This window comes from Anastrepha obliqua, chromosome 2 (assembly GCF_027943255.1).
Source record: "Anastrepha obliqua isolate idAnaObli1 chromosome 2, idAnaObli1_1.0, whole genome shotgun sequence".
NCBI classification, from domain to species: domain Eukaryota; kingdom Metazoa; phylum Arthropoda; class Insecta; order Diptera; family Tephritidae; genus Anastrepha; species Anastrepha obliqua.
In genome coordinates, this window is record NC_072893.1 from 49166402 (window position 1) to 49310580 (window position 144179).

At 35.9% G+C, this 144179-nt stretch overlaps 3 protein-coding genes across 8 annotated transcripts; 1 reads left to right on the forward strand and 2 right to left on the reverse strand.

The window, feature by feature from the left end:
* Positions 1-1101: 1101 nt before the first annotated feature.
* On the reverse strand, positions 1102-2726 carry LOC129237606 (GATOR complex protein NPRL2). The gene is made up of 5 exons (XM_054872442.1): positions 2526-2726; positions 2220-2471; positions 2034-2154; positions 1822-1958; positions 1102-1752 (listed from the first exon to the last, which is right to left on the reverse strand). Exons 1-5 carry the CDS (start codon positions 2634-2636, stop codon positions 1195-1197), a joined length of 1179 nt encoding a protein of 392 aa, XP_054728417.1. The 5' UTR covers positions 2637-2726; the 3' UTR covers positions 1102-1194.
* A 4862-nt stretch (positions 2727-7588) lies between these two features.
* On the forward strand, positions 7589-117342 carry LOC129238686 (mucin-5AC). Of its 6 annotated transcripts, none has more exons than XM_054873799.1 (8): positions 7589-8380; positions 8686-9093; positions 74169-74249; positions 115375-115457; positions 115521-116103; positions 116163-116697; positions 116793-116966; positions 117025-117342. In XM_054873799.1, the coding sequence occupies exons 4-8, from the start codon at positions 115409-115411 to the stop codon at positions 117157-117159; spliced, it is 1476 nt and encodes a 491-aa protein (XP_054729774.1). In that variant the 5' UTR covers positions 7589-8380; positions 8686-9093; positions 74169-74249; positions 115375-115408; the 3' UTR covers positions 117160-117342. The 6 variants fall into 6 exon arrangements, with proteins under 6 accessions (XP_054729774.1, XP_054729776.1, XP_054729777.1 ...); XM_054873801.1 differs by having other exon boundaries at positions 7589-7814; positions 74169-74253; XM_054873802.1 differs by having other exon boundaries at positions 7589-7814; positions 116793-116972; positions 117049-117342.
* A 10387-nt stretch (positions 117343-127729) lies between these two features.
* Positions 127730-135077, reverse strand: LOC129239244 (uncharacterized). Its single transcript, XM_054874602.1, has 7 exons — positions 134524-135077; positions 134080-134414; positions 133800-134009; positions 131188-131364; positions 130823-131121; positions 128189-128334; positions 127730-128098 (listed from the first exon to the last, which is right to left on the reverse strand). The coding sequence occupies exons 1-7, from the start codon at positions 134765-134767 to the stop codon at positions 127767-127769; spliced, it is 1743 nt and encodes a 580-aa protein (XP_054730577.1). The 5' UTR covers positions 134768-135077; the 3' UTR covers positions 127730-127766.
* Between the last annotated feature and the right edge of the window lie 9102 nt (positions 135078-144179).

A 144179-nucleotide genomic window follows, 5' to 3' on the forward strand; every position in this document is an offset into this window, starting at 1 on the left:
GGCAATAAGCTAACTTATCGGGCACAAATCCAAATACGCTGCTGACATATCGGAGGCCCCATTGCAAGCAAGCGGAAGCTGCTTATGGACATGACGTTATCTATTCTAAATTCCATCAATCTTCGTTATTATTTTAACAGATCTGGCTGGCTGTAGATATCTGCCTGTTGGAGGTCTCATAATGGTATCAAAACGGCGCTTCAGTGCTACTTGAGGAGTGCCAGACTGGTACTGCAACCATTTCACCTACCTTCCTACCTTCATTCTGATCACCTTTTATTTTGAAAAATATCTAATGAAGTTTCAACGCTCATCCCCAGCTACGTAGCATGAGAAAAATTTTATAAAGTAAAATACTTTTAATATTTATTTAACAAAAAAAAATCATAAAATTTTCAAAATACATACATAAATTATATGCTCTTTATTTTAATCGGGGGGGTAAGGGATAAAAGTCGATTTTTTTTTTTGCATGTTATTGTAGTAAAACATTTCAAAAATACCGTGTTAAAATTTTAAGTCAATCCGAGCAAAACTTTTTAAGTTATAGAGCATAAAGCCGAGCCGCCTCAAACATCTGCCGGGACGCAGCAGTTGCGCGCGTAGCCCGTTACAAACTTTAAACGCGGTTTTCTCGAACCTTTTTTTTTAAAGTGCGTAGTCATTGGCATTTGAAAACTTCTCAACCGATCCTTTTGAAATTTTGCACACATATTTTACATATAAAAAACCTCCTCCCAACGTTTTTTTTCGCCATTTTTTTTTTATATTAAGGTGGTTTTACATCTACAAAATGGCGGCATTTTTTCGTCAAAAATCACTTTTTACTTCAAACGACTACCAAATGGCTGAAAATGAAAATAAATCGTCAAAATAAACGTTGTGGGGAAGTTTAACTCATACTTTAACTAAATTATTCGATTTTTTTGATTTCAGATGATTCTACGCTGAGATATGCTGACTACTGCAAAATGTATTTTTGAAAAGACGTCTACGTAAATGTGCTCTCATGCGCTCATTTTGCAATATTTTTACATGAAAATTTTATCAAATATTCTTGAAATGTGGTGTTTTTTTTAGCGTTTATCCCTTACCCCCTCCTTAATGTAAAGGACATTGAAAACGTTATCAATTTTCAATGCCCTTTCAACGAACCATTCACTTTAATAGCTAAATCAAATCTATTGCGCGCCTTTACTTCCATATCACCGTCACATTTGTATCCTTATCGATGTCCTTTTCAATATTAAATGGCGACAATCCCGTTTTGCAACAAATCTCATCGAAGCTCGAAAGTCCGGTGTACATCTTTTGTCGACCTGACGGCACAGAGCCAGTAAACACTGGATATTTGTGAATACAACGTATAAATTTATGTTGCAAACCAAAGATAACTAATTTCCTTTCATCTATGTTGTAATTTTGTGGACACAAGCGTTGACATATGGCACGTAGGGTAACGCCATGTATCATTGAAGCGTAAAATTGGAAGATTTTCTGTATTGACGGATGTGACTTGTCCGGATTTAGCGCCACATATTTCTGACAAGCATGGCTTAACGATGGAATTTTTACTAAACTCTTCAAGTGTTGTGTACACATATAGACATTGCTGTATTTGAGTATGGGCAGTAGATGCACCACACCGTAATAGGCTAAATTTTGTATGCAGGATTTTACCAGATTCGTTTCCACATCTGCCTCGGCAGCAATGCGCGCAATATGATTGATGCCATTGATGTAAGGGAAGATCTTGAAAAATAGAAAAGTTAAGTCGTTGTTCAAATCGTATTATTTTAAGTATGTTTGTATATTCGTTACCTGTTGCGTAGTTAAATCCCATTTGTCCAAAGGTGTATTTTTAAAATCAACTAAAAGTAAAGGCACCATGTGATCTTTGACGACAGGCGGGTCTGGCTTATGCGTAACTATTTTTAAATAAATAGTAGTATCGCCCTCTATTTGAGTTGAGAAAACACATTAAAAGCATTTCCAAATTATATTATATATATCCCGCATATAGCTTAACTAACCCACTATCGTAGTAACTCTCTTTTCGTTTAAGTCTTTTATTACAGTCTCAAATATCTTCTGCAACCTCAGCTTGCTATCGCCTTCTCTTGACAAAAAACACGACTCTTCCTCCATCATTATCTACGCCAGAAGACAACGTGTACGAGTTAGATTTTATAATTAATAGCACGCGGTATGCGACTTACCAAATACTCTGATAATTTCTTGACCACTGGTTCATATTGCACCGATCGAGAACAGGAGTCGCATACAAAGCATAAATTAAAAAGGAAGGCATTGCGCGCATATTTCTGCTGATTTTCAATACCCACTGGATAGCCAACGATTTTCACATCCATCGCATTTACGGTAAGAATACAACGTTGTAGATGTGGCTTAGGTATGATGTACACATTGATGGCATCGAATACTTCTTTACTCACATAATCAGCAGGCACCTGGGGATGTGAAATAAGCAAATAAATTTGTGGAAATCTTCTACGACCACTCACCTGGCAGCTGATTTTACAACCAGCGGTCGCATGGAATTCACTGAGGAAAATGCACCGAATTTGTCCTTCCCGACCACAGCCCTCATAGTAGTCATGATTGCTAACTTGCATTTTGGCCCGTATTTGGCTGCTTTAAAGGTATATTTTTAAAAATTGGTTTATTAATTTTGCTTCTGCTTTGTTTTCAATTGTTTTTGTTTACAAAATACCTTTGACAGTTGTGAGTGGTTATTGGCAACATATAAGTGCGGCCAAGTTACATCAAATATCAGGGCAGGGTTGCCTGTATAAAGATATATTTTTTGCTTCAAATAAGACCAGGAGAAGCAATAAATAGAGTTTACTATTTATTTATTAATAATTATAGTCCTGCTTACAAGGCTAACACTAGCATGCAACCATTTATTATAGCGCTAGATACTGAGACTTTCGGTTAATTCACGGATACTTAAACTAATCTGCATATTTATATCTGTTAAATGAGAAGAGTAGTTAGCAAGCTGCATATCGATAGGGCTCTGGAGAGCTGCTTCAAATACAGTAGTACCTCGATTCTTGCACATAATGAAAATAGGGCTCTGTGCAAGAATTGAGGTTGTCGCAAGTAGCGAGTCTTTTTTTTTTTTTTTGTATGAAAAAAAAGGCAATTTTATGAAAGAATTTGTTTGGAAAATAAGTTTATTATTTTTAATATGTATTTTAATTCAATTCGCTTAAGTTTAATTCGTTCATATGCATAAATATAGAAAGACTCACATACTTTATGGTGAACTAAAAAAATTTGAAATTTTTGTTTGTTTTGTGCAAGCTCGGTTGTTCAGTACTACGTTGCTTCAAAGTCTCTGGAGCGTCATAATATCGTCTAAAGAGGCATTATTTTGATCAGCCCATTCTAAGCAAATATTGTATGCTGATATAGTCTCCTCCTGTGTAACTTTCTTCGTATTTACTACCACGTGGTTTGTTTCTTCACCATCACTAAGGTCACAATTGATACAGGGATCTTCATTTTGTTCAAAAGACTCCAAAATAGCAATCCATTGCTCAATTTCAGAATCGGATATTTGCTGCAATGGTTCTATTTCTTGAAGCAAATTTGAAATTGCTTGAATATTGGATGTATCTTCAACAAGCTGTAAGCGTAACTCTAAAGGAGGAATGACATCTTCACTATCGGAGGAGTGACATCTTCACTATTCGGATGTTACCTCAAACAGTTTTTGAAATGATGACTGAATGGAGGTCACATTAACAGCAGTTCCAGGCATTAGCTAAAAAGCATATTGCGTGTTTTAAGTTGATGTTTCACAGAGATTCGTCTATTGTTTTTCCACGGCGAACGATGTCACTTAAAAGGCTTGTTTTGTAGTTCAATTTCGTAAGTCTTATAACATTCGGGTCCATGGGCTGTATAAGTGCAGTACAGTTTGGAGAAAGACACATTACAGATATTTGACCATCACTACTCATTAACTCGCCGTCTTTGGGATGGCATGAAGCATTATCAATAAGCAATACGGCCTTTTCGGAAAGATTTTCGTCGCGAAGGAACCCTTTTACCTGCAATTTTAGGAAATTTAAACTAATAAACGAATTTTCTTACAAACAAAGTTTACCAGATGTGCCTCTGGAGCAAATGTGTTGTGAAACCATTCCTCAAACAAAGCCAAGGTCATCCAAGCACTTTTATATATTTCCTTTGTAGACAACTGGAATATCCGCAAAATTGTTAAGTGATCGTGGGTTTAATGATTTCCCAATAACCCCTAGTTTTACTCTGTGATTTCCAGATGCATTCGTGCAAGCCAGAAAAGTTATTTTTTCCTTACTGATTTTATGTCCTGGAGCGGAAGTTTCTTTTGACCGCACAAGAGTTCTATCAGGCAAAAGCTTCCAAAAGAGACCAGATTCATCGGCATTGTATATCTGGTCCTTGGTCAAACCTAAATCAGCAATTTTTTTGTTCAGTTTTTGTAAAAATGGATTAACTGAATGAGTCTTATTCGAAAGGTTTTCTCCACATATTTTGAGTCTTCGTATTCCATATCTTTTTTTAAAGTTTGTAATCCAACCATTGCTAGCATGAAAGTCCCCCGATTTTTCCTGAATTTTGGCATGGAGAAACTTGGCCTTTTGTTTAAGCATATCAGAAGTGATTGGTAAATTCTTGGCTCGTTGATTTGCAAACCATTTCATCAATGCTCTTTCCATTTTAGGAAGCTCTGCAGGTTTAAACGTTTTTCTCTTCCCAGGACCAGATTCAGCATGCGCCAGGAACTTCCTTATGGTGTTCTTCTTATTCTTAATGCGGTTTATTGTTGACCTGTGCAAGTGAAAACTTTTGGCTAAGGCAACGATAGAAAATCCTTCACTTAGCTTCCTTAAGATTTCGGCTTTTTGCTTTATTGTAAGCAACGTAAATTTTTTCCCTGCCATTGTGAGAGCGCACTCAATGAAACGTCCGTTAAAACTGATTCAAATGTCCCAAAATACACGTGCGTAAGAGAATTAGCCAATCACAGCAATTCATTTCCGAAATAAATCGGGACTTCCCCGAATTTTATTGAATCTAAGGAACCGTTACCAAAAGCAACAAGGCAATGTCGCAAGTATCGAGTTCAAATTTTTTGAATGTCGCAAGTACTGAGTACGTAATGGAACATTTTTTTATGTTGCAAGAATCGAGGTATGCAAGTACCGAGTATGTACAAGAATCGAGGTACTACTGTACTGGAAAGAAGCACAATTTTCTAAGGAAGTGTCTTTTTCTTCATATACATAAATTGCTTTGGTGGAATATTTTGTAGTTTTTGGTTTGTTTAATTATTAGCAATATGAAAAAAAGACAAGGAGAAGGAATGGCTAATTTAATTGCGCAATTGTCTACTATTGTAGTAATAAACAGTTGGAGAAAATCCGTAAACGACGTTTACTGAAGTTTCAGAAAATTATAGCAGCAATATGCTTGCGACATTCGGCATTATATTTCATGATAAATATTTTTTATTGCGCATTACTTCGACTGAATGTTAACAAAGCTTAGTTGAACATTTTATTTATAACTGGAGATAATTAAAGAACATGGAAGGAAAGGGAAAAGAAATAAGCGTTTCTGAGAGGAAAATAATTATAAAAATGTGGAAAGACGGAAAAAGTTTCCGAAATATTGGAAAATCTATTGGGAGAACGTATTCCTCTATTCAGCGAGTTGTAACAAATTTTCGACAAAGTGGAATTTTTACATCTAAGCCCAGGTCAGGGCCTCTGGAAAAAAGTAATATTTTCAGACGAAAGTAAATTTTGTATATTCTGAATAAAAGGCCGTCAAATTGTTTGGCGAAAACCTGGAACTGCTCTTGAAAAGCAAAATCTTGTTGGCACGGTTAAACACGGAGGTGGCGGGGTTATGGTTTGGTGCGGCATGGCGGCAAATGGGGTGGGTCAGTTAGAATTTATTGATTCGCCGATGGATAAATGGGGATACTTAAACATACTAAAATGGAATTTCAAGCAAAGTGCAGAAAATCTCGGCTTATCAGGAACATTTTGGTTTCAACAAGATAACGACCCGAAGCGCACAGCTGAGATCGTTAAGCTTTGGCTCTTGTACAACGCCCCAAAACAGCTTAAAACACCGCCACAGTCCCCAGATCTTAACCCCATCGACCATCTGTGGGATCTATTGGAAAAAAAGAATTCGTCAGCAAGTGATTACTAGTAAAGAAGTTTTGCGGAGTGTCATGCAGGCAGAATGGAGGAAGATAACAGCAGAGGAAACCGATAAACTAGTAAGTTCAATGCCAAATAGGCTGAGTGAAGTCCTGAAGCAACGTGGATATCCAACTAAATATTAGATTTAATATTTGCATATAGCATATCATTGTATTGTATTAGACTTTAAGACTGAACGCAGACTTTATGGTCGCTTTATTTACTTGTTACAGCCATTATTCACCGTTATCTGTGAGGTATCTTGAAACTTATTTTTGTTTTTGAAACTTAAACATATAATAAACATATAAATATCTACAAATTTATAAAAATTATAAAATCAGGTTGTGTGTTTCATTCACTAAAAAGTTAAATATTGTAGGGTGAACGCAGACTTTGTGGGGCATGTGTATGTATGGATATGCGCATATGTATATAAATTTACATTTTTGTATTTGCATATGCCTTCTTCCTTTGTGCATGGTAATGAACCATTTCTCTGTTGAGAATAGGACGATGATAGGAAAAGTAGGAAATGAAAAGGGGTGTTTCGAGTGTAATGTGTCTTGAAAAAGGCAAATCGATGATGTTGCCTCTTAGTGTTGTTGACTCATTAACGTCTGATGCACAATCGAAATTGAAGATATCTTTCATGAATTTGATAAATGTTTCGTAATTTTTCACGTTTGTGTAAATGTAACTTGATCAATTCCATTGCGATTCCATTTACCTCCTTCTCTATACAAATAAAATTAAAATTTTCTTTTGAAAAATGCAACCATTCCATCAGTATTTTTTTATGACGTTGTCACGTTAAACTATCGTCAGTAAACCGACTTTTCAGACAACCTCTTTTTATCTTCAATCTGTCTTTATTTATTATTCATTGGAATTAGGGAACAACTACTGAATGTTGGAAACCAGTGCCGAGCATTATATTCGTGCCATACATCCCACGAAGAAAGTGGTAGTCATGCTTCCATGTTATTAATGATGACACACCTTTTTCGATTTAAAAAATAGTTTTCATATACTTCAAATTTGTTTTTTTTATATTTTTTTATTCTAATTCATAGCCTCTTAAAGATCTCTCTTAACAACCAATTAAATCCATACAGTAGAAGCCAAAATAATTTACGCATATTGTTAATCTCCCCTATTCAAAAATTATTTAATTTTTTGTGCTGGCAACTCGAGAGCGCAGTATTGCATTTCGCACTCACTCATACTTGCAGCATTGCCAGTTGACATTCAGAAAAATTTCCCTCAACTAAAAATCAATGCAAGAGAACGTATGCGTATCAAAAAATTGCTCAAACAAACGCGAAGAGCTGCCAAATACCAACATTCAATAAAGTGAGTGTGTTGTGAACGGACCGTTGAATGCGGATATGAATGTGGGTCCGACGGCTATTGAATGAACGGAAGTGGAAAAGCGCGCGCACATAGACACAAAGTTAAAACAGTACAATAACAAAAACACCTGTGCCCAGTTACTGTGTATACATACGCTTAAAAGGAAATATTCTGAATAAAGCTTCTGAAAAATAAAGTTTGCGCACAAAATACCAAATCAAGGTGGATTAGCTATACAAGCAAAAGAAAATTTGAAATTAAAACTATTGTGACAAAGAAAAATACACAAATTGTCTCCTCAGCGAATGCATGCTAATTAGGGGATACTAAACGTAAACCGCAACAACAAACACACAACAGACTTCTACCTAACGTATCAGCTATCAGCAGCAGTCATAGCAATAAATTCTGCAATAACAACAAACCCAAAGTCAGTGACGTTAGCAAGTGACACAGAGCCTTCAGATGTTATAATTGACGACCTTAAGTACCTGTACACGGCTGCCCCTGAGTAGCTGCATATGCATGCATATTTGTGCGTCGTACATTATACATACGCATATACAAATGCCTGAACATTTGTGAGTGTGCTTGATATCGGCAATTGACATTCGATGTCATAGGCGAATTGCACTCGCTTCACTTTTATTGTGCCATTTGTTGTGTTTGTTGTTTAGTTGACTGTTTTTCATTCATATGTCTTAACTGTTGTTGTTGTTCTTGGTAGTGGCATAACAGGTGTAAATATATAGTGCGTGTTTGTTGTTGGCGTTGTATTATGTTATGTGGTAAGCTCGCTTTTCAGTATCCAAGGGATACTACATTTTGATTGCACACACGCTCGCACATGTATAAACATGTATGTGCATGTGCAAGTAAGGGAGGGTGGCTTTTGTAGTGATTTTCGCCTTATGAGCTCTGTAAGCCAAGAAGTATATGTAAATAAATGTGGGCAGCTCAAAAGAATATGCACTGCGCTGGCAAAAATCAATAAAGCAAAGTAAATTCTTATAAAAAACAAAAAAAAAAAAAAAAAAAAAAATATAAAAGAAAATCAGGATTGCATTACATTGTTGTTCTTCTGTATCCGCAGTGTGAAAATTCAGACATACTGAGCTACAAAAAGGCGGTGTCTGCTAGAAAGAAAGAAGAAAGTGAAAAGATCACGTGCCGAATAACATAAAAAAGTTAAATTGCATGTGAAGAGTAAGAAATGACCGTAATAAATATATACTCCTTTGAATTTCAATAAAAAATACGTACAAGTATCTAAGCCTGTGCGCTTATTTTGTATTTTAGGGAAAGTGAAATTTAGTGCAAATTATTTGTAAGCGCATAGCAACGCAAATCGACAGGATACCCGGACTCTACACTGCTGGTGTATTGGAAAGTGTTTGCAGTTCGCAGACCGAAAGTAAGGCGGCCAGTATTCCAGTAGGAAGAATGCTTATACGAAGCTACATGCAATTTTGAGAGCCAAGCCCAGAAATTATAGCGCATTGTAAGTATGGAAGTCAAATGTGAAGCTAAGCGCTTACACTCTTTTTTATTCTAATGTGTCTCTCTGTCATGTATTGTCTGTTTAAAGGGTGTGTCAAGCAAATTTATCATATAGTATTGATTAAACACAAAGAGTGCCGTTTCCCATTATTTGTGACAGCAATTTCATTTATTGTTTTCTTTGTTTTCAATGACACTTCCTGCGAGTTTAATCTTAATAGTACCTTTTGATGGTTTCTGGGTTCATTATCCAAACGTATAAAACTCAGCAGAAAGGATTTGAGAGTACTGGTGGGTGTAAGCACAGGGCACAACGCCTGTGGTCAGCACATGGCTGCCATGGGGGCCGTAGACAGCCCGATATGCCTATCCTGTCTTGAGAATGACGACACTGCAGAGCATTTTCTCTATAGCTGTCCGGCGTTTTCCAGAATCAGTCTTAGGATATTGGATTGCGATATACTGAGTATGGATAAAGTTCAACTCCTCCTGTTGTTGTTGTTGTTGTTGTTGTTGTTGTTGTAGCAGCATAAACATTCCCCGTGCATATACGAGGAATGCTGCTGAAGTGACAGTCGTTGGCCGGCAATAAATCCGGGTGGTTCCGGTTACATAGAACCGACTGTCGTGGGAACGCTCCATACTCTTCCTCTTCCGGATCTCTTAAGATTCATCAATGAATCCAAGAGATTTGTGGAGGACTGACCCCAAACTAATTTATCGCTCTTACCACCCGCATTTTATCTTTCCAATCTCTATTCTTTCTACAGACAAATCTAATCTAATCTAATCTGATCCAAACATATCAAGTGTTATTGGTTGTAAGTGATGTGCCACGATAGAAATTTCAAAGAATTTATTTTTTGTTTGCTTAAAATATGCCCTGATATCTCAAGAGTGACACATTCCAAAGTTTAAGATGGAGTTAATGTTTAAATACTGCTATTTCGAATTCTGACGCAGCTCCTCTCAGCGTGACGCGTATCGCGTACCGAAAGCTTTTTTCGCCAAACTAGTAAATAATGCAGAGAAATCTTGACTGATCTCAGTTACTGCAAAAATTGTTATATTAAATAAGTTCTACTATTCAAATATAAAAAGTGTTTTTTAAGAACTTGAGAACTTAAAAGTCAAAATAGATAATCTTCTTCTTCGTCCTCGCCATCGTTCCTTAGTTGGGGTCAGACTTCGTCGTACGCCATCTGCAGGTTACTCGGTACTGGGTTGTCCCTTTGTTGACTTCGCTTCGCTGCATTTTATTTTTAACAAGGCTTAGTCCGGATTTAAAGGGTCGGTCGCGCCCCGTTGATGGTAGCAGCTGTGTTACCAATTTCTTTGTTGCAAGCGATTTTCTCTCTATTTCTCAATTATTGGAGCCACATGACATTTTTTTTATTATCATCTGGTGGATAATTTAATTGCATTTATTTTTTGAATATTATATCCAGCATATGGGCGTAACGGCTAGAAGTTACATACATAGTCTATTTGATAAACCTAATTTTGGACTATTACTACGAATAAAACTGAATTATAAATCTAAATGAGCCAATCAGCAAAAATGCTACGCAAGCGATGGCCATTTGGCTCCAAATTTTTTCACGAGATGTATTTGAAGCCAAGACTCTTACGTAAAATTTTCCACGTAGTCGAAGGATAAAGGCCAATAAGTTGAAAATGACGACGAATCGACATTTTGGCGTTTTCTTCAATATTTTGCTCTATAAACTTTGCAAGCATGTTTTTTTTTTTTCAAAAAAAAAAAAAAAATATATATCATATACTTTTAAAATGACTTTTCCAGTTTTTAAACTTTCCAGTTTTTATTTATTGTTACAAAACCAGTTTTTTGGTGCTTGTTCCATTACAAATTTGACTACTTTGCTCGTTTTTGGTAGTGTTGCCCGTCTATTTTGACCGATTTAAGATTTTCAGTCGGTTTTATAAATGAGAACTCTGAGCTTTACCTTCATAGTAATTAAAAAAAAAAAATAATAATCTTCAAAGGTGAAAAAAGAGGGAAATGTTGATAGAGTTTTTTGGATTATAACTCGAAACAAGAAAGAAAGTCCGCAAAGAAATTGCCGATTTTTTTAAAAAAAGTAAATACATTTTTATTAAAACTTAGAATAAACTTTAATCAATTATATATTTTCCATTTTGTTCGATAATCTTTTGCCACCTTTCCGGCAAATTCATTATTCCGCGCTCATTGAAATTCTGGCCTTTATTTGCAAAAAACTGAACCAAGTGCGATTTTATAACCTTGTCATTGCCGAAAGTTTTACCATTTAAGGAGTTCTGCAAAGACCGAAACAAATGGTAGTCTGATGGTGCAAGGCCAAGGCTATATGGTGGATGCATCAAAAGTTCCCAGCCAAGCTCTCTCAGTTTTTGGCGAGTGACCAAAAATGTATACGGTCTAGCGTTGTCCTGATGAAATGTGACACCTTTACGATTGATCAATTCTGGTCGCTTCTCGTTGATGGCTGTATTGTCCTATTGTTGGCAGTAGACAACCGAATTAATCGTTTGATTTCTCTGAAGCAGCTCAAAATATACCATACCCTTCCAGTCCCACCAAACTGACCGCATAATCTTCTTTTGGTGAATATCAGCCTTTGAAGTGGTTTGTGGCGCTTCATCATGCTTGGACCATGATCGTTTTCGATTCACGTTATTGTAAACAATTAATTTTTCATCACCAGTGATAATCCGCTTCAAAAACGGATCGACTTAATGAGTTGGCTAAGCAATGCCCCAGGAACGTCGTCTGGGTTCCTGGACACAGATACATCCATGGAAATGGCATCGCGGAAGAGCTGTGTGTAAGTATTGCCAAATATGTGACCATCCCTTAAACCATCCTCAAAAAAGCTCTGAAGCAAGTCAGTCTACATCGCGCAAGGCAACAGTAAATGGACCATGGAGCCCACTTGTGAGATAGTTATCTCACAGACCCTAACCTGTCTAGAAGGAATGAGCACAGAACTAGATCCCCCATCTATCTAGACCGGTCTTCCATATCATTATCCAATGGTTGGTATAACTGCCGGGCACTGCCTAATGGCAGCATATGGGAAGAGTGTGGGGTTTCGCTCAAATGACTTCTGCCGCAGCTGCAAGAACGAGAAGACGGTGGAGACTTTTTGAACACTTTCTCTCCCACTATGCGGCTTTGAGAGAATGCGACATCGCTGTTTAAACTCTTACTTCTTTTGATATCTACCAGACTTGGAATAGGCTAGTATTTTATTATTTAGCCGAGAGACTAAGTGGTTTCAACCCATTGGAAATTAGATGAGGAAGTTGAGTTCAAAGTAGTGGTATCACATTGGACCTCTAGTCCTAAATGTGTGTTATACACTCTATACTCTTATAAAAAGTTTCAATTACTGTACCCTAACCTAACCTAAGCATGTGCCCATAATTTTGAGGCCACAATCAAGGCCACAGTACAAGTTGTTCGAGGGAACTGCTGATCATTGAAAACTTTCATCAAGTGGGTTTGGGCAATGTGGAGTTGGTGAAGACGTAGTTCCTACGCAAATTTGCACACTGCTACAGCAGCAAAAATTTCCTCGGAGCGCACTATTCTGTGTAGAAAAAATAAACTAAACTCACGTACTTTTTGTCTACTTACAGCACGCGTGGTTGGTGCTTCATTTTGACCAACAATTTTCAATAAATGCTTTCTTTATGTCACACATCACTCACTTTGGAAGTAAGTTGGCAATATTTTCCTTATTATTCAAGTGCATAGCAATTCACTTCGTTGCACGTTGGTTCGCGCTGCTTCGGACCACCCTATAGAGTATGTACTCCCCTCGAAGTATCCCAAATCGATACATTAAAATTTACAACACTTTTCCAATTTGACGGGACTTCACATCTCATTTGCGATTTTGTGGGCCTAAACGACCGAGACTTTTACTATTAATTGAACCGTAATAACACAATAACGGGCTTAAACGATGTAGAAATTGCGGTGTACTTTTCGTTTTGCTATATTTTGTTGAAATTACAATGTAATTAACGAATTTAATATTTTGTTCGCATATTCGCACATTCGCCTATTCACAAACTCTACGCCGCATGTAAACGTTTGGGAGATTATGTTGGGCTGTTGTTGGGCTGTTGGGAATTACAACAATGTTGTTGAACACATAATTACGTTGATACAAAGATAATACGTATTTTGTGAACGAAATGTGAATAAATATATATTTAAGTGCGTTTGCCTTATTAACAACATGCATGAGAGCCAATCATAGCACAAAAAATAAAAACAAAAAAAAAAAAAAAAAGAGAAATACTCAAGTGGCAGTTCCGTGCACTGCACGAACGTCGCCTTACCCGCTGTGTGTTGAAAATGTATTTATTACGGTTTTTTATATATTTTCTACCTGCTCTATATTTAAGTATTTGCTGTTAACATTTTGACCGGCAAAAGTATTTACAATGTTTGCTGTTTTGTCGCTTCCTATTTCCTCTTTTTACATCAAAGAAAATAAAATGTATTATGATGTTTTTACCGCATTCATATGTTGCATGCAACAAAATAATGTGGCAAGTTTGTAGAGTAGTTTTCAATAGACCTGACCTGTTAATGATAAGTTGACTTTTAGAAGGTAGCTTCACTTATTTTTCTCTTACGCCATATTAATTTTTTGCGCAGCCACTTTTTTATAGAAAAACATCCACCCTCACCCAACGTGTTAAACAGAAGTACATTTTGAACTTTCCCACGACTGTTGGTTCTATGTTACCGGAACGACTCCGGATTTACATCTATCCGGCTAATCACTTTCCTTCAGACGACAAAGATTGCAAGATTTGAATGAGGCAGCTTTGCACATCACCTTTTGAGTGCCTCACGCAAGTTAACTGATCAAAAGCTTAGTTATCTTAACAAAGCTATCAGAGAAACCAAAGTAAAATTTAAGCTTACTATCGATAACGATAACTATGATTTGACAGCTGAGAATGGCAAACTGTGTGTTTCTGTTCAGTAAGGTTTGGCACGTCATCATGAATCGCTATGTGCCACACAAGCAACGAAACCATTGATCTTTTACGGTAAAAGTTCCCGGACCGTGTTATCTCTCGAAGAGGTGATCACAATTGGCCACTGAGATCGTGTGATTTAACACCTTATGACTTTTTTTTTGGGGCCACGTAAAAGAGAAGATCTACGCCAACAGTGAATAAGAGACAAAAAAATTGTCGAAACTTGACAATAAGCTATAGCTAAATGCAGGATGAATAATTGAGAGAATACTCTAAGAATTACCCATTGGGAAGCCACAGAAGAACTCCGTCAAGCCAAAAGGCTTCTAAAAACTTTTACTTATTGTACTTAAAGTAGACATCAGGAAAATGGTAGGTTTTCTAAAAATTCTCTATTACTTAAATTACTATCTCTCAAAAATTCACATTGGCATTGTGACAGAGTGTAGACTCTGTCTGGAGGATGATGAAACCACAGAGGATATCTTGTGTAACTGTATTGCCTTGGCAAAAACAAGACTGCACATCTATAATCGAGGTGAAATGGATCCGAATGAAATTAAGAATGCTCCAGTTGCAGATATTTTGAAATTTGTCCGCAATGCAGAAAACTCACTGAACGTATTTGGCTTTCAACCACTTCCTAGCCAGAGGCAGGAAACATCTAGATTAAATAGAACCTGTTGTAATAAATGTAATAATAGTAGAGTCATTCAATGGCCTATATCAATGTCAGCCTGGAAATACAACGTAGAATCTCTCTTGCCAACAAGTGCCCCTTTGGACTAAGTAGGCAATTGAGTAGTAAAGTCCTCTCTCGACGAACAAAACTCTACACGGCTCTCATCATGCCCGTCCTAAAGTATGGCGCAGAAACGTGGACGATGACAACATCCGATGAAGTTATGCTTGAAGTGTTTGAGAGAAAGATTCTGCGTAAGATTTTTGGACCTTTGCACGTTGGCAACGGCGAATACCGCAGGCGATGGAACGATGAGCTGTATGAGCTTTATGACGACATAGAATAAGGATCCAGCGGCTACGCTGGCTTGGTCATGTCGTCCGAATGGATACAAACGCTCCGGCTCTGAAAGTATTCGATGCGGTACCAGCTGGTGATAGCAGAGAAAGAGAAAGGCCTCCTTTGCGTTGGAAAGTCAGGTGGTCTGGTGGAAGAAGGACTTGGCTTCACTTGGTGTCCAATTGGCGCCGGTTAGCACGAGAAAGAAACGACTGGCGCGCTTTGTTAAACTCAGCCAAAACCGTGTAAGCGGTTATCGTGCTAGTTAAGAAGAAGCGTTATTCAATACTACTTCTGAAACATGTAGCAGAACGCAAAAGATCTTTAAGGTAAAAGTGTCGGCCACTGAGAGCACATCTTCTGCTTAGGAACACAGTCCTGGGTGAACCGTTGCTTCATTTACAACCTTTCACCACCCGTCTCTATCTAAGGCTACTTCCTTCCACCCTAACACGTTCAGCATTGCAAGGTCATCTTCAACGTCTTCAAGCCATCTCTTTGGCCTCCAACAGGGCGCAATTCAACTGCCTTTCGAGATGTTCTCTCCTTGGCCCTTCTAAACACGTGTACAAGCCATCTTATAAATCTTATCACAGTTTCGTTTCTTGCTAAAAGTTCCAGCTCATGATTACATCTTATTCGAAAAGTACCGTTCTGCAGTCTTACTGGTTTATACACTTTTCGCAAAATTTTTCTTTCGAAGACCATTAGCTGATTAATGTCAGTAGGTTTTTGTGTCCATAGTTCGCAACCCTAGGTAAGCACAGGGCGGATTAAGGTTTTGTATATCCTTAACTTTTGGTCGCACGATAATAATTTTGACTTGAGCAGTTTCAAATTAGAGTAATAAGACTTATTTTCTACTAAAACTGTGTCATTAATTGTCATTGCCCTCATAAGCTGATATTTCGATGCCCAAATAGGTAAATTCTTGCACACTCTTGAATGCATAGTCTCCGATCAGCAGGTCATCATGCCTCAAACCGGACTATAAACATCGTTTTTTCTGTATTAAATCTTAGCCCAGTAGTTCGTTTCTAGTTTTTGAAATGCCCTCTGTAATTTACTCCTGCTTTTCACCATGATAAGTGTATCATCTGCATATGCACAAAGCTGGAACGACTTGCTGCATCACTGCGAACACTACAGATACTAAATTATTATTATACCCTGTGCTATAGTTATTTGAGACAGCGTATCTGCATATCTACATGGAGGAAAAATAAGTTGAGATTTTTTAAATTTATGTTTCAAAATAATGGAAAAATGTGACTTTATTCGTCCTCGTCATTATAATATTTGCTATTTATTTTATTTAAAATGTGTTTGCGTTTGAATCGCTAAGCATTTTATTCCGCTTTGAAAGCGCATTTCAATTTTTTATTTAATTAGCTTTTCTTCAAGTAGTGCAATTACAAATATATTTTTAGCTTTTACATAAGCCAGTGCTGAGTAATCAAAAATTATCCAGAAACAATTCAATAACACGTTATGTGAAATGTGTTGCAAAACCAAATTGAATTTGTATTTAAGCAAATGAATAAATACAAAAAAAATTTGTAAATATACACTGAGTGAGTGATTTTCATTCATTTGTTTTTATTTAAATTTTTTAAATTTAATGCACGAAAAATGACGAGACTAAACAAAGCAACTAAGGAAGTCTAAGCTCGGGTGCAACAGCATTTTTGCAGGTGCATATTTAACGTAGTTTGTTGTTAAACTTTATGAACAAATAAAACTTTTAGAGATAGCAGAACAAATTATAGGCGGAGATGAAAGTTGTTGATTACTGCAAACTGGTATACTCGCACATACACCCAGAAGGGGACACCATAAAGCCTTGTATAAAATTGGTTTTTTTATTGGATGCAATTATTAGGATATTTGACAAAAGATCAGTTGAAGGATTTTGCTGTTTTATTATTAGTTGTGCTCCGAATTTAATACTTTTCCGAGGAATATATTGGAAATATGTACACTAGGCCGGGTCGATTTCTGGGGGGGCAAAAAAAATCGCCCATTGCTCTGTGAAAATCATATTCTAGGGATCAAAATAAGAAACTTTGCCGAAGGAACCATACCTCTAAAACGAATTCTGATGTCCCCCAATTTGGGTCGAACTTTTTAGTTTCTTTTCTCATGTAAAGGCCAAAAATGGTGATATTTTGAAATGATTATATGGGGAACCTCCCAGGGGAGTTCCAGGGGGTGTACCACTGGCATGGGTGGATCGGCCGTCCAAAGTTAGTGGGGGTCGGTCATACATTTGGGCTCGATTGGAGCACTCTAAATGGGTCAAAGTGGGATTTTTCGTTCGACCCAAATTGGGGATATATTTTTTGTGGACGTGGTACAGGCGCACATAAATATGTAAAGCTTGAGTTTAAAATCCATCGACGATAAAAGTTGTATATGGTATTAAAAATGACGGTTGCCTGGTACGCCAGTACTTCTACCTCAATTTATAAGCAATGCTTTCGCTACAAAACTTTACTATTTGATATCATTAGGCGGCAAGCCATCGCCACTGCAGCATTACAAGTAGATGGCAAAATATTTTCAGTGAGACAATCACTACCTCCGCATTACACTTCATCGGTCTTTCATGAGTCCTACAAATGGTTGTTTGTGAGGAGCTTTTTCATGGCAGGAATACACTCGGAAGTTTGCCATTGATTGGCGAGGAGCGACCGCTATTAGAAAAAATCATTTTTCTGCTATGGTGCAGGGAGACTCGAACCTGTGCCTTTCCGAATGGCAGTAACGCACCAACCCATTCGGCTATAGCGGCCGCCGATCGTTTTGTTAACATTTTATATCAAATTTACGGAACAGAGCATTTTTTCTATGCAAATTCAGTGGTAAGATTGAAAGCGCTGGCGCCACAGAGTAAATATATCAAAGAAATATATAATATATGTAGGTGACTAATTATATTTACCATAAGAAAAGATTCAGGCGTAGCAACAGGATAATTTTTTTCTTTGTTTTTGGGTCATCATTTCATCACATGAGTCAACAATTTTCCTCAAATAACAATCACTAAAAAAATTAGTTAAACTATTCATATTCCATCGGGCTTACATGAGGCATTTTAATTATTTTGAAACAATCTTTTTTTATTTTATTTCTATTCTTCAAGTATGAATCACATAGAGTGCGTACAGAAAGCAATGAATATGTGGTTATGCACGTATGTATGTATATGTAAATAAAATAAATAAATTGTAAGCACCTCATAGAGTAACTATAAAACGTTGTTCGTACAAATTGCGCTGGTTAAGAAGCTTCGTTATTTGAGAAGCTGAGCTCATTCACTTACTCACTCACCTTAGCAATAAATGAGCATTGCCCCAGCACTTACCAGATCTTCTTCAAGCCTAGAGCATTTCTCTGGGGAGTACATTTTTATGTATGTGGATACATACACACATGCACGCAACTACATACATGATATGGAAGTATACTTATATGGGTCTACATACTTAAATGGCTACGGATGCATTACTGAAAATTAATTGCAGCCTATTATACAATGAACGGTAACTACCGGTCGGTAGGCTGGCTACGGCAGGCGGAAAGAGGGATCCAAGTGGGTACTTAGTTATCGTTTTTACAGTTAGTAGCACTTATTTTTTTGCTTTTCATTACTGTTTTATGACATGTACGTAGCTGAGCCAACTGTGCGTGTGTACTGTTTGCGCCACTATCAATCTGAATCATTTACACCTTGTCAGATTGACATGCACTAATTCAGATACTCGTTAAAAATCAGTTAAATACTGAAAACCTCATAAATATGCACTTATTGAACATACATACATACATACATATAAATAAATTCAGTGTGTAGGTGTGTGTAGTCTAGGCTTTTAGTGCTTAAGTACGAATATGAACTTGGGCATTTGCTGTGTATGTGTGAATATTGTCATGAGTAGATATGCATTTATAGTACAAAATAATAGTGGCGCGACATATTGCAACGTTTTGAGAAAATTAAAGGGTTATATACCTTGTGAGCCCGCAAAAATGAACGATTGTCATAATTTTTTTTAAATATGTTTTAGAACTTTTATTCGAATGAGGCGTCTATCATACTGAAGGGTAACTCTCGAAGAACACATTTTGGAATTTTTATTTTAAAAAATGTTATTATTTATTGTTGATATCGCCCCTCCCCCGAAACGCCGTTTTTTAGAAGATGCTTGCGGTGATCACGGTAGCGCATGAGCAGCTCAACTGAAATCAAAAAAATTAAATGATTTTTGTAGAAAAATGTTTTTTAGTGAATCTGAACGGTTTATTTACCAAAAAAAAGTTATTTTCGATATGAAAACCGCTTTGCACCAAAGAAACGATTTTTGACGGGTTGAAAAATTAAAAAAAAAATAATAATTCGAGCGAACTATGCAAATAGTTAAAAAAAGTGAACCGTTCAGATTCACGAGTTTGTAACTTCGAATAATTAAAAAAACTACCAGTCTAACGGTTAGACGCGATAGAAGTGAAACCTTCCGTAAAACAAACTGAGAGAGAATGAGACGAAAGCAGCATTAGGAGCGGGATAATTATAGATTCATTATAATATTGCTATAAAGTTCATATTTTATTTTCTTCATTTTATTATTATTCATCCTCAATGTTTTCAATTTCAACAAATGATACGAGTGGCTTATGATAGCTAAAATATGATACAAATGCTTTGGTTTCGATACAGCACACGCGGTTGCTATTATGAGCGTCGTAACGCGTACATATATTACACAGACGTACTAACATCACACAAACATTCGTAGGACGCTTGGTCTAAGCAAGTATTAGGTAGTGTAGTATACATACTACAATACTCACTACACTAGCGTGGCTCAGCAGTACGCAGTCACATACATATACGTACATATATCAACATATAACGCCTCGTAGTGTCGCTTTTTCGTTTCATCGAGTCTCAAATCACTCCCAACGATTCTAAAGAAGTTTTCACTTCAAAAAAAAGTTTATGCAAATCGGTCAAACAGTTTTTGATAAATAGTGATCACCGCGACGGTAATTTTCAAAAAACACGACTTCGAGATAATCGCGTCAAAAGTTTTGCGTGCACTTCATTTTCAAGAAAGGTCGCGCGCTTCCACGGTCTGTAACTTTCGTTCTAGTGCTCCGATTTTTATGATTTTTTGAATTTCTATTTTTAAGATGATGTACTTTTAGCATATGCCAAACAAAAATTTTCGATTTTTTAGTCCAACGCAAGGTATATAACCCCTTAAAAAATACAATAAAATAAATCACCAAGTTTTTCTAAAAATTTCAAACTTTTTAGCTAGAATTTTTAACCTTCTTCTTGGCACTCTATACATGCGTAAAGGTTTTATATTTCAGAAAGCCAGAAAAGAGTTTTAGGCCATTTAAAACTTATTTCATTTCAGTGACCAAAATTGTGTTTTCTCTCCTGAAATTTTAACCTGTTCTTTTTTTTTGTTGAATTTTATCGTTTTCCGACCTAATCCTAGCACTATTTACATTTGTAAGTATTGCAATATTTTGGGTTGTCATAAATTAAAAAAATAAATACAATAAATAGCGGGTGTTTATGAGTAAAAATACTTACTTTGCTTATTTTTTGAGTAATTATTTCACTTCGTTCGACTTTTGTTGTGCTCGGCACAAGGCGCATTCATTAAAGGCGATGGCACTAGACCAACAACACTGTTCTGTACGTTTGTTTGTCAAAGCAAAGTATTGAGAAACTAAAAAGCAAATAATGAATTCGCCTTGTTTCAGTCTGAGCTGACAGCCACATGGATACGGCGAAAGAAGAAAAATAACAACTCATCTGATTTTAATATATTCGCCTTGTCTCTACACAAACAAGCTTTTGGCATTGATTACACAGTTTTCTTGTTAATATTTTCCTTTTGGTTTCTTGGTGGTAGCATATGAAGCAAGATAATTTGAAGTTCGTATGCTCATATTTGCCATTCGAAATTTGCCAATATTTAGTGTTTATATACTTTCCTCAGCCAAGCATTCTATAGCACTTCGCTTAGGAAAGAATGAAATTATGTGCATAATTTAATAACAGTTGAAATATCATTTGAATAAAATTCAAGCGAGCTCCAGATTTAATGAATTTTTTATGAAAATAATATTAATTTTTTTTTGCAGGCAGTCTTGTGCATTTCCTCCAAATTTTTTTATGTAGAAGAAAACACCCGACAACATCATCAGAAAAAAAATTGTGAAAAACCGACGCCATTTTTGTGCCACTTAAAATTTACACTTTCTTCTTCTTTTTGACCGGCTCCAGTTAGATACACCAAGTGTAGCCAAATCCTTCTCCACCTGATTTTGCCAACAGGCCTTCCTCTTCCTTCTTCGAACATTTTCAGAGCCGGAGCGTTTGTATCCATTCCGACGACATGATTCAGCCAACGAAGTCGCTGGGTTTTATTCGCTGTGCATGTCTATGTCACCGTAAAGCTCATACAACTCATTGCAGAAGAGGATGGTTCCTTATGTAGAAGTACACACAAGTGACCAAGACGATTCTTATGCATATGGTCCAAACAGCTCACAGCTTCCGGGCTTCGCCCAAGTATCTTCTGGGCAGCTTCCGAACATCCGTTCGAGAGCGAACTAATGTGAGAAGGCGAAGCCATCCGGGATATCTGTTTGTGCGCTGGGTTTGGGACCCGCCACTTAAAAACCTTCTTCGAATGAAAACTAAAACAAAGCCTCAGATGAGAAAACTTACACTTTATTGTATAGAAATGCAATGGGCTATAAAACTGAGTACTGAAATTTTTTTAAAAAATATTTCTAAAAATTCTGAGTTACATCCCTTATTGAGCGTTGGGCCGAGCTCCTCCTCCTATTTGAGATTGATGTTGTTCCAAAAGTTGACGGATCTACAGTGTTAAGCCGAACAGCAGAAAGCTTTCTATGAGGAGCTTTTTCATGGTAGAATAAACTTTGAGGCTTGCCAATGTCGGTCCGGTGGCGCCCGCTATTTGAGACTTTTCTATCATTTAGTGTTTCATTCACGGCGGTTTGAATCTATAGTATGTACTTCTGAATGGTGCGTGATTACTAAAATATGAAATTTTGTCGAGAATTTCTTGAATTTTTTCATACATTTACAAAATGTTGGAAAATTGGATTGACATGGGGTTTGTGCGAAAATTAACTATATTTTTATTAAAAAAATATAAATATTGTAGATTTTCATCATTCGTTCATCATCGTTTTAATATTTCTATTTAGTGAGAATGTTATTCAAAAACAAAAATTGGATGGTTAGTTTTGCGCCACTTTGTATATATTAAGAGTGTAAGTTTTTGTAATTTGAAATTGGTGCGACGGCAAAGGTTTAAATTGTCAAAATTTGCTTGCACTTGTGACAATTTTTGTTTGACGACGCTAAACATTTTTTCTGTATGAAAAAAAAAAAAAAATGCGCAACAGCGTCAACTAAACCAAATTGTAAAAAATCAACGCGAATTCTGAGACACTTGAAACTTACCAAATGTATACCCAGGAATTTTCTGAAAATTTTAACTAAAATGTTTGAAATTTTTTGAAAATTTGTTGAATTTTGCAAGGAGTTTAGCCAACCAATCAATATACATATACATTTCCTTCTAACAAAACACATTTATTTTTAAATTTTTTGCAAAGTTTGAAATTTGGAGTTAAATAGTTTTTGTTGCACTACAAACAATATTTTGATAAAAAAAAACTTAAAAATTGTATAAATCTATTAAAATTCAAAACTAGCCAGTAGTCGTATGCTATTATTTTGGCCGCCACTGTATATGCATCTAAGAATAAAAATATTAATTACACAGCTGAATGCCATGGCATTACGGTTAATTTACAATCAGTGGCTAAACTGTTATTAGGCCAATTATTTGGTTGCGGTTTTCCAGCGCACTTATTGTAGTACAATTGTATGTTTGTATGTATGTATTTATATTTGTATGTATGTATGCATGTATGTATGTATGTATGTAAGAAATTGCATTTGCATACAGATACCAGTAACTTATAATATACATAATGGTTAACACGATTTTTGCAACACACCTATTTTTTCCAACTGGAAAGCTGTTTATCGATTTAATAGACAATTAAAAGAATTACAATGTCTTGAATCAATTTACGTTGTGATATAAAAAGTTTATTTAATTTAGGTCGTTTCCGTTCAGCTGCATTGATACTTATATACAAGTATACGTATACACTACTACATACATACATATAGTATATACATATGTGACGCTCAGTAAAAGGGAGCATTCACTAACAGTCAGTGGCAAGGCCTTTCACCAATTAGCGATCGCAAATTCTTTGGCTCTACATTCAAGGAGTCAATCGGCAAATGCTGTATAGATACATACGAAACTTAACCCTTTTTATGCGGTTGTCGGATAAATATTATTATTATTTTTTTATTGAATAAAATAAAGGGCGGTTAAGTTTCAAGGGCCGGTGTTGATTTTGAATAAAATACAATTTTTTTTTTTTAATTATTCTCATTTCTCTTTATTATGATAATATTGATATGGCTCAATTACGTATGGAACAAAATATCGGTCAAATGGCCGTCGCGGCCTCGGCCGCACACCTCCATCCGATGGTCCAAATTTTCTATGACGCTGAGGCATAATTGAGGTTCTACGCCGTTAATGTGCCGAATTATCTCATTCTTTAGCTCTTGAATTGTTGCTCCCTTATCGACGTACACCTTTTCTTTCAAATAACTCTAAAGAAAGAAGTCCAACGGTGTCGTTGACGTTTAGGTGTGGTTCACATTCAACATCGGCCCTTGAAATTTAACCACCCTTTATAATTAAAATTACAGGTTAATCTAATGTAATCACACTAGTTACTACGGCTATCGAATTAAATTCTACGGCTAAAATGCGGCTTGAAAACTGAGTCTGAGAACTAAAAAAAATTATAAATGGAAGGTATTTTTTTTGTAACTACAGATCTCTTAAAAATATTCTCGAGTTATCTTATTTTGCCCCAATAGGTACAGTTGTAATATTCATATTTACGAGATATCTATCACTACAGGCAGATGGCCAAAAAAATAAGGGATTTATTTTTCCCCAAGCTAATATTTTTTCAATTCAGCTCTTTGCATCTCGCATGATCGCCAAAGGTGTACTTATGAGGGTAAGTTCCATAAGAAATCCACACCTAAAAGTCCTAAGAGATGTTCTATCGAATTAGCTGGTATCTTTAAAATTTAAAATATGCGCTCCGAGTAAAGTGGAGATGCCCCTTTTTCTCGTTTATTTCTCGCCACTCAGTTTTCAGAGTATCCAAACCCTCTGTTCTAAATGGGTTAAGGAGCGAAATTTCAGTATGTTTTTCAACAGTTCAGCCAAGACATTTCAACAACATGGGCAACATTCTTGCCACACATTCACTCGTATAAACAGAAACACATACATACACATAAGTGTACATAAGAGCACAAAGTTATGCTTGAAAACAAAGGAAAGTCAGTCAGAGAAATGTAGATGAATGCAACTGCCTCCAACGGCATTCAGTAGCAAAACAAGGAAGTGTCTTAGCCAAGTTAAGTCTTCCTTGAGAATGGCGTTTGTTTGGTTCGTGAGACTGTAATAGGCTGTAAAAAAGTAGCGACGGGCAGCATCAAAAGCGGATGACGTCTCGAACGACAGTAACAAAAGGAAGAAATGCTTTTAAGAGCAACAAGAACAATCAGGCAAGAAACTCAACCAAAAACAACAAGCGCATAGGAATGCATGTAGGTATGTATGTGTGTGTGTAACTGCATTAAACAACTATACATATGGAGGTACTTACCATAGTCGTCAGAAAAAAGTGAGTGTATCGTACCGAAACTGGTTTAACCGCTTTTTGTGTTCTGCTCTGCTACGCGCCGGCAAGGAAAATGTTACTTGTTTCCTCCATCTACTCCGACTACTTGGCATAATGTTCGCTTGTTCTTGCATTCGTGGTTGTAGTTTTTTTGTTTTCATTATATGCACACACATACATAGGCATACTATACGAGTATGTATCGATTTCGATGTCGAAGTTGCTGTTGATATGTTGATGTTGTTTATTGTAGATGATGTTGAGTTTGCAACAATATTATTTTGCCGATGATGTTGCCCTCACTTGCAATGTTGCTGCTGCATTAGAGTTTGTCGTCTTCAACTCACTGACTTCTTTCTGATCTATGTTGGAGTATGTACATATGTACGCAAGCTGCTGTTGATTTTTCCCACTCTTTTGGCGTCTTACTCATCATTAGCATTAACCACACAACCGCTGCCAATAATAACAACAACAAAAATGTTAACAATCTCAGCATCAGTAGCACTGGAAGTCTGGCACAACAAAAACTTCGAACAATCTTTATGATTCATGGCCTTAATTGTTGTTGCTGTTGTTGTTGTTTTATTTTCCATTCTAGTTGATACTCGAGTTGAGGTTTAAGTATTATGATGCTTGTCGCGTTTAAACGTTTTTCTGTTACTCTACGCTGAGGGCTTTGACTTGTGTTCACCTTCCATAGTTTTTGTGTTCTTTGTCGGTTGAATCGCTTGACTGCTGGCGCTAGTTGCAGCTAGACACAAATAAAACATAAGTAATATCGATTGGATTATTAAATATCCAAGCACGTTAGAGATGAGGCACATTAAAGATACCCGCAATTTATTAAATATTTTCGAACATCAATTGCAAGCAGGGATTGTAGGATTTGCGAACAATAATAATAATAAATTTCTGAGCTTAATTGTATTTCCTAGAAAATATAATCACATATCCAGATTTCGAAAATATCTGTCAATATTTTCAAAGGATTTTAAAATAAAATAAATTCTAAGAGAAATACTCAAACACTCCCTGAAAGACAAAAAATGAAAGGCAAAGATAGTTTTTACTTTTTTGTGTAAGAATACATTTTTTGATTTTTTCTGTTATGCACTGAGATTTATTTTCAACAGAAAAAATTGTACCCGTCATTGTAATTATGTATTGGAACTCCATATACACGGGTATCAAGGAAGATCTGTTAAAGGTGACATCAGTAGACTGGCCGACTTGATTTGTTTTCTTTCACCGTCTACATTACAGTGTCAGCACAATATAAATGACGAAAAGTGGTTCCACTCGCACCATTATCGTGTGATTTTTACTCCAACGGAGTATCTGCATGTATCGAGTTTTATTTTTTTTTAATGAAGCTGATATTTCGAGTGTTGTTTTTTCGCTCCGAAATAGATATATTTTTTTATTGTTTTTTTTTTTAATATCAGAAATAATTTTGATCAGAAATAATAATTAGTTTTCTTTAGTTTTAAATTTCCCATCCAAAATAAGGTAAAAAACTCCAACTCACAGCAATACAAATTAATATTTTAATTTTTGGTGAAAAATATGCAATAAAACTGAAAAAATTATAATATTTTGTGATCAAAAAAATAAAACTCACAAAACAAGCATTATTTTAGAGCGAAAAATAGTCGGCCCCGCTGTGCCGATCGAAGTTCAGAGATACATCAGGAATTGAGGGTTCATTGAAAACAGTTAAATTTCCAGTCTTTATAAGGCAAGTTGCATAAAAGTGAGCTTAGGCAAGAGGTATGACCGCCATAAATATTTTAGCTCAATAACGTCTACATACATAAATATGAACAATTTTTTTGTAATTATGAAAACTGCAATTTTTCTTTTAAAATTATTAAAACTACAATTTAAAACTAATTTACGCCTTAAATGATACTATTAACGACGCAGTTAATTCCTCAGCTTCCAAAAAGTGTGGCGCTCACCTAATCAAGTTCGTTAATAGCGCTCAACAGCATTGCAAAAGTATATATATTGTTATCGGCAAATTGCTTTTTTATTTTATTAAATCCCTCTAAATTGGCTACTTCGATCACTGTGCGCCATGAGTCATACCCATTAAATGTATTGCAAAAGATAATAGGGTGCAAATTAGCAAAACTCATTTCAAAATATTAGCAAACGGTACATTTCGTGTGATAAGATAACACTTTTATGTACTTTTACGAGTACTTTTGCGTCAGCTGGCAGGTAAATACTGTACTGTGTAATTTAGCGCTGAATTTTACTTTTATTACTTGCTAATACGAGCTGTAAAGGGCAAGTTAATAGAAGGTTGTTTTTTATATTCAATAATGAAAACACAGTAAAATAATAATGAAACTGGCCTTATTGTTTTTTAAAATAATTTCCTTGTAAGTCAATGCCCATAATTTCCAATTTTCAAAACTCCTTTGCCATTCAGAAGTGGATACCTCCCAAGCGAGTTGTGTAAAAGTTTCAACACCTTCTTCAGGCGTTGACCTCGCATTTAATTTTTGATGGTCAGAAACAAAAAGAAATCAGTAGTTGCCAAATCAGAATTGTGAAGATGGATTACCCATTAGTTCGATCTTTTGAGTGTTCAAAAACTCCCTTGTGTCGGTCGATGCGTGAGAGCTCGCATTGCTTTGATGATGGATGATGATTCGTCTGCGGCGGTTGGTTTTTCTTAATTCTCCGAAAACTTCTGGCAAACAACTGGTTGTGTGTCGCTCAGAATTTATTGTTTTAAGTTTCTTTAGTGGTACATGTATGTACAATATGACCAGCTTTTCGGAAAAAAACAGTCGACCATTTGCTTAGAGGTTCTTCTTACGCGAACACTTTTCCATGGATTAAGCTCGACTTGAAACATTTATGCTGTCGATTGTTGTTTCGTTTCCACCTCATATGCATAGATATACCTAAGATGCGTCTGCTGTTACGATGTCATAGACGTGCTTTGAAACACCGCGGGTGAATTTCTTCAACATTTCTTTACGCCGATCGACACGAGTCCTCTTTGCGCATTTGACATGTGATGGGTAAAAACAATATAGGATAGGGTGGGATAGGACAAGATTGGAGAGGAATGAGATAGGAAAAGACATATATTTATGTTATAAATTGTTAGATACAACGTGGTTTGACAGTATACTCGTAGTGTATTTAGGATATCATAAAATATCATAAGAAGAGATGATATGATTGAATATGGTTGAATAGGAAGAGAAGAGTAGGATACGAAGCAATAGAAGAGGATAAAATCAAATAAAATGTGATGGGTCAGCACAAGATACGGTTGGCTTAGTTATATACAGTAACTCACAGCTTATTTGAGGCAGCCAAAAAAATTATTAAAATATCAAATATATTTTACGGTATTTTCATTACAGAAAAAAATCTTATATTTTTTTTAATTGTTAAATAACAAAAAATAACAAAAAATGTGCCTTTATAAGAAAGATATGGCAAATTAAAATAATTCAGTTACAGTTTTGAGGTCACAGCTTAAATGATGCACTTACTTAAAAGTATTCAAAAAACATAAACACATAAATATTTCGATTTCATGATTACGGCTAATACTTAGTGGGGTATTCTTTTTGATTCAGAACAGCTTTGAATTGGGAATTCATAGATTCTACAAGTTTTGCTGTATAATCGGAGCTAATATTTCCTTCGATAAATGTTAAATTTTCGACGCCTGAATAGGACATGCAATCCCATACCATCACACCGTCCCCGCCGTGTTTAACTGTAGAGCGCAAATTACATGGTTGAAGCGCGGTGTTTGGTTTTCTCAAAACGCAGGACTTCCATCAGACCTGAAAAGGTTACATTTGCTTTCATCCGCAAAAACAACGGACTTCCACAACGAAATGTCTTTGTTCAAATGTTGTCTGCAAAACTCTATTCTTTGTTTTCTATTACGAGCTTTAATCAATGGCTTATTTCCGGCAATTCTTCCATGAACATTTTCTTTGCCCAGAGCTCTATGAACAGTTTCAGGGTTATAGATCTTGCCTAAGTATTTTTCGACTTCGTTCGTTACTTTGCGAACAATACACCTCTTATCTGCATCATTAAATATTTTATAATATTTGACGCAGATCTGCCCTTATCTTCTATCCTCTTTTCGTGGCGAAACCTTTCTATAATGTGCTGGACAGTTGAGGAAGTAATAGCAACAATTTGTGAAATTTTTCGTTGGCCTTTGCCCTCTTTATAATGACGAATAACGTCTTCTCTTTTTTCAAGTGAGGTCTGTTTTCGCATTTTGAAAAATTTAAATTTTTTCAACTTTTCTTTACAAAATTTTTTTGATAATGACTTAAGCCGCTAAGCTAAACAGAAAAAAATACATTTCACCGTTATTACATTCTCAGAGAAAATATAAAATACACTGCATCATTTAAGCTGTGAGCATATTTTGATGAGAAAACTATTTATTTCTATATTTTTTCAGCAAGCTCTGTTTTGTTTTGTTTGGTAAATAGTACATACATATCTCATTACAGTCGTATACATTTTTTTATTAAATTTACTAAACATCGAGTCATTTTCTTTTTTCTGAAAAAGTATTACCTGCGTCAAAGAAGCTGTGAGTCACTGTATGTATGTAAGTATATATCCTTTGCATCCTTTGTTGTGTTGTTTGACCTCCTCCATCCTCCTCTTATTTGTGTTGTGCGTCTTCATGTTTTTCCCCTAAATGGAGGATGATTTTTTATAACGAGCTTTTCCAAGGCAGAAATACATACGGTTAGATATAAGTTTTACTACCATTTAGTGCTTCATGCACGGATATTTGAACCTACGTACTTCCGAATTGTAGTCACGCACCTACTTATTCGACTACGGCGGCGACCTGACTTTCGTAGAAAAAAATAAAAAACATTCAAAGAAAAATAGTAAAAACTGGTCAAAATGTCATTAGTGCTTCGGCGCTCCTTGAGAATATTGCTAAATGAATTGTATTTTGTTAATAATAATAATAAATGTAATATAATATATTTATAATAAATCGCAAGGGCAGCTCGGAGTAACTGTATTACGCCCATTGCGCCTCGTTATTACTATTGTACCTATAGAATTATTATTCTTTTTTGTTTTAATTTTATGTCCTTGTATGCGCTTATAAGTAATTTGCACAGCTGAATAACGTTAGCCAAAGTAATGCAGGCGCTTCAAGGATAATCATACTTATTTTTGATGACTACTTATTAAATAATCAATATCAATACTCATCAAGTTCAAATGTGAACTTGCATGGAACATCACTCATTTGTTTTCAACTTCCAACTCTAAGTGGAATTTATTATTTAGCAATGAAATGTCTGAAAAATTATTAATATTATATTTTATTTGTACCCATTCAAAGCGCTCAAAGCCACCAAATGGCAATGTAACACATACCTATGTACACCCTCGTTCATATAAATAGGAGTGCATAGCGCATTGCGACAGATTTTTATTAATAATGTTATCTAATTTTTTTTTATAAAAAACCAGTTAATTTTAAAACGAAAACCATGTAAATTGAAATTTTTGACTTTGTGGAAAATTAGAAACTATCCTTTTATACCAGTTGAAGTAAAAAATTCGTGAAAAAATACTCAGTTTGCAGAAGCAAAAAATGTGTCATCAGGACAATGCATCGCGTCGAAAGAGTATTTTGACAATGGCTAAAGTTCATAAATTAAAGTTCGACTCGTTTAAGCATTCACCGTATTCACCAGATTCGGCCGCTAGCGACTTCTATCTGTTTCCAGATCTAAAACATGCATGCGTGGAAAGCGTTTTTCATCAAATGATGACGTGGAAACATATTTTACAGCCCTCCCTGATTCTCACTTCAGGGATGGAATTCATAAATTGGAATCTCTCTCAAATGTATTTCAAACCAAACAAGTGTTATTCAAGTGAAACTTCTTAGGTGTCGATGGACGAGCGAGAATGGAGAGTAAAATTTCAAGGCCATGCAACGTTTTCGGCATTTTCGTTCCGCGAGAGAGAAAAAAGATATAACGTAGAGGAAAAGGAGAGAGGGAGCTATACCTTATATATGTTATAGTAGTTTACCATCATAAATTCATCCATTTTCGGTTGATTATTTGCTGTTGACCGTCTGATATTTTATATTATTTTATTACGGGCATCAGTCACAACGCTCTGTTTAAACATCGGCTTATTCAAGGTTTTTCGCAATGTTAATTGTTGCTGCAATGAATGAAAAGCGTTAACTAAAAGATTTCAGATTGCTCAGACTTGAACACAGGGAAATATATTTCGGTATACTTACAATTTCTTAACTGCTGATGGTCGAGCAATTTTTTGGTTTTAATTATTTCGTCCAAGCTCAGATCCATAGTCGTTGCGTACCGTATTTCCTTTTTTTCTCGATAATTGGTAAATTGGCGGCCGCCGTAGCCGAATGGGTTGGTGCGTGATTACCATTCGGGATTCACAGAGAGAACGTTGGTTCGAATCTCGGTGAGACACAAAATTAAGAAAAAGTTTTTTCTAATAGCGGTCGCCCCTCGGCAGGCAATGGCAAACCTCCGAGTGTATTTCTGCCATGAAAAAGCTCTTCATAAAAATATCTGCCGTTCGGAGTCGGCTTGAAACTGTAGGTCCATCCATTTGTGGAACAACATCAAGACGCACACCACAAATAGGAAGAGGAGCTCGGCCAAACGGGTGTACGCGCCAATTATATATATATATACATATATATAAGACACTTATGCCGAAGCAAATTTAATTTCAACGTCGCTGCTAGGTATTCACAAGGCAGATTCAATTTGAAGAATGTTTAGGAATTAACGCAGTTAAGGCCTCCGCATACGGGTCGTATCGTCAGTGGCTTGTCCGCACACAATGCAACTAACTATCGTAAAAGTACGAGTTGTTAATATATCGAGCGATGAAGGGGAATTTATTTGTAAATTTTGTCTATTTGTATTCTCTGCAAATGTTGTGAATTTATTTAGATATATATTCCTTCTCTCTCTCTCTCTGTCATTCTCTCTCGGGTCTCTCCCTCTTTCCTTGTCTGTCCTGAAAGTTTGTTATGTGTACTACGCTACACGCACTTTGTTTTTTACCGAACCACAAAACTTATTGAACAACGGTAGTAGAATACACCAAATTTTTATAAGCAATTAGTTAATTTGATGAAGATTTATTGATTTTTTTTTAATTTCACACAGTTTCTGTAGTAGTTTTTATAAAAAATTAGTTGAAATTAAATGAAAAAAATAATTGTAAACAATTCTCAATACACCCAACTCCTATTATTTTGAACACAGGTGTAATTAAAGTATGGAGTATATTCTACCTTCAGCGTTGACTGGATAAATAAGTGATTAGCCGACGGCAAAAATTTCCTAACCTAACATGCAACTCAAACAAATTTGACAAAAAAAAAATGTTAACAGTTTAAACATTTTTGTGTGTCGGTATTGATAAGTAGTTGTTAATACTCGTAGAGTTATGAGTAAATATGTAAGTAAGTACTTATTTGCTTAACACATATATCTAGTTATATTGGCCTATATGCGTCTATAAACAGTGAGTTGTGGCTTAAGTGTTTTTGGTTATGACCTTAAACCAAGGTGACGTGCGCGAAATTAACAATTATTTGTTATAAACATAACCGTGCAAAAAGCGCATAAGTACAAAATAAGTAAGTCGTAATGCGCACCTGTTCATACATACACACATATATGATACATACACATACGCAAATACATTCATGTGCAAGTTTCTTAGCATTTTACAGCGGTTATTACCAACTCGTGCAATCACAATTAACAGCTTTAGTAACCAGTACACAAGTGCCGTTGCACTTGGTTTTGTTTTTGCCTTTCCCTCGATTCGAATTGCAATGGGCAGGCTAAAAAATCTTCCAATGCAACTGTTGATCGTAGGCAAACAGTTGTAGAATCAACGGTGTGGCTTTACTATAAAACAGTTAGGCGGTTACAGACGCACAGGTGACTAAGAAAACACACTTCTACAAATACAATCATATAATATATATGTACAAGTAGGCACACACAGGAAAAACGTTAATATAGGAACTCGCATGTCCACATACATATGTATAAGTATGTTCGTATGTATGCACATTTATGAGTCGAGAATCAAAACAAACGAGTGATAAAGTTGTATGCGAAAAATAGTAAACATTAATAAAGTGATAAATATACAAATATATTTTTTATGTGAATACATTCACGCTTCAACTCATAAAGATCTTGGCTGTTGGCTATTAACGTCCGCATACGTAAAAAGATATATGTATGTGTGTAGACATATGTATGGGGAAGTAGGTATAGATTTATTTATGAAGTTATTTTTGCTGTTCTTTTTGAACTTTGATTGGACTGCGCTTTAAAGTGTCATATATGTTTAAGTGGATGTGCTTAGATATGAATCTGTTTTGTTTTTCGCTTTGCCAAAAACTATTTACACTTATATTTATAGTTGCCTTTAAGTCTATAATTTTCTGTTTATATTGTCTTTAATGGTTTTGGTCATAAAAAATTGTATAATTCTGTAATTGAATATGTAATTGAATATGTATGTGCAAGGTGGCGCAAAATTAATCAGCCAATTTTAGTTTTGAATAACTTTTTTACTAAATACAAAAAAAAAAAACAATACTTTGAGTGATACAAATCTTTATTTACCCACTCATTGCTTGTCTGTTTGCTTATAAAGGATGGTTAAGTTTCAATGGCCGGTGTTGATTTTGAATAAAATACAATTTTTTTAGGAAATTATTGTCACTTCTCTTTATTATGATAATACTGGTATGGCTCAATACGTATTGAACAAAATATTGGCCAAATGGCCGCCGCGACCTCGGCGGCTCACCTCCATCCGATGGTCCAAATTTTCGATGACGGTGAGGTATAATTGAGGTTCTATGCCGTTAATGTGCCGAATTATCTCAACCCTTAGCTCTTGAATTGTTGCTGGCTTATTGACGTACACCTTTTCTTTCAAATAACCCCAAAGAAAGAAGTTCAACGGTGACGTTGACGTTTAGGTGTGGTTCACATTCAACATCGGCCCCTTAAATTTAACCACCCTTTATATACTCAAGCTGCTTAGTTCACACGTGTTAAATATGATTGACGTACGACGTCATTTGCATAATTTATAAATCTTCTGGTTGGGTGATTAATTTTGCGCCACTCTGTACAACCATTACATATACGCATATAAAAACTAATGGAGCGCAATATAATGTATAAAAAATCTGCTTGTAAAGGCATGAAATAAGGGAAAATCAAGAAAAAAAAAAAATTAAAAACATCTGTTTAAAAAGACATAAAATAAAGTCGACTCAAAAAAACAAAAAAAAAAGACATGAAATTTAGCAATATTCTTATGAAGCGCCGAGCACCAAAGACATTTTGATCAATTTTTATTATTTTTCTTTGTTTCTTTGAATGTTCTTTATTTTTTTTTACGAAAGTCTAGCTCATTGTCATAAGGCGGGCGTCGTAGCCGAATTAGTTGGTGCGTGACTACCGTTCGAAAGTGCGTAGATTCGAATCTCCATGAAACAATTTTTTCTAATAGCGCTCGCCCCTCGACAGGCAATGGCAAACCTCCGAGTGTATTTCTGCTATATAAAAGCTCTTTATAAAAAAAAATCTGCCGCTCGAAGTCGGGTTAAACCTGTACGTCGCTTCATTTGTAGAACAACATCAATACGCACACCACAAATAGGAGAAGGAGTTCACATCCTCCAAAATAGGTCTAAGCGCCAATAATATATTATATATAACCTTACCGATAGGGTGATTAATTTTGCGCCATCTTCAAAAATAATCGAAAGTATTTCCTGTGTATTTTTTCGCGCTGAACACGAATCTGGACTTCACGTCAGGATTTTGTGTAAATGCCCCATGTGAGGCCTTAACGTTGCTTTTGGTTAAAAAGTTGGGACTAAAATGTAGGAAGCCGCAATTTAGGTAGCTCACGGCGAACAGACTACCTCAAAGGTCTTAGTACTTTTATTCCTTATTTGCAGCTTGGCTTGACGGCAGGTATGCGAAGTGGATCATATAACGGCAACCAAATAAAATAGGTACTTGTTGTTGAATCGATTTTTTTGTTTTCTTTGGTTTTTTTTGAAGGTTCCGCTTTTCTAAGAAGCGACTTTCAGATGATTATTGGTTTATTTCGATGCCACCTCTATAGACCCAAGTCTTGTCACAATAAACTTAATCACTGAACAATATTCGAATATTCTTTTGAATTACTAAGCCTTTTCTAAGCTCAAATTTGGATGCAGAATATCAAAAACCTTCGGAAAAACTAAGTCTGGTCCTTGATTCAGAATGTATAATGCCATATTTTGAATGTCACCGACAATGAATGCTACAGGGTCCGGCAATCGAAGTATGTATAACCAACTTCAGACCGCTCGCACAGCTCATGCATGTAACCGCAGATGGGCGCTCTCCAATCGTTTTCATCAAGCCTGGCGTCAAGGTAAATGCGAAACATTATCGGGAAAGTATTCTGGAGGTTGTTTTGAAGCCGTAGGTAGACAAACATTTTGGTGGCAGACCATAGACATTTCAACAGGACTCGGCACCGTGTCACAAAGCTCTAGTGAACCAATAATGGCTAAAAACAACGTTCGAAACTTCATAACGTCCACACAATGGCTCTCAAATTCGCCAGATGCGAATCCGATGGATTATTCTCTTTAGGCCACTTTGGAGAGCAAAGTCCGAACTAAAAGATTCACCAATCTCGAGCCACTGAAAAAAACCATTGTCCGTGAGTGGGCCAAAATACCCGCAAGTCACATTCGGGCAGCTTGCGATTGGTTTCTGGACCATCTCAAGGCCATAGTTAAGTCAGAAGGTGGTTATATCGATCAAAAGTAAATTTATTCTTAATTTTGTATTATTTTCACACATGTTTTGCTTTGAATTGAATGAAAGAAATTTTCCAAACTAAATTTATGGCCTTTTTAATTGGTTACACTTCGAGTGCCGGACCTTGTAATATATATCGTTCGCTATGCACTAGCTCAATTTTTTAGCTAAGATGACGTGAATACTGAATCTTGAAATATCCTGCAATTATAAATAAGAGCAATCGGGATTGCAAATTAGAGATGGATTGCTTATCTACAACTATTTCGGAAATTTTTGAATTACTACATTAATTCTAAACAATCGGGACTAAAAATTCAGGGTTCAATGATTTAGTTATAACTATTTTGTAAATTTTTATAGTCAGAATCAGAATCAGAATCATGTTTTATTTTAAGTATATGAATATACAGTTTAAAGTCAATTTTGCTTCGTTTTGCTAAAATACCTCTTGAAGTACTAAGTTTTTTCTGAGCTAAGATTCGTATTCAGCACATCAAAAGCCATCGGTGTAGTGATTCAAAATTTATGGAATGTCGGCCTATGATATTCACTTTGGTATAATTATATATGCATGAAGAACTATACAAATTTACAATTATGCATACGCACATATATACAAATAGGTCAAACATCTTCAAGTGAATCAAAGTCAAGCGAAATATTTCAACTTAATGCAATACTCAATAATAATTTGATAAAAAATGATAGCGCAATCTGTTAAAATTAAAGTAGCAAGCAGCGGAAAGATAATAACAAATACACGCCAACAACAAATAACACGATGTTGCATTTATGTAGACACTCGCCTGTCCATATGGCACATGGCTCATGTTGACGACAGTATCGGAACGAATTATCGTAATCAATTCATCAAAAGTGTGCCAATGATTCAATAATTGAAACATCATAGCAGCCAAAGTATTCATACACAATGTTGCAAGCCGTTACAAATTAGAAAATACTCGTACGCATGCGTGAAGTAATAAGCGCGCATATACATGCATACATACACACATACGCTCGCACGCTGGACCTACATGTTGCTCAGCATCTGCTTTTGTATTGTAACACTTAATGGTGAGGCAACATTAAAAGATGCGACTGTAATAAAACCAAAAACAAAAACAAAATAAGCAACAAAAACGGAATGCAAAAATTCCAGGCAACAACTGGCGGTGGCTCTTTGTGTATACACACACATATACATACAAAGCCATTCATTAACTTTTCCCCATAGATACATTGTTGCATTATTTGCAGACCCATTTCACGCTTACAAAATAGTTCAACAGTACAGTAACAGCGATTGCAATAACAATGAAAAAGCCATTAGCAATTCAAGACAATTGAACGAAAAATAGCACAGCAAATGTATGGGAATCGGGAAGATATGGCGAATCTATAAAACCCTAATTCAATCGGAAATTTATGCTCTTAACTTTTATTTCTGTATATACTGGGATTTATTACTTTTGGTTTGCAAAAATATTTCAGTGTATTTGGACATGTAGGTATGTATGTATGCACGGGTATGCTTGTGTGTGTGTATGCATACATTTAGGGGTTAAAAGGAATTGTTCCATTTAAATCCTATAAGAATTTCTATAGCTAATAAAAATTTATAGCCAAACATTTTAGGACAATCTCTATGTCGTTAAGATTCTGTGTACATACACAGATACATGTAAACCCACATGCATATGTAAGCCTGGAAGAGATCATTTTACAATATTTGAGCCGTTATAAATTCTTGTTAAATTTAAATACCTCTTTTTGAAATAACTTCAAATGCTGAAATCCGCTGAATCTCGAAATATCCCGAAGCATTTCGGAATCCCGAAAATTTTAATTTTTAATATTCAGGATTGTAAATCAAAGGTTGAATGTTGGACTGACTATTTCGGAAATTTTTCAAGTACTGCATTAAAGTTTTTCCTACACTTACGTCGTGGTTGGACATGCACTAAGAGATCTCTAGCCATACACGGCATTTCAGTATTAGACCTTCTGCCTTAATTGCAATGAATTTTATATTTTTCGGTTTGATTTAGGTACGTTTTTTTTGCTAAAATGACGTGAATGTTGAATCTTGAAATATCTCGAAAAAAAATCGGGATTCCGAAATTAGAATTTTAAGCAATTGGTATTGTAAAGTAAAAATCGGGTGATTCGATTTCTTCTTGATTGACCCGATAATCGCTTGAGCGATTTTTGTCGACTTTAACAAAGTGCGCCAGTCGTTTTTTCTCATGCTAACAGGCGTCAGTTGGACACAACAAGTGAAGCTGAGTCTATCTCCAGCTGATCTTTCCAACGCAGCGGAGACTTCCCCTTACTCTGCTACCACCAGCTGGTACCGCATCGAATACTTTCCGAGCCGCAGCGTTTATATCTATTCGGAGGACATGACCCGGTCAACGTAGCCGTTGGATCTTTATTCGCTGCGCTATGTCTATGGCGTCGTAAAGCTCATACAGCTCATCGTTCCATCGCCTGCGATATTCACCGCTGCCAACGTGCAAAGGTCCAAAAATCTTACGCAGAATCTTTCTCTCGAACACTCCAAGAGTCGCTTCATCGGATGTTGCCATCGTCCAAGCTTCTGCGCCATACGTTAGGACGGGCATGATGAGAGACTTATAAAGTGTGTTAGCTTTGTTCGTCGAGAGAGGACTTTACTACTCAATTGCCTACTTAGTTCAAAGTAGCACTTGTTGGTAAGAGAGATTCTACGTTGGATTTCAAGGATGACATTCTTATCGGTGATAATGCGGGTTCCTAAATAAACGAAGTCTCTTACAACCTCGAAATCATAATTATCAACAGTGATGTTTGTACCGATACGCGAGTGCGCCAACTGTTTGTTTGAAGACAGGAGGTACTTCGTTTTGTCCCCGTTCACCACCAGACCCATTCGCTTTGCTTCTTTATCCAGTTTGGGAAAGGCAGAACTGACAGCGCGGTTGTTAAGGCCGATAGTGATTGACATCGCCGACATACGTCCGAAATTGTACGCTCTTATAAAAAACTTTGCCTGAACGATTAAGTTCTGTTGATCGCACGATCTTTTCCAGCATAACTTTGTATAAGACATACAACAGCGAGTCACCCTGTTTGAAACCTCGTTTGGTATCTAACGTCTCGGAGAGGTTCTTACCAATTCTGGTGGCGCTGTTGGTGTTGAACAACGTCTTCAAGTGATTATCTATAACCATTTCGGAATTTTTTGAAGTACGAAATTACAGGTCTTCCTATATTTTTAGTGAGAACTCTTGCCATGTGCCTACCTTTACTATATTTCATTGTTGGCCCATCTGCCTTATTTAGCGCGTCTTGCGCTAAGCGACTTTCTTCCGTCTCCTAAAGTGGAATCTATTAAGGGAACAGATACCTGTAAACGGCCATATTTTCCCTGATCTTCAATAAAATTATTTAAAGTGAAAAAGTCAATATTTTTTTTTCAAAATTGGCATACAGTTTATTTATACATTAAAATAATAAAAGTTTTTATTTTATTTTAATCATTTAAAATGGCGGATGTACACTCAAGTCTTCCAGGAAGGTTGCAGCGGGGCTTCTCAATCGGCGGGCATTGTAACATCGGCGTCAGTGACCTGAATACAAAAACCCAAAAATTGTTTTGTTTTTTAATATTAAAATTTCTATATAGTATTTTGTTTCAAAAAATTTTCAAATTGTAAATACACATAGAAAGTAATATCATAAAAAAGATGTGTGCGAAATTTCTTGGAGATCACTTTTCGAGTTATCATGTACGCCAATTCGAAAAATACAGTTTTGAGAAAAACGCGTCTAAAGTCGGCAACGTAACTATACCTCTCCCAGCGCTTGAACGCAAAGAATAGAGTCGTCACGGTTGACGATCTATAACATTAGAATGACATCAATTTACGTTCTAAAAATGTTTTGACATATTCTTAAAGAATTACTATATACTAACATTTTATGAAAAAAAAATATTTTTTTTTCGAAATCTGCCCCTTAAAGTTGTGAAGGGGAAAGTGGCATGAAGAAGCTGGCAGATAAAGACTAGCAGATATGTAGGGATTGTGAGGATTCTGTATTTAAAGATGGGTAGAAGCAAATAAGCATGAAATCAAAATACAAATTTTACTAATGTCAGTTTCTTTATTAATTAGCCGCACCTCGTGTATGCAGCTTTGCAAATGTGACTGAAATTAATATTCAAAGCTTGATTTATTTTTCGCCCAAATATTCTGTAATTTCAATGGGTGAAAGTTCTTTAACCTACGAATACAAAGTATGTGGCTCAAATATTTCCAGTGGAGTGCATTGCGTTGATATGCTTCATATTATTTACTTTTCACATCACGCTTCACAACGAAAATCACATATACATATGTACATACCGTAAAAATATATTCAAAAATTCTCATTCATCCCAGTTGCTAATTAAAGTCAATCTTCGGGCTGCTAATTGAATTTTGCGCAAGCAAAAATAAAAATACTGAAGTTCTTTGCATTTCGGTTTTTGCTTTTTGTATTTAAGTTGTTAGATGAAAATGTGCAAAAAACAAAAAAATTGGAAATTATACTTATGTAAACTTTTTGGGAATTCAAAAGTTGAAGTAGCAGAGGCGGTGCTGCATGCCACACTGCCTACCTACATACCAATGTGTGCATGTGTAAGTAAGTCATTAACCGGCGCATTGAGTTTGTTTGGAGGCGCGCCAGTCATTTGCCTTTCATACGCTTACAAATATTCATACAATCTAATGGTTATGATTATGTGTTCAGAGTTTTGTTAGCTGATTTCTTTGATGGTTTTGTTTTCACGCTTTTGTTTTTGCACCATACATACAACTACAATTTATTGCAAATACATACAAACGCGTGTTTCGCTTGTGTCTGCCGCATAATGCACGGCGGAAGTAAATTGTCGGCGCGACACAATCGACGAACAGTATTGTGTGACGATATTTGTAGGCATTCATTCGATATGCTGTTTGATGTACATCCATCTGTATGTTTGTGTAAATTAATGCTGGAATTTGTGTGTGCAGCTAAATACCTATTTGAATGGCTTTATTGCACGAATATATGGCCGGAATGAATTTAATGAGCGCTCACATTGAACAGCAGCGGCGACAATAATTCATCGAACTGAATACGCAACATTTTCGAACACAAATACATACATACATATTTACTTATTTGCAAACATGCTAACATTTTTCTATATTTCTTCTTTCACACATCTTGCATACTATGCAAATTCCATTGACCAGATACTTTTTCAAATACGACTGGTCAGCTCGCAAACATTTGCATGCCACAAATTGGCGCGCCAATACCTTTTTTGTTCAGTTTTTGTTTTTTTTTTTGACTACTAATTTTACTAGCACTACTAGTTGCTGTTGTTTTGGAATTGTTTTATAATTTTATGATGCTGCAGCGTCATGTACATCTAATTTTCCACGCCCTCTGCTTTACATTGCCGGAGTGCCGTAATGTAGTTTCTACTCGTATTGTTTAATAGAGCAAATTGAATGTAAAATTTAGTGCGGAAGTGCCGCATTTGTAGCATGCAACAACAATTGCATGTGATTGCCAGATCGTAGTGTCTAATGAAATATTGGAATGTTGTCTGGGAAAAACAAGAGTTTCGAGAGTAATTTGATAACTATTATTTTCACATGGGCGTTCTACATTATATATAAAGCAAATAAGTAATAAATATCGACTAAAGTTTTGCTTTATGAAAGCGCAAAAGCATCAAGATATCAAAAGTTTTAATCAGAATTAAAAAAAAAAATTGGGAACGCGGTTTTATAGTCCATAAAATTTTAGTATAGCAAAGTGCAAGTTTCAACTGCCTCAAAATTTTGGTTAATTTTTGACAAATTTTTTTCCCAGACGATGAATGTTTCGCTTTTTCTCCGTATAAACAAAAAGTGCATTCGTTGGCTACATAGAGAAAACGTGTAATACTCTGAGGGAAAAACATTATCAAAAATCAAAGGAAATTTCTTGCAACTTCAAAATCGGACTTCGGTATACCAAAAATGTATATATGTAATATAAATATATTTTCCCATGGTTCCAAGGTAGAACATAGAGCTAAAATTTTATTAAAAAAATTATAAAAATTAAAAAACAAATATTTAAAAAGTCTTAAGGGGTTATATACAGTTAGAAGGCCGAAAAAAACGAATTATCCAGAATTTTTTCTGAGTAAACTTAAATTTATTGATCTAAAAATTGTACACATATTATGTTATCTTTTAACTGGATTTTAAGACTCAGTATTTGTAAAAATATTTATTTGGAAAGGAGCTACAGCTGATCTCCGGGAGCTGATCTTGCGATGACCACTATATCTCTGAACTGGATCCTCTGAAATTAAAAAACCAAACAGATTTCGTTAAAGTAATGTTAAATCTAGTAATTAATCAAAGGAATAAGTAAAATGAATTTTTTTGACAAAATGGCGGTTTCTCAAAAAGAAAAAAAAATCGATTTTAGTCCAAAATTTCGGCCTTTAATTGTTTATAAAGAAATATTTATCGAATTTTAAATTTGCGTGTAACTTCGAAAATATTCACCGTAACGATATTAAATTTTCTGTGTGTTTTCTTAAATATATGTACGTTAAGAAAAAAAAATAAAAAAAAAAAAATCGATTTTTTGGAAACTCCAACTGCATATTACCCCTTAAGTCAAGACTTGTCATAGAACATAGGGATATAATTAAATGGGTCGTAAAACTGGATACTCAAATTTTTTCTGAAAACTCTGATTAAAAATTTTGAAATTTTGTTGAAAACTTTTCGAATTGCTATAATTCTTGTACAATATAAAGTTTGAAACTTGGATTATTATAGTCTTTTTTATCGAATGAACATAATTAATATTAAAAAATATATAAGGAAAAAATCTTAAGATAAAACATGTCAATTCCGGGGGCTTTAATGCTATTTCTTACAGCCACATTAAAGAATGCATGAAACACCAGGAAAATATATCGTTTCATTGGTACATCTGCAAAAAATATCAATACTGAAGAGGTATCGGGTTATTAAACCGCCCTGTTGGTTCCGCTTTTTCCAAACTGGATGAAGAAGCAAAGATAATGGGTATGGTGGTGAACGAGGACAAAACGAAGTACCTCTTGTCTTCAAACAAACAGTCGGCTCACTCGCGCATTGGTACCAACGTCACTGTGATAGTTATGATTTCGAGGTTGTAAGAGACTTCGTTCATCTAGGAACCCGCATTAACACCGATAACAATATCAGCTTTGAAATCCAACGTAGAATCTCTCTTACCAACAAGTGCTACTTTGGACTGAATAGGCAATTTAGTAGTAAAGCCCTCTCTCGACGAACAAAACTAACACTCCTCAAGGCTCTAATCATGCCCATCCTAACGTATGGGGCAGAAGCGTGGACGATGACAACATCCAATGAGGCGTCCCTTGGAGTGTTTGAGAAAAGATTCTGTGGAAGAATTTGGACCTTTCCACGTTGGCGACATCGAGTATCGCAGACGATGGAACAATGAGTTATTTGAGCCTACGATCCTATAGACATAGCGCTGCAAATAAAAAACTAGCGGCTTACTTGACTGGGTAATGTCGCTCGAATGATTACAGGGTTGGCCATATTAAACTGACCCATTGAGTAACCCTATAACTTTTTACTGTAATTTGAAATCTAAGGTTTACGTCAACAAGCCAAAGACACTAGGCGCACTTAAGGCCAATATCCGACGGGAAATAGCCGCCATATCGGCCGAGACGCTGGCCAAAACTATGGAAAACGCCGAAAAACGGGCACATTACGCTATACGAGCTAAGGGCGACCACTTGCGCGATATCATATTCAAAAAGTGATGTAAACGAATCTCCTTGAACTAAATTAAATGTTTTTCACAATGAAACACAAAAAATGTTTATTTTTCCATAATTTTTTAATAATCACATGGGTCAGTTTAAGATGGCCAACCCTGTACATATCCAAATACGTGCTAAGGGCGACCACTTGCGCGATATCATATTCAAAAAGTGATGTAAACGAATCTCCTTGAACTAAATTAAATGTTTTTCACAATGAAACACAAAAAAATGTTTCTTTTTCCATATTTTTTTAATAATCACATGGGTCAGTTTAATATGGCCAACCCTGTAGAAACGCTCCGGCTCTGAAAGAAGGTCTCCGCTCTATTGGAAAGATCACGTGGAGAAGGACTTGGCCTCATTTGGGGTTTCCAACTTTCGCCGGTCAGCATGAAAAAGAAACGACTGGCGCGCTTTGTTAAATTCGACTTAAATCGCTTAAGCGGTTATTGCGCCAATCAAGAAGAAGAAGAAGTGGTAACTCTCGCTGGTCAACTTTTCTGAAGATGAACTAGAAAATGGGATCGACGAGCACTTAACTTCTTACAAAGAGGCCTGTTTAGCAAGGGGAAAACTAAACGCTCTTTCTTTACATCGGATATATCACAGTGACCTCAAAGTTCTTGAATTGCTTACTGATCTTCAAATACACCTCCAAAGTATTGAAATTAAAGGCAGTCTGATTAAAGGATTTTTGACTTTTTTAAATGAACATAACAAATTAAGTTTTTTTTACCTTTCTCGAGTTTCTATATTGTAATAAGAAGTGTGTTTTTTTTTAATATTTATGTACTTATATATATCTGTTCTGATTTTAGAAATAAAACTGATCAGATTATACAGATCAGTAACAAATTATTTTATGGACTTTTGTGGAATTTCTCATAAGCGGATTCCTTCATAAGACTACAAATTTTTCAGTTCCCTAGGAGCCCACTTGAGAGAGAGTACACTGTAGTCCCTTTAAATATTTTCCAAAAGTCCACATGCTTTCAATGCAATTCGTTCACTTTAACAAATTTCGTTAGCTAAACAAAAGCTCAGTGTCATTTTCTTTTTTTTGATATTTTTTCTTTAATATTTTGAATGCTTATACAACTGAAAGCAAAGCATGAATTCTTACATACGCTAACGCATTAGTTATCAATTTACGTTACCCCGAAAAACATCGACACATAATTAGTCTACTAAACTTGACGTCGTGCCAAGGCTGGCGATCAAATGACCAACGTGGCTCATAAGATCGTTTTACTTCATTTTTCTTTCACATGCCTGTGCATTGGTTTAACGATGTTGTTTGTAAGCAGTTATGAGGAGCATAAAAAATTTGCTTTTATTTCATTATAAGTTTTTTACATTTTTATTTTTTTTTCTCATACCCGTATTTTTACTCGCATTCGAGTGTGATATAATATCTTTTCCTTTATAGCTCGCATTTCTTATTAGCTGTTATTTAAGTTGACCTTGAATACTTCTGCGCAAGTGTTTGTATTGTTGTGCTTGTGTGTAAGAGGCTTGAAGTTCTTTTGTCTACTTTGTGTTGTTGTTATAAAGAATAAATCACCTTGTCTAATCGTAAATCATATTTTTCAATAAATTTTAGTCAGTTGGTTTGGCTAATGGCCACGTTTTTGGCCACTTTTTGTAGTTAAATTCTATGAAGAGCTGTTCTTGTACACATTTTTTATGCCCTTAGACATCTATGAACTATTTTGTAATGTCTGCGGCAGTTGTGGAGCATTTTGCATACTCATGCGATGTTTCCTCGAGTTGGTTTTAACGAATCTTCTTGAGTCAGTTCTCCTCTTTAAAAACCTCGGCGTTTAAAAAAATCCTACTTTTTTCAAGCTTCACCTTTTCACTTGTTTTCGGTATAGCAGGCAGAGGCAGGCACTGGGAAACTTTTGAGCGTATTTCGGCTATGAAAAAGCTCCTCATAAAAAACCATTTGCTTTTCGGAGTCAGCTTAAAACTGTAGGTCCGTCCATTTGTGGAAAAATATCAAGACGCCCTTCACAAATAGGAGGAGGAGTCCGCCCAAACACCTAATATAATTTATTAAAAGTTGAAAATTAATTTTATATGCAGTTGAATTCCGCACAGCCTCTTCTGATAGTACGTGAATGTATCAAGAGAAAATTGGAAAGGGTATAAAGGGCAGCATTAAAGATTTCTCTGTGGTATTTCCATCTAGAGTAGATTGTAGAGATTTTGATGCAGACATCTACACCGATGTCCAAAATGGGTTGTGGTGTCGGGCTAAATTTCTACTCTACGCAACTATCCAAGTCAATGCGTGTTTCAGATAAAGCTAGCGTATTCAAGGCAGAATACCTAGGGATACTTGCAAATCCCCCTCCAACCACATATAAACTGAAGACAATCCTCACGGAAAGTCAGGGCCCTATAAAGGTGGTAAAATCAATCAACATAACTTCCAAGCATGTGATGCAGTATAAGGAGTAACTCGACTTGCTCAGTCTCTGGCTCGACATCATTCTAGTATGGACTCCAGGTAACAGGGATATCGAGAGTAATGAGAAGGCTTATGAGCTTGCTAGCCTTAGATCCTCCTTAAGCTCGATCGAAGTGCAACCAGTAGAAGCTCCCTTCAGCCGGATAGAGGTGGAACTAGAGTCTCACTATTACAGCATTGCAAATAGACGATGAATGGGATTAGCAACCTGTGTATGTCCAGGAAAACTTGGAATGACTGTAAAGTAACAAATACCAAGCAACTGTTTCGGTATAGGCATTGAAGGACACGGGACACTGTAAGTTAGGGGAGCACACAGCGAGGTTAAAAACATCACGCCAGAATAGTTGCCACAGTTGTGGAGAAGCTTATGAAGAGCAATGTTATCAGCTGTTGGCAAACTCTTTACCAAAAATATTGGCGAAATTTCAAATTTGGAATTAAGGTTTCTTATTCTCTTTCTATAGGGAATAGTGCTCTTGGACACTTGACTAGCAAAACAATAGAGGGTTGCTGTACTAATGATTATTACAGGAGTGCTGCCTTTTACCCCCGTGAAGGCTCTTGAGACTCTATTGGACCTTGTCCTCAAGAAAAATTCCGGACTAATTGCTATGCAGTCAGATAAAATGCATGCTTAATTTCAGATTTGAATTCAAGGATTCAAGAATTCTAGGAACTTTATGGAGGAAGCTGGATTACACTACTCTACAATTTTGTTTTGAATATAAGTTTTCCATTAGAGTCCCAGAAAGATTGGCTATCTTCATTGATAGCTCAAGACTAAATAGTTCCTGTGCCTGATTACTGCAGCGTCTTTCAAGCTAAATCAAACTGACATTAAATCTGTAAAAAATCAAAACACTTCCTCCGAAGTAGCAGTCTCACGTAGAGCTATTCTAAATGAGCTGGCTTAGTGATGGTAGGTTTGGCCTACAAATTAGGAAGCTCATCATCCTCGATAAACCCTCCATTTGTACCATCACCGAACATCGCTTAATTGTAGCGCATGGGAAACGTATGTGGTTTCCCCAAATGGTTCTGTTTCAGCTCCAGGAGGTAGAGAGTGTTGAAAACTTTCTCTCCCACTTCTCTCGGAGCTCTAGCTTTACTTCTTTGGAAACCTGGCAGGTTTAGAATCCAGCCAAAATATAATATTTCATCGTTTCCCCGACTAGAAATTTTGGTAAGGCGGTGATTAGGCGCAAATAAGGCAGACCGCATTCCAAATTTGCGCCTCACAAAGCAGACAAACTAGGCCCAAGTCCCGAAAGGTATCGCCACACATCTGCCTCATTAGGCGCAGGTTCGAAAAACCGAACTTCGGTAATACTCATAATGCCCTTCTACAAATCAGTTAGAGATTCCAATTTATGCCTAAGTGAGACATTGCCACAGATTTTCGTGACCACAACCAAATTTGGTATAGTTCTGGCATGCCAATCTTTGCCTTGCCTAACGTGGGCCTGGTAAGGTAATAGTGAGGCGTGCCTCAGTAAGGTCTGCCTAATTCGGACCTAACTGATTCTTCGGCATGCCTCACTGTAATTCTAGTCGGGTATTAGACAGAATCAGGGGTGGTGCAAACTTGAGCTCAAACAAATGGTATCACAATGAGCTCCCAGATTTAATTGGACCGCTCTACAGGCTTATGCAGAGTAGGAACCACTGTAACATAACCTAATCTAACCTAGTCACTCTTATATGGATTGATTACATTCTTGGTATTACTTACGTAATCCATTCGCAGATGAAATAATTTCCCTGCTAATATTTGACTACCACTTCCTTATTTCTTAGTTGCATATACTAATTAAGATCAAATTAAGGGTCAAATGGTTGGTAGCCAATTGCTACGGTAGGCTGTGCGCTAGGGCGGTACAGTAAGTCACACAAAGCCAACAAAAACGAAACCACTGCAAATGCAACAACAGATAATGACTGGAGCATTAACTTGTCATTATCTAAACGTATAAATGAACTACGAAAGTTTTTGCTGGCGTTGTGTAAAAATGTATTGTAATTATGATGCTTCGGCGCTAATTATAATTATCTGTATTGGATTACGTACCTACGTGAATAATGCATTGGAAGCACTCGTACATATTAGTAACTTTGCGCATTTTCCGTAATTTTTCTGCCTAAAGATGTCACCGGCATAACACAAAAGTCATGTAACGATTTTGCGGAAAAATTATTGCATAAAAAGGAAAATGTATAAAAATAGTAAAATGACATATTAAAGAGCGCGTTGTAAAAGTAAAAGAAACAAGCAAAATTACGAAAATTTCCTTCTATAACAAAAACATATTTTGGCTGTGACAAAAGCTGCCCTTACATAAGAAAAGAAGCAGACAAATGGCATTATCGTTCATTGAAAATGAAATATTATTACCAGAAAAACAATTCAAAAGAAGTTCGAGTGCTTACAGACTAATAATTGCCAATTGTTTGACTCCTAAGGTTTGGGTAAGTTAATTTTTTTTTTCGGTACAATAAAATTAAAAAATAAAAAATATATTTTTTCTTGCTTTGGAGTCATTACGAGTATAAAATAATATTGCAACCAACACGTGCTCTGATTTCTTTGAAAATTGCTTTTGTCATTGTTGTGTCGCTTGAAGCTCATTGCGCACGGAAGATTATTGGTTATGCTTTATGCACTTTTACTTTCTTCCACTACAATGTATTTTGGCATTTAGGCAAGGCAGGCACCGCAAAATTAAAAAAATAACAAATTAAAAAAATAAAATGTAATTTCGAAAAAAGGAAAAAAATAATAATAATAAGAGTTAATATGTACATAAGAAAATTTTCTTGCTCTTTTCGTTCCTCCACCAAGTTGAGGAAGGGCACGCAAACCCATTTGTGCAAAGGAGGAGCCCATTTTTGTACTTATGTAACCATGTGTATATATTTGTAAAGGGTGTTTCGTACAGGTTTAATTTGAAAATTAACGATTGGTTTTTATACACTGCCATTTAGAAAATTTTATGCACTCAGAGTACTATTTTCACACCATTTTTGTTAAAGCATTTTTCATTATTTATTTCGAAAAAAGTTTCCACGCTTCTGTCTATAACTGATTTACTTCATTTGCGTTAGCTTTCAGTAATTTTCATATCATATCTTCACAACTATTGGGAACAAAGAAAGCCGACATCATAATTTTTGCAATAGAAAAAATTGTAATAAGAAATACCTTCAAAAAGTGTAGTAAGAATATTTTTCTAAAATACAATTGGAGTTTTTTGAAATCCATTTGTAGTTTTCTGAAACAAATTTGTATTTTGCTGAAATAAAATTAGAGCTTTAGAGAGAAATAAATTTGTATCTTTTTGAAATAAGAGTGGGGTGTTCTGAAATTTATTTGTGGTTTTTTGCAATACATTTGATGTTTACGGAAATACATTTGTTCTTTTGTGAAGTATATTTGTATTTTTCCGAAAAAAATTGGGGTTTTCTGAAATTCATTTGTTGTTTTCAAGAATACATTTGTGTTTTCTCAGATAAAATTGGAATTTTCTGAAATACTTTTGTGTTTTCCGAAATATATTTGTTTTTTACTAAAATAAATTTATATTTTTCTGAAATTAAATTGGAGTTTTCCGACATGTATTTGTTCTTTTCTGAAATTCATTTCTTTTTTCTGAAATATGTTTGTTTGAAATTTGAAGATCATTTGTAGTTCTCTGAATTGATTTTTTTATTCTGATATTTCTACATTTAGGGTGATCTGAAATTCATTTGTTGTTTTCTGAAATAAATTTGTACTTTATTGAAATAAAAGTTTTCTGAAAAATTTTCGTTCTTTTCTGAAATATATTTGTATTTTTCTGAAATTTAATGGAAATTTTCTGCTTTATTTGTTTTTTGAAATTCATTTGAGGTTTTCTGAATTAAATTTTTATTTTTGAAAAAATGTTCATTTGTTGTTATCTGAAATTTGTTAAACGAATTTGTGTTTTTTGAAATACAGTCGAAGTATCCTGAAATTCACTTAAGTTTTCTGAAATAAATTTATGTTTTTTGAAATATAAGTAGAGTATTCTGAAATTCATTTGTTGTTTTCTAAAATTCGTTTCTTGTTGTCTGAAATACAGTTGAGCTTTTCTAAAATACAAGTGGATTATTCTGAGCCACTCTTGCTGTTTTCTGGAATTCGTCTGTGGATTTTGAAGATAGATTTTTGTTGTTTTAATAAATATCTGGTTTCTGAAATTCAATTGGATTTTTCTCAAACTCAGTTTTTCTAAAACTCGTTTGTGAAAAAAACCTTAGGCGTTTTAGAAATACAGTCGGAAGAATTGTAAAACATTTTTAGATTTCAGCAATCGTTTTTAAAAATCGAGGTTATGCGCGTTATGCTAATTCTACGCACACTGAAGGATCTCTCAGAATAAAAAAAAAACGTTCGATGAGAGCTTAATTTTGCATCCACGATGCCGCCATATCTTTGTTTATTGGGCTCATCTCTTTGTTTACTGGAGTCACTCACTGGATCTTATTTAAATTTACGAAATTGTTTGCTTTTTTTAATGTTTAGTTAAATAAAAAAGTAAAGAAATATAAAAAATTAAAATGACCTAAAAACCAATAATTTATACCAAAACTAAAAAAATTAGGAAAATATTTTCTTTAAAGTTATAAGAATTTTTTTTTGCCAATAAGGGCGTTACAGAGTCCCAACAAAACAGAGTAATTTTTTTCATAAAGAAAGAGTAACAGTGGTCATTTTGAAGAGAAATTGAAAGAAAATATTAAATAGAATCAAACGCTTCGTAGGTTTCGAAGACGTGGTGGCATGGGTTAATATTTAGTACAAAAATTTTTTAAAATTGGGCTTTTGGTAACCGAACAAATTTAGAGAGTAGCATCAAGAAAAAATATGTAATTCTTTGTGGCCGATGCTAATAAAATATATATCGATTCACCTCCTCGAAAAAGTGGTAAAAGTTCAACCAGTTCTGATACACCTTTGCTTTGTGTGGCAGTAAAGTCACTTTTATGATTACTGCCATGATTTAAAAGTACGAGTACACACTTTCATTTTAAGAGCTCATAACTAATGCAAGAAAACACACCCTTTATAAATATGCACAAGTAAGGCATGTCTTCAAGTAGTTGGCATGTCTCAGCCTTAATTCACCGCCATCAATGTTGGTTATTCAATAATTATGCATAGCGTGGTGTTTAATTAAAGAAGAAAAAAAGGAATTAAGGAAAAAATATATGCTATGGTTTATTCGTTTTTTTTTTCATTTGTTTAGTGTCTGTAAACGTATAATCAATTGCCGATAGTCTGCATGCATACGTAATAATGGTGGTGATATGCACTTCCATGGTGCTTTGACATGAAATAACTTGTTTGTGTAATTATGTGCATATTTGTAAAGAAATTACTTAAAAACAAACATAATCATATCTTCCATCTGGTAAAAAGAAAAAAATTTAAAACACAAAAGTTTGATTTGATTATGACTTTTGGTCAATTAAACAGTGCTACCTAGTAATACTAGTGGTCCGACGCATACATCCTTGACAAGTGCTTAGGTAAATGCGACTTCAAGGTTCAAATTAATAATTATAAAAAATCTACAGGATTTTTTTGCGACTGTAAACTTTCACTTTATTAGACCTAAATTTAATAAGCTATAAAACTGCATTACAAAAACTTTTTAGTAATTCAAATGAAAGCACTGGAATCAGGATGAAAAGTGTTTGTGATTTTTTCAATGTTTGTATACAATTTGAAATTCAATTTACCTATGAAATGAGACCTTTTTTTCAATTTCCAACGTTTATTAACAAAAAATGGTTACAAATTTAATCTGTAAAATAATAGCCATCGCTAGCGACACATATTTCCCATCTCTCAATCAATTTGTGGATGCCGCGCCAAAAAAAAAAAAACTGGCCGTCTTTGGCCGCAAACCAATCATCGAACCATTTTTTGGGTTCTTCGTGAAAATTGAAGCGCTGCTCGGAAAGTGTGTGGTCCATCGATGTAAGCAAATGATAATCGGAAGGCGCCAAGTCTGGTGAGTAAGCCACATGCACCAGCGGTTCCTAATGTACGACTCCCCCAATTCCCGAGTCGCTCTTGTTCGATGTGGCGGGGCATGTGGCGGTGCATTGTCATCAAGAAAAATTACTTTGTGACGCCGATCGGCATATTCTGGGCGTTTTCGGTGTATAGCGCTGTTCAAATCGGCCAATTGTCGTTGGTAGCGTGCACCGTCAACTGCTTCACCTGGTTTTAATAGCTCGTACCAAATCATATCACGCTGACCCAGAAAACACACACCATTGCCTTGTGGCCGAGGCGATTTGGTTTGGCCGTTGTTTTTGGCTTGTCGCCGGGCGGAACATACGATCGTTTACGCTTGGGATTAGAGAAATAAACCCAGTTTCCTTCACCCGTAACTATTCGATGCAAAAAAGACTTCCTTTTGAACCGGGAGAGCAGCATTTCACAAGTGTTTTCTCGATGTTCGCAAATCGTAGTTTGAGGGCAAGAAATTCGACATTTTTAAGAGCGACAAAAATGCATTGTTGTATGAAACGTAACAAACATTGAACTAAATATTGTTGACAGATGACAGACGAAAAAAACAAGACATTTGGGAAGGTTTAAAAATATTCCTAACGACATCTATGGACTAATAGCTGAAAGTCTCACTTCATAGGTATACTCCTGGTAAATGGATTTTGTTGCACAATGAGCCATACTTTTATGCAAAAATTATGAGCTTAAAAAAAAGGAGTAAAATAGTCAAAACTGTGCAAAATGTTGATGTGGCAACGTTTTTTTGTGGGGTGTTCTCATGTGGTGGCTTGAAAATACCTAATTTCCAAATGGAAATCTAGAAATTAAAAAAAAAAATTAAATAGAAACTGTACAAGTTTTCGCTATTCAGCCCATTGTAACTCGAAACGAAAATTCATTTATTATTTTAGCATTTATTTATTTACATAGTGAATTCCGCCACGAATCTCGTTGGCGCACGTTCGCAATGGCACTCACGCGTGGCTTAGCGCACAAGTATACGGACATACATACCAATAAACATAAATGGGTATTTGCAAACAATTAATGCACACGCTTTTGCGACTAAACACACATTCGTACATGCATAAATAAGCAGATACATTGACCTTTATCGATTCATATTTCCCATCGCAATTCAGTCGATAATTGGCGGCAGCACATTTTGCAAGTTCAATGCTAAGCTACTCGTAAACTCAACGAGATCGTTATTTATAGCCTTGTCAAGCTTTTTGACATAATTTCTGTTGAAATTTTTTCCTCTTATTCTTCGGTTGCCATTTTCCGCTACGTTTCTGTTTGCGCGCCTTGCTTTTGTTTTATAATATTTTTACAAGTAATTACTTTGTTTTTCTGTATCAGCATTCGCATTTTTTCCGCTTACTTACAACATGTGGTGCAGCAAAAACAAAAAACCAAAAAAACAAATTGCAACGAAATATGAGCAAATTAATAAGAAAGCAATTTATAAAAAGTAGCAAAAAAAAATTAATAAAAAAATATAACAAAAACAAAAAATATACACAAAACACAAATATTTGGCATTTGAAGTCTCCAAGTGCAAATAACTTTTGTTTTTACTTTTGCTTTTTGGTGCCTCTATGGCGGAGTCAATAAGCAACTATTTATGGCTTTTCGTTGCCCACTTTGCGTGATAAATTTAATACCAATTATTGTAAAGGCAAAAAAATGTTTTCATGCATTGTGTTGGACGTGTTAGAGCCGAATAGAAATTCCTCACATTTACTGTAAGCAATAAATTTCCAATATATCACCCAATTTCGAAATTCACTCGTGTGTTGTGAAGTTATTTCATTGGTTTTCAATCATCCTGAGACAGAAAGAAAATTGGTGGCGAATATACATATGTATGTATGCAATAACGGCTTCAAGTCTAGTATTTTTTATAACCTTTAAACTTTTAAATGAAATAACATTTTTTTATGAGTGGATGTTTAACTTTTTCACCAGAATTTATCTTTCTTATATCGAAACATTTAGTAGGAAAAACACAGCTTACCCGCATTCAACCTTCCCCTGTAGTGAACCTTTTTAATAATTGTAAGAATAGTAAGCGGCGGAGTACCCATCTCTCACCTCTTTTGCAATTTGTGGTTTGCGTCCAAGTGAACCTGTCCAATGGCACTCATTTAATCTAACCTAACTCAAGCCATGGAGCTGCAATGAAAATCGAATATTCATTGTTGAGGCATCTTTGCATTTGTCTTGCTTCTAATTTTCTGTAAATGGTTATTTTTTATTACGTGCCTCGATTTTCACTTAGTCGAATTCAGAACCATCAGTCAATATTGAAATAAAAATAAAAAAGAAGGATTATTTCCTTACTTTTCGTACAAATTTGCTATACTTTGTTGATACAGGGTGGGCTATATAGCGTTTGATTTTTGAGCCCCCTTTTGTTTTTGAGAATGGTAACACAAATGACATGTCAAATGTGTTCATAATTTACTTAAAGGTTTGACATTTACGAAATGGGACGCTATACGCTTGAACAAAATTGGGAAATATTGAAAACCTATTTCCAAAGTGGTGAGTCTTCTTCTTCTTTTCTGATTTTCACATCGGTGGCTACGTCAATAAGCAAAATTGGCGGATTTGGGGTCAGAAAATCCACACGTTACTGTAGAGATGCAAATGCATCCACAACGAGTCACTGTTTGGTGCGGTTTTTGGTCTGGCGGCATCATTGGGTCATTTTTTTCGAAAATGAGCGAGGAGCCGCGGTTACAGTAAATGGCGAGCGTTACCGTGACATGCTCAACGAGTTGTTTCCAAAAATTGAAGAGGATGACATGGGCGACATTTGGTTTCAACAGGACGGTGCAACTTGTCACACTGCCAAAGTTACACTCGAACTTTTGGCTACCGTTTTTAAAAACCGAATAATCAGCCGAAATTCCGATATCAATTGGCCACCTCGGAGCTGTGATTTAAGCCGGTTGGACTATTTTTTGTGGGGAGCCGTTAAGGACAACTGCTATGCGAACCATCCAGAGACGATTGATGCTTTAAAACACGAAATCGAAGTTGCCATTCATGAAATTGGGGCCCAAACAATCGAAAATGTGCTTAAAAATTGAGTTGATCGAATGGCCTACTGTAAAGCCAGTCGCGGCAGTCATTTGAACGATATTATTTTTTATTCATAAATGACAATGTTCAATCTTGAAAATAAAAAAAAATTTTGAAAAAATATTGATCAGTTTTTTTGGCCTACCCTATATAAGGCCTTATTCTGTGAAAGAAATAATTTTCCAGGAAGATGATGACCCGAAGCATACTCCACAGAATACCTAATACTAGCTGGTTGAGCAAAACTTTCAAGTTAACAAGTAGCCACCACAGAGTCTAGATCTAAACCCCATCCAAAATTTGTGGATTGGATTCCAAATGGAATGGGAACTTTATAATCAGGCTCATAGAAGGTTAGAGGTTAGGATAGGTAACTGTCGATGCCACTTCCATGATTGCGTAGAGAGACTGACTTATGCCTGGAGGCTCATTCTCGTATCACAGGCTCTTAGTAACATATTCTTATAAGAGCTTTAGAGCTGAGTAAAATTAGGCAAACGGCGATAAGATTAAAAAAAAATGATAATTACTTAAAACTATATGGCCGATAAAGTATCGCTTTATATGCCCGAGGCGGTGTCGTATAAGCCCCCTGGTAGATGACCAGAACTTCAAATGCAAATGATGCGCCTTGTGGAGGTTTCGAGGCTAAGTTGTTAGGAGGAGAAGGTCTTGGTTCAGCAGATCCGCTCAAGGCGTTGCCAGACTGAACCTCTGGTGGCTTATTCTTCTTGAATACGATCATTGCAATGGAGTTGAAGCCGTAGTGAACCACCACTGTCCGCGATAGTTGGGGCGCAGCTTCGTTGATAACAAAACCAACGTAGCACTTTCTGTGGCTTAAATGGTTCAGCTGTAAACCAGTTTGGGATGTCGTCACTATGAACAACTACAATTTTCGTCCTTGGTCACAGTTGTCCCACAGAACAGAAGATGCACGGTGCAAGCTTCGCACGGTCCTGTAGACAGCTCCGTTAACCGGTGTCGGGCCAGTGTGGTGCGTAAATTAGCCTTATAGATTTTATGGACACCTATTAAGATCGATTTACAATTATCTGGAGATATGTTACTGTCAGAGTGCCTCCTGTCTATAATTGCCATCGTCAGGTACTCTTTCGCCACCTCGTTAAAAGCTTTGAAGTGCTTTGCCTAGTACTAACTGGATTATGGGAGGGCTGAAGGCCCTTGGAAACAAGATGATCTCTTGGATCAACTCTGTGTACTCTCAAGAGATCTTTGCCTCGTAAAGGCCGATTCCTTCGGCGTTGAGGAGCATAGAGGGTGGGAAATGTTATTCTCGTCGCTTTTCACTACTTTGCCTTGGTCGCTCGTGACGAGAACTTCTTTGGCTCATTTTAAAGAGGCCCTTTCATCAGGCGTGGGATCGCCTTCCGGGATCGTGGACAACCTCTCCACTATCTAGGAAGTAGTACGCCTTTCCCATTTTGCCCTTACAGAGAGCGTTACCCTCTTTGGAGGAACAGGGGCACTGACTGAGCTCGTTAGTTTCTGCAATTCCGATAAAGTCAACTCTCGCGCACCTTGAATGCTCTGTTTTGCTCGTTAAGGGTTCATGGTTAGCCCCTTTGACGTCCTTGCACCTACTTAGCCAAGTTTGATTTTCCTTCAAGAGGTTTAATCTGTTCCATTTCACCAGTCAGCGACTTTTTCTCAAGGAGTTGAGCTTCAATACTTTTGCTTAATAGGCTAAAAACTTGTATAGCCAAAAATTTTCTAAAAATTCTGATAAAAAGTGTGAAATTTTTATGGAAATGGATAAATGTTTAAACATTTTGCACAAAGTTGTAAATTGAACTCTCTAAAAAAATATTTGGAATTCATTTAAATAAACAGCGCTTCCTTAATATAAAACAATAATTATATAAAAATAGACATAATTTCACTCTTAATTTTTTGGACCTCCTTGGTGTACACTCTTTCAATTAAATTTGCGTAAAGAAGCAATAGAGTGTGAATTAAACAGCTAAGACGAAGGCAATCGAAATCAATTTAAATCGTGTCTAATGCATTATCATACAGTTTACATAACGCACACTATTTCCGTTACGTATTTATAAAATAAAGGCCATACATATTTGTTTCTGAACATTTAACAGCCACCGAAGGGCCTACTACGAAATTTCGTAGTATCATAGTTAATTAGCAAAAGTGGGTTACTGTGTTGATGCTCACCACTCACTTTTCACTTGAATTTGGCACCCCTCAGTGACACGGCTACTTGCCACATTTCAACACACTTAAGCAAGTGCAGTTGTATTTGTTGAATTTTTCATGTAAATTTAATTGCGTGCATTTTGTGTATACTTTGCAGAGAAATCCATTGAAGTTATGCCTTCTGGTACATACCGAACTATGAAATCGGATTTTTTTAAATAAAAGTATTAGATATAAGTTCGTATTATCTTACAAGGGAAAATTTCGCTGTATTTAAATTATTTTTGCAAAATAATTTCCTATTTTTTACTTTTTTTTTGCCACACATACTGTAAGAGTCGTCTGTAAAAGCCGATGATACGACGAAAAATGTAAGAAGACGACAAAAAAACGTCTAAACTGCCTTCAAATCGAAAGACTTTCTTAGAACAAGTTTAATGATTTTTAGCTAGCTTTAATTTACTGTCATTGGGATGGTACGTTTGGGTGCTAGAAACTGAGGTATGGTGGGTGTATACTAGAACGTGGTACTGCAACGCCAAAACTTTGAAACAAGAAGAATTGCCTTCTCGAGATAAAAACATCAGCGTGTCATACTTTAGAATCTGACCACAAATACCGTCTAAAAATACTTTAACACTCAGGAGGTATCCCGTGGCTGCCCTGATTGTATGTATTTTAGCATGTCTGTAGCTTTATCCACTGCGAATATCTAGTGTCAGACGACCAGACAGGCGCACCATAGTTCGGAACGGGCCGACCAATTGCCTTAAACGTCACCATCAACATTTCTTTGCCTTTGCCCCAAGTACTGCCCGCAAGCGATTTGAGGACCTCGTTGCGGTTTTGGACAGTAATAGCAATTGCGGTTGTCTGCATAGAAAAGGAGAGCAGACTATCGAAGCTGACGCCCAACATTTTGGGGTTGCTTACTGTTCATATTGGAGTGTCATCGATTATGACCTTTAGCTGTAGTTTGACATCCTCCGTCTAGGTGGTAAAGAGGGTCGCCGTGGCTTTAGTGTAGAAAGTTGGAGATTCTTTGCAATGAAAAAGGAAAACAAGCCATCGATAGCATGGCGTCGGGCAATCGAATAATTGTCAGCATAGGAGACCAAGGAGACTCTCTTCGATGTGTAGAAATTGAAAGGCAGGAGTGATAGGACTCTGCCCTGCGGAATATCTTGCTTTATCTGTCTCTGTTTCGAGTTTTGGTCTCGAAAGCTGACTGACGAGTGCCTAACACTCAAATAGTTCGCGGACCACCTCTTCAGAACCGGCGGGAGGGTTGACTGTATAATGCCATTTAGTAGAGTGGAGTGGCTAACTGTATCGAAAACCTTCTTCAGGTCCAGCGCTACTAGCACAGTCCTCGCAGGTAATTGGGTGTTTATGACAGTGAAGGCTGTGGTGGTGCTGTAAACACTTCGAAATCCATGATTGGCTGGGGTCAGGTGTAAAAGTAGGAGTAGAGTGCTCCAAGTGTCTTCATTATTGAAGAATGAAGAGGTATCGGACGATAAGACTCCGCTTGGGAGGCGGGTTTCATAAGTTTCAGTAGTGGAACCACTCTCCCTGTTTTCCATTTTTTTCAGGCATTATGAGAGTGGCCATAGACGGGTTGAATACCCTTGTGAGAAATTCTACTACCAATGGACCCAGGTTTTTCAGCATCACCACGTTAAGTTTTTGCCTTCGTAAAAATAGGTGCTGAAGTACTGGTTCTCATTCTAAGCCGCATGGGGAAGTGCTTAAAAGCTGAGCGCTTTTGTCTTTGCCTTGTTGAATTTTACTTGGAGTGATGATGCCTTGTCAATCGCTTTGTATTGCCACTTTCGCATGAAAAAACACAACTGAATTCGATCAGTTGTTGTTGGTAGATTTTACTTGTAAAAGTTTCACCCGGGTTCAGAAGCTCATTTCACTTAACAATAATTAGCTTTGGCAAATGCGGCTATACGCGAAAGTTTCTGCTTTTATTTTATTTCTATTTTCTTTATTTCGCATTTTTGGTTTTTGCAAAGCGCATCACTTATATCCACTAAACTTATCCACAACCTTGACTACAAGGTTCTCATAAATTTAAGAGTAAATTTATTAAGAGTTAGAGTGCACTTGTTATTTGGATTACTGCTCCTATTCTCCTTATTCGCGCTTTGTTTGTCACACAGTTAAGTACATATTTTGCAAGTAGTTAGTCGAAAATTGGCAATACACATTTTCAGACTTTGAGTCGCCAATAATTCATTCTAAATAATTGGCATACTGCCAAGTATAGTTGAGAAAATGTCCTTTATATTTTATTGCTATTGTTAAGTAGAATAAAGCAGTGGATTTTTCAAGTTAAAGGTCAACATTGGCGTCAGTAGAAAGGTAAAAAAATGAAAAAAAGGAAAGGCCGATTTTGGCTGCAAAAGCTGAAGTTTGCACTTTAAAATTAATTTTTTTCTGAAACTATTATTCGGTGTTTTCAAAATTTCAAGATTTGTTGCAGCAATGAGAATTGCACTATTTTATTTGTTCTCTCTTTACATAATGCATATGTATGTACACACTCCGCGACAAAACGATGGCGCCTCAACATTTTGAATGTTCATTATTCTTTATAAAAGTATAGCCCATTATCTAACAAAAACCATGTAGGTCCAAATTTTATTGGGCTCATCATCATTAGCTAACCAGTCTTGTACAGGCCATTGGTGTCACCGGACTTGCGACAATGAATACTGGTATAAGGTTGTCATCCTTAGAACCAGTCTCTTCTGGGAAAGCCAGATTACTCAGTTCTTTTGTTTCCTTTCCTTCCACAGAAGTTTCCCACTTTGTGAGGTGCCCAGCCTCTGGTTGGGGTTAAAAGTTTCACCGCTAGAAGCGTTTGAGTTGGGAGATTGACAGTAAGAGGTGATATGCACCAGTTTTCAAGAACAGTATTCAAGTTGCACATCACTGCCAAAAATTTAAAAAATGTCCGCCACTTTCCATCCGACGTCCACGTCTTTAATTAGAATTTCTAATAAGATTTTTGGTATGCAGTTTTATTAATACATTTTTCTTTTACAAAACGTATGTTTGATATTACTTAAAAATCTCCTTGATTTTTTATAAATTTTTGCGCTGACGGTGTTTTGCACTTTCTCTATATGAAAAACAATGCAGAGTGCGAGCCTGTTGCAAAAAACGGCACTAATAATAGCCTTGAAGCGCTTACCAGCAGTTAAATCAAAACTGTAACTTTCTGCAGTGTAGAAGCTTCCGACAAGCACTTGCAAATTTTCAGATCACCTAATATGACAATAGTTTGTCGGCACACGAAGGAAGTTAAAAAAAATCCCCGAAATGTATAGCAAGAAAACAAAAATGAAATATTTCTATTTTTCCTTTTCGATATATTCTTTTTCCGTTCTAACCCTAGTAAATACTTCACAGAGTTTTTACAAAGTTCCTCAGAGTGAATAACATTTAGTAGACTTGACTTCATCAACACCTGTAACTTCTTTTTCCTCGAAGGATAAAAATAATCTGATTTTTTAATAATTAATAACAGTCTGAGATGCCTAAATCTAAACTAAGGGGAGCGCAGTTAGACGTATTCGAAGCCACACTCGCAACTTGACTTCTATGAAGGGGAACATTGCATGGCGTAGTATTTTCCCGAAATACTGACGACTTTTCCTTGATAATTGACCAAAACTTCATTCGAGCTTCAATTCAGGCTTATAGCCTTATAGCCTCCTAGTTATATCTCCAATAACAATACCTTTCATAAATATATCTGTTCTGTATCTGCATTCGCATGTGTACTAGACACGATGTTGCTTCTAAAGCGAACTGAGCATTCCTCGTACCCAACTTGTGCTGATCTTAGATATACCAAAGTGATCATTAAGGATATTTGAAACGATCGTAGAAGACTCCAACTCTTTCTGCTATTTTTTTTATTTGTTCAAACGTGCATCTTTCGGCATCTTTCAATAAATGGGATACTACTAAATTTTATTGAGATATTCAGAGAATTACTCTAAATCTACGAAACGGATGCAATTGATTTTCCACGTCGCAGTGCTAAGTTCTCTGCTAATAATAATAATAATTTAGAAACTTCAAACACAACACGAATCTAAATTTTTTCCATAGCTGATATTTTCTTCCCGATTAAATTTTTTATCCGGTGATAAGACTGAAGCTTATTATTTCAAGTGGTTTTGATCTTCGATTCCGTGAACTTTTGATTTTCCCTCGTGGCGACCAAATTTAAAATACGTCTGCTCAAAAAATATGTTTTTTCTGAATAAATTCGACAGCCAACTTCAGCTGTTTAAAAAAATTTATGGAAAAACAATCTTTTCTGGTATATTATTAGTTTATCCGACAGCAAACATTCCCATTATTAAATGAAACACGACTTCAATCATGGGGCTGGCTTCGTAGTAGCGCAGGATGTCTCGTTTTCCAAAACCTTGGAGACGGTTTCTGGCTTTATCCCGCAAATGGCTTGCTTGATATTCGCCGCAATTACCTGAATAGTTAATGGATAGTTCGGTTTTCAAGGACTTTCACATAATAATCTAACAACGTGAGGTCATAGTTTCGAGGTGACAATTGATATCGCCGAGACGGTTCGTAAAAAGATTGCCGAATTTAGCGCACAAAGGATCGATTGTGGCATTGGCTGTATGGCATGGCACACCATTTTTCTACAATCAAAGATCGTCAAAGACGACATCTATTTCCGTATCAATTTCCGCCTACAAAAAGTGTCTATCATGCGCTTGTAACGCTCAGTATGGAAAAGTATGATTTTGATTTCTTTAAAAAAAACGCATCGTGGGGTTTATCTCACACTGACTTTGAAAATAAGTTCGAAAAATGTTCCAACTTTGTTCAAGAGTAAAGCGATTCATTTCGTTCTGCGGAGAAAGTCTGGTTGTGAAAACTGTCACGTTTAGTGCGGGACTGTTGCGGAAGCAACAAATAGCTTTAACATTTTATTTCGGGAAGAAATGGTAAATTTTGCGTTCCAGGGCTGCTGAGCTGTTCACCATTTATTTAGGGGACATTTCGTTTTTACGTTCATTTGACCGAAAATGAAAAAAAAGCAGTTCAATTGTTTATCAATAATCCAATCTCACACACTTTTTACACAAATATGCGCCAGGAACAGTTGACCCTACATTTCGGCTAACAAAAAACAATACAGACCTTATATTTGATCACCCTGTATATGACGCGCATACAATTGGGAGATAATACACACACAAGAATATATATTCGTATGTCCGTACAATCGCTTTGCATTTAAAATCTACTAAAAGGTACAAAACATATTCGGCGACTCGAAATAGGTTAATGTGGATGGTTGCTCAGGTTGGGCTTAGCTGCCTCTTTGCATGCTGAAAAGGTGTTTCTGTAAACACTGTCACACAACACTAATTTACATATCAACGTGCTTAAGTGTGTTAGATGCGATACGTATGCAGGTATATAAATACGTACCGGTATATCTGTGGGTTGTATGTTCTACCCAATTTATTCTTTACGCTGGCGCACATATCAAAAGCGAATTAAGGTCGTCACTGTTGGGCTTGGGCAATGGGTGGGTGGAGTCAAACCTAAGTATAGGAATTACATGCATGTCTGTTTTGGTAAAATTGTAGCTTGATTACCCAAAAACTTAACCTACGTATGTAATGAAGAAAAGTTCTCATTTGTGTGTTTGCTACGCGGTTTGTTTTCACTTTCTGCCCTACTTCGTAAAAACGCGTGGTAGCCACAACATTTACTCTTCTTCGTTCCAATGGAAATGTATGCGTTTTTTTATATCTACTTTTTATTTTTTATTTATTTATTTATCGGTCTGCACAGAACACACCTTAATCAGGCAAGAAGACGCTTTGCGTTGGTCATGACAGCCGTAACGGCACGCTAGAAAAATTTACTTATCTGCTGTTACACCAACGTAACACAATATCGTTCGTGTTGTGCTGGAAGTTAAAGGCGAGCGCACGCTCTGCTGGTAAGCGCCTAGCAACTTGAGACTGCATGCGTTTCAAGCGCACCTCATTCATCATTCACTTATCAAAACGACGCTCATTCGTTGGTTGGTTAGGCTGCGTGCGCTTTTCATTCCATATCATTTTATTCATAAATATCTACCGACTGCCGAAAATGAGGAGGTTATTCAATTTGGTGGTTTTCATTTTTGTGGTTACTAATCTGCTAGTGGATTATTTGTTTTGTTAAGGCATTTTGAAATTCTATAGAGTGCGCTACATGCTAGCATCTGGCAGCTTTTAGGCGAACATAAAACTTGAATAGTTTCCTTCAATTTAAGACTAACAGCCAGCGGCAAAAGATAGCATATCAACATTTTTATTAGTTTTAACTATTTTTTTTTCTTTTTGCGAATGTTCATTATTTTTGTATTAAATCTTGGCTCATTGTTTAACTAAAACTATATAAATCGTATTTTCAAATTTCGTATAAAAATTATAAAAATTTCTATGTGGTGCATTTTTATATAGGGAAAATATGCAACACCGTTTGGGAGAAAAAATTTAAAAATTAACGAAATTCTTCAGCAACTTTAAACTTCCACTTACCAGGTAGATACCTATGAAATGAGACTTGCTTTCAATTTCAAACGTTTACTAACAAAAAAACGGTTACAAATTTAATCTTCAAAATAAATTGGACGTCTTTGGCCGCAAACCAATCATCGAGCCATTTTTTGGCTTCTTCATGAGAATTGAAGCACTGCTCGGAAAGTGGGTGGCCCATCGCTGCAAGCAAATGATAATCGAAAGTCTGGTGAGTAAGTCGCATGCACCAGCGGTTCCCAATCGTACGTCTCCACCAATTCCCGGGTCGCTCTTGCTCGATGTGGCGGGGCATGTGTGCATTGTCATCAAGAAAAATTACTTTGTGACGCCGATCGGCATATTCTGGGCGTTTTCGGTGAATAGCGCTGTTGAAATTGGCCAATTGTCTTTGGTAGCGTGCACCGTCAACTGTTTCACCTGGTTTTAATAGCTCGTACCAAATCATATCACGTTGACCCAGAAAACACACACTATTGCCTTGTGGCCGAAGCGATTTGGGATTGTAGAAATACACCCATTTTTCATCACCCATAACGATTCGATGCAAAAAAGACTTCCGTTTGAACCGTGACATTGGGTTGAAAAGTTTGAGGATTTCTTCTAAATTTTGTATAAAGTTTAAAAATTGGGCTTATATGGTTTTAGTTAGAAAATCAGCTATGCTTCTACACAAAAATAACAGATATTAAAAAAAGGAGGAAAAGTAGTTAAATCTAGTCAAAATGTTGATGTGCTATTCTTTTGTCGTGGGGTATATTTTTTTTTAATTTTTTACAGCACGACTATATTCAGTCTGTGCGGTTCAAGAACCTTATTAAGTTGTTCTCGTCTAAGCCAGTGAGTTGTTGAAGACTCTCGAACAGTGGTTTCCCCAGGGCGACCCTCTGTCCTTCCATAGAGCAGGGCATTCACAAAAGTAATTGAAAATTGTTTCGTTTTTCTCTGGCTGTTTACACCTGTGACAGTGTGTGTTGTGAGAAATGCCCATGTTGGCTGCTTTTTCCCTGATTCACCAAAAGCCGGGTATGACTGCTATGAGACTCTAGACCTCTCCACGCGCCATGCTTATCAATGTTGACGTTTGTTTGAGGTTGTAGGTGGGCCATAACGTTCTGCTAACTGCAATCAGTGATTTGAAGGTATTCGTGATTGCAGTGGTGCCAGTGGTGTGAATATCGATTCTGTAAGAACTTTATTCATGGCAGATCTTCATCTTGCCAGTGTATCTGCTTTGTAGCCCAATCCAGTGTCTGGATTGCAGTTTAGCTATCTTGCCCTTAAAAGGCAAGAATTCACTATCCTCCGGTGAATCTTTACACAAAGGCTTACGCGGGGAAATGTGTTTCCAAAATTCGCTTTCTGTAGGCCAAACTTACAGAGTACAAAAAGGTCATCGCCCCGGTAGAGATGAGTCTGACCGATGAAGTCACATTTCGACGCCGTTTCCAACAACTCGTTTCTCTACTTAAACTATTGTATGTATATGAAAAAATGTTGGGATACACCCGAATTTCATCCAACTGCTAAATTATTCATAGTTGAGGCTCTTTTTTGGCTTCCTTACCCTTTGAGTAAGTAAAAAATTACGTATTTTGAGTGAAAAAACACTACACTTAACACTCGAGACTCCATTGCATCATGAAAGTCACTTTTTGTTTGTGGTCTGCATCCCTGAAGCATAATTGGTTCATACATTTTTTAAACTGCAAGCCACCTAGCGGGTCCTGTATAAAATAGCCTATTTTCTTGTGTCTTTAACTAGTTCTAATTCAGCAGTTGATATGTATTCTGAACGCGTTTTGAATTGAACCATATACAGCCATTGTTTTTTTTAATTTTTTTTTTAAATATAGCCTATTTTCTAGTGCAACTAAGGTACGCACATTAGAGTGAACCAAAATGATGCGTAAATACGTTTTTTGAAATATTTCGACTTCAGCGCAATTTGCCAGGCCGACCCATAACTAAGAGCCATCCAGGCGATGTCATGAGTACAAATACATTTTTGTGTCAAAATCGATCAATCCGTTTAGGAGAAGAAGAATTACAAGCTTAAGCACACCAGAAATTTATCCCCAATCAAGTAATCAAAAAATCAAATTTATCCGAAAAAAAATAAGCAATTCTTCTGAAAAACCTTCTTCCCTTTTACACAAGTGCCGTGATATTGTCTTCCTCTTGAGCAGTTTTTGTTCTATTTTTCAATATTTTATAGCCGCTGATATTTGTTTTTCCCAAAAAGGGGTTTTGTTGCGTTTGTATGTTTTTACATATAATGGATTTTTGTTTTCACATTATCAAATTTCTACGCATTTATTTTATTTGCACATGCTATGAATTTCGTTGATGGCTTACCATGAAGTTGCGTCTTTTTCCACACTTAAACTTGGCTGAAATGAGTGATAGCCTTTTGTGACTCACGAGTGAGTGCGTATTGTCTGGAAAATTTGCTTAAAGGCTGTCTTCGTTATTATTGTTATTATATTAAATTGTAAAAGATACAAACATTATTTTGCGGTGAGCTACGCTGTTGCGAACGGAATTGGTGCGTTGCAAGCACACTGTGTGCAATATATTTTTGGATACTCAACTGTAAACCGATATTTACTCTCTGTTAAAAGTCTCTTCATAGTAAAAATGAAAGTAAACACTTGGACGTAAAAGCGGGTAATGTTAATTGAGGAAACAATAAATTTGAGAGCTGAATGAGTGGGTTAAAAAAAAATTATCTATGTGTAGTACTTTTTAGATTTTTACTTATTTGACAGAAATGCTATGCTTTAGATTTTAAAAGTTAAAAATGTATGTGAGTATATTTTTTTGTATTATTAAGCTCACAGTGTTATAAATTAAGATTTCTTCTTGGGACTGGAAATTACTGTCGCTAATATTGGTTTTAAAACTTTTCTTTTTACAAAATTTGGAAATCTGTTTAATATTCCCTTCATTCGATTTATTGAGAAGCTCTAATAGACTTAGATTAGGCAAATTGAATATTTTTGGGTAATTTAGATGAGGGTAATCGTTAGAAATGGATGAAATGGGCAGCAGTTCGGGAAATTTGGCATACTGACGGAACTATCTTTTTCATGAAGTGTGCGTGCGTGAGATTGATGTGGCTGAACCTTCGGCGTGTGATGCATCTGTTCATTATGGTTGAAGTTAGAAGTAGAATTGACAAAGAAAAAATATATTTACAATAGTTTTTATTTTTAAAAGTGATTTTGTTTATCATTTAGGCGTTTTCACAAAGACTTTTGGGTCATAGTAACATACATCCTGCATGGAAAATGGAAGGTCAGCCGACGTTATTCCTCAAGTAAACTTTGGCGAGAGGCCTGGTAGAGGCATGTATTTACAGAATGGCTGTCAGAAGGGCTTCAAATCCGATTACCACGCAAACAATTTCTTTACAGAAGGCTCCAAAGTGGCGGGAGGAATAAGAGCGGCTGTCTTCTGCCAGCAGTTTGATCGCCTAAAGTCTTTCAGACTTCCTAATCTCTGTAGCATGTTTCAAGCAGAGATCTATGCTGTAACCAAAGCTATATGGCTGTAATGACTAGCTCTGCGAGAATAGACAGGTCACAATTTACTGTTTACCAGAGCACAAGGGAATAGAGAGAAATGAGAGAGTTGACAAGCTTGCTAAAGCAGACACCAGCTTGCCCAGAATGAGTACGTCGAACGCTCAGTTTTGAAGACGGCAAACTAGACGAGAAACTAACTCTGGAAGCACAGTCTATATGGAAAGCTTCGATCTCTCACAGGATTGCCAAAATAATGCTACGAACTTGCAACGCGAAAACAATCAACTTTATTTTATCACTCCCAAGGAGGGGTGTTCTTTCACTCTTCTTGCTGAAATTTCATCCAAAAGATAATGGCGCATTTTTAAAATACCAGCTGTTATTGCGTCACTCGAAATATTTCCAGTTGGTGTTTATTGTTTAGAAATAAAAACATAAATTTGTAATACCTTCTGTTGTAATCTCGGAAAAATTCAGTGAGCGTCTGTTGTTAGAAAATTTATTAGAATCTATATGCATAAGTGCAATTACTTATATTTGTTAGACAAACTGCCACCGCTCATAAAAATATGTTGTAAATAAATAGTTGCATACAAATTAACAGAGGCTTGGTTCCATTAAATGTAGTTAGATGCTTTTTAGTTGCCCAACAACTATCGTTCGACGAGCTCGACCAGTGAGCTCATTTGCGTAAAGTCAAGTTCATCTTCATATAAGGGAACTTGACTTTCATTGAATACAATATGAATACGATGAATACAAAATGAATATTTCTATTGCCACAATTCCAATTAAATTTAAACTAACGTAGGACAAAAAATAAAATAATTAATGTTTATACTCGTACATACATATGTATGTGGATATGTAAATTTGTATGTGGATATGTAAATTTGTGTTATGTAAATGTGGATATGTTTTGGTACATGAAAAATTCAGGGAGAGTGATTGTGTGAGGTTAAGGGCTGGTAAAGAGTACTTAGAGGCTCGAGATTTTGTTTTTGTTTTTGTGGATATGATACTGGTTTCTGATGTAGAGTCGTGTGCTGAATACGATTCTGGGGTAAAAACACGTATAAAAAGAAGTATAAAAAATTGGAAGAGAAAGCACATAAATAACGTGTTTCGAGTGCTTTTATCCCTTTCTTTCTTAAAAACCTGACATGCTATACACTTCAACTTTTACTCAGTTCAAAACTTGATCCTTACACTATAAAAAACTATCTAAGCAGATAAAAAAAAAAAAATTATAAAATCATAAACTTTGAATAAAATGAGATTAACCCTTTAAAATCGAGCGAAGGTAATCGGATTGCAAATTATTATAATTTAAACTCATAAAAATGACTACTCAGGGGTTTTTGGCGTCGCTGATTTCAATTGGGATGTAAATTTTTCACAATTTATAAAGGCAGTAATCAGTGACTCCAAATCTCTCAGAACGTTCAAGCTAATGACCTTAGCTCAATTGTTTGATTTTGCGTCCGCTATATTTTCTATAAAAAAAAAGTTGCATTTTTTAGACCTGCGTATTACGTAACTTGCTGACTCAAAAAAAAAATTAAAATTTCAAATAAGATTTATGTATTTACATAAAGAATTCTGGTGGCACCTGCTGCCCATACCCACCATTCGGGTGGTCCCAGGTTCAATACTCACTGTGGAGATAAAACATCAAATGATAGGAAAAGTAGTAATGGGAACTTTGAATGGTAATGGAAACCTTCTAGTACATTTCTGTAATGAAAGAGCTACTCATAAAAACTATCTGTTGTTTATAAGGGGCACAGAATCGTAGCGCACACACTTTGTAGGACAAGATCAAGCCGTGCAATACGAGTTGGAACAGAGGCCGCACTCTTCATATTGGATTAATGCACCAATTTTAAGTGTAAATATATTAGGCGATTTCTAAATAGCAGAGTGGTGTAAATAAATATATTTTAATATCATCTGAATGCCCTTTATTGATACATTTTTTCGATTTTGGACCTTACGGCGAATTTCGTTAGAGCCTATTGAGATAGGGTCGGAAACCCCCAATAAGTTCTTGGATGTTTGGATTTATAGCGAAGCCAGTTGGAACAAAGCGATTACATCTTAAGTGATCCAAATATTTTGGGCATTGCCGCAAATTTTTCTGAAAACGGGTTTATAATAAACGGGTTAAATAATTTTGAAATTTTTTATTGCTGCATAGTTTTTTGAAGTGAGATATATTCGGTTCTTTTCAACATTTTTTGAATTTTTCGTTAATTTTGTAGAATAAAATATTTTTCAAACAAAAACAACAAAATGATTGTTTTACAAATATAATATTACAATTTTGAAACATTTTGTTCAAAACTAAAATACTATTTTCGAAATACATTTATATTTATTTATACTTCTATATATATTTATATTATTTTAGTTTTCCGAAAATAGCGTATTTTATCTAAAAAAATGTCCTTTTCTATTTAAAAAAGAATTGAAAGTATTTCACTGCAAGAAATTATGTACCAACATTTTTTAAGTGGAATAAGGCGTAAAAATTTTAATTAATTTAGAATTTTATTTTGAAAATTTTTTTTGTTCTTTTTTGGGAAATAATTACGTTTTTGTTGAAAATTTTTATTTTCTAAATACTACCGAAAACAAAAAACAATGATCCAAAAATGTTGAACAAAACATTAAATTGTATATTTTATCTTAAAAAATTTTAATGATAAAATAAACTAAAGGTATTTCACTAAGAAACATGTAAAAAGATTTTCCACTTGAAGTCTCAAATGTGTAATTTTTCAGAATTTTGTGGTTTTTTCCCAGATTTTCCAAAACAAAAAAAAAAAGAAAGAAATCCTAAGAATTTTGTATAAAAGAATGAATATTTTTTTCCAAAATGGTATATTTTAGGAAAAAAAAAATAAATTTAATATAAAAAATAATCGAAGATATTTTACTTTAAGAAACTATATAATAAAATTTCCCTCATAAAGCGTCCACAAATGTTTAGTGTTTTACATTTTTTTTTTGGTAATTTTAAAAACCGAATATACTTAAAAATATGTATGGAAAACAATTTTCTTTCCCAAATACTATAAAAAATATACTTAAAATTTTGAATAAAAGAAATATATTTTCCTTCCAAAAAAGTAAATTTTGTCCTAAAAAATTATTGTTTTAGAATTTGTTTTGTTACTTTTTTGGACAAAGTATACTTTAAAACAAAACCTTTTGTTTTCCAAATGTTACAAAAAAAATGCCAAAAATTTTAAATGAAATTCTTTTTTTTTTTCAAAAAATAGTATATTTTATCCTGAAAAGAAAAAAAAAATTTAATATAAAAAGCATCGAGGACATTTCACTTAAAGAATCTATAAACCAAAATGTTCCACATAAAATAAGTCTTAAAGACAAAATAAACTTAAAATTTTTTTTTTTTTGGAATAAAACTATTTTTTGTTCAAAATTTTTGTTCTCTGAATAATATAAAAAAAATATCTTAAAAATTTTGAACAAAAAAATAGATTTGTTTATAGAAGAAGATAAAAAATTATGTACAAAAATTTTCCATATAAAATAAGACTCAACATTTTATAAAGAAAAAATATTACAAAGAAAAAATATCAAGAAAAAATTAATTTTTCTCCCAAAAAAAAGTATATTTTATTCTAAAGCACAAAAATATTTCACTTTTAGAAACTATATAGTAATTATTTTTTTAAGATTACGACTTAAAATCTTAAATGTTTTAAAATTTTTTGTTAGTTTTTTAGGTTAAAAAACATCGTTTAAAAATTTTTTTTTGAAAAAAAAATTATTCATTAGCTGAAGAATTTTATTTTTCATATATTTATTACGAACAAATTTTGAACAAAAAATTATGCTACTTTCCAAAAATAGTATAAAAATAAAAATAAAAACTATATAAAATTTTTCATTAGAATGTCTCAAAATCAAATTCTTTTTTTTTAATTTTTTAGCTTACTTTTTATTAAAAATTTTACGATAATTTTAAAATTAAAGGGGCCAGATGTCTTGGAAATTTGCTGAAATCTGATATAAGAACGAAAGTTAGTTATAAAAAAACTTTAATTTTTTTGGAAAACATGAGCCTGGTATTCAAAAATAGTTGGCTTCTAAGTTCATACACTCCTTCACTTGCCTAATTCCATTTTTAAACATAATTTTGTATGATATTTGGGGCACCCTGCACTTTTGTAAATGAGTCTAATGAGCTATAGCCATACTCGCTAGCGGCGAATCTTGCTCGATAACTTTGTTATTGCTTTCGCATGCAATATTATAGGGAGCGGGGAAAGGGCGAATAAAACAGGCCTTATGTAAGTATTTTGCATTGTCCAGTCATACGAATTAGATGACAATAATTTAAAACAACAAAATACGTGGTAGGGAGCCAATTTTCTCGAAAGCAATTACTTACATGCAAACATATCTCAGATGCTTAGTCAACGTGGCGAGCTGGGTTTCAAATTCGTAAATCATTGCTTTGCAAGCTAGGCGTAGTGAGTGAATGTGAGCAAGTCAGAATTATGGCTGTACTTTAATTACACTTCAAAGACATTTAGCTTTAAATAATGATGAGTAAGTTTTAGAGCAACAATTGTTCTTCCTCCGCTAAAAGTTGCTGTAAAATATTTGTGGTTGCTTACCTGCCCTAGATGGGGCTGAACCTATCCAAAGTGCATACAAAGTATTTTATATGCATTTATGCGCGCAATAAATAATTCATCTTGAAAAATTCTCACTACAAGCTTTGCATTTAAATTGGATAATAATTGCGCTGTGATTTGCGCTGCGCTATACCGGCAATGTACTCGCTTGGGAAAATTCACTTTCACAGCATTCACGGTTAATTTTATTAAAAATTAGCTGAACTCTGCGTGCATAGCTATGAAAACAATTTAGCTTTGCGAGAGCTTTGGAAATGCAGAATGTATGGGAATGGATGGAACTGCGTAGTAAATACTTGTAGATATTAGCTCTATTTCTGCTTTGACTTTTCATGCATCATTATTACTTAAATGCCATTGTTAATTGGAATACCTCGTTAGGATAGTTTAGAATAAATAGTGTCCCCTAAAGAACAGGGAATAACTTGGAGAGCCATTGATGCGTTACTGACATCTACAGAACAATCAAGTGTTTCCTGAAAAGGTTGATAGAACTATTTACGGAGCACATTCCATGCGGATGACATCTTGTCTGGATAATGAGAATAGTACAGAATATTTTCTCTGCCACTGTCCAGTATGGCTTAAAACCCAGTTCTTGAGTATAGATGGTAGACCGTTGGACTGTCTTGAGTATGGAAGAACTACATACATTCACTTTCCCTCGAAAAACTGCTAAGATTCTTAAAAGAATTGGAAAAATTGCAATAAATGCAATAAATTCTCACTTTCTTGTTCTTTGCCTGTATTTAAAATCTTTTTCGTCGTCTTAGACACAATGGACAAAACAGCCTAAGTGTTTGGAAATTTCGGCTAGCCCTAGTCATGTTCTATTCCACTTGGATTGTCAAAAAAGTATTCGCTAATTGTGATACTATTAAATGAAAAAGAACTAGGCATTAGTGGCACTAACGAACCGCTGCATGATTAGAGGAAATTTTCGCAGGCGGTTAATAAATAAAGAGCGATAGCACAGAGTAGTTAGCTAAAAGTTAGTTAGTTCTAAGCATGTTCTAAGATGTCTGAATCTTAATCTTTCGAAAGCAGGAAAACTGAAAAGTACAATCTGAGATGATTCCAACTTAATATCGCCCACATAATTGTCAAATTCAGAGAGGACAGGGAATTCACACGACACTGAATGGGGAGTACAAGATAGAGGCAGGTTAAACAGATTATCTTTCCCTCCAGAAGCGCATCAAATATGCTCCTAAACCTGGATAAAGAGGACTTAGGAGCTCCCACTAGATACTACACGAGACACTTTTGTTTTCGTTATCATTTCAGCAAACTTAAATTAGTACAAACAAGCGTATGATATTTTTGCCAACTGGATGATAAAACTCCAGAGTCCATTCGCTGCGAATGTGCAGCTATCGCAAGAGAAAAAATCGTACAATTAGTTGGCGCAACTCCAAATCCTTTTGTGTATGGAACAAAAAATTTGAGGAGGTATTTAGATTCATCAAGATTCACCCAATAATAATAGAGAGACAGCTGACAGATACCTCGAAAGGCGCTTATGGTTGTGGTCATACAAATTACCTTCGGAAAGAATTAAATTAAGAGCACTCATAACAGTTGAGCTAGAGCTATATCGAATGCTTTGAATTAGATATATCACTCGTTGCGTGCACTCGTTGCGTCCACCTCGAAATCCATCCATCCAAGAACGTATCACAATTAGTCAATTATTTCGCGATTACAAGTATTAGAAAATTAGTAGTAAAATCATGTATTAATTTACTTTTACTAACACAGTTGTTTTCATTATTTGTTTACTCTTTCTTGCAGATTAATGTCACCTCCACACAATCAACTTGGCTGTTGTCACAAGTGAATCGCTATTGTTTTTACATCCACACCTCGTTAGAAGTAAGTAAGTATTTGCATATGCATGCAAATTAACACCTAAGCAAGCATACGCACTAAATATAAGTAATTAGCGTGAAAACTGAGAAATTATGAGTTTCACGCCATCATGCAAATAGCGGCAAATAAAACAAACAAAAACCATTGTTTTTCTACCTCAGTTACTTCCTGTCCTTTCGTTAGCGTAATCGCCCATAATACATACAAGTATTTGCATATGGGCTAGTAAACAATGTTACCAACACCGCTGTATGAGCCTCATAAAAGCATTAGAAATTACTAATGGCGTGGCATATTGCTTAATTCCGTAAAAGAAATATGTATTCGCAATACCAAACAATGAGCGGTCGTTTGGCTAGGGTTTGGTTTCTTTTTTGCTTTGAAGCTGACGCGGCGTATGAGTAACTTGGGTGTTCCTCATTGTTAGCATTTTGCGTATTGCAAAATCGTTACTGTTTTTGGTTTTTTTGCAAGAGGTCCACAATGCGAATGCAAGAGAGTGCGTATAAAAAGCATGAATGCATAGGGTACACAATGCAAGGTGGTTGGGAATATGCAAAGTTTATTATTCAAATATGTAAGTATGTAGTGACTTACAGTACGACGATTCTTTTGCCGACTGGTAGACTCCAAGATTTCGGTTTGTGGCTTAGTATTCTGACAATCTTTTGTATTTTCATTCTTATTTTTTGCATGGAGGCGTTGCATGATTACTTCTCTGCTATTCTTTGTGTTCATTGTACTTGTATGGGTACATACTTTTACGGCTATTGCAGACCCTCTTTAATGAAGCTGATAGTTTTTTCCGTTTCTTATTCTTCTCATTCATTCATTGTTTTTTTTGTTTCTTTTTTTTTTGTTTTTACGCATTGCTGTAAAATAAAGTAAGGTCATTTGAGTTAAGTGCGACGGCGTAATTGCTTTCGGCACTTTTCGGTGTTTTTCTTGCAAAGCAAACAATAGAATTTGTGTGGCGTGGAAACATCAGTTATATGCATACAGACATGCATACATACATTACAGGTTATTACACTCCAATTTTGGTCGTGATGAGTGATGGGGGAGGAAAAAAGTAGGAGGAGATTAGTGATGTTATCCCCATACCAGTGAGATTAGTGATGTTAACCCCTTACCATGACAATTAAAAAAAAAAAAATTATATAAAAATAAAACTATAACAAAAAATAACAAAATAAAAAAAATTAAAAGAAAATAAAAAAAATATTATGAAAAAAAATTTTAAGACATTTTTTTATAATTTTTGATTATTACAAACTACACAAAATTATTATTTTTACAATATCATAATATACTACGGCTTAAACCATGTCCAATTGGGCTGCGCCAATTTCTGAACAAGTAGGTTAGGAGTATCTTGTACGAGGTGTGTTCAAAAAGTATCACGAATTTTGTGTTTTTTCAAAAATTATTTATTTATTCATTAATGTCTATTTTGGCGCCTTCAAAGTAATCTACATGAGATATTATGCACTTGTGCCAACGTTTTTTTTCAATCTTCGACGTACTTCAAAAAATATTTTTTTTTATATTGTTCAGCTCCTCCGTCGATGATGCCGTGTTTATCTCGTCAATCATAGCGTAGCGTTGTCCTTTCATGGGCCTCTTCAGTTTTGAGAACAAGAAAAAGTCACAGGGGGCCAGATCTGGGGAATACAGCGGCTGTGGCATCTTTAGTGTGTTGTTTTTGGCCAGAAAGTCACGAACACAAGCAACGATGTGTGAGCAACGATCGTGATGCAAGAGCCAAATCCGGGCGTTTCTGGCGGATTCCTTCGCGCAAATTGCGCATAACTTACAGGTTATATTCCTTATTGGCCGTTTTGCCCTGAAGAAAACAGTAGGCAAAACCTTTTCAGTCGACCGAATTTGGCGCGCTTTTTTCGGTTTTGGTTCGTGCGGTAGCTTCCATTGACACGATTGAGCAAATTTGTGTGGTCGCGGACAGAGTCTAACATCTCATTAGCAATGTTCATGCGATGCTCGAAATTGAGTAGTTTGGTATGAATTTTGCGGCGACCCGTCTCATGCCCAAATCATTGAAAAAAAATCAAATGGCAAATCTTTACTTCATCAATTTTTTCGTCTGTTGTTGAAGTGCTCAGGTGTCCGGCACGCTTTTCGTCGTTCTCATCTTCTCGGCCTTCTGAGAACATTTTGTACCACCGATAAACCTTGCTTTGGTCCAAAGTATGATAGTTTCTTCGAATAACACAGTCAACATTCGGAATGCATTCGCGCACTTAATTTTGTTTTTCACACAAAACTTGATACAGGTTCTTTGATCCATCTTTTTGAATAGGTAAAAATCGAAGACGAGCCGAAACACGTGCAAGCAAAGCAACTGTCAACAATTAACTGAACATTCAAAATGGCCGAACTCGTCAGCATGAGTGAGAGACATGAATACCAACATATCGCCACAAAAAAAAACGAATTCGAATATACGTAAGCTGCGAAAATTCAAATTTCGCGATACTTTTTGAGCACACCTCGTATAAGGGTCATGCAGTGGTTTAAATAAATTTTAATTTTTGGTCGTGATTAAAATGTTTGCTTTCGGTTTCATCGAATTACAAATTTTTAGTACTATTTATAAAAAAATTGCCACAAAAGTTTATAGGGCTAAAAAATGAAATTCTAACCCAAAAACTAAATAACATTGATTTAGCTAACCAGAAAAATATTTAGAAAAGACAATTTTTTATTTTAGAATAATAAAGCTAGGCTTAAAAATTTAACTTTAGCCCCAAATCCTACGAATTTGAAGATGTGAATAACTGAAAATCATTGCAATGCTCGCGAGTAGACAAAATTCTTGCAAGGTTCATCGATAGCGGTACATGCCCCTCCAACAAAGTGTTGCAGTACATATGCGAGTCTGTACTAGCTGCTTACTATTCTCTATTTTAAGGCAACACCCTTGATTAAAAACTTCCCGGAATATATTCACAAAATTCAAAAAAAGTTTATTCCTCAAACGTGATATCAACTGCAACTCATTTATGCCAGCGTTTGATCCAGCTGTCGAGCTGCCCAGCTGTATTTTCGGTACAGCCCATCAGAACCATTTTCAATTTTTCCATTATGTACTTCCTTTCCGCTGTTAAATCGTGTTCCCCGTAGTGGTTTTTTTGAATCGATCAAGCAGAAAAAAATCGAACGCAGCCACATCAGGCGAATTCGATGGCTATTGGATGGTATTCGTTTCGTTCTTGGTCCAAAATTTACGGATAATGATGGCACTGTACGATGATGTGTTATTTTGGTCTGAAATCCAAGAGTTTTTTCCCAAAAATTCCCAAATTCCCAAATTTTGGCGAATTTCTGCACGTAAACGTCTCATAATGCCCAAATAATAGACCTTATTAAATGTCTGACCTTCTGTCAACAATTTTGGGAATACATTACCGTGTAATTGCATCGTTGTGAAGCATCGATCTCTTTTTCAACTGAAAACGACGTAGTTTTATGGTATTGATTAATTGATGATTAACTCATGTTTGGATTGCCGTACTCTTAAACCTACGTCTCGTCTCCAGTAATGATGCGTTTGGAGAAAGCTGGGCGGATACAGCCTTGCAAATCATGTCTTTGGCGATATCAACGCGGTTCCCTTTCTGCATGAAATTCAGGTGCTTTGGAACCAACTTTGCATAAACACAATGCAAATCATTAACTACAATGTCCTGAATGGATCCAGAAACAATGTTCAACTTCTTTGCCTGCTCTCTGATGGTTAATTTGCGGTTATTATCAACTTTCACTTTATTGAAGTTTTTATCAGTTTTTGATATCGACGTCCTGCTACGACATTCGTCTTCCTCGGCGGACTCACGATTTCTTGTTTCCCAACATTTCTGAGGTTGAATCCATTTTTAGCGCAAAATTTAATACAAACTCATTGTTACAAATACAAATATATTTTTAAAACTGTGAAAAATCTAAAACACGTAGACAGGTTGGTTTACTCAAAAAGGCGTAAGGAATGTGAAACACAGATGTGGCAACCCAACAAAAAACGAACTGAAATCAATCACCTTAGAGCGTCACTTGGCGTCCATGGATATTGTTGGTAAGACTATAAGTTTGGCTGTATTCCGGTGTGATTAACCTCATAATTTTTCCCACAGACATTTGTTTTAAAGCTCTACCTTTTAATTTTTCCCAAATTTGTTCCATATTCCCAACATTTGCTGGATTTAAAAAGTCGCTCATATAATCACCGCTCCAGACTACATATACCCACAAAAAATAACAAAAAATAGCCTATAGTGTGATCACGATCTTCGAGATCAAAATAAAGATCAAAATTAACAGGACCGTCACTTGAAATTATGTGTTCATCGAATGTTTCCTGCAATAAATTGATTATCTCACCCACTGTATGACGTGTCATGCCACTTTGATGATACCAAAGCATTTCTACGTTAATAATAGGTCTATGAATAAGTTCGTGCGTTTTTTTCGAAATTTGAATTTCGGATCATTCCCATGGCTTTTAAACGTTTGGAAATGGTTGATTGATCAACTCCCAAAGTTTTTGCAACCTCTTCTTGCGTTTGAGCCGGATCTTGATCGAGCAATTCCTCCAATTCGGTATCCATGAACTTTGGCGGCGCGGCCAAAATCACCACTTTTAAAGCGTGCAAACCACTTCTGGCACGTTCGCTCAGCTAGAGCATGCTCACCATAAACTTCCACCAAGATACGATGACTTTCGGCTGCTTTTTTCTTCATATTAAAGAATTCCCCGCAAAAACACATTATTTGGCACGAAATTCGACATTTTCAAGTGTGGTAAAAATATTGTTGTTTACGCTTCAAATAAAAAACTTATACTGACGTTTGTGCCTTACGACAGTAGCTCTCCAATGAATGTTTGGAAATGTGGATCGATGGAATAATAATCAAGTTACGCCATCTGTTGTAAAACCGCACGAACTTATCCATATATTAATATAATGGATCTGAAGCGCTCTTCATTGCCAGTAGAGTAGGGGCCAATGTGAAACCCCAAAACATGCAGAAATTTAACAAATCTATGAATAAACGGGATATCTATCAGTAAATTATCATAATTGTCAATAGCTGAAATCGCCGGGTTTCAAGGGCATCACTAAAAAGAGTTCTGCATTCTCATCATTTGGAAAAAACTTAAATAGAAATCTGAAACATGGGCATTTTGCACTTAATTTAAAAAAAAAAACTTAATATTTCTTCTTGGCACTTAAGTGAAGAAAATTGTAGAAGCCAGAGCGTTCTATACTAGAGTAAGAGGAAGGCCGAGAACAAGATGGACCGACGAACTAGAGGACAACATCAAGAAACTTAGGATAACGAACTGGAAAAAAGTCGCAAGCTCTCGAGACGTATGGACGTCCCGCGTGCAGCAGGCCAAAACTCAGAAAGAGCTGTAGAGCCAAACGATGACTTAAGTAAAAATTTAAATATTTTAGATACATCCATTTTATTTTCCGTATCGTAGGTTCGAAATTCCACTAATTTTCACGCTAACTTGAAGTCGGCATTTATGTTTCATATCCTGTCAAAAATGTAGTGGAAAATGGCTTCGTACGTCAATCATATTTGACACTTGTGAATTGAAATAGTATAGAAATAGGCGACCAGTGAAGCATGTAAAGGTCAAGAAAAAGATTTTCTTTAATTAAAATCTTTTTTTTTTGTAATTAGCACAAAAGTTCTTCAAAAACAAAAGTGATTGGATGATTAATTTTGCGTCACCTTGTACACTCAATATCCGCTTTTTAAGCCAATCATCAATCATTCATTTTCCAATGTTCAATTAAATATTTACTAATTCAGTTCATTGTATTAATTAATGTAATTATTCCACAGCTAAATTATGTAGCTGTTCACACGTTTCGCATGCAATCACCCGGATAAGCCCCATTTAAGAGAACGGAAAAGCTTTCATAGATTGCAGAATGAAAAAATTAGACAACAGTTAATTTAATTATATATATGTCGATATGTATGTATCTCTCTCACTGTCATGATATTATGCACTTTTGTTTATACGCTTATGTACGAAGAATTTAATTAAAGTCCCCCCTCTTTGCTAGATAAATACAACCTACGAAAACAATCAATATAAAGCAGACAAACTGACTTCTGTGACTGACTGCCGTTGCATAGCGCAATATCAGTAAACTGCACAATCAACACCTTACACTCTTAAAACTACCAATCGGCACAGCATTACGAGTGATATTAAAATGAAAAGTTTCCCAACGCTTAATTTTTTTTTCGCTTCTGTTTTGTTGCTCTTTTTTTGCAGCTGAAAAAATAATTAAACTGTCTGACATTTTCTACTGCCGCCAAACTGTCGGCGGAAGAACAGTAAAGGTAATTACGAAAAGAGACAACTACGTAACGTATTTCAAGCAGACATACATACACACACATACATACATATGGGCACACATGCTGGTGTGCAAATGGATATACGATGGTTATCTAAGTTAGGTGAATGGCTAGGACAAGTGACTGGTCAGCAGTTTAAATGTAATCGCAAGGTAAATCTAATACAGGGTGTACAACTAAGCTTTGAGAAGTGAGCGTGGAAAATAGACTTCATAAATTTCAATTAGAAAAAATTGTAATAGTTCGATTTATATTCTCTATTTTGTGGCCGGGACAACTAGCAAGTGCAGCACTCAGACATTGATTAAGTCCATTGTACTACACTTGGATTCCCTTTTAATTTTCTTTAAATCTACCTGATCTCCGAAGAAATCTGAGTAGATCTTGTGGTGCCAAAGAGCCAAGGTGGTCGCTTCTTAATACATAAGTGCCAAAGACCTCAAAGCTGATTCGAGCGAAGGTGGGGCAGACGCACAGGAAGTGGTCCATCGTCCAAACCTCCACAAACTTTTCATTACCATTAATTATTATTATTATTTAATTAATTAGAATTTCTAGACAAAATTTATAGACTTTTGAATGCTGTTCCGCTCTTTCTCCCTATAACAAATGTACAATTTTATATAAAGAAAATACGCAATACCGTCACGGGAAGAAAAAATAACGAAAATCGACGAGCAATTTGAGGCACTTCAAACTTGCAACTTATTGTACTAAAATCTAATGGATTATAGAAGTGCGTATACAACTCTTTTTTTAATTATGATTTGAAAATTTGGAATTTACATGAAAATTTGGCGAATTTTTATAAATCTTGTATAAGGCTTGAAAGCTGGTTTATTATGGTGTTTATTATTGCATGAATTATAAAAAAATAAAAATAAAAAAAAATAGTAATGAATAAATTGTCCAAACATGTAAAAATGTTGTTTTTTCGCCAGCTGTAGTTAAACTTAAAATTTTAGAGTTCTAAAAAAAGTACCTATTTCGATAAATTGCCACTAACACCGGTTGTAGTTAGCCGATTTACAATAGGTTGGTGTGGCTCATCACACATACCTCATTTACTTCAATAGTGGCGTAATCCGAAAGAATTTTTTTTTCGATAAGTACTCAGAAATAGTTAAAATCTTTTATTTTATGCTCAGTAAATTCATGGAGATATTTATTAAGAGTACCTCATTAGCATCGGTGGCCGCCGTAGCCTAATGCGTTGGTACGTGACTACCACTCGGGAGTGCGAATATCCGGGTATGAAATAGCAAAATGATAAAAAAAAGTTTTCTTTAATAGCGGTCGCCCCTCGGCAGGCAATGGCAAACCTCCGAGCGTATTTCTGCCATGATCAGCTTAAAACTGTTGGAGGAGGGAGATTACTTTTGCTTAAGGAGACGCTAAAAATGAAGACTTGGAGACCGTTTTTCTTCATGATGGAAAGAATAATGAGATGGCGCCTATCGTGCTACCGTTACTTGGTTCTCAGCGAATTTGACAATGAGTTACGTCGTTTTAGCACCAGTATGGCCAGATTACCATTCTCCTAACTTGATTTAGGCTTTTTTTGTTGTTATTTATTATTGGAGTCTTAGTTCACTCAGTTTTATTTAGCTTTTCTTTTTTTAACATCTGGTCGCATTGCCCGCGATTGCAGTTGTTGTTGGTGTTCTTCAGCTTTCAGCAGTCAAATCTCTCTCTTGCTACTGCAGTGTTGCTTAGAATTGGATATAAAAACGCACTAAAATGCCCATTTAAAGAAAACAAAACACCAAATTTTTATTGAACTACTTAAAGAACTTTGTATGTGTGACAAATTTTCTTTAAAATGTGCGTTTTTTAAATAAATGTGTTATATCAAATTTTTTAAAAACCAACAAATTTTCATTAATACTAAAATCTTCTCAGAGTGACCTTTTTAACATTCTCTTGTTTAATAATAAAGTTTTTTTTAACTTATAGTTTCGGTAGCTTTAAGTTAAAAATAACAAAACAAACACCAATTTCAAAGTTTTCACATTTTGATTTATAAAAAAGCACTCAATTTATTGCGAAGAGCAAATGGTTGGCAACACTGCACAACTTGGCAAAAGAGACGTCTCGCACTCTCTGATGGGCGCAATCTTGTTTCTATCATTCTTGGTTTTTCTCGATATTTTGAATTTTTTATTTACAACACTATAAAGAATATGTATTAATTTTTTTCATAAAGTAAATTTTACTGTCAAAGCAATGCTTGCTACTAAATACAATGTCAAAAGTACATTTAAAATTGTATCATCTTTAGGGTAATTTCACTTTTTCGTTAAAGGAAAGTGAAAACATGCAATAATGTCAAATACGAAAAAATAAAACAAAATTGAAAAACACGGCTTGCAAAATAACAAATCGGCTAATTGAATTGGTTTGTTGCCAAATGATGGACCGAAACGCAATTTCTCACCTAATCAATGCCAAATTTGATTGCAATTTCATAATATTGTACGCAATATATTTAAATGTATTCTTTTTTTTCCATTTCGTTTATGTTTCATCGGATGACTTTCTATACATGTCGACATGAAATGTGTTCACACTCATTCGCTAACAATACGTCAGTCAGTAGCCAACAAATGGCTTATTTATGATGACGACCATAATGGGCTTATTGTCGTTATTGTCATCGCTGGCGAGCAGTTTCTTCAACTCCAATAACTTTGAACCGAAAATGTCGCAAAAGCTACCTAATACAATATTTACCATTAATGCAGATGTATTTATGTATTATATTTATGTATGTATGTATGTATGAGAGCATGAATTTGCAAGCCCTTTAAGTGGCTATGTTTCACTTCGTTGCCTTTGCACCTACTCATTTTATTTTCTTTATTTTGTATTTATTGTTCGCTATTTGATATTTTTTGCAATTTTTTTATTTTTGTATTTTGCATTGTTTTTTTTTTTTTTGTTTTGTTTTTGTTTGCTTGCAATTTTCAAATGTTATTTTTATTGTTACAAGAAAGAGTAATTGCCAAGTTCAGAGTTGGGAAAATGCAAATAACAGCCGATGGCACGTGCAGAAGGTCTGCGAAGAGTTGGCAGCGTTTGATGCTCTTGAACTTTTGATGGAAAACTCTATTTACTCTATTTTCTAAAGTTCACAAAAACAAAAAAAACTTTCGCTTTTACTGTAAGTTACTCGCTATTGCGTTAAAGCCTATGGAACACGAATAATTTTGTTTTTGTATTAGAAACTGCAGGTCATCATACGATCTTACTTTAATAAGCTTTTTTGTTCAATAAATCGAAATAAAATAAAATAAAATAAAGTAAAATACAAAAAAATACAAAAAAATATATATAAAAATAAATAAAATAAAATAAATTAAAATAAAATAAAATAAAATAAAATAAAATAAAATAAAATAAAATAAAATAAAATAAAATAAAATAAAATAAAATAAAATAAAATAAAATAAAATAACAGTGAAACAATCGACCATATAATTGCTGGATGTAGCGCACTTGCCCCCCGTGAATATGTCAGGGGACATAACAATATTGGAAAGATCCTCCACCAACAACTTGCGATAAAACACGGTCTCTTACAAGCAGAAGTCTTGTATTTTAAATATGAACCAAAGCCAATATTGGAAAATGCAAACTGTACTGGGACAGATTTATTTCCACAGATCAAACCGCAGCTGCCAACAAACCTGACATCATCTTGTTCTACAAGATAAATAAAACAATCGAAGTTATCGATATAGCGGTGCCTCTTAATCGCAACATCCAAAGCACATACTCCACCAAAGTATCGAAGTATGCAGCTTTGACCATAGAACTGAAACGGATGTACAAAGCGAGGGAAGTGAATATAATTCCAATTATTATATCGTCCACTGGATTAGTGCCTAAGCATTTAATAAAAAACTTGAAGAAGTATGACTGCCAACACCTCTTAGAAGACATGCAGAAGTCGACCATATTGGACACATGTGCAATAGTTCGTAGATTTTTAAATATTTAAGCAATAGTAATCGCATAGGCGTAGAACTTGGACTACGTTTCACCAGAGCACAATCACTTGAAAATTTTATCCGGGATGTGTAATCTCCGGCAATAGCCGAGATGGATTAAGCTCAAATAAAAAAAATAAAATAAAATAAAATAAAATAAAATGAAATAAAATAAAATAAAATAAAATGAAATAAAATAAAATAGAATAAAATAAAATAAAATAAAATAAAATAAAATAAAATAAAATAAAATAAAATAAAATAAAATAAAATAAAATAAAATAAAATAAAATAAAATAAAATAAAATAAAATAAAATAAAATAAAATAAAATAAAATAAAATAAAATAAAATAAAATAAAATAAAATAAAATAAAATAAAACATAAGAGCATACTTCCAACATAAGTGCTCCCATTCCGAGCTGCAAGTGCTGCGGATGATAATTACACCCCACTTCGGATGAATCAACCCTACGAAATCAGGAACGCAACCACAATAGATGAAAAAATCCAAAGATGGTCTGAAATGGCTGTCCACGGCGTATATCGAAAAGACTTGCTGAGCCCACATGTCGACCAAAAATTGTCGCACTTATGGCTTACCAACAGGTCGATATTTGCCGAAACGGAGGGTACCATTTTCGCCATACAAGATGGTGTGATTCCAACGAGAAATTACATTAAATACGTAATGCGAGATCCAAATGCCGCTGCAGACAGATGTCGAAGATGCAATAGTCGAAGTGAGACATTAGACCACGTGCTAGCGGGATGCACCAGACTGGCAAACTCTATGTACCTGAAGCGACATAATGACATCGCGAAAATAATCCATCTAAAACTGACGCAGATGTACAACTTCAATCCAAGCAAAATACCGTACTTCAGATACACCCCAGAACCTGTTCAAGAAGACTCCAACTACCTTCTATATTACGACCGAACAATTTTAACAAATGCCACAAGAGACCACAATAGACCAGATATTTTCCTTATTGATAAATCTCAAGCGACTGGTTATATAGTTGATATTGCTGTTCCTCTAAACAGAAACATGCAAAAAACATATGCAGAAAAAATATCCAAATATTCTGACTTAGGCATTGATGTCAAACGCCAGTGGAAGCTAAGGAAGGTGCACATACTACCAATTATCATCTCAGCCCACGGACTAGTGCATAAAAACTTAGCAGACAACGTCAAAACTCTTCAACTCCCAGAATATTTAATTTTCGACATGCAGAAAGCAGCTTTACTCAATTCTTGTCATATAGTCCGAAACTTTTTACAGTAAACGTTTTTCTTGTTAGTAAATTTGTTAACTATTTTGTATAATATTTATATATATATTTAATTGTAATATTTTGTACCTGTTATAAATTATTGGCTTGCAGCTAAGCTGTCGCCAATTAATGTAAAACACTCCTTTTTTGGGATGCAATAAAAAAAAAAAAAAAAAAAAATAAAAAAAAAAAATAAAATAAAATAAAATAAAATAAAAGGAAAGGAAAGGAAAGTAAATGCAATAAAAAAATATATAAAAAAATTAAGCGAAAAAAAGTAAAAAAAAATAAAAAAAAAAATAAAAAAAAATTGAAAAAATTAAAAAAATAAGAAAAATAAAACAAAATAAGATAAAAGGGAAGGAAATACAATAAAAAAATGAACAAAAAAAAAAATGAATAAAATAAAAATGAAACAATTAAAAAAATAAGAAAATGAATCAAAATAAAATAAAAAAATGAAACAGAATAAAATAAAACAGAATACAATAAAATAAATCAAATACTTATGAAACATATAATAATTAGGTGGGTCTAAGGTGTCGTCAGTGTTATATTGTCTTATATCGTAAAGTTTTACTTCAATATTTAGAGCACTCGAAACTACAAGCAACTACTTTTTAAGTACAGGGTGGCGCAAAATTAATCACCTCATCGGAAGATTTATTATACGATATTTTCAAATGGCGTCGTACTTCACTCATATTTGTCACATGTGGACCAGACAGCTGCAGGTTGGCATCTGCAAGTAATCTTTCAAGGGGCAAGATAGCATTTTTAGGCAGCTGACATCGTATTTCTCCGAACTCCGAACATATCTCTCTATCCCCAAACTAGAGTTTGAAGGTCGCACTAGAGCAAACTTTCCAAATAGGCAGGATTGAAACTAGGCGAAAAACTGCACTGAAGCTTGCACCTCTGTCTTCACTGATGGCTCCAAGATGGAATCGGGATTCGCAGCAGGGGTTTTATACAAATCAGCCAATTTATGTATTTCCTTAATATTGTCGAATACTGCCAGTGTTTTCCAGGCAGATGTCTTTGTAATCCTGCAGGCATGCAAAATGCTTATGGAACGTGGGAACAAGGGATATATTAACATTTTCTCTGATGATCAAACGGCGATCAAGGCACTGACGACGCCATGGTGCAGATCCAAACTAGTCAACTCCTGTAAAAGGAGATCAAATCTCTTGGGTGTGTAGGTAATATCTATCTGATCTGATAGTGCGAAATGAAATTGCTGATGAGCTTGCCAGAAAGGGGACTGAATTGGTCTCAAAGACCTCGTATTCGATGATCGGCATTCCCCTGACTGTTGTTAAAAGGGAATTGTACAACTTATTTTTTAGGAAAGCGCAGAAGAGATGAAACTCCATTTCTTCGTGTGCTATTTCGAAAACCCTTGGCCCCAGTGCAATAGATGAAGGACTAAGAAAGGCCTGGGAACTCCACGCCATTCAATTTCCAAACTCGTAGCTGTGTTTACTGGTCATTGCACGATCAGCATACATGCGGAAAAGTTAAGTTTACCATTTAACCGCCATTACAGAAGCTGTTTAAACCTTTCAGAGAAGAAGAGTGTCGAGCACTTTCTCTGTATATATCCGGGTTTGGCAGCTAGACGATTAAGGTCACTGGCTGCTCTTTTCTTCGACAGCCTGAAGCAGCGCGCCAACCTAAGTCCCATCAATCTTCGCCATTACAACAACAGCGCCGGCTGGCTGTAGATATTTGCTTGTTGGAGGTCTTATACTGGTATCCAAACGACGCTTTAGTCCTATTTGGGAAGTGCCAGAGTGGTACTGCAACCAGTACGGCAAAAAGTTTTTAGAAAAATAGCCTGCATACCATCTATCCCAGCGCCATTTGACTTGATAGAGATAAAGCATTCAAGGACGTCGCAGTGATCAACACACAAAATATGGGGCTTACAATTTTTCTTGCCGTCTTTTCTATGCATTATTTTAACAAACTGCATATTTCAAAGCGTAACCTACACACGCCGGGTATGCATAAATGTTACACTCATACCAACCTATAATTAACTTAACTTATGCACTTTCGTAATTTTTTTGAATTATTGCTTATAACTCGAATTAAGCAATTCAATTGTTCATTGGTAATGACAGTTTCATTGCCTCGCCGTGCATTGCCATGTACAGTTCGAATGCAAATACCTAACATTTCGCAAATTTTTTAAAATGGTTAGCTGTCGAGTGGCAGCAGCGTTAAGTGACTGCCAACAGCTGAGCAAGTGCAACTGCGGTGCTAAAATTGTAACAGTTATGCGGCAATAAAGCAATTTGCAAGCACCACATCTCTACGTGCATACTTGTCCACACATACATATACATATAGTTATATATATAAAACAATGTGTTCAATGTAAAAATTTGCAGAAAAACGACAGCGATGTGGTGCAATAAAGCATTGGCATAGTTGCACTAAAAAACAGTATTTTTAGCTGCAGACAATTCCACCTCAAGCCCAACTATATATGCAAATATGAGTACTTGTGCCACAATGCGGGTAAATGAATTCAATTTGAGGCCAAAAATGCGAAATGCAAAATTGCGATTGTGCGAGTACGAGTCGGCACGCAAAACAATGCGCATGCGCAGCCCACAAACTTTTTGTATGCATACACACATACACACACACACTTACGCATGCTCTGGGGCGAGTGTGGGGCGCTGCTGGGCGTCTAGCTGGGTTTGTGTCTCGAGCAAAAACAAAGTGGCGCATCGCGACTAATTAAGTTGGTAGCATAGCGTCAATTATAGCAGCCCTGACACAGCTTTCCAATTACTTTTATGTTAACACTTTCCATGTAAAACAAAAAAAACACAGAAACAAAAAAGGAAAACATCCACAATAGAATAAAGCTGCACTTAAAAAAAGCACACAAGAAAAAAACCGCCAGTTGAATGCAGCGAAAAGGGGCTCACGTCAACGCCTACTAAAAATCATTTTGCTCCCCTTTGTGTTTCCCCAAACGCGGCAATGCAAGTTGCCACAAGCGGCCGCAACCTGCGACAAGCGCAAATATCAGCCGGTCGCGTGCTGGCGTTCACCATAGAAAGTGAGTTGTGGGAATATGTGGCATCCAATGTTTTTGCAACCATTCAACCCACTTAAAGTAAATCATGTATAAAAAGTCAGGGGCCTCGTAACTTTTCATTTCATGTCAGTCGAGTTCAACTGGGTAAAGTAGTTGCAGTTCAAAGACAAAAAACAAACAAAAAAAAATATATCCCACAAAGAAAGCGTTAAGACTGTTCAAAAATCTGTTTATCTTTGTGGCACACACACACATGCATACACATATGCATAAGCTTACCCTGCAGGAAAATTCACTATTACTCGTACTGCACTGGCTCGCTTTTGCTGGTTTTAGGTAATTTTTTCATGTAATTTTTTTTTCTCCTTCTTACTCCTTTGAGGTGCATAGAGTCTCTACAAGGCTTGTGGTTAGATGCTATTGTCTTTGCGCTGTCTCAGCTTGTGTTTGTAGCGGATAAGTAATGTAGAATGTGTTGTTTGGTCGGCCGCGGCTTCAGCTTCTCTGCGGATTCCAGTGTTGTGAGGCGGTTTTCTAAGAGCCTGCCTGACCCAAAATTTTTATATGAATTCAGACTTTATTTAAATCAAAGGAGAATAGAATAATTAGTGAGAAAATAGAAATTACGAGACACTGCAATCTGTACTTAACGACCTGGTCAAGTGGACAAAAAGCATCAGCCCGAGGATTATTTCTTATAAAACCGGCTTCAACAGATATAAGATATAATTTGAGGAACTGATAAGTTAGTGATTAAAATGAGCGATTTCCTGCCAAGTGATCCAAGTATTTTGGACAAGATTTTGAAATTTTCTAAAAATTGGTTTATTCGTAGACTTGAGTAAACTGGAAAAAATTGAGTAAGAGATTTATTAAATGGTGAAAGTTTTTATATGAAGTTTTTTTAAAGTATATTTGGCTCCTTTTAACAGTTTTCAACATTTCTAAAAAATTGTCTATTAATTTTTAATTAGAATACTCCAGCAAATCTTACACTTTTTGGTGATGGTCAAGCAGCGATCAAGGCATTAGCCTCAATTCAAGATGAGTTGAAGAATGCAGGAGGTCGTTCTCGCTTATCCAACAGCACAACACCACACTTTGTTGCGTTCTCGGCCACTCTGCAGTAGAGGGAAATGAAAACGCGGATGAGTGTGCAAGGAAAGACTCTGAGCTTGACCTTCAACGAGTGAAAGAGAACATTAGCATTCCTCTGAAAGAATTATACACTGCGATTGACCTGAGCGTGATCGCGGAAACCAAAAGATGGTGGTTTCTGACAACTAACTGCAGGGTCATCAAAATGTTTTGGCGAAAATTGAATCTTAAGAAGGCAATTTGTCTGCTTGGATTCAACACTACTAGCATCCTCACAGGTGCTATAAAGGGTCACTGCACTATTGGCACCCTAGCCAGTAGAATATCCGCACCTCACAATGACTTCTGCAGGAGCTGTGAAGATGAAGAAGATATTGAGTCGGTACAACACCTCCTCTGTGAGTGTACTGAATTTCAAACAAACCCTGCCAAATATCTTGCCGATTATTTCTTTGAAGGCCTGGGAAATTTGCATGAAATGTCTCACTGGAGAAAAAACATTTTTTTTTGCAAAAATAAATTCTAACTTCCAAGAGTTCTTCTTCTTCGAGGCACTCAACAATTTAGCCACAATCTCGTTGAAGGGGCTGATTGAATTCGCGAATAGTCGGGATGGTTTGTGGATATGATTGTATAGGACTAGCGGAATCTTTCCTGAGTACCACAATGTACCTCCGTGGCCAACGAGTTAATGGATCAGTCACCGCCTGATCTTAATGTGTGGGAATACCGATTCGTATACTCTTCTGCTTTGTCACTGTCACACTTTCGAGACAGGTGACGCGCCGCTGGCGATATAATTTACGAATTCATTCGTATTCGGTGAAATCTCATTACTGATGAATGAGAAATTTGTTTCACTAGTTCACGTTTTTCCTGCAGGGCACTTACCAAGTGCACATAAATTTAATTGCTGCTCATTGTACTTAAAAATACGTGCGCACATAATACTTTTCTACACACCACTCTGTTGCATAGATATTTACATATGCTCTTGCTCCAGTTTTTCACACATTTCTACGATTACAATTTGTATGCTGATTGTTATTTGCACTGATTATATTTTTCTATGTATTTATACTTTTTTATTATTTGAAAACATGAAAGTGCATCTGTTTTTTACTTCCACTTGTCGTTGTGCACTTTACACCCGTACCTTGAGCCTCCTCTCTTCATAGCGCATGACACTTGTACACACCTTTCTGGAATATTAGAAAATCAACATAGAAAATAACGAAAAATAAGATATCGTCATTAGGGTGGGTACATTTTTCGTCGTAGTTCCTTGCATATTCTGGTTCTATATTATATAGAATTTTAAGGAAAAAAGTTAACCAGATCATAGCTCCAAAATCAATTGCGAGAGCACAAAATTTAAAAGAAGCTTAATAAGAAGTTCATATAGTGCGAAAAATTTATTTTGCATACCTATTGTTTATTTAAATAACCCTTTGATGGCGCTAGAAAGCAATTATATGTATTTTTTAATATTGCAATAGGATTGTATTGGAAGAGGTTCGGATAAAAATCATCTACGGAGGCTGTATAAAAATGTAGGTCACTCTGTTTGGGAAACATCCAGACGCACACCACAACTTACTCCTCTTGGGAGAGAAGGTTTCATACTACAATCGAAAAGGAAGGATGGTACAAAGGCATGAAGCCCGGCCGTAAGACTTTTCAAATTTACACAGACTGCTCAAAACTAGGGATTAGATAGCCTATCAAGCTACTAGACCGGAGCAGTATTTTCCAAACGGAAGTTTGTGCTGTGGGGAAAGCCGCGGAGCTAGCCTACACAAGAGCAAGAAAGAACTTAACAATTAATATATACGTGGACAGTCAAGCTGCAGTAAAAGCAATAACCTCATATTGTACTAAGTCCAAAAATGTCCAACGGACCAGGGAAGCCATAGAAGGTTAGCCACAAACAGAAGACTGCACCTCACGAAGCCATCGTAGCAAACGAAATAGTTGATGAGATTGCTAAAATTGCTATTAACCTACCTTTTGAACGAGAGTGTGACTTACAAAAACCGCTAAATATAATTTACCAAAAAATGGACTACTGCATGAAAAAGCAAGCGGATGCTAGGTGGACTAATCTGACCAGATGCCAAGCTGCAAAAGCCATGTCTAGAACTAACGACAAAAAAATTGACTCTGTTCGTACTTATGCTCTCGCGAAAAGGTTGCAGAACTAATATAGGTATGGGGTGACAGGGGTACAAGATAGGGATTGTTAGCAACGACAAATGCAGGAAATGCAGAGAGGATATAGAGGAAACTTTAGAGCATCTTCTATGTTTTTGTCCGGCATTATCAAAAATGCGCTTGAAATGCCTGGGAGCCCCACAGTTTGAGGGTCTGGAGGATATCTCGAAAATATATCCTGCTGCGCTGCTTAGGTTTACAAAAAGCGTTGAGATCCTACGTCATGTCTACTTTAAATCTTAATAAAGGTCAGTCTCCATCTGGTATCGCTAGGGACCAAAAGGTATATGCGTGGCTTAATACCAGCCGGGTTAACCTAACCTAAGACCACAAATTAAGAAGGAGCTTTAATTTGATGTTTGAGCGGTTCGGCAAGTCCAAGCACTCAGTCAGGAAGGCCATTGTACTGCAGCCGGATGGATTGCATGTATACAATAGATAGATACAATATGTATGGTAAGACGGAAAATAGGGTTTGAGGTCATTGTTTCGCAAATCTTTATGGATTCAATAATGAATCTTAGGCGTTCCGTAAGAGGAAGAGAATGAACTTTATGCATACTTAGTGCATCGCAACCCAACACTCCTCATTCTCAAGGCAGGATATGCACATCGGGTCGTCTAAGATTCCCATGGTAGGTAAATGCTCACCACAGACCTTGTGCCTTGTGATTAAACCCACCAATACTCTCAGGTCCTTCCTACTAAGTTTAAGGAGAAAGGTCGCTAATTTCATGTTTGGTTCTTTCACAAAGCACTTGGCTACTCTGCAGGATCCAACTCAGACAAACGTCGTCCTCTTGAAGTCGTCAAACCATAATTGAATCGATGCAGAATTAACACCTAGAAAGGGTTCAATGTGTAGTGGTATGCTTGCAATTAGCCAGTTTATTAGCCATCTCGTTCCCTGTAAAACCACAATGTCCAGGCACCCAAATAACACAAAATTTGTTGTGTTTTGCAGCACTGTTCAGTTTTGTGTTACATTCACCAAATAATTTCGAAGAGCAGCGTGGGTTAGCAAGGGCGTTTAGTGTTCAACATTCAAGATGTCATAGACTTCTAATCAGAACAGTAGCCATCAGTACTGTAAAGTAGGAGTACTAAGTGTATTCATGTAAGTATCATTCAGATCTGCTATCTTCACTAGTTTTGTCCGTCCGTCGGTGTAGAAAGTGTGTTGAAATCTCGTTAATAGGTTCTCTGAACTTAACTGGACTTAAGGAGGAGCTTGGCCAAACATCTAACAGATTTAATTACGCCATTTATATAAAATTACAAACGAACCAAAAAAAATTAAATTTTACAATAATTTCAAAATTTATTTTTTTTCTAATCGTTTATTTTTCCAAACAATTATTTCGGTTTTAGATACTTTTTACTTTAAACAGGACGTGCATTTTTTCTACCATAACTCCCTCTTAATTTTCCTATTAATTAAATACAGCTTCTTTTAAAATTTGGAGGCTCGAAACTGACGTTGGAGTTATTCTCTAGCGGACTTGTTTTCGTATATAATCCGAATCTGCTAGAAGTGAGCAGATTTTTCCGATGACGAGAAAAATCGTTCCACAAAAATTAGCCCACCCTAATGCATATATTTGCAACTGTATGCAAATGAAAATGTTGCAAGTGTTTTTCATTTTTGCTGCAAGTGTTCATTAATTTTATGTGGCGCCTTTTTATGTTGTTGGCCATGCAACGAAACAAGTCACGTCTGTATGCCTCCCTGAACTATTCTAATAAAATATGTGTGCCATTTTGGTCTATCGTTTGGCTAGGCTTACTTGTGTTGCTACAACCTTGAACGTATTTTTAATGAGCTTACAAATATTTGTCACATAAGTATTTATGAGTAGCCACAGTGCACTTAAAAAGGCCGCGTACGAAGTAATGAAAAATTTAACTTTCACTATTTTACACTTTTCGCAGGGGGATTTAGCTCAGTGCGCTTAGGGTAATATCAATTTCTATTTCGAATTAGCTTAACTGACTATTGACAGCTATAAATATGAAAATGTTCTAGATGATAATATTCCTATGAATCGATTTAGTCATGGCTTTCGGCTGCTTTGTGCCATCTGTTAAGAGTAAGAGTTCTGAGACTTATTGCAAACTTATGCCATTAAAGCAACGAATAATCCATTCGAAATTTCTTTCAATAGTAGTTCGTTTAATTATAAAATTATAGAAGAAAATTCTATCGATCGAATACATTAAATTTTTCGCAGAGTGTTTCAGACCTAGCTTATCATCCTCTACAGGCAGACTTCTTTAAAATTTTGCTGAATTCTGCCAATTAACAGTGGCTTTCTAGTCCTTCTTGTACACAAAATGCGTGAGAATTGCCCAGAGATCTTCAACTGAACGAGCCTGTGGGATGCTTGGCGGGTTACCATTTTTCGGCACAAATTGAATATTTTGATCAGTGAATCACTCCCAGCTGTTTGCAAGCTCCGACTGATATCAAGTGATCTCGTCTTGAATATGATAGTTAAGAGTAAATTGCTTTAATTTTGGCAAGCATTCTCGAATGTAAGTGTTACAATTGATGGCTTTGGCTACAGATTATTGAATAACAGGAACTGAAACACCATTCACTGAAATGGCGAACCAGACCAACATCTTTGGTTCAAATTTATCTTTGCTGCATACTTTACATTATCTGATGTTCCTTCAAAGTCCTCAATGTAATAAACATCATTTCCATTTAGTTCATGGTGTGAAAAGGTAAATAGAGTCCAACAACCAAAATGATGACTTTGTCAAGTGATTGTCGCGAAGTGCTCAGTAACGTTTGGTATTATTTCAAGCTGCCTGCCGATACATTTTGTTACTCAATTACGTTGCAAATAAGAAATGTTTTTATTCAAAATTCGGTACACTGTAGAATTGAGAGTTTTTGTGCACGTCCAGATTTTTTTATTTTGCTGCTCTTTACCTTTACGATAATCTTTGATACCCAGAAATGTAATAGCACGTGGAATTGGCTTGCCAATACACACCTTTAGAATTTGATCTGGGCTCGTTTGTTGGTGTGTTCGAAATTAGTTGGGGAATGCTGACTTCTCTCTTCGAATACTTCAATATTAGCCTCATTTAGGTTCCCGGTCATAACGATATAGCGAAAAACTACTGGGCCGATGAGGTAGCTAGACAGGCCACCCTCGCTACAGTTTCACCGCGCAATGAAAAAGATGGGGGTTCCCTTGAGAGCCTGTAGTCTACTCCTGGAAACTGCACGTCAACTCAGCTAGTGCTGAGAGAATTTCTAAGGCTCATAAATCCGCAGCCCTCGAATTTTGTGGGCATTCTTACCGGGCATTGTCCATTAGATATCTAGGCTGTGGGATTGCTTCAAGTCCTTTCTGCAGCAGCTGCCTGGTGGGTGAGGTGGAATCATATCAGCACCTTCTCCTCAAGCCGTCCTGCTCCCACGGGGTTAAGATTCAGACATCTTGGTTCTCACTTTTTTGCTACACCTGTAGGTAGAGCGGATTTGGATATCTCACATCTGGTGAATTGAATCAGTAGTTTGAAGCGGTGAATGCAATTGTAATTAGCCACCGTTTGAAAGTCACCCTCCTCTAATCCTAAGCGCCTCCTGCTCTCTCCACTCTGTATTGCAATGAATGAATTTGATTACTTGTCCAAGTGGCACCCATTTACCTTAGTTTGCCAACAAGGCTTAAGGCAGATTTGCGCATTTTAAAATTGTACGCTATTACAGTTGAAAATTTTTAAAGAATTGGTCTTAGACACTGAAATGGAAGTATTGTTAAGTCGGCCCGGTGCAGAATTCATAATTGTTTGTGACTTTATGCACCGTATTAAATGCTTGACTGTAGTCTCAAAACGATTGCAATAAAAGTTACACCAACAACACTACACCTTCGCAGGTGCTTATTCCGAATTTTCATCCAATTTATATTGCGCAACTTGATGATGTTCAACAAGCGCTTTTTATACCACCTCCGAGTACCCTTCTAATGGCAGATTTACAGGCGGGCGTTTTTAGAGAACCTTTTTCTAATGAAATCAATGGCATGTTAAAGGCTAGATAATTAAGACATTTTACCTTTTTACAATATTTGCAATATTTTTAATTGTAGTTCTTCTTCGTTAATTTTTTATAAAAATAATGAAGAAATGAAGCATGAAGCGAAAACCTATAACTAAATGTTTCAAACTTCAAAAATTCACGAAAATTTGACATATTTCAATGAATTCTTGGCAACATTTTAATCGAAATTCTTAGAAACTATTTGGATATGAAATTTTTATTCAATTTTAGGACAATAAAGTGTAAGTTTGAAATCGCCTTGATTTTTGACAATTTTCGTTTTTGCATAAGATGTTGAGAATTTTTTGCAAGTTCATGTCTGGGCACAAGAATTTTGATGCTATTTTGATTTTGTTTTGGGAGATAGGTTTGAGGAAAACTTAAGTAGCAAAAAAGGTGAGAAAATACGTTTTCAATATTGAGTTTTTCAAAATTTTCTTAACACTAAACCTACCGATACTTAATGTATTCCTATCTCTACCAAAGTGGGTCAAATGACCCGTCTTTAAAATGTTATATATTATATTACTAAGATCACATATATTTCTCAATAAAACAATTAGCAAGAGAGGAGTAAATCTTCGATGCATTTTTTAATAAAAGTCGTGAAGGCAAACGGCGATTTAATAATTTTATTTCTAAAAACTTTTGACAAAAAGTTTAAAATAGGTCATTTGACCCGTCATGGTAGGTTTAGTGTTAAACCTCTCTTCTAAAAAAATGGAAAACAGCATCAAAGGAACATTATTTTGCTTTTATTAATAAATTTTTTGAACATTTTCAAGCAAACCTTTTAAACTTAAACTTTTCTATTATCTGAGGTGGTTTTTTGGAGAAAATATTTTTAAACTAATTTTATTATTTGACAGTGCACTTAAAAATTTTGGAGTTATTTTCAAACGGGGCCAGTTGACGTAAAACTTAATATTTTTCCGAAATATTTTAGCAGAAATTTAGAAAAGTTAAATTTTTTTTAACTTTGTTGGAAAAACCCCACATCTTATTGGAGAGGCACTCTAACATACATATATATGCATATACTTTTATAGTACAACTATTGCAGGTTGAACAATTTACTAATGTAAAACAAAAACCCTTTCTCGATGTAGCTCACATAAACAGTCGCCTACTGTGTAATACTCTTAAAGTGAATAATAATTACAGAATCATAAAAACTCGAATGCGTTTCATTTAGTTAAAAGTGTTCGCCTGTCGCAAGCAAAAACTTTACTTCATCAAAATTTTATTACAGCAACAGCCCAGCAACTGTAGTTAACGCTTAATCACGCCCGCGCCATTAATGACCAAAAAAGACATTTTCCAAAGTGGTCAATGCCTTCGCATTCACGATTTGTTGTCATCTTTATAAATCACTAAGTTGGAAGCAGCCCAACGAACGTGCAATGACAGAGCAAAGGCATCAATTAGAAGCGCAATTCAGTAGCCGACTAGTTATGCAGATATGACTATTCGCACAAGAAGAAAAACCACTGACTTTTATTGCTACTTAATATGCCCGAGTGCCTGCCGCAGGGTGATATACTCCCTGTTAGCAATAAAGATGCGAAACAGCCACCTACAACAGTCTGCTGTAGTTTGCTATGACGCTTTTGGAAGATGCTAAAAAGGAAGAGAACAATGAGAAGATTATAAGAGTAATAAAAGACAGGCCATGAGTTCGGAGCTGTGAACGAATATTTGTATGCACTACTAATTTACTATACAGCCCGCGAAAAAATATAGCACCTTAACCTTCTGACAGATTTTGTTTATTTATTTATTTTTCAGTTTCAATTATTTTATTATTTTATTATTATTATTTTATCTAGTCTTATAATATTCTATATATAAGAAATACCAAGTTTCGAACTTTGTGCAAGATTTCGTCAAATTTTCATCAAAATTTTAAAAATTGTAATCAGATGCTAAATAAAATTTGGGCACTTAGTTTTATAGGAGAAAGTGACAGAGAGAAAGTGAAATTCTCGTTAAGTTTTCTTAATTTTTGTTCCTGACTGTGTTGCGTTTTATTTTTCATAAAAAAATCGTGGATTTGTTTTACGTAGAAAATGCGCGTGAAGGAAAAACAAATTATAAAAGTTCAACAGGATTTAAAAGCTTTAAATTAGTGTTATTACCCTTTTTTTAATTTGTTTGAAGTGAAACTTCTTAGGCGTCGATGGACGAACAAGAATGGAGAGTAAAATTTCAAGGCCATGCAACGTTCTGGGCATTTTCGTTCCACGAGAGAGAAAAAACGTATAACGTAGAGGAAAAGAGAGAGAGAGAGCTATACCTTATATATTTCAGAGTAATTTACTATAATAAATCCATTCATTTTCGGTAGATTATTTGCTGTTGACCGTCTGATTTTTGGCAGTTTATGCCGAAGCAAATTTTATTTCATCGTCGCTGCTAGGTATTCAGAAGGCAGATTCTCTGCAAATGTTGCGAATTTATTTAGATGTATATTCTTTCTCTCTCTCTCTCTCATTCTCTCTTGGGTCTCTCTCTCTCTCTCTCTCGGGTTTCTCTCTCTTTCATTCTCTCTCGGGTCTCTCCCTCTTTCTTTAAAATTTTGAAAATTTGTTCAATTTTCTAATTTTTGTATGAAGTTTGAATTTATATGGTTTCTGGTGGACAATGTGCCATGCTTTTACAAAAACAAAGAAAATAATTGACCTTAAAAAAAAATTCAAAAGTGTTTAAAACGTTGAGGTGCTTTAAAGGCTGCTCAATTTAGAGGTAACGGATTTTAAATTGAAACAAAGCAATATAAATTCAAATTGATTGGGCTGTCTTTATTTTTTTTGTGTAGAACCATTTATGGCATTTATTTTTTAAAGCCAGTCCCTTTCAAATGTTGGTCACAACAGCGCCGTAATTCGATCATCCATAAATACCAATTTTAAATGACTCGCTGGAGAACTTAGTTGTTCGACGGTCGGTATTTCCTGAATAACTTTAGTAATGTAGGCTTCCAATGTCTCAATCGAAGCTGGTTTATCCAGACAGCATTTGGCCTTTACATACTCTCACAAATAAATAATAGGTGTGATACCATACGTTCTTGGTGGCCAATCCACTGGTCTGAGACGAGAGATAAATTGCTCACCGGAAAGATTACGCATTGTTTCACGATCTGTATGGCTGTATGGGTAAGTCTTTCTTAGCTTTCATGGCTCTCGCAATTAACTTGCATAATTTTATTATTTCTTCTTGGTCAAACTCATTGTACTGCACAACTAAAATTTTATTCTCCAGACTATTTAAGGCCGTAGGCTGTTTTTTCGAATTTTCTTGCCCTTATTGTGCCACAAGTTCTCTCTTCTAGGCCGAGTAAGGAATTTTATACGCAAACTTTCCTTGGGATTTTCAACTTAAAAGATATAATATAAAAAATATTCAACTATAAAAACTAAAGGAAATTTTTTTAAAATACTTTCAAGGACTTGTATGACAATGGGAAGAATTATCCTGATATATGGCATCATCACACTCCGCGTAAACATGGCGAATAATTAGTAGTGTTGATAGTGTTTTCCGGTGCTGTATTGTCTGTCTGCCGTACAAGTATAACCGCCTCACTAGTAATAGGCCATCTGGCCCGAGCAAGTTAAATTTGGATTCATCTGAGAAGATGACTGTTTTGCAATCATCTACGGACCTATTAAAGTGGGATCAATTCCCATAAGACGAGATATTTCTCGTTTACTCTGATTATTTTGTGCCATTATTTCGCATTTCTTCTCATGACGTACACTTTGGATGAACCAGCTATTTCTGCTGAAAATTTTTAATTGTAAACTGAAAGTTATTGCAAAATGTATGCCTTCGAAGCAATAATTACCATACAGAATATTTCTGTAATGATTTAATATGTTTTATCAGAAATTAGCTCCTCATGCCCGGCGTCGCCCATGGATATTTCAATATAGAAATGTTTTGAATATAAAAATGTATTTCTGAACACGCTGACGTGATTGATTTTTAATTCATATCTCTAAAATGATTTTTATTTATGAGACGTAATGCCTCTCGAAGCCGATTCAATGAGATTATTGAGTGGAAACTTTTTTTGCCGTTAGGTGTATATACTCGTCCACACACTAAGTACAGAGCTGCAGTTAAACCAAGCGCATTTAATAAAGGCCTGCCTTTTTCAAGTATTTTCGCACTTTGACGACTCATATGAAATATATAAGGTTGGTAAATATTAGCGCACGCACCAATACAATTGCATTACTATGTATTATATATGTATGTGAGTAAAAGCGTTGTGTTTTATTTAAAATGAGAAACAGGTAATAAAACAGCAAGTGACCGGTTAACCAAAATAAACCAACTCTACGAAGTGCTTATATTCAGTTAAAAGAAAAACAAGCAAGTTGCTAAATATGACTCAGAGACGTATTGATAATCTGACAGCGGCGGTTACACACTGTGGTTACCGCAAATGTGTATTCACATACATACCTACACGAGTATCAACGGCAGTGGTGTTTCTGGTGTTGTTTCTCTTTGGATGATACATGATGAAGTCACCGCACAGATCCCTTGTATATGCCTACTAACATACATACAAACCTTTATACCGATATAAGTAAAGAAATTTGAATTCGATTTCAACCGATTATTTGATACCCAAAGTTTATGGTATAGTAAATATAAAAAGTGATCCGTTTAGTTTTTGGTATTTAAACTATCGATTTTTTAATTTAAATGTAATTTTAACTTTAGAATAACGTGTTCAAAGGATTGATGTGAGAGATATGTCTAGATAATTGTATATTGAATTTTCGCGTACTCCTCTGAATCCGGTGCTTACCTCTAAAGTTCTCGCTGTGACTTGAAAAGTCGACAGTTTTCAATTGGCCCGTTTCATAACTCAAACAATTCTCGATCGATTGAGTTGAAAGCTTAACTTTACCTCAATAATGATTTTGTTTTGAAATTTGGTATTTTTTATAACTCAAACAATTCTCGATCGATTGAGTTGCAAATTTAACTGCATCTCAATAATTTGAAATGTGATATTTTTTATAAAAAAATTTTCTGAAATTTTTTTGCTTTTAAAAATTTGAACATTTTTTAAACCTTCTGTTTTCAGCACAAATTTTGTATTTTTTTATAAAACAGTTTTCTGAATTTTCTTTTTAACAATTTAAACATTTTTTAAACTCGGTTGAAATTTTAACTATATTTCAATTATGATATTTTTTCGCGATTTGGTATTGTTTTATAAAAAAATTTTTTCAAATATTTTTTGAAAATTTGAACAGTTTTTAAGCATTCTAGCAAAAGTTCGGTATTTAAAAAAAAGGGTTTCTGAATTTGTATTTTTTTTATTTAAAAATTTTTTAAACTCATTAAACATTTTGCACAGATAGCAAACATGAACAATAATGATAGTACAGAACAAGACAGATTTTTTCTTAGAAATTTGGTATTTTTTTATAAAATTTTTTTCAAAAAATTTAATTTTTTGTTTTAGAAAATTTTAATTTCTTTTAAACTCGGTTGAAATTTTCACTAATGATAGTTTTTTTCGAAATTTGGTATTTTTTTTATAAAAAAGTTTTCTGACATCTCTTTTTTTGTAATTTCAACATTTTTTAAGCTTTTATCAAAAATTTGGTATTTTTTTATGAAAAGATTTACTGAATTTGTGTTTTTTTTTATGAAAATTTAAAACTTTTTTGAACTCCGTAGAAATTTTAGCTGTATTTCAATTCATAGTGATATTTTTTTTCGAAATTTGGTATTTTTTTATAAAAAACTTTTCTGAAATTTTTTTTTTGAAATTTCAACATTTTTTAAGCTTTTTAGCAAAAGTTTGGAATTTTTTTATAAAAAGGTTCACTGAATTTCTTTTTTTTTTGAATGTTTTATAGAAAAGTTTTCAGACATTTTTTTTTTTAAATTTCAACATTTTTTAAGCTTTTTAGCAAAAATTTGGTATATTTTTATAAAAATGTTTACTGATTGTTTTTTTTGTGTTTTTGAAAATTTAAAACTTTTTTAAACTCCGTAGAAATTTCAGCTGTATTTCAATTCATAATGATATTTTTTTCGATATTTGGTATTGTTTTATAAAAAAGTTTCCTGACGTTTTAATTTCAACATTTTTAAAGCATTTTAGCAAAAATTTGCTGAAAAGTTACTAAATTTTTTTTTTTGAATATTTAAAATTTGTTTAAACTCGGTAGAAATTTTAACTGTATTTCAATAATGATCTTTTTTCGAAATGTGTAATTTTTTTTCCAGAAAAAATTTTTTTGTAACCCACCGTTTTTAGAAAAAATCAATGTATTAAGAAAATTCTTATTTTATTTATTTATTGTATTAAGACAATAAATTAAACCCAAATAGATCCAATTAGCCACTAGCGGCTAAGGCCATCGGTCTGATATTACGTACTTCACATCCCTTCACAAGCATAATAAAAAAGTTAATCAGCGTAAATTAAAAATTGCAGTTGCAGTTCGAAAAACAAAGTAAAAACTTCATCGAAGAAAATCTGCACAGTTCCATTTTCTTTTAAACAACATTATTTTGAAACAAGAAAAGAAGTGCTGAATTCAGTGCCGATCGAACTTTTAGTATAATTTTAGTAAAATTAAATTTTGGCGGGCTGTTCATTTTTGGAATTAAAGAACTCATACGCTATGGAAGTTATAGCTTCCAGATGGGCAGGCGGGCGGTCCGCAATTTTGGGTGTTTGGCCGAGCTCCTGCTCCATTTTGTGTCATGTGTCTTGATGTTGTACCACAAATGGAGGGATCTACACTTTTAAGTCGACTGTTTTTTATAAAGAGTTTTCATAGCAGAAATACACTCGGAGATTTGCCACTGGTTGCCCTGGGGCGACCGCTATTAGAAAAATACGTTTTCTATCATTTGATGTTGCATGCACGGAGGTTCGAACCTATGCACTTCTTCTTCGCGAAAACCTATTCGGCTACGGCGGCCGCTTAAAATATAATATATTTATTTTTTCCGTCGCACTGTACGAAAGCCTTGAACAAAAAAGCTAAATTTTAGACTGGAACGATTAAAATTAAAAAAAATACGGAAGGAATTTTATAAAAGAATGTTTTTCATTTCATTTAGAAAATATTTACTGAAGCTACCATTATAATGTTAATATTTACAATTTCCTTAATTTAATTGAAATTTTGTTGGATACCAGCAAAAACGGCACGCAAAACAGGTTAATTCGTTTGCTTCAAAAGTTTAATTCGTTTGCTTCCGCAACTCAGCTGGTTGGCTTGTTCAATACCTAAGACTTAAATATGCCCACTCTGCCAGTTTGGTACCTAAATACCAAAAATGTTAAAATTTCAAATGAATATTAAACCTTTTTCAGCCGTATTTAAAAATATCCGTATCCAATTAATTAAATAATAATTAATGATTTATTGGAAGGCTCTCTAAAATTCATCAAATTGAACGCTTTGACTGAATAGACCCACTATTTTATTTTAAATTTTCAGGCCAGCAAGTTCGAGTTTCCTCTATTTGGTTAAACGAGGGCTTACACATACACAAAAAACCATTCACATACACACATAGTTTTCATGTATAGGATTTTCGAAAATGGCCAAGCAACAGTTTCGTGTTTACCCAAATTTGTTAAAAGAGGTTGCGGTGCATACATAAACATAATTTACACACACTTATATATGCATACATACATGTATATGTATTTATATAAGATTTACGCAAGTGACAATATTTTTTACTGTTTTTTTTTTGTATAGTTTTTTTATTTAATTTTTTTTTTTTTTGTCTTTTGTTTTTGGTTTTTTGCGGAGAACAGTGTCTCATCTTTGTTGCTCTGGTCTTTCTTGTTTTGTGTGCCCTTATTTGCTGTTCACGTTTGACTCATTTGGCATTCGAGCACTTAAGACTGTTGTACACACCCACTTACGTGCAACTAAATATTATATATACAAGACATCCCTGCCGTATTAGTAATGCATGTAGCGCACTTGACTCATCTTTAGGCACAGATATGCAGATTAAGTTTTCTTATTTGGCTACAAAGTTCAAAACATTTCAACTTTCTTTTACTTTTCTTGGCATGCAAAATCTCAAGTTTTAACAGATTCTGCAAATATAGAAATTTTGTTAGCCAAACCGCTGTGACTTTTTTCCTTAGTTTTTTTTTAAATTTTTAATTAAGATATTTGCGCTCGTTGTGTTTACTTTGTTTAGGTTGAGAACTTCTGTTTCTGAGAAACATTTTTAATAAAAAAACTAAAAAAAAAAATTATATACAATATTTAAAAAATTTTATTTAATTTAAAAAATGAAATATTTCAAAGATTAAATATTAAAATATCTTTTTTTTTAATTTCCTTGCTGTATTTAGTTTTGGGCGTAACTCTTATGGTTTTAAATTTCAATATATACATGGGAATGCTAATGTTTTGTACGCTAATTCGAAAAAAAAATAAAGAAACAAAATAAAAAAAATTTTGTTTGTAAATTCTATGGGATGGCTAATTTTTTGTACGCCAATTCGAAAAAAATAAAAGAAATTAAAAAATTAAAAAACGAATGTTTTTTTGTAATTTTTTTTATTGTAACCCACACGTAACTTTTATCGTTTTAAATTTCGATATCTCTATGGAATGTTATTGTAATTTTTCGTACACCAATTCGAAAAAAATAAAAGAAGTTTAAAAATTAAGAATATTTTTTTTGTTGTAACTTTTATTATTGTAACCCACATGTATCGTTTTCAATTTCGACATCTGTATGGGAATGTTAATTTTTCGTACGCCAATTCGAAAAAAAAAAATGGAAAAAAATAATTTTCTAATGTTAATTTTTCGTCTTTCTGTCACCTTAGAATTAAGTGATTATGTGACCTAACCAGCAGAACCGCTGTGTTTTAATTCACTGTACTAAAGCTATTTGATGTATCATAAAGCTCATACAGCTAATCGTTCCATCGTCTGTCATATTCATCATAATCACAAAGTTTCATGAATCTTTTTCCGAAGATCCCTCAAACCCTTCAATAGCCGCACAAAGAATGCATCATCGGCTATGCTTCGGACCAAATTTGTATGAAAAGGAAGTCCAGATTCTTGTGCGTCTAGTGATAACTTCACTTCTCAACTGTCTTCTAGTACTCGTTCATTCATTTATGCAGTACTCGTTGGCAGAATATATCGATGTTAAGCCTGTTCCTAGTCAGTCCTCTACTACCTGAAAATTACAATTGTTTACAGTGATTTGTGACCTGAATACGAATGCGCTCACAGTTTGTCCCTGATGACTGGGAATGCTTCGTCTTGTCGTTGTTACTGTACGCCCATTCCCTTCGCTTCGTATTCAGATTAGGAAAATCAGAGCAACGGCGTGAGGTTGGTTAGCCTTTATCTGCTCTGTGATGTTTACTGCTTTCACTTTATATAAATGCGCCCTTCATAATTCAGACATCCACTGGTGGCCTTTATTCTTATAAAAAATCGACCGTGTCTTAAAATTTTCTGTAGCCGCAGATTTTCTTACCTTCACATATTTCCGTCTTTCTTTCCTTTCTTTGACAAAAGGGTTTTTTTTCTTTCACAAATCCCAATAGCGGGATCGAATTTTTGGCTGATAGTGATCGAGGTCAATGCGATGTCATTCAAATAGTACGTAAATCTAAAAGAAGCTTACCATCCGACTTGTTGGTTTGGTATTCAGATTCATCATCATAGCATTTACAGCCCGGAGTGAACTAATGCTTCCTTTACTGTTGCGCTCCATACGTCTCGGTTCATTGCATGGCTTCTTCGTGCGTTTATGGCACGCAGGTCGCCTTTCACATCATCTGCTCACCTTCTTGGTGGTCGTCCGTGCTTGCTGCTGCCCAAAATGCGTGAGTCGAAAGCCTTCTTTACAATTATGCTGTCATCCATTCGAAGTACGTATCTCACTCATCCAAGACGTAACGCCTTCACGAAGCCTTGCCTATATTTTGTCCCTTTATAAGTTCTTCGATCTTATTGTTATGATTTATTCCATCAAGCTCTCGTACAGGACTAAACATTTTTCTCAATATTTTACGCTTAAAGATGCAGATTACAATACGAGTATTTGGAGCTCCGGTGAAGTTGATCAGCCTCATTTCGCCATGGCAGTGGGTAAACTTTCCGAACATCCCTTTTTTGGCCAATATGGCGTTTTCAGATTGTTACAAGGCAGCGCTTATAGAAGTGTTATTTAGTCGTGTAGTGGAGACTGAAGCTGAATCTCGTTTTGATACAAATCGTGGCGAGATGTTTGTCAACTTGGACGAAATTCATGGATATGAAGTCTCTATCCCACCACAAACTTGACACTGAAGTTGTGCTCCTTTACATGACAGCAATAGTAGTCTTCGCAGGGTTGGCTAAGGTTCTTGCGTTACCTGGGCCATCGCATCTCTTCGGTGGCGGTGGCATCAAGTAGGGCAAAGTAAAGGGGATAGAACATTCCCAGTGAAAACACTCAAGCCATAGCCCTTAAAATGTTAGACGCGATCGTTATCTAAATGTAAATACCTCAACCGCATCGTTACGCTGACTTTTTGGAAGTTGTTTTAACGTGGCGCGTCCCAAGCGCAGTGCACAAACATTCTGGAGTTTCTTAAAGCTACATTTCTAGAGCCATCTCCAAGACAGCCGTCTGGTAGCAGGATCATCGATTGCTGGAGCCCCTCAAGTTGAATGCATCAGAGCGACCCCTACAGGGTTTGCCCTGCCACTTCAGTGATTTGTGTGTGTGCTTTCTTTACTACCTATTTAATACTTAATCGAAATCGATTGTTGTGACCTGCTTGAAGTTTTTTCACTTATCGTAAATTAGCCTGCGAAAGGCAAATCGCTTTTTTAGACAGTTATGCAAAGGCTTACAGTTGTCTAACGAGGAACTACCGCTAATATGTTTTTACTTTTTTTTATAAATATTTTAAATTTTGCCCAGTGCTTAAAACCTTTCCGTCGAAGTACTTATTTTCAAAACGAAAATGGTATTCTAGAAAAACTAATACTTCTTCCGCCATTTCTATTCGTCATATTTTCATTTTGTTTTCTTCCAACTCAACACTTCTCATTCTCGTGAGACTTTCATGATTTTGCATATCTTTTTATCATTTTCCATGCCCTCATTCATTCCAACAAGACAATATTCGGGGTTAATGCTAGTCACAGTAGCTAATTCCCATAACATTGACATTAATTGCATTCAATTGACACTGCGAGAGACATCATCAGCTGAGCAAAGTAATGTGAACACAAGCTGAGAAAAGCAAATAATTATGTGTGCATGTAAATATTAAAGTAAATTAAGTAAATTTTGTTTTCTCTTTAATACAATTTTCCAGGTAGTCAAACAAAAAAGCCGCCTGTCGGTCGAAACGACTTCCTTCCATGAACATTACGTTAAACTTCGTTTAATAATGCATAAATGTGCTTGATAGTTAACTGCACCGTTAACACTTTCACAACCAACTAATTTCTTGACACACTTTGATAATGCAGTGGCTTGATAAATTACATTTGATTGCTGCTATCATATGGATTAAGAAAAAGTAGATATAAGTGGTCGTAAATGCACGCATACATATGTATATATGTATGTGTATCGACCTTTCACAATCAAATATGCTTTTAAATACAATTACTTTCATTTTATTTTGGTAACACTTTCTTCGAAATAAAAAGTAAAACTGTAGGTAGTGTCAATTGGAAAAAATTGCGTAATCGAAAATTTGAATTGACACTCAAATACCGGATTTAGGGCCGAGAAACGAGCTTGCCATAGATTTTATTTTGAACCACATTTTAAACGATTATCTATTTTAATAATGTATATATTCCATTATACAGGGTGGCGCAAAATTAATCACCCTATGGGAAGATTTATAATTTTTGGAAATGGCGTCGTACGGCAATCATATATGACAGTTGTGAACCAGACAGCTCCCGTGTACAAACAAATTTGAACATTTTCATCACTCAACCGACGCTCACTCGCAGCTGACGTCCTTTGCTCCAATAGGAGTTAAAGGAAAAAATAATAATAATCACTTTAACTCCCTTTTGTTATCTAGCAAAGAAGTTATTCTTAAAGAAAATCGGATGCTTAATTTTGCGCCAGAATGAACTACCTTTAATTCTGGTTTCAATGAGCTATAAACTATAAAAATCCGTTGACCCCTTAACACTTTTGACAAGTTTTGATATTTTATTTATACTCATTTAGCGTTGATAATTTTTTACGGAAATATAGTTTATTCTCCTACAAAAACCATATAAATTATTAAATGCGTAACTATGTTTTCGCTGTTTTTTTTTGATGAAAATACAACTTTATTCTGAAAAAAAAATGGTTACAAGTGAATCATTGACAGTATTGCCCTTCGCTGGCTACTGCTTTTCCCCATCTTTCTGGTAGATCTCATATACCGTCGCGGTAAAACTGTTCATCTTTTGAGCCTATTCACGGATCAAACCATTTTTTGATGTCTTCATATGAATGGAACTGCTGGTCAGCTAGACCATGTGCCGTCGATCAAAACAGGTGATAATCGGACGGCGCAATATCTGGAGAATATGGCGGGGGGTGTAGGATTTCCCATTTCAATGTTTCCAGGTAGGTTTTAACGGGTTTGGCAACGTGAGGCCGAGCGTTGTCATGCTGTAGATTCACTTTTTCATGCCCTCCGCCTATTGCGGCCGCTTCTCGCGCAGTGCTCGGCTCAATTGCTTTGTTTTAATAGTTCATAATAAATAACACCAACTTGGTCCCACCAAATACATAGCATAACCTTCGCAGCGTGAATATTCGGCCAAGGCAACGACGTAGAAGTATGACCGGGCAGACAAGACTTTCTTTTCTTTGGATTGCTGTAATGAATCCATTTTTCATTACCCGTCACGATGCAATAAAAAACCCTTCCGTTTTTGCCGCTGGAACAGTTGTTCACAGGCGAAAAAACGACGTTCAGCATCCCTTGGTTTTAATTCACAAGGAACCCAAGCCCCCTGTTTCTGAATCATTCCCAAAGCATGCAATCGCTTGGAAATGGATTGGCGGGTAACTCCTAATACTGAAGCAAGCTTTTCTTTCGTTTGACATGGATCCTCATTGAGCAATGCCTCCAATTCTGCGTCTTCGAAGGCTTTTGGCCTTTGTTCACGCGGTCTGTCGTCAACATTAAAATCGCCGTCTTTGAAGCGACGGAACCAATCTCGGCACGTTGTTTCACTTAAAGCAGTATCTTCATAAACTATTTGCAGCTCTCGATGCGCTTCACCGCCGTTTTTTTCGAATGAAAGAGGAAAATCAACACTTCCCAAAAATGATGATTATTCGGCACAAAATCAGACATTTTCACAAAACCAAAAGTATCTGATACCAAAACAAAATCACTAATGTGTCGAAGCAGTTTGTTTATCATATGTCCAAGCTTGGTTTATGACGTTTAGGTTATGTTAGAATCGACTAGCACACACTGCTGGCGGCATCTATTGACAAACAGCGGGAACTTAGTTGCACACCTAATAAATTTTCAGACTTTTTGCAAATTAAAAATAAAAATTGATCAAAATTTCACGAATGTTTTGTATTTTATCTTTGAATTTTGTTGTGATAATTTAAAGTATTTAACCATTTTCGTTGATTTTTGATCATTTTTTTTGCTGATGCTGTTGGGTATTTTCTGCCATATAAAACAATGTCAAGCGTTCGTTATATGGAGGAAATCAATAAAACCGACAGCCGTCAAAAATTGTCATTCAAACCTAGTGCTTTACTATATTAGACGAAGTTCGAAAAACATACACATAAATACGATGAATTAAAATTATTAAAAATATACACATGAGTTAGAAAAATTCTTCCAAATTCTGATAGAACTGTTTACTTCTCCCAGCCCGTATTAGTTTTGAGATGTTACCAAATTCATTGGTGGCATCATAAAGGTGAGTCTGGCGAAAATGTGCTTTCATAAAATCGACTTAGAGATTGAAAGTATCATTCTGCCGTTCATGGAGGTTTTGCAGGATTTGAGCATCTGGTCGATGGCAAAATTTGCAGGCTTAAAGCTACACTAATAAGATTTAATCGGCTTATTAAAATTTTGATGTTGTCTTCCTCTCTTCATTCAACTTTATACTCTCTTCATCATGCTTTTTCTCGACCATATTCTGTGTAGAACTTTGCTTCATCAGCTCGCCCTCATACTTGAAAAGCTCAGCTGACAATCCCTCAGCCGTTGTGGCCGCGCTATTGTAATTTGTACGTGGTCATAGGCGGTTAATGGGACGTTCACTGTGTCGCCTACGATTGGGGTTTCGGAGGCCACATCTTTGTTTATTTTTCTACTGGTGCGATTCGGTACAAAGGAGATGTGCTTCCTCCATAATTTAAGTATGCTTTGCATATCACTGAGATATTCTTACTGGAATTCGGACCGGCCTTGAATCCTCTTCTAAGTCGCCGAACTTTCACTTAGATTTTTCTTGCGTCTTTTCTGCTAGAAAACCAACAAAACTCTCGTATTCAAATCTGCTGCCGCACATTTATACTTTTGAAAAAGATACTCACTTTACTCTTGAAATGTGAATATTTAATTTCGGCGAAGATTTTGATGATTGACCAGGCTTAAAACTCAATTTTTTTAAAAGTAGGTTCTCTGTTGATTGATTTGAGTTGCAGCCCAACTTTTGCATATTTACGCGCTCTGGCGTGTCTTCGAAGTACTCAAACAGTTTGTTGTTCGTCAGAATTATATGGTTACATAAAATTAAATATTAGAAAGTAACAATGTTCATATTTCGCCATTTTTTTTAATATACTCGTATATTAGGTTCATAAACGCCAATACTTAGTTCGGGCATAAATCCTTCTATGGCATTGAACTTGAACTAATTAGTGTGGTGTACCTTCCGCTCCATACACTCATAATTAAAACTAAGGCAATTGAATAAAATTTGAAAAAAAACAACAGAAATACATTTTACGTAGACAAAAAAAACAAAATGAGCTTTAGAGTTCATCTTTTGTTAACTACGCATGCGTAAAAACTCCCACGAACCGGAAAACAGAAACAATAGCGATGAAAGACAACAAAAGGAAATACAATTTGTTTTATTTCTTTAGAATTCAACAAAAAATTCGTACGAATATGGATTTTTTTGTATTTATATCCCTTCATGCACGTACACAGTGGCGCTAAAAATAATAGCTGCGCGACATATTGCAAAGTTTTATTAATTTATTTGTTTTTTTTTTTTTTTACAAAAATATATTTAGCTAATAATTAAAAAAAAAAACACATTTTCTTCAGTTTTACAAAATTTCGAAGTTTGCTAAATGCAAGGAAACACCCTTAATCAAAAATAAAAATCGAAATTTAACTCTGCCTTAGACTTATACAATAGTATACTTAAATTGAATGGGCTACAAAATTTGATACATAATCAAAGCTATTCTAAAAATTCCGTCTAAAAATTTTGAAATTTTGATGAAAATTTGTTGATTTTTTTTTATTTTGTACAACGCTTGAAACTTTGAGTTATATGGCTTTTGTTGTATTATGAATTATGGATTTTAAATTGAAAAAAAAATAATGAGAATTCAAATTTATTGGGATTCCTTATTATTTGTGTATAGAATCATTCAAGATAATACAGACTTCGATTTCTATCATCAAAAAGTCGTTTATCATGGCGCGATAGTGTTCGCAATTCACTGTTACATTCGCGCCAGCCTCATCTTTGAAAAAATGTGAGCCAATGATTCCTCCAACCCATAAGCCGCACCAAACAGTTGTTTTCAATGGATGTAATGACTTCGGATTGCTCTTCAGCCAAACTACGGCTATTATTTCTTATTGACGTAGCCATTAAGCCAAAAATGGATGTTATCGCTGAACACCGCAACGTTGCCCTGAGGGTTAGGTTAGGTTAGGTAGTGATGGTTGTCCAGAGAGTGGGCCCACTTGGACGAAAGAAGTGTGGTTCATCCTTTGTGATATCATTGCAAGAGGGTAAAAAGAGGTGATGGAAAAAAGGACGAAAGGGAAAGGGATGGGGAGGGTTGAATGTTTATGGACTATGAACGGTGACTAGTCTGCGGGTGTGTTAACCTCTTTATACTGCTGATGAAGTTCATCAGATTTTTGTTATCAAGACCTGCTATATCAGCAGGCGCAGAAAAGAAGTGAGAACCAAGATGCTTGAATCTTAGTCCCGCGAGGAGCAGGTGCTGAGATGATTCCATCTCATCCTCCATAAAGCTGACGCAAAAAGGACTCGAAATAATTCCGTGTCTCACGGCATGTATACCCCGCGGACAGTGCCCCGTGAGGATGCCCACGAAATTTGAGAGATGAGACTTTGTCATCCTCAGAATATCCCTCGAACGCCTCCTATCAAAACGTGGCCAGAAAGACTTCGCGATCTTACACGTTCGTGTACTTGCCCAGCGTTCGCTGAGTTGGTGCAAGGTCCGTAGTTCTAGGAGTAGAGCGCAGGTTGTCAAAAGGATCCCGATCCTCTCCTTTCGCGGGCACACTACCTCACAGGTCCCTTGTCTGGTCAGCTCGTTGACTTCGCAGTTTCCAGCAATTTCACTGTGACCAAGTACCCAGATTATCTTTATATCGAAGAATTCTGATGCAATCAAGAAAGAGAAAAGACATTCTCTGACCAGTTTCGAATGCACCATAATAGAGCGTAGGGCCCTAATTGCCGCTTGGCTATCGGAGTAAATATTTACCTTCCTAACAGTTATTACGCAAGTAAGTAGCCTCCGCTTGGAACACACTGCAGTGATCCGGTAGCCTGAATTTGAGTTTGATGGGGAGCTCTTTGCAGAATACTCCTCCTCCAACCCTACCGTCCAGTTTCGAGCCATCCGTGAACAGGTTAACTAGGCCCTGTCCCCAAGTGTTGCCCCCGGTCCACTCCTCCCTTGGTGGAATTTGGGTGGAGAAAGTTCCGCTTGGACTAAACGAGGGCACACACTGATCCGTCGACGAGGGGATAAACTCAAAGTTTCTGAGGATGCTTGAGTGCCCATAAGTGAGATTGAGCTTATAGCTCAAGCCCTGAGGGTGCGACGAACAGTTTTCACAGAGCGTAATGCAATTAAACGATTTGTAAACGTTGTTGGGACGTAAGTCTTTCCTTGATGAAATGTCAATGAATACTGAACAAAATGTACTCATGTATGTATTTATTTAAGCACTCATTTATTTTAGCAACAGTCAAAAAACTCTATTGAAAAAAGTATATTACTTCCAATCAGATCACCCTTAGCATTTGTGGTTGCGGAATAGCAAGACCATACGAGCTCTTAATACTCACTAACTATACTTATTTACTTATATGGCCTGATCAAGGATCACAACCCGTTACCGGGTTAAAGTCGACCGCAACAAGTCCCGCCAGGCGTCTCTGCTTTGCGCGCACCTTCTCCAATTTGTTACACCAAGCGGTGATAGGGTTCCCTCGACTTGGTTCTTCCATCGGATTCATGGTCTTCCCCTACGTTGTTGTCCCCTAACTTGTCCTCTGAATGCCTTCTTTATTGGAGTTTCTGCAACCATACTTTCGAGGTGGCTTAGCCAGCGCAAGCACTGAATATTGATGCCGAATATTGGATCGAAAATATTCTGAAGTATCTTTCTTTCGGATTCGCCAAGAGAGGTTGCACCAATCTGCGACACAATCTATGCTTTAGCGCCATAGAGTAGCACGGGTAACATGAGCGTCTTGTAGAGTGTTAGTTTTGTCGGGTGAGAGAGGCCTCTGCTACATAATGGATTACTGAGACCATGGAAACATCTATTAGCAAGCCTGATTCATCAGTTCATCTCCAGGCAATTTCAAAAGCATAGTTGTGCGCTGAAATGCTGAATCCATAACGCAGCATATACTTCGTCTTACTCACGTTAACTGCCCGACTCACTCTAGCGAAAAATACTGCGGTAACATCCGGGGCCGCCGTAGCCGAATGGGTTGGTGCGTGACTACCATTCGGTATTCAGAGAGAACGTAGGTTCGAATCTCGGTGAGAGACCAGAAATGAAGAAACAGTTTTTTCTAATAGCGGTCGCCCCTCAGCAGGCATAGCAAACCTTCGAGTGTATTTCTACCATGAAAAAGCGCCTCATAAAAAATATTTGCCATTCAAAGTCGGCTTGACACTGTAGGCCCCTCCATTTGTGGAACAACATCAAGACGCACGTCACAAATAGGAGCAAGAGCCAATTCAGCCAATTATATTATATATAGATATAACATCTTGCTTACAGTGCCCTATGATGTGAACACCATCAGCATATACAAGGAGCTGGACACTTTTGGTGAAAATAGTGCCATTTGATGAACACCAGCTCGCTGCAGTACCCCTTCCACGAAGAAGTTGAAGAGGTCGTACGATAGTGGATATACCAGAAAAAAAAGAATTATATTATACCTGGATTGCTCTCAGTCTAAAGCTGTTTTACAATCCTCTCAGATTACCAAGACTTCTTGACTGAAGAACCCAATTATTGTTTAGTTTAAAATTCTTCACCAGATGTACCTAAAAGTGGTCTAATTATTATCAATTGCCTTTACGCCATGCCTAGGGCACATAGTGGAGCATTAAAAGATTTCCATTGCTGTCGATTTCTCGCTATTGCTTTAGCTGGTTCCCAGATAAAGAACTATCAACTGTTAGATACTCGGAGTCGATAGATCTGCGCCAAGATAATGTGGGCTATCCTAGTTTTCCCACAAGCTTTGAGTGTTACATTTTAATGCCAACCTATTGAGAAAATATTTCAGCTTTGGAAGCATGTGCCGCAGCTATCGTCACTGCCTTTCACTAACTTGAGTCACGACATATTTTTCAACGAATCTACCTCTAGGCACTTTTAACAACAACAAAAACACACTCCTATTAATTTTATGATATAAGAAAAAAGTAAATGTTGTCATTTTATTCACTGGATTGTCATTTTATTTTTTAGCATTTCACACCAAAATCATACAACGCGTAGCATCATGACCTTCTACTGGTGGTCACATTGGTTCTGGATAACAACTCTGAGCGGTGAGTATAATCATAATATGCGATTATATATATTTTTTCTTATTTTTTCTACGATACCTTTAGCTATCCTTTTGAGCATAACAATCGTGCAGACATATCCAAGTCAAGAGATTTCCTTAAAGTACAATCAAAACAGCAAGTCCGTGAAGGATACAGTTACGAAGCTACATCAGACGACGGCATCCACAGAGTGGTCCACCACGACGACAGCGGCGACAACAACAACCACTACTCCCCGACAGAGCACAGAAGAGAACGCAATTGTGGAACCTTTGCCACAACAAAGCCAAAAAGATGATGCGAAAGGTAGCGATGAAGACCTGTCGTCGGAGAAAGTTGACAGTAGCGCAGTGGTACAGATCGACAGCGAAACAGAGCAAAAGACTGCTGCGGAACAGGAAAACGTGGTAGAAAATGAGAACACACCCAGCACGAAGCAGTTTGAATATAAAAGATCTGCTGAAAGTTTCAATAAAACCTTAGACGATGTTAAAGACGATGATATGGCCGTTGAGGAGCCAAAAGTTGCTGCAGTCGTAGTTGAGCAGAGATCGGCAGCGGTAGAGGAAGGCACATTAAAGCTGAAACGTGATGATACAGAAATGAGTAACTATACGAACTTCAGTCGGACTTCCGTCGAGGCGGGGTGAGTATTTAGTATTTAGTAAAAGTGTTAACAGTACTTCAATTCGTATTTGTTTTTAGGTCTAATGCAACTTGCATGAGCTGCAACACTACAACTCACGAGTCCAATAGTACTACAGCAGCCACCCACACCTTACAGGCGCCCAAACCGGGAAGCATACCCACAAGCAGCTCAACAGCGTCACCAGTGACGCCCAAATCACGCTTAGACACCATGCACTCCGAGACTTTGGAGTGGTTGAATGCGATGGCTGCAGCTGCAGCACTACCAGCGCCCAAGCTGCTTACCAATGCGCCGCAATCAGATGAAATCGATCGTGAGATGGTAGGTGCCACAACAGAGTCGGCGACGGCAGAACAACGCGTGCCCTTTACACTGGAGAATGTCAACAAGGAGGAGGAACTGCGACGCGCCGAAAATGAACATCGATCACGCAAATCGAAAGTGCTATCGGCGGAATATAAGCACATCAATCGCTTCATCAACTTCTCAGCCGATTCGAAAAGCCTGCTGACGCGCAGCGCATCAACGGCACCCAATGATTTCGGCGGTGTCGAAGAGGGTAATATCTCCTCGGAGGCGTTATCGATACAGGTGAGCAAGATCACCATGAAAAATGTGATGAAGCAAACTTACAACTAAAAAATAAATATATATTTTTTTGTTTTTCATTTTGTTAATGAACGCAGCGCACCTACTTTCTGGACGCCGGTGCCATTTCCGCCATTTGCTTCACCATTTTCGGTGTATGCTGCACGGTTGGCACGATTGGCATAGTGCTCTATCGGCGTAGATACCTCAATAAACCGCAAGCGCTCAGTGAGCCTGACTCGAGTGTCTACATCGATGATAGCACGATGCGTGTAAGTGTAAGGAATCGTTTAAGCAGGCTATGAGTTTATAAAGGCTGCGTAAATAAAGTTAATTTCTTTTGATGATTTGCAGGATAATTCCGATGAGATGTACAGTTTGGATAATGACTCATTTCTCAATTCGCTGGAGGCGATGACAATACAAAACTACTGGACCGATACCGTTAAACATACAAAGCTTTAATTTCGTTTACAATGGAATATACCTAATATATACATACATACTTACATACATACGGCCAACACATGCATATATAATTAGATAAACACATATACATACATATGTATATTAGGGTGGATCACTTTGTATGAAATGATTTTTACGACGCTGTGCCAAGCAGATTTGAATAATACATAAAATTCTATGAAAAAAGCATAAAACTAAAATAATAAGAAAATTTTATTTAAAAATTTTTAATTTAGTTTAATTTTAATAAATAAAATAATTTAAAAAAAAATTAAATACATTTTTACTTAAAATTATATGAAAAATTTAAATTTCTTTTTTCATTTTAAATATATTTTTTTAATAAAAATTTAATTGAATTAAAAATATTAAATAAAATGAAAAAAAAATTCTTAAATAAATTTTTGCATCAAATTATATGAAAAAGCTAAAAATTAAAATTAATTTTTTTTAATGTCGACGTCGTACCAGAAAATTCGGATTCAACATAAAACTCTATGAAAAACGCATAAAATTAAAATGATAAAAACAATGTACAATTTACAGATTTTTTAAATTAATTTAATTTTTAAAAATAAAATAATAATAAATTTACTTAAATTAATATAATAAAATTTGATAAAATTTTTAAATAAATGTTTACTTAAAATTATATGAAAAATTTTAATAAAACAAATTTTATTTAAAATTAAAAAAAATTATTAAAATTTTTCCTATAATTTTGAGTAATTATTTATTTAAAGATTTTATCAAAATTTTATTTTATTTAAAATTAAAAAAAAAAATATTAAAAATTAAATTGAATTAAAAATATTAAACATTTTTTAAAATAAATGTTCACATAACATTTTTTTTATTTTTTTTAATAATTTGTTTTTTTTATTTTTTAAATAATTTGTTACTTAAAATTATGTCGGAAAAGTCTAAAATTAAAATTATAAAGAAATTATATTTAAAAGTTTTTAATTTATTAAATTATTTAATTTATTAGAAAATTTTATTAAAAATAAAAAAAAAAATTTCGAATAAATTTTTACTTAAAATTGGATGAAAAGAACATAAAATTAAAATGGTACAAACTTTTTTTTTAATTTTTTTAATTTCTTGTTTTCTTTTGCTTTTGGTTTTAATTTATATACAAATTTTTTGATTAAAAATAAATTGAATTAAAAATTAAAAAAAAAAAATTATAATTTTTTTCATAAAATTATATAAGAAAAGTCTAAAATTAAAATAATAAAGAAATTATATTTACAAATTTTTAATTTATTAAAATACTTAATTTATTAGAAAATTTTAAATAAATTTAAAAAAAATTTTCGAATAAATTTTAACTTAAAATTGGATGAAAAAACCCTCAAAATAAGATGGTACAAACATTTATTTTTTTTTTTTTGTTTTCTTTTGCTTTTTGTTTTCTTTTATATACAAAGTTTTGATTAAAAATAAATTGAAAAATAAAATTAAAAAAAAAATTTAAATAATTTTTTTCATAAAATGATATGAAAAAGGCTAAAATTAAAATGGCAAAAACATTTTTTTCAATTTATTTTTATGATTTTTTTTTTAATTTTTTAACTTTTATTCTTCTTTATTTGCTATTCGTAATCGAATGTAAGCGATTATACAATTTAAAAGTAACACCATTTTTTGTTTAAATTTTTTTTTCCGATTACGAATAGCAAATAAAAAGGAGGAAACTTTTATTAAATAAAACTTTTTTTATTAAAATGAAATTAAATTAAAAATTGAAATAAAATTTTAAAAATAGTTCAAATAAATTTGTTTAAATTCAAATTAAATTATATTTCTTTTCTGTTTTTTGTAAGTTTTAGCTTCATTAATATAAAAAAAAATAACATACAGTCAATTTTCCTATTAGGATATTAAAAAAATGCCTATAAATTGCTTTGCAGCGCCATCAAGAGGTTCCTTATAGAAAAAATATGTATCAAAAATAAATTTTTCGCTCTAAAATATTCTTCTTCTTCTTAATTGGCGCGATAACCGCTTACGCGATTTTAGCCGAGTTTAACAAAGCGCGCCAGTCGTTTCTTTCTCGTGCTAACCGGCGCCAGTTGGACACACCAAGTGAAGCACTAAAATATTAGCTATTATAAATTTGTATTAAAAAAATAACATTCATAATACTTTCGCCAATACGAATTTTCAACTATTAATAGCGATAGCTTCTTTTCAGATTTGAGACGCTCGAGATTTTCTGATCTGATGTGCTTTTTCTTAGAATTTTTTTCTAGAATTCGAGTCTGCTAGGAACGATGTCGCAAAAATGGTCCGCCCTAATGTATGCACATAATTGCGTACATAATATAAATATTAGAAAATTAGTATAAAACCAAAACAATGCATGTTTGAAGAATTATAATTAAATTAGTTTGCGTCTACTAAACTCAAATTAACATAATCATTAAGTTTAAATATTTAGCTGTTAATAATGTGATTGAGATTCAGAGAGGCGGGAGCCTAAAATTTTATACATATATATATATATATTTATTCTATGTTTGTTACTTAAATGGCATTTCCTTAGAAATATTCGATTTAAAGTTAAGTCTCTTCGTTATTTTTTAGCCTCTGTCAATATTTGCACTTAGTAGCATTTATTAAATTCTTTTTTTATTTTATTTTACTTCGGACAGATGATGCTCAACGTTGCTTATGGCTGGCACAAAACATGAAAATCACAGATAATACAAGTATTTACATTTATTTGCATTTATTCAGAAACTTCAAATCTTTCCAATAATAGGGGGATTTTTCACCGAGCTCGGGCTTGCCGAAAAATAAAACTCTACTGAGATCCCTTACTTCAATACATCAATAGTGATATTTTAAACGCTTAGTGAGAAAAATTATAATTAATTAATTTAATTTAAAATTAAAGTAATTATCTATTGACCGCGACATGGCGTAATCTCCTAACATCATCCACACGTTAAACGCAATCGAAAGCGATCGCAAGGGTTTAAGGTTCGATAAGGAGACGATAGGTGCAAGACGTAGAAGACGATATAGTATACTCGTATAAAGATGAGTACCTCACAACACAGAGCGAAAGTATAATCTCCCTTAACATCAATACGCTTATTCCATCCCTGAAGTGAGAATCTGGAAGTGCTGCAAAATACGCTTCCACAGCTGTTATGACCTCATCATTTGATGAAAAACGCTTTCCACGCATGAATTTTTTAGGTCTGGAAACAGATTGTAGTCGCTAGGGGTCAAATCTGGTGAATACGGTGGATGTTTTAACAATTCGAATTTTAATTCATGGATTTGAGCCACGGTGCATCTTGTGACACGGTGCATTGTCTTGATCAAAAAGAATTTTTTTCTTTTGCAAACTGGGCATTTTTCCACGAATGTTTTTCCTCCAGCTGGTCTAAGAGGCTGCAATAATATTCAGAATTTGTTGTTTTACTAGTTTTTAAGTAATTCAGAAACAAAATTCCTTTCGCATCCCAAAAAACTGATGCTAACACCTACTTGGCCAATTTCTGGACACGAACTTCTTTCGGAGGCGAAGAACCAGCTTCACACCTCACACACTCTTTAGCCTCCTGTTTTGATTTATGTAAGATTATGGTGATAGATCCAAGTCTCATCTATGGTGTAGAATCGATGCACAAAATCTACTTTATCCTTTCGAAAACGCTCCAAATGTTACTGAGAAAGTCGCATTCGACGTTTATGCTTTTGCTCCATTGTTAGTGAATGTGGCACCTATTGTGTACACCGCTTTCTGAAACCTAGTACTTCAGTCGAAATAGTCAATGATATAACTATGCCTTCTACTTCCAAATCTCGTTTAGTTACTTGAAGATTTTCCAATATCCGATATCCCGTATTTTCTCTGGTGTTATTGCTGCTTTGGTCATCCGTGACGTGGATGATCTTCAAGACTTGTACGATCACGTTTAAATTCAGCAACCCATCTTTTTATTATAAAAGCAAAAAATTCACTTTCAACTTTCATTCATAAATTTCCTTTGCTTTTAAACCTTCCAAAAAAATAAAACATTAAAAATTCAATCACTGGACGGTACTTGATTTTTCCTTTTGTAGAACTCCCCTGTGACTCGTCGCTACTAAATGGCCTGTAAACAAAGAATTAATTGGCAGATTAAAATAAAACTTCACATTGGTGCATATGAAGGACGTGTCATTATAATAAAAAACAAAAAAACTTTAGGCTAGTAGCAACGCTCTATCTTATCGAGCCGCAAAACTTATTGAACAACCTAGTATAACTTACGCGTACCTCCTTTATTGGGTGGCTCCACATCCAATTTGTGGTGTGGCGCTGATAGTTTTTTATGCGAAGCTTTCTTTTGTTTTCCTTAAATGTAGAAAGTTTGCTTCAAGATTCAATTATTAAAGGTTTGCTCACTAGTAACATTCGATTTTTGATACTCCCTTACAAAAGGTTGCATTTAATAAGGTGAATAAAGTGGAAAATATTAAATCCTTTTTGTTAAAAATCGTAGCAAAAAAGTATTTTCTTACTTAAATGGAAACAAACTGCGAGCGATTTAAAAAATTAATTTTAATTAATATTTGAATGTAAATAATGGTACAAATAAAATTTATTAGCGAAAATTGCCAAGTCTAATATTGAAACAAACTATTTTGTTAAAAATAAATGATTGGCACGTACAATTCTGTTAGGTGTTTGGCCGAGATCCTCCTCCTATTTGTAGAGCGCGTTCCACAAATGGAAGGACCTACAGTTTTAAGCCCACTCCGGTAGATGGTTTTTTATGAGAAACTTTTTTCATGCTGGTACTGTGCTTTGCTAAGCCTCCTCTGGACACTTCATCCATCCATGGGAAGATGGGCTCATTGGAAATAAGTTCCGTCAATTCCAACTTTTTTATAATGAGGTATGCAATGTTATCGATCGTGTCGGGACTATCCAATTATTCTCCCTGTCGTAACTCTTGGGGAAATGCTAGCTCTTTGCTAAACATGAATTCCGTCTAAATCACCACATCATAAGAAATAAAGCTTTGTAAATTCACCACTCATCGATCTCGGATTGCGTCAATTACTCTATCATGTCCTGACTTAAGCGGTATGTGTTCCATGTCATACCACCATAGTCCTGAACATACCGATGAGAGCTCTTTAGCGAGTTGTTGCTTGTAAGCAGACCATTTTGAAAATGAAATGTGTTTTCTACAAATTTTACTTTTCCTCCACTTTTACTCAAAATTTCTAGAGCTAGCAAGCTTCTTGCTAAGGGAGCCGATTTGTCAAGAGAGTACGAGAAAGTTGTTTACTGAGCAAACCTTTTATCATTGAAACATGGTTTTCTTTTCATATTCAGTATTTTTTCGAAATGCATCTGAAATTTTCGATTCGATATGATATGAGTGCCGAGTTTAAATTTCATTAACAAAATAGTTGAGTGAGTAAAAACGTTTGTACATATATGTGTCTGCCCAGGTTCTTTTTTGTTTTTGTTTTGATATAATAGATTCTAAAATTTCAGTTAATTTTTATAATTTTTTGATTATTAGTAGTTTTTAATTATTATTAATTTTATGATTTAATATATTAATTATTTTTAATTTTATTTAATTAATATTATTTTGATTAAATTTTTTTAATTATTATTATTTTTTACATTTTTAATTACACTTATTTTTTAATTACTGTTATTTCTTAATTGTTATCCTTTTCTTAACTTTCGCTCTAATTATAATTTTTGTAATGTAAAATTTTTTATTTTTTTTAACTGCCTTTGTTTTTCTTTGCATTTCTGTTTTTTGCTTGAAGTTTGTTAGGAGTATCACCACAAACGGCATAAGCAGGTTGCGGTTGTTGTAGTTGTAGCAGCATAAACATTCCCCATGCGCATATGAAGAATGCTGCTGTAGTGACAATCCGTAGAACCGACTGTCGTGGGAACGAAATTACTTTCTAGTATAACAAAAAAAAAAACTAATATGCAAAAGTGAGCCTTAAAACTCTGCTAAATGTGATTTTCCTGTTGTTAAATTTCACTTTCACGACAGTCAGGTACTAAGCCGCCAACTACGGAAGGAGTTTTTCCGATCAAGAACTACAGTAGCAGTGATCTGATCGGTATATCAAGAACTGTTAACATTATTTTCTTACGTAATAATAAATATATTTTTGTTTTTGTAATAAGTTGTACAACTGTATGTCCGTTCCTCATTAGTAAAGACTACACAAAAGTACACTTAGACGCCGTTCGTTAATTCATCAGAATCATTCCTTCCAAACAAAATATGAAATAATTCAAATGTAATTATTGTTAACATTTTAATTAAGTATAACTGAATTGAATTAAGCTCGTAAGCATACCTTAAAGATAATGAGACTAGTGCATACCCAATAATATAAAAAACTAATATAAAAACAAAAACTTATTTGGATTTCATTGATAAATAAATATGATAATATTGAAAGACGATATTCGGTGGAAGTTATTGCAATTAAATATTTTGATATAACACGGGATAATAGAGAATAAGGTGTAACATTTTACAGTAAATAACATAAAAGCGTTAGAAACTTGCACAGTTTTAAAAGCAGTGTAAATATGGACTTAGTCCTCTTACTGATATAACAAAAAGGACAAGAAAACGGTTGAATACATTTTTTGCAATGTAAAAAATTATTCTACTTAAATACCAAAGTCGCACTGTGTGGAGTTTTAGAAAATTATAACTCTGTTATTGGAATTGGGAATTTTTGCTTTAGAGTTAAAAAAATGAGGGTTTCCAAATTTTTTTGATGACAAAAAGGCTGTGCGATACATACAAATTATTATTATGAGATGACGTGAGTGCATTTGGATTCCCGCCAGTGACAGTTCAGAGGATTTAGTTAAATTCGAAACACTCTTTATGATTATATTTTAAAAGCAGTGTAAATATGGACTAATTCCTTTCACTGAAGCAACAAAAGGCAGAAGTAAACGATGAGATAAATTTTGTGCAATGTATAAAATGATTCTACTGTTCATGGAATGCAAAAATTTGCGGTTTGAAAAAAAAAAATCAAAGGTTTAAGTTACTTTAGAGAGTAACAGAGTGGGCGGGGTGTAACATTTGGAGGAATCGCATGGAAAACATATTTACGGATGGCTCGGAAAATAGAAGAGTTGATGGAGGGGCATTCTGCTAGGAGCTCCCCATCAAGATCACATTTGGATTTCCGCACCCCTGTAGTGTTTTCCAATGAGAAGTCATCGATATTGTGGAAAACGTGGTTCTGCTTGCGTCTGTGATTACTGTAAAGGAGGTTAATATCTTCTCCAACAGCCAAGCGGCAATTAGAGCCTTGGACTCGTTGTTTGTGCGTTCGAAATTAGTCGGGGAACGCCTGATTTCTGTCTCGATTGCATCAGAATACTTCGACAATAGGTCCATTTGGGTTCCCGGTCACAGCAGCATAGAGAGGAACTGCAGGACCGATGGGATGACTAGACAGGGAACCCTGAAGACGGATTCATCGCAAAGTCGCGAGATTCTTCTGGTAATGGGTAGATCAAGGGCGCTCGAACTTCAAGTGGGCCCCTAGCTAGGGCAGCCATTTAACCTAAGCTAAATTACTTTTTGTCCTCAAAAAAAGAACGTTTTTCCACTTTTCTAGAGTTTTCCTCTTCGATTGATCTTTTTATAATTTTTGGTATGTGGAGATTAAAAATGATGCGTGAAAAAATACCGACCAAGCAAAAGTGCAACGTTTTCTACCCTCTATAAAACGTTACTTGGAGCTTTTTCCATCTGATTTTCATTTTACCAGCGTAAACAAGTTCGTCGAAATAGTTGAGCAAAAATTTGAATTGCCATTTGAGTGAAAAGAAGATCAAAGATCTGCACCACTCATGAATCACCCTATATGAGTGCTCCATTTAAGTACGATATAATACAAGATTAATAAAAATAAATAATTGGCGCGTACACTTCTGTTAGGTGTAGCTCCGAGCTCCTCCTCCTATTTGTGGTGTGCCGTGTTCCACAAATGGAGGGACCTACAGTTTCAAGCCGACTCCGAACGGCAGATATTTTTATGAGGAGCTTTTTCATGGCAGAAATACACTCGGAGGTTTGCCATTGCCTGCCGAGGGGCGACCGCTATTAGAAAAATGTTTTTATTAATTTTGCTTTCACCGAGATTCGAACCAACGACCTCTCTGTGAATTCCGAATGGTAATCACGCACCAACCCATTCGGCTACGGCGGCCGCCTGTCAAAATTAATCATCCAATTTTTTGACTAAATACAAAAAAAAAAAATATGTTGAGTGATAGTAATCTTTGTTTTAACCTTTACGCGCTCCATTGCTTACCTGTTTGTATACTGCCGCTGTCTAAATCACAAGTGTCGATTATGATAGACGCACGGCATTATTTGCAAAAATTAGAAACCTCCGTTAGATTGATTAATTACCGATGAATTGGCCAACTGCGGATTACCGATTATCCCAAAGGGACCAGAGCCAATAATCGGACTCAGTTTTGCAGGAACCATGAATTGGATCAGCGATTTTATGAGCAATTTACATAAAGAACGATGGTCCAGTCTAGAACGCTGCAGAGCTGCATAATGTTTTGTGACAAGCCCAAACAGAAAACTGTCAAGCTTAATTCTAAAAAACTTTTTTTTTAGAAAAGACGTTCGGTTGGTGGTTGGTATTATTACAGGACACAATCCATGGGGTCAGCAGACGACTATTATTGGAATCATTGGGGACCCGATTTGTCCGTCTTGCTGAGAGGAGCCGGATAACACTGAGCATTTTCTCTGTGAGTGTTCTGCCTTTGCTAGTGTAAGGCTACAAATTTTGTGTGCCGATGTCATGAGAACGAGTAAAATTTGTTATCTCAAACTGGAGAATATTTTCAAGTATACCAAAGAATCTGGAAAATTCTCACAGGACTGGCTATCTCTGTTTCTGGCTTTATTCTATCCTACCTCTTTCTCTCTGCCACTTTTCTCCTTTCCTCCTTGACTAATAACCCTTTTACTTTCCAGTGCTTCGAATGCAATGGGCTTTTTAGCCTGAGTGTTTTAAGAGTTACCATTCTCTCGAAGCTTCTTGGCTCGCATCTTTCAAATTTCAGGATGATTAATTTCTCGCCATTTTGCCTATAAAATCTATAGCTTCACGCGCATATACAATTTTTCCTACACAACCCAGCGCAATATTGCCCCAGCTGGACGAAACACCTCAATCAATTATTTTCTTATACACTTCGAAGTCCGGTTTTTAAAAGTGTTTTTGAAGTGAAACTTCTTTTGTCTCGAAGGATGAAACGCTGTGAGGAGTAAAACCATAGCGTTTCATCTACATGTGACGCTACGCCAGCGCCATCTGTTAAAAGCGTGGCGTGGATGAAACGCTGTGAGGAGTAAAACTACGCTAAACTACGTAAAACTCACGCTATGCCAGCGCCATCTGTTAAAAGACTGGCGTGGCGTGTCGTCGTGAATGTAATGCGGTCGTTTATTATTGCATTCTTATCGAATGTAATTTGTAAATATGACATTTGATTGACGGCCGCCGTAGCCGAGTGGGTTGGTGCGTGATCGCCATTCGGAATTCACAGAGAGGTCGTTGGTTCGAATCTCGGTGAAAGCAAAATTAATGAAAACATTTTTCTAATAGCGGTCGCCCCTCGGCAGGCAATGGCAAACCTCCGAGTGTATTTCTGCCATGAAAAAAATCTGCTCATAAACATATCATAAAACAAAATGAAATAAAAGTATAAAAAAAAAAAAAAAAAAAATTTTCTTGTGATTCGAACCAAGGATTTCGGATCGGAAGCCCACATTGCTAGCCGCTGGGCTATCACGCTGTGCTGTCGCCGCAAAATAATGTATCATAAATCTGTTTACCATACCAAAGACCATACACTTTGCGAACGCATTTCGGTGGAAACAGTTGACAGTTATCCCAAACACAATATTATATTAGTAACGCGAGACGCGTCATAGAGTGTGTGTGTAGTTTTGAGCAAATCTTACAAACATATTTTGTTTTGTTGATTGATTTCTGTTAAATATGGCATCAAATCAACAAAAACGGAAACCGAAAACAGGTGCTGAACGGCAACGTGAGTATTTGGAGCGTAAAAAATTAAGAGCTACTGTTGAACACCGTGACAGGGAATCCTCCGGTTGTACGATAAGTGATAATTTGTAGTACCAACAACAAGATGCGGAACTACCATTGATGCAGTATTTCATCGATACCTTGATAGATTAGAATGTAGATCATTTTTTACGTATTTCAGTTACCATAAAGCCCTTGTTTCATTTTTGGAAAACGAATCCAATAATGATAATGACAATGCCGAGAACCAAATGTAATTGAGTACAATAAATTCATTTCTTTTTATATTAAAATAAATAAATAATTCTGTTTAATAAAATTCCATTCCATGCTTTCCATGACTTCTGCATGCATTATATTGAAATAATAGTTAAATTATTGATTTGTTGATAAAAGAAGTTTCACTTCAATCGTGCGGGTTCCGTGAACTACCACACACTTTCTTTTTTTAACTAATTTTTTTTTTCATAAAATTTTATAACAACAAAGCCTCATTCTTGTACTTGTTGCTGCGTACTCTCATCCGTTCCATCACTTGGCTGGGATACTTGTGAAAGACGGCTCTCAAGCGATGCTTTGCTTCTACGCCTGCGCACCGATTCCATTGATTGAGTGCGCTTTTTCATCGATATTTCCGCATCATTCATTTGTCGGCAACTGTCCACAAAATAAATCAAATCAGGACTATTCAAGATTTTTGCCACAGCATAAGCCTCGTCGAGTATTTCCTTGGTACGTTCCACTTTATGGAGCACTGCTTGAGCTTTGCAAATTAATAATGTGCTGAGGAAGCGCCAAACGTTGCTGTTGCAATTTTTCGTTTCTGCATAAAAATTAAAATGAATGTTGTGAATTTAGTACTTAAGTAAGTATGCGGGCATGGGAGGTGAGTTATGTGAGAGTGAGAATATACCTTCAACAGCTTTACGCCCCACCGAACTACACTCGTCGACTCGGTTCTGTTTCAAATGGCTGCGGGCGATTTCATGCAGCAAATAACACTTCTCAATCGAATATTTGGAGAAGTGTATGCGTTTCTCCAAGCGTGCCAAATATTTTCTATATGTAAAGAAATAACATTTATGAATGTGACATATAAAATGTACAAAGACAAGTTTTGATGTATAGTGTGAACAGATTGGAGGTACTTGTTCCAAAAGGGGTTTTTTGGCAGAGCACGCGTGACTACTGCCAAACTAAATACATAGTTTTTTTCAGTATTCCTTGGCATTTCATTATGAAAAGTCTTACGATTACCAATCGTACAATTCTATACAAAAATGGACGCTCTGTGAAAAGTGTTCAACGCGCGCTCAGGCCAACTTATGGTGTACAGCGATGAGACCCATTTTTGACTTAACGGCTACGTCAATAAGCGAAATTGTCGTATTTGGGCTGAAGAGCAACCCGAAGCCATTCAAGAACAGCCATTACACCCATTGAGAGCCATCGCTTGGTGCGGCCTATGGGCTGGAGGAATCATTGGCCTATTTTTCGTCAAAGACGAGGTTGGTGCCAAGGTAACATTGAATGGCGAACGCTATCGCGCCATGATAAACGACTGGCGCAGGAAATTGAAGCTTGTGATCTCCACAGCACAAGACTTGCCATACAGTCCATGAAACAATGGATTTACTGCGTCGTTGTTTAGGTGACTAGTTTATCTCTCGTCTCGGACCAGTGGATTGGTCAACAAGATTGTGTGATATTACACCTTTGGAAATTTATTTGTGAGGGTATTTAAAGCCTAAATTCTTTGTGGATAAATATGTTTCCATTGAGGCATTCGATGCCAACACTACTAAAGTTATTGGGAAGTGTCCGACCGAAGCCCTGCAGCGAGTCACGAGTACGGTACACTAGACAGGGCCGGGTTTAAACTATGCAGCGCCTGTCTGGTCGCCTGGAACCAGTGATTCGCAGTGGACGAAGCTAAAGACTTGTCAAAATACTGCCATTAGAACTGCGACAGGATATGTCTTGATGTCCCCACTTCAACATCTACACGACGAGGCTCATATGTTCCCTGTAAAGGAGCACAATAAACTGCTCAGCAAACAGTTCCTGTTAGGGTATTACCGCAGGTCCTACCCATGCAAACTCCTGCTTGAGCCTGAGCCACCTCCCAGGCACGTTAGCAGACATCTCCTCAACTACGCGGACGAGATCCAAGACAAAACAGACCGACAATTACTGGATTGGACAGTGTACAGACAGACAATAAACGACATTCATCGGGAGACTCTTACCACCTTCTTAAGCTCCCGACCCCCGAGTGCCGTCATCAAAGTCCAACCACCACCCATTGTAGACGAAGAGCTCCAACTTCCCCGAGATTCGCGCGTAACTTTGGCACAAATTACTACCTATTCAGAATTGACCCCTACATACTAAACATATGTCCGGCATGTGAGGGCACCCCGCGCGACACTAACCACCTTTTCACCTGCCCCATCAAATACACTCATCTAACACCCCTCTCCCTCTGGACCCAACCTGTCGAAACAGCAAGTTTCCTGGGCCTACCGTAAGATGAGCGAGTCAAAGACGACCGGTGATTATACTACTACACTGACAGGGCAAAGTTACTGCTACAACAACAAGCGAGGCATGAGTCATTCAAAATTGGTGTTTACGGATGACCGAATTACGGCGCAGTTGCGGCCAACATTTGAAAGGGATTATCTTTAAAAATAAATTTCATGAAAACTTCTGCATAAAAATAACAGTGAGTTCCAATAAATTTGAATTTTCGTTATTTTATTTCAATTTAAAAGCCTATACATAGTTTTCGCAAAACATTTTAACCCATTAGTGTCCCTCAGTGTTGGTCTTGGAGTTAGAAAGTTCAAAGGCTCCACAAATTTATGCCTTGTCGAATTTTACTATGGATCTTATTTCACAGAAATTTCATACGATCAATAAAAATCAGCAAAAAATTCAAAATTTGTTTGGAAAAGAAGAGCCTATTGTAGATTGATTTGGTGTCCCACACTGTTACTTACAAAAAAAAAGAGGAATTTTAATTTGAAAACCAATCCCCTTACCTCATTTTGCATTGAACATTTATAATACATATATATTGAACCCAAGGATGATAGATTTGCCAGGTTTGCTCTTTAACTACTGTGATAAAGAAAATTGTGAGGCAAACTACGGCTGTCACGTCACGAGGGAGATTTAATCGGATTTTGCACGATCATTTCACATATATTCCCAGACTTTTCCGATAGGTCGTTGGTCAGACGGTCACGAAGTGTTATTGGTTGATTTTTTCGTATATCACTAACACATTCTCAATCCTTTTGTAAACACATCCCAAGAGACGTCAACCTATGAGCTGATTTTGTCAAATTCGCTGAGAGCCGAATAACGGTCTGCGGTCATTATATATTGAACCTATATCAAAGTATTTGATGAGATCCCTGCACGTCTTAAATTCACTTTTTAGCAAGTGACGGCTTACGAGTAATACTCGTTGTTGTAATACTCGTTGCATCATAAAATGTGGGAGAGTCCTTCATGTAAACATCTATGGTACACTTACTTATAAGCAATCATCGTATAATCAGTGGCATCCGGTTCTTGATAAGTGGATTTATCTCCGAAAACAAACGAAACTGCACGATCCTTGTTCTTGTCGGTTGGAATGCGCAACAAATGTAACAAACGGTTCTTGTTGAAATGGACTGGCTGTGAGTTAATCCGTTCAATGTAGCGATCGATGTAAGCCAGCGCTAAAGTATTGTAGACTTCATTGAGGAACTCGAACTTCCATGGCATAACACGATGTGTCTTCAATACCACATAATCGCCCATAACTTCTTCGACATATTTACTGAGTTTCTATGAAATTTTAGATGGGAAACGCTACTTGTATGCACTTATTCGTATACCAGCGAAATTACTTACATCAATTTTTCCCTTGGCTCTCATTTGACGAATTGTGCGCAATATCGTCAGCATATTACGACGCGTCTGGTACTGTATATGATTCAGATGTGCCTCACGATGCTTCTCCCAAACTGTCTTATCCGGACACTTGCGCATTTGCTCATTGTATAGCGGACTTCGTGCTTGAAGCATTTTCTAGAAATGAATGACAATACAGATTGAAGCGAAATAACCACCCCTATGTTCAAGTAGTGAATTTAGGGATTTCTTAATAAGTCTTGGTAAATTTGCGATCCCCCAAAAAACCTTGGCGGAAAAAACCTTTCGAACTTTGGAAAAAGTGTGTTTCGCTAGATCTCTCCTCGCACTCTTTGAGGTGATAAGAGTATAGAGTCGGAGCCACACAAAGTTTACGAGGGTTTATATGGCTAAACAGATCAAGACCATGGCTCCGCACGCGAGCTGTTATCTTTTTTTGGATAACACAGCCGGAGTTGTCTTACAAAATTTGCTAATCAGGCTATACATCTTTTTCTTCTTAATTGGCGCGATAACCGCTTTCGGCCGAGTTTAACAAAGCGCGCCAATCGTTTCTTTCTCGTGCTAACCGGCGCCAGTTGGACACACCAAGTGAAGCCAAGTTCTGCTCCACCTGATCTTTCCAACGCAGAGAAGGCCTTCCTCTTCCCCTGCTACCACCAGCATCGAATACTTTGAGAGCCGGAGCGTTTCTAACCACTCGGACGACAGGACTCAGCCAACGTAGCCGGACTATAAATACGAGCATTATAAATATATTGACCACAGCGTCACCTAGCGGAAACATTTTTGCAAAGATATTTGTAATTTCATCTGTGAAGGTTATGTAAATAGCAAAACTGGTAACTTGCAATGTTTAGATTTATTGGAGGCTGGTACGTCGACCTCATGATCTTTTGTGCCCTCTACTCATCACAGTACCTCATCTAGATCCCGTTCTCTTATTCAACTTAACATAGAGCTGGGTTGGACTGTGCGTGTGTGCCTTTCTTCCGGCGGCAAATGGCCAAGAAGTCTCCACCTTCTTCGCGCTATAGCGCTGGATTCAAGGAGAAGGTGAATTGGAGTCTCCTGGGATTGAACACAGAAAGGACAAGAATCAGTGAACTACGCAGTCGGCAATGGTATGTGAGGATGCCCATCCACATTCTCAATTTATCCTTAGGGAAAGTCATGAGGTCTTTGTACCTCTTTTGGTTGTACCCTTCCAGTAAGGATTTCGCCTGCCGTAGGGCTATAGTTTGGTGCAAGCTAAGCTCCCTTAGTTTTAGGTCTTCACTCCTAAGCTTCATCAAGAAGAAAGAAACAGCTATGGCAAGGAAAGGCTCGTGAAACTTGCTCTGTTAAAGGAACCCCAGTTTGAGGGGAGCATCACTCACTGAAGATATCATCTTTCGTACGACGCGCGCAGTAAACGCGGATCTGTGACATCAGTGTATGTTTTCATTTTGAGATATCCCCTGAAAAGAAAATCCTAATATACATACACAAATGGCGGTTTGCATAGCCGATTGTGGCCTCTATTGATCCGAGTTTGAAACCCACTGTAGGCACGAAGCATCAAATATCAGAAACGACTTTTCATCAATAGAACACGTTTTTTCTAATAGCGGCTGTCACTCCAACCTTCGAGTGCATTTCTGTCATGAAAGAGGTTCTCAGGCAAACCACCGAGTGTATTTCTGCCATGAAAAAGCTCCTCATAAAAATAAACTGTAGGTCCCTCCATTTGTGAAACATCAAGACGCACACCACAAATAGGAGGAGGAGCTCGGCCAAACACTCAGAAAGGGTATACGCGCCGATTATATATACATATATATAAGAGGTTCTCATAAAAATCATACTTTGCTCGGAGATGGCATAAAACTGTAGGTTCGTTCAAGCCAACAGCAAAAGCATACACCATAAATTACAGCGTTCCAACGACAGTCGGTTCTATGTTATCGAAACCGCCCGGTTTTATGTACGACCAAGGATTACCACTCCAGCAGCATTCACCGTGCATGTATGCGAAATGTTTATTCTGAACCATACCAGATAGAATCTTCTGTTTTTGTTGGATGCTGCAGCTCCGAGCAAATCAACTTTACAGACCTAATTGATCTACCTCTGGGTAGCTCCCGAACATCCGTTTGAGAGCGAGCTAATATGAGAGGGCAAAGCAACCAGGTATCTGGTTGTGGGCTGGGTTTGGGACCCGCCACGTAAAAATCTCTCCAAAGAAAAACTACGCGAATCTCGGATGAGAACTGCTTACACTGATGACGACCCCTATAAACCAGGTTTTCGCGCTAATCAAGAAGCAGAATTGATCTGCGACGCACTAGAATGTGAGAAAAATTGATTGCATGCAATAAAATGAGAAACGTCACTCTCGGGAAGGGCCTCAGCAGTGTATGCCCTCGCGATTACTGCCGTATTTTGACACTACGGTATGTTGCAGTTATAACTTTTTCAACCGAAACACTTTTCAAACCAAATATAAACTTTCTATCGAATACCCTGCGTGCATGCGCTTATACGAGTACTAAAAATTAGAAATTTTTTCGGATCCCATAGTCAGCCTACTCACAATTTGTTTATCTTACCAAAAATTTCTTTAGCACTTCATATTTGGTATGTGCCAGATGGCGCAAGAAAGGCGTGGAAACTTTGCACTGCGGCAACAGTAGGTGGGGATTTTCTCGCAGATCTTTCAGGAATAGTACATCAATCCAACTTTTGTTGTAATAAATTTGATTGAATACTTTGAATGCGCGTTCCCGCCTAGCGACCTCACGTGGTGACAGCAGCACTTCCTGTAAATCGTGAAATTTTAGGTATTTCCTTGTATTTTATTTTTTTTTTGTTTTGACGATTCGTCGCTACCTCCTTTTCGAGCATGCTAAGCACGTCACATTTGCCCTGCTCACGTAGTATTTTCCATAATGGGCGTGGATCAACGTATTTCCTGCGTTCCAAGTAATGCAAAACCTTTTCGAAAATCTTCTCATTTCTCATTATGAACGGACCAAGAGTTTCACCAATAGAATCGTTGAAATTCTCATTTACTACAACTAAACGATTCTCAAACGCCGCTACTTTATTGCCATAGAATACATGCGTATTGTCATGCAATTCCATTTTACAATTCTCGAATTGGTTTAGCTCATACAGCGCATCACAAATCTCAAGATTTATTGGAGCATTATTTGGTTCAATAGCTGCAAGAGAAAACTGTGTTTAAATATGCAAATGTGTGTATATATATTGAGATGTTTATCGGCAAATAATGCAAGCTCATGAATATATTATATGTATGTATGCATGTACCTCCTGCTGCCAGACCATCCTCCAGTGCTCCTTGCGTCTGCGCAATACTGCGCTTGCACTGGCTGCGGAAGTAAAGTGCACGGGAATCGTCATCCTTCAGCTCCAGCGATTTGTTGTAGTAGTTCGCTGCAATATCCAATTGTTGTTTGTGTGTGTAGAAAAGCCCCCAATCGCGATAGAGTATCTGCACATGTTCGTCACTCCAAGCGATCTTCTCCCACGGCAGTACTTGCACCTCCTGCATCCTGTCAATTTGCTTTAGTTTATTTTTGCTTTCAGAGTTAACGTTTTGATCTCAATACTTTTGGCGCACAATGATGGCTAGTTGTTGTTTTTTTTTTATTTATTAGAATTTGATTGCAAAATATTAAAAATAAATTATTTGGCCTTGAAAGCAGATTTTTGTAATTTTCTTATTTGTGATTTTGTTCATTTCACTTTCTGACGTGAAGAGACCTGATAGCGAACAAAATTTAAATTTTTCTTGCGTAGTTGAAAATTATTTTATTATTGAAAAACCGAAAACGACATGACATAAAAATCGTCACGCAATTAAAATATGTAAAACTATCAAACTTAAAAAACTGACTTACTGAATGTATAAATTTAATTTTTTGTTTGGCCATGTAGAATTTTAGAACGAACGTGTGATTTTCAAAATATGTAGAATCTGCAAGTTATTTTTGAAGCGAAACTTCTTAGGCGTCGATGGACGACCGAAAATGGAGAGTAAAATTTCAAGGCCATGCAACGTTTTGGGAATTTTCGTTCCGCCAGTGAGAAAACAGATATAACATAGAGGAAAAGGAGAGAGAAGAGCTATACCTTATATATATCTTAGATACACTTTGGGCTATTTTTCCTGAGTTTTTCCTTGCGGTTGCTAATTTCTAGTGAGAAATAACACAGCCTTGGTGCAAACTTCGAAATATAGGAAATAATAGCAGGAAATATATTTTTGGTGCATACTTTTTGGCGTTATATTTCCTTGGAGCCTCCTGTTTGGACGTTTTTTGGTCCCAATTTTTTTGCCGTTTTGCAGCCTGTATAGTTCCCGGATTGTGGACTTAACCATGCTCCGATGCCACCAGACCACAGAAGCGTAAGTGATGATTGGCGTGATAAGTGCTGTGTATATCCATAGGACCAAGGCAGGTTTCAGACCCCAGGTTTTACCAAAGGCTATGCGGCATTGCTGGAAAATCCTCAATGCGCGATTCACCTTCAGTGAAACGTGTATCTCCCAAGTCAGCTTCTTATCCAAGACTCCTAGATATTTAGCTTCATCGGAAAGACCAAGTGTCACACCTTTCAGTGTTGGAAGACTATGGTTATTTTGTTCGGATTAACGGAAAGACCTTGTCTCATGCACCAGTCATCGATTTTGCCCAGAATCCTCTGCACTTCCGTGCAAAGCCTCCTTAGGGATTTATTCGATGTTAGCGCACAGACATCGTCCGCATATGCTTGGACATGAAAACCGAGTTCCTGCATCTCTGCTAGACGAAGCACCACAGCAGCGGAGAAAGAACACCCCCTTGGGGACATCCTTGCTTGGCCCTGACGGTGATTAGTTCATTACTGTTCTCTACAGCGGTTAACAGCCTCTCAGAGAGCGTGGAATATATCCATTTTACAATGCCAGACCATTTTGTTTGATTAACTCCGAGTCGTTCGGCAGAAAAACATATCGAGCCGAAAGTGGCATTATCAAAAGCCCCCTCAATGTCTATGAACACGCCCATTGTGTATTCGTCAGCTTCCAGCCCGGCTTCAAACTTGCTAACAAAATCGTGTAAGGGGGATTCGCATGATTTTCCACTCTGGTAAACGTGTTGATTTCTACTAAGTGGACTTCTCGGCAATACCCACACTCGAATATGTTTCTCCACCACTCGCTCCAGACTTTTCAACATGAACGAGGTCAAACTGATTGGTCTAAAACTTTTTGCTTGGGAATAGTCATCTTTTCCTGGTTTCGGAATAAATACTACTCTTACGCGTCGCCATTGGGATGGTATATAACCAAATGCAAGACAGGCTGTGAAGATCCTTTCAGGCCCTCAATTAGCCTGTCTCCTCCTTTTTTAAGCATTGCTGGATATATATTTAGTCGGGTCCGGCGAACTTAAAGTTCTCAAAGGAAGACAAGGAAAACCTTATCGTTACTTTTGTGACTATCTGACTAGCTGTAGCTAGAGGTTCCACCGTTGCTATCGTTATTGTTCATGCCACTCTCTACTTCAGAGAGTGTTCTACTACCCGGAAAATGGGTTTCGAGTAGAGCATTAAACGTTTCCGATTTGGAAATGGTGTATCAACCATCAGGTTTTCGAATGGAATCCAGCCAGAGCAGCCTAGATGAAGAACCTTACAAAATCTCGCTGTTTCCCTCATTTCTTCGACGTAACTGCAGAAATTTCTATAGGATTCAAGTTTCGGATTATATATATACATATATTCATTTCGGCGGAATTTTCTTGTTATTATAATTTTTTTAATTCCTCGCAGTTTCTATAGATTTTCTTGTATGTATACGTAGTTGTTTGTTTTTATTGTACCCGATAGGTCTACACGAACTTCCAATTGGGCAGCCATTTTGTGACTGAATTTGCAAGTTAGAAGGTGGAATTTTTGAATGTGTATATTTTGATTGATTTTCTGAACATTTTCGTTTCTCCGGTTAATCCTCTCCCACGGCAATGTCGGTACTTATATCATTTTAGTGTTAAAAAAAATATTCCCTTCTGAGGCATGTTAACGTTTAATATTCCAATGGCATCCGATGCGTTTCCAAAAACGAAAAGGTTTTATATTCGAATTCGGTTTAAATTTGAATGAACGCCAGGGGCTCCGTATACAAAAACTGTAAAAAAATTGTGTACTATATTATATAGGGTTTTCCAATAACAGGTGTTATTGGTGAATGGATCGCGCTATCGAGAGATGATTAACGATTTTTTGTGGCCGAAATTAGTTTATATGGATCTGGACAACGTTTATTTTCAACAAGATGGCGCTACGTGCCACACAAGCAACGAAACCATTGATCTTTTACGGCAAAAGTTTCCGGACCGTGTTATCTCTCGAAGAGGTGATCGCAATTAGTCACCGAGATCTTGTGATTTAACACCTTGTGACGTTTTTCTTTGAGGCCACGTGAAAGAGAAGGTCTACGCCAATAGCCCAGGGTCGATTGAAGTCCTCAAAGATGGAATTTGTGAGGCTATCGAGGACATAGAGCAGCCACTTTGCAATTCGGTTATGGAAAATTTCATGAAAAGGATATTGCCCTGTAAGCGTGGTCGTGCTGGTCATTTGACTGATGCTATTTTCCACTATTAACGGCATACCTTCCTCTTTATAATGAAATAAACATCCGATTATTTATATTAAAAAAAAACATTTTTCTTTGAATATCAAAATAACACCTCTGATTGGAAAACCCTTATATATTTCTTAATGTTTTTGTTGCCTTTAGGCGACAATAATATTCAGTTTCAATTATTTCACATACTTGATTAACTTTGTAATTGCATATTATATTTTTTTTTATAAAATTCTGTTCTTTCATTACTGCGAATAGATGGAGTTAGCGGTGCGTCATTTGTATAGCTGTTTGAAACGAAAACACTCCCGTACTATATTTGAAAGATTTTTTTTATTGTGGTAATTTCAGTAAGTCACTTGGTAGTGGCATCTCTGGCTCTGGTTTAATGCCATGGTGTAATAATTACTTCGTGGTGTAATTTGTGAGCAATGAACACAGCCAGTTTTCTGCTAAATAATAAACAGCTGTTTGCCGGCAAATAAAATAATGAAATATTCAAAGTTGCTAAAAACGAAAACAATTCGGAATTTTTAGACCTTTTAATTTTTTTAAAACAGTAGGGTGGTCGTTTCAGTATGTTTGCGTGGTCTGATGTCTAATATTGCGTGGGTTTGCTGCTGGGAAAAAACACCGCTCCATGGAGGCTGGATGCGTTCAAAGGTGACATAGTGGCTTAGGGAAGCACACTAAAGACGTGGTGGACATTAACGAAACTGTTGATGAGCATTTGTTAGGAGGTGAAAACGAATTTTTGCATACATTTGTTGAACATATAATGGTTATTTTACTTCTATTGCAGAACTTTGCTTGCATCGACGCATATTTTGATATACTTGAAAGGTCGCATATATAGTCCGGGAGCCAGGGGTCATTTTGACCTCATCATTTCATTCCGACTGATTTTAATACTGAAGGCAGACGCCATCCAATGGATGACGAAACCAACCGTCACTTGGTCCAGTAGCGGTAGGTACGTGCGTGGGATGCTGTGAAACGTGTCGAAAAAACGTATTTTCGCCCCTCTACGGCGCAGATGACTATTTTTTTTTATTCTACTAAATGTCAACAATACATGAAAAAAAATTTCAGCCGGTATTAAATGAGTTGGTACAAATTTTTTTTCGACACGTTTCGTACCCTCCCACAATCACACCAAACGCGGGTGCCCAGCTGACGTTCACTTTCGTTATGAATGAAAGCTAAATCACAAGTATAGTCAAAAATTTAACGGTATAAAAACGCAGTCCAAAATCGACCCCAGACTCCCGGACTAATACGCCGTTAACGTTTCCCTCCGCACTCCTATTATACATATTAAGGATTGAACCTTCAGAGAGCAGCCCAATAGTTTTTCTTTCGTCGTCATCTCTTAAGTAGTGCCAAGGAGTAGTGATGGAAACAAATATTGCTAAAATAAAGAAGTTATTGAATAGATAGATTTTTGTTGTTGTTGCATTCCATGTACGGTTAATGTTGCTGAAGTGATAGTCCTTCGCCGGATATAAATCGGGGTCGTTTCGGCAACGTAGAATCGACTGCCGTGGGAACGTTTAATATATTGATAATTTTGCTATCGTCAACCTTTTAATTGCAAGTGCAAATAAAATTAAACTAATTACCAGAGGAAGCCTTGATGAACAAAAGGATTTGCCAAGTACCATTGCTCAATGCAAGGCATCTCGGAACTGCGGTATTGTGTAAGTTTGTGAAGCTGTGTAGTTGACACTTTAACGCGCGAAGAAGCAAGGCCAAGGAATTGAGCACAAACCTTTTAAGGTCGGAGACAACTATGTGTCCTCTTATAGTGTACATATATTTATATTATGTAAGTCACGACGGTTGTTATTGTTGTTGTAGCAGTATAAATTCCCCATACTTACATACGGGGAATGCTGCTAGAGTGACAGTCCTTGGTCGGATATAAATCCTGGTCGGTAACGTAGAACCGACTGTCGTGGAAACGCAAGTCATGACGCCAACCGAATGGGTTTGTGCGGGACTGCCATTAGATAGTCCCGGACATGAAATATCAAATAAAAGGAAAGGCTCTTCTCGGCACACAATGGCAGACCTCTAAGGGTTTTTCTGCCAAGAAAAAGCTCCTCTTAAAAGATCATTTGCCGAAAAAAGAGTGTAAGCACCCTATCGGAAGATTTATAATTTGTGTAAATGGACAAGTATTTCAGTTTTTCATGTGAGTAAATGTATGTTAGCACAATTTATTTTTATTTTAATGGAGAAAAAGCTAGTTACTGCCAAATTAATTTGCATTTGCCAAAAATAGCCGTAAAAATGTGAATAAATTTTGTTTTCACCGTAGGCACTAGATTTCTCTTGCATGCTCTGCGTAAAACTCTCAAAATTATTGACGCATTTTTCAAAGCGCACGCACATTTAGATAACAATTTTCAAACGAAATACCCGGAAATACTTCATTTCGTTCTTCCGCTGGAGTATGCAAATATGAATAACTGGTATAAAAGAATGCATACATACAAACAAACATATGTACATTTAAAAAAGGGATAGGAGAGCGGCGGGCATTTATGCATTTCCGGTGTGCATGTGTACGTACATGCCACAGGAAATTTTCTCGTATGTGTGTATGTATGTAGGTACTTTGTGTTCGATTGAAAATTTTCTGTGGGCGATAAACTGTTTATGACAAATGCGCTTGAATGTGGGAATGCAACTTATTTATGTACATATGTGTGTGTATGCACGAGTATGTATGTACATATGTAAGTGATTATTCTCTGCGGGAAAATGATGGAGTTCTGAATGTTATTTCTAAAAACCACAACAAATGGAAGTCGTTAAGATATAAGAAATCTTCATAACTCGTTCCGAAATACATCTAATCTGCCTGTGCTTTGACCTATTTCAGAAAGCGAGTAGAGATTTTGTGAGTTGCCGATACACTTTATGGGTTGTTTCCGAATGCGTGCTCCCCGGTTGTAGAAAATTTTGTATTGATAATCAGTCTGCATTTTTTAAGGAAATGCTAGGTGTATTCCTGAAGCCGCTATCAAGGTCAAGACTAGCTAGCTTTACAGCCTTGCAGTTGTTCTCCTTGTGCCAATGGCCTGGAAGCTAAACAAGGTGCGTAAAATATGTTTCAGTAATCTGGTTAAGACCAGACATTTCTGAAAGCAGCGACGTTTACATATTTGGATCTTGCTTTAGATAAAAGGAAATTCAAAGTTGTTAAAGAAAGAAAAATTTTGTGCAAAAGAATGTAATAAAGTAGTTCGATTTCTTCTCCTGCGATGAAGGATTGAGGGCGATCATCGAAAGCACGAGTAATCTACGATTACGGCGGGGGAGCAGAGAGTTATTTTTTGTATGTTATTCAGCTGTATGCCTAAATCAGCCGTGACATTCTTCGCCCAAGTAAAATGTTTCGAAGGGGAGTACAAAGCTTGTTGGCGTGAAGTAGTCAGAAAGTTCACCAAAGTAACCGTTTACTATTACGCCGTGTTATAAGCAAGCCACATGTTTCAGCTGAAAACAATACATTGTCCCAGTAGCTAAGAGGCTGGTTTTCAAATTGTTTTGCATATGCAACCCTTTTCTTTTGCGCCTGGTCACACATGCTTTGTACCCAGCCTGGTGCAGTCCTCGTCTAACTATTTTGGCATGGACTTCTTTGACAAAATATTGTTCTAGCTTCGCCCCGATCTGGGTTGATGTAATTTTCGTATCACTTTTCGCACAATTTACGATCGCTCTCGGTCTGTTAATTTGCGCGGACGACTACTTCGCTGCAAACTTGTTAAATTCGTTTGCCCTTTGAAGCGGTCAACAATGGGGTGAATGGTGGAATAGTTTGGTTCCATAATTTCTGCGATCTCCGCATGCGACTTTCCTTTTTCAAATACATTATTTTTTTTTTCGCTGTGATTCTGTGGTCTCCTTTCTTGTTGGACTCATTGTGACAAAAAATCTTCCACAACACATTAACTTTCACTGATCTTGCACACAAAACTAGTAAAATTTAAGTAACGGTATATTAGAACATATGTTTTGTAAAAAAGAGTTAGAAATGGGAAAAGAATGAGAAATTGTGCCTACACTCTAGCCCCTGAAAACTCACATTTTTACATTTTATATTCTATCACCTTTCCCGCAACAAATATAATAAATATAAAACTAGGCTTAAAAATTGAATTAAAGGTTGAATAGCATAACGCAAATGTTGTAATTCCTTCAATGAATGGGTAAAGCTTATAGTGTCTATACTTTTGTCCGGAACAGGAAACCATCGGATTCGCGTCTGGTGAATTTGAGAGCAGCTGTGTGGACGTTATGAAGTTCGGAACGTGATTTTTAGCCATTCTTGGATTACTCGAGATTTGTAAGATGGTGCCGAGTCCTGTTGAAACGTCCATGGTCTACCACCGAAATATTTGTCTACTCACGGCTCCAAAGCAACTTCCAAAATATTTTCCCGATAATATTTCGCATTTATGACGCCAGGTATGAAATCATGCGCCTTTTGGATCTTGTAAGACTTTGAAATCATTTTTCATTACGCGGCGGATGCTACGGTCAGATATTTTCAGTTCTTTTGCCATTTGATTGGCACTTCGTCGGGGATTTCGCTCAAGCCGCTTCTTCACTCTTTTAACCATTTCACGTGACGTTTTAATCTTTTGATGACCACCTCCATGACGTTTCGCGATGCAACCAGCCTCATTGTAACGAGTAATGGTGCGATAAACAAAAACTTTATTTACTTTAAGGGGCTCGTGCTGACGAACAATCGCTCGTTCTGATTTTCTAGCCAAATATAATACAATCACACTATTACGTTTGAAATCCATTACTGATTTTCTTTTTTTCTCGGCAAAATGCTTATGCGCGGTTGTAAACCATACTCTGGTCTGTCATTTAGGCAACCAACAGACTGCTGATGCCCGCTAACGGTCTGAAGTTGGTTACACTTCGAGTGCCGGACTCTGTAATAAAAAGCAGTGGTTCTCAATAAAACTCAATAAAAACTCAATAAAATGGGACAATACTAAAATGTATTGAGGAAGTTGGGCTCAATAATCTGAACTAAATAATCTCAATCAATGAAGGAGGCACAATAGATTTTGCGAGTCGCAGTGTTTAATTCCCTCATAATAATAATAATACATGAGCAAAATACATACCTACATACATATATGGACGTGCTCATATCGGTGGCTGAATCAAATGAGGCTCCGTGATTGTTAAAAAGCCGAAATGTTGGATTGAAAATTTGTTGTCATTATTTCATGTTTTCACTACCAGGGTTTTGCCAACAGACGTTCAACTACCTATACATACTTACATACTCGTACAGTTTCTGAGAGGATTTTCAGACTTCCATGTATATAAATGCAAATATATAGCTGGCCGTTTTAGCGCATTCCTTCCAATATTTGCATAATTTATGATGGCCATTCGCTTCGACCGACGTAAATTCGCTTGCATTTGCATTTGCTGCATATATGTATGTACATATGTACATGTATAATATTTGTATTTGTATCTCTGTCCGTGATTCTTGCTTGTGATTCTTGCCCAATCTTCTCTGACTGCGTCTCGTTGGACTGATTTTATTTGCGCACTATTCTTCAAATACTTCTTTTATTATGTTTCCGCTCATCTCCTTACCACTAAGTATGAAATTTCCTTGTATTTCCTGCTCTTATTCATATAGTCGAGTTTTTCAATCATCTGTCACCTTTCGAAATTTCTATTGAGCGCCTGTAAGTGCTTAAGTAGTGAACTTAAGTGCTTATTTTATATAGCGAGGAATTGAACCAGCTCCTTGAGAGATGATTTGTAAGTCTTCCTCCGCTAGCAGGCACGAGCCCAGGATTCTGTGTATTGTAATGCTACACAATTGGTGATTAAGGGGGTCTTCTGGTCTCCAGCGAAAAAAATCGATTTTTTTTTTTTTTGCATAATTTTGTTGTATGTGTATGCGAGAATACGCCACAGAAAGGATTTTTTGAAAATCGCATTTTTTCACATTTTTCTGGGCACCGAAGTGTACCCTCCTCCGGCCGTTTTCATCATAAACTTTATCTTTAAACGCGTTTCCCCGAAAATCGTGTTTTTTAAGCATTTTGGTCACACTTTTCATAGTAGTTATACTCCGATTTCAATGGTTTTGGTCTTAAAAGGTTCGGAAAACTTACCGCTAAGTTTCCCCGTGTACGATTTTTGAAATTTTTTTTCATTCCATTTTTATAACCTTTTAAAGTTCAAAAAATGAGCAAAAAAAATTTTTTTTTGCAAATTGTTGCATAACTTTTGAAAAAAATTAAAAAAAAAAAATCTGTCACGG

Coding starts and splice junctions, on each gene's coding strand:
- LOC129237606 (XM_054872442.1), bottom strand. CDS start 2,636: ATGCAAGTTAGCAATCATGACTACTATGAGGGCTGTGGTCGGGAAGGA. Junction 1,959..2,033: donor GAGAGTTACTACGATAGTGG/GTTAGTTAAGCT, acceptor CAACTCAAATAG/AGGGCGATACTACTATTTAT. Junction 1,753..1,821: donor GGGATTTAACTACGCAACAG/GTAACGAATATA, acceptor CTATTTTTCAAG/ATCTTCCCTTACATCAATGG.
- LOC129238686 (XM_054873799.1), top strand. CDS start 115,409: ATGACCTTCTACTGGTGGTCACATTGGTTCTGGATAACAACTCTGAGC. Junction 116,104..116,162: donor CGGACTTCCGTCGAGGCGGG/GTGAGTATTTAG, acceptor ATTTGTTTTTAG/GTCTAATGCAACTTGCATGA. Junction 116,698..116,792: donor CGGAGGCGTTATCGATACAG/GTGAGCAAGATC, acceptor TAATGAACGCAG/CGCACCTACTTTCTGGACGC.
- LOC129239244 (XM_054874602.1), bottom strand. CDS start 134,767: ATGCAGGAGGTGCAAGTACTGCCGTGGGAGAAGATCGCTTGGAGTGAC. Junction 131,122..131,187: donor GAGCCAAGGGAAAAATTGAT/GTAAGTAATTTC, acceptor AAAATTTCATAG/AAACTCAGTAAATATGTCGA. Junction 128,335..130,822: donor TATACGATGATTGCTTATAA/GTAAGTGTACCA, acceptor CTTTACATATAG/AAAATATTTGGCACGCTTGG.